Source organism: Parasteatoda tepidariorum, chromosome 5, assembly GCF_982258835.1.
Source record: "Parasteatoda tepidariorum strain Cologne lab strain chromosome 5, Ptep-v5.0, whole genome shotgun sequence".
In the NCBI taxonomy this organism is placed as follows: domain Eukaryota; kingdom Metazoa; phylum Arthropoda; class Arachnida; order Araneae; family Theridiidae; genus Parasteatoda; species Parasteatoda tepidariorum.
Window position 1 is genome coordinate 32,921,360 of NC_141759.1, and position 124,781 is coordinate 33,046,140.

A 124,781-nucleotide genomic window follows, 5' to 3' on the forward strand; every position below is an offset into this window, starting at 1 on the left:
TATAAGCAAGTAAATTAATTTCCAGGAAAAAATCGATACATTCTATCTAACGTTTTGTGCCATAACAGATTTCAACTTGTTTTATCCCAGAAATAAAATCCGCCGGCCGGGATAGCCTGGATGGTAGGGCGCTGAACTCACGTTTGTAAGAACTGAAGTTTGTATCCTACCCTGCCGAAGACTCTCCGTGTAGTAAATGGTGACTAGTGCACGTTAAATCTGTCGGATCACAAGGTCCTCTATGTTCCCATAACAAATCAATACCTCTGAATTGGTACTCTACGGGTACTGAATTGGAGATTGATCGCTCTCTGGTTCTGGTCAAACGATCTGCGTATTTTGAATTACGATCTGCGTATGAATGAATGGGTCCACCTTATATACGGGTGTGACAGAAGTCGAATTCTTGGCCATAGATCGCACCCCCTCTGCCTTAATGGCCGGCGACAACATGTAGTTTAAACGGTTTCAATCGAAAAAATGAATTTCAGATATCTTGAAAAATATGTTATGCAGAATGAATTGGCACTTACAGATTAAACTCCATTTTAATTATTTTGCACAGCCCAAATATATACCGAAGTTCCAATAAATAAAAACCGTATTTTTAATAATCTTGTACAAACCATTCTGTTTCCCCCTTTGATTTCTATACTCTGCTTAAAATATTTGTTTGTTTGTTGCATCGACCTTAAATTAGGCTATTTACCAAGTTTATAATATTAGTGAAAGTAGATTTAAACTTTTTTTTATTAGGCAGTGAAGTGAACACTCGCTTTTGAAATAACATTAAGAAAAAGTCAGACAACAAAAGTATGAAAAAGCATCAACTAAAAAGGGAAATAAAACACCTATATTTTATTTTTGATAACTTTCCTAATATCCAACTTTTTTTCCCGTTCTAATCGCCCAAGATCTGATTCAGGGTCGTGAAATAAGAGGCCAAAAATCAGTTAATTAGCTTAAGCAACCTAAAATTATTTAATTCCAAACAATTTAATATCTTTACCATGAAGAGCCGGCCTCCCAATAAGGTATTTCTCTTCATAAAAAAAAAATACTAAACCTTTATTGGCAGTTTCCATTAAATGATGCTTACACAGACTAGGATTAAACTGCTGCTACTACTTTATTTGGATATCAGAGTGGGTAACAAATCCTGTTTTAGTTAGTTCAGACTTTCATTTAAGGTAAATTAGAGATCTGTCCTTTATAAATTTTATCTTTTAGGTGTCAAAACTCATGTTTCTGCTTTAATTAATTTAAATTTATTTTATTTATAGTGAATACAGTGACCACACCGCATTAAAATTATATTCACAGGGTTGCCACAGAAAAAAATAAACAAAATAGTTGCTTTTAGTAGATCAAAGAATGAAAACAGTTGCCGAAAACTATGAAAATAGTTTCCTAAATAAGAACAAAAATATGACTAAAATTTTATTATATGACCTGACATATACCACGATCAATTTAGTCAAGTTGGTGGCAAATAGGATAATTTGTATATTAACGTTAAGTGTTCTTGCACTAAATTTTGAAATAAAAAAAAAATTAGTATATTTGCAGAAAATTAAATACTTTTGATTACTAGAATTCATTCAAAAAACGTTTTTAAAAAAACTTAGCCGCGAAACTTAGCATCAGCTTCATACAATTATTCTTGAGCCGCGATAGTTCTGGGGATAGAGCGTTCGACTTCCAACGAGGCGAACCGGGTTCGAATCCCAGTCGATACGAATTCCGCATCCGGCTTGTGCTGACCACTGCTGACGTTAAATATCCTCAGTGGTAGACGGATCATGGGTTAGAGTCCCCTTGCCGCCAGGCTAACCGTGGGTGGTTCTCGTGGTCTTCCTCTCCATGTAACGCAAATGCGGGTTAGCTCCATCAAAAAGTCCTTCACAAAGAGAAATTTCTCCCAATACCTGATCCAGTAGTTCTCTTATCTTCTGGATTGGGTTCAAAGTTAGAAGGCTAGGGAGTTGAACATTAGTGGCCGTAAACCCATACAATTGGGTCAGCTGTTCAACGACGGTTATATTATAAAATACAATCATTCTTTAAGTACCTTTACTACTGTCAGTTATACCAGGATCAAATGGGATTGTATTTTACACACTAATTTTTTAGATTTAAAAACTGAACAAATATTTTATAAATCATCCAATACTAAATGAGAAACCATATAAGAAATTTATGATATTACAGAAAGAACCAAAAATAACAATACATGTTTGTTAGATAAGTCTTATTGCTAGGAAACTAGGCAATTGACATCAGGAGGTTTTAATCCTTACCATGGGAAACAACTTTCTGGAGTGTTTTTATATATTTATGTTTCAGGGTTGTAAAAAACCAGTTTTTATTTTCAAGATAGTTTTTAATTTTTTTCTTTATATTCCTAGAGTAAGGCCTGCAGCATTAATAAATACCATGAATTTGATTAATCCATTAATAACCATAACTATTAATACCTTTCATTATCATAATTTACGTTGATAAATTAGCAATAATAATCCAATTATCTTTGTACCTACTCTGGTTTACCTATTCTGTTTTAGAATTGCGAAAAAAGAACTGAATGTTTAAGTGAAGAAATAAATTATTTATTTCAATGCGCATGGAAAACATCTATTTTCATTTTCAAAGTAAATTTTTAACATGCAACATGTTTTTATACTATGGGGCACTGCATTACTTTTCAAACTGTATTATTTTGCCCTATGTTATGTACAGTGAAAGGATAGAGCTCCTAGAACAGCAGTTCTCTTTTTTTTTTTTACTGTGGAATACTAAATGACCAACTCATTTTAGCAGAACCCTGAATCTAAATGAATAAAATTCTTTAGTGATTGTGAACAAATTAATTAACGAAAGAATATTAATTATTTTGTTAATATATAGTGAATGAATGGAGAGTGAAATTAATTCATCATATTATTTAATAAAACCTAGTCTTAAAGTTGGCTTTTATGGACAGTTGAATTCATAGGTCTAAGTGTGGCATCAAGTCTAGTTTTTAATTAAATATTTGACGCATGCATTAATTTAAAATTAATGAGTTGAAATATTGTTCCCGTTAAAATAAAAATGAGAAAGCAAAAAAAATAAACACTAGGATTGGTTAACAGAGAAATAGACTTCTCAGTTGAATTTGGTTATTTTTATTCGTAGCGAAAGACTAACACATTTTTTTAAAAATGCATATCCTTATTCGTTCATTATATTCATTAATTATATTGTTATCAGAAATTTTTTTTTTTTTTTTTAATATTATTTGTTTACAATTATATTAATAATTAATTTTGTAAAAATAACGGAAATATTATACAAATTTAATAACAGGTTTTACAAATCATAACTAGTTAAACTCTCTGAACCCTATGGTTACCATCTGGGAACCGTTGTTTTAGAATAAGGTCTAGTATTTCAACAACAAGGAATACATCAGAACAATAATTTTAGAACAAGTATTTCATGTTAAAAGGTGCTATATTTCAATGTATGTAGTTTATAACTTATCCTATTATAAGCTTAATATCTAGAGCTGATAAAATAATAATAAAATGCAATTATAAAAAAACCAACTAGGTATGTTTTTTTCCCAATTTTTTTTTACGAAACCCACCTCAGTTTTTTTAGGTACAATCATAACAATTCCTGCCTCAGGGCTTTTTAAACTCAGCAAATTAATTTCCTTGGCTAATTACACTGGGAGTTGTTATAATGTATGTATTTTCTATCAATTTGCTTGACTTTTTTTAAAAAATAGTTTATTTCAATGTCCCACTAGTTTAACTAAATTAGATTTTCATTTCGGATCTATTTTTTTTTTTAGAGGCTTTATCCATGGAAACTTAGATGAACAAATAAAACAGAACACTAAGAACAAAATACATAAATTAATTTTCAAATATTGAAAAAACTAGCTGCTTTCAGAAACGTACATTTCCTTTATTATAAGTGTGAGAAAGAACAAAAGTGATTGTTTATATAACCAATAGTAAGATAGAGCAGTCTTGCTTTATAAGGTTAGAACAGTGTATTTTTTAACACTATTGTAACTGGCCTTTGAGGTTTTTAGAACTGTGGCTAGCAGCTTATCGGGAACTCCCCGTGAACTCACCAGGAATATTTTAATTAATAATGCAATGAATCCCAATTTACCTAATGAATCCCATTTGGTGCACAAAGGGAGTCAGTGTGCCATTTGTCTAATAGTCAATATGTTAAAACTCCTAATAACAACTAAATTTTTTTTAAAAAAAGTAAGATATGAACAAAAAATTTATCAATGTATGTCAAAATATATATATTAAAGAATTCTCGCTAACTGTTTGCTGTGTTGTGAGTTTTAGTGTAAAGATAAAATGTTTAATCTAGTATTATTGTTCAATAAATTTGAAGGTTATGTAAAGGGATTACATATAACCCAAAAAGTAGAAACACTACTATAGTAGAAACACTACTATAGTAGAAACACTACTATAGTAGAAACACAGATTTTTTAAAAAATAAAATGTAAAAATAAACCACTCTTGTTTTTGAGAGCCTATTATTTAATGAATGAAATACTATGCTTAGTAACAACATTTTTATTTTGGAATTAATGAAGTAACAAATTAATGACAAGATGAATAATAAAAAGCTGTAAATATCTAGGTTACATGAAATAACAGAATACTTGATCGAGCAATGGTGCACATCTGAGAATAGTCCTGTAAATCAAAAGTTAATAAATGAAGCATGTAAATAGAATAGAATGATTGTAGAATTGCAAGTTCGTCATGAGGGGGAAAAAAAAGAGTGAATTTTGTAAATTTGGCAGGATTTTTAGAATAAAATAAAATCATAATATATACACTGAGAAAAAAAAAAAAACACGGTAAGAAAATTTAAATAGAAGAAAAAAAAAAAAAAAAAAAAACAAAAAACAAATCTAACTGAAAAATTTTGTACACTATTAACAAATGAAATTTTTTTTAAAATTCTTTTGGTTAAAGTATTGTACATTGTCAAATTATTCTAATTTATATTTTGTCTTTCATCACTTAACATATTTTAAATTTTGAAACGACATCTCAGTGTCCCCACTACTTGAAGGCAAGACAAACATCAAATAAAAATTTTGGCACAACGTTTCTTAGATTTCCGAAATTGGATCAATTTCCCTCCAACTATTAATTCAACACTTAAGAATATATTATAATGAAAAAAAGGAGATTGAGTTGTTGGGGAATTTTTTTATATATCTATTATAGAAAACTTGCAAGGCTACTCCCAATGCCTTGCGATGACTCTGAAACAATCACTTGATAAAAAACGTGACCATTTAATTTTTTCTTATGTAAAATTGTACAAACATGATTCAAGGACAGTTTAAACATAATAAAAAATAGAAAAATAAACTTTTGACAACATAATTGAATCACAATTTTTACTGACTATTTTGGAACAGGTCATTGGAAGTAACAGGTAACTTTTATAACAGGTATGATTCAATAGTAAATACAAAATACCCGTTCCAGAAAATACTAGCCATCTTTAATGAATACTTCTCTCAGTTAGTACATTGTCCCAACTCTTAAAAATGTCATTTTGTTATTGGTCTATTTTCCTTAACATTTTATGCTACTAAAAAACTTACAACCCTAATCATTAGTTATGAATCTCAGTTTTTCAAAATTTAAAAAAATTTTTATGAACATAAAGCATTAAATTTTTTCTATAATAAAATTTCTTTAAAAAAATTATCAAATTGTAACAAATAATAAAATGCAGTAGCATTTAGTTCTTAAAGGATTGAAAAGAAAATAATTCAACCACCCAAATAGTAGTACATTCAAATGAAAATAGAAATACTGTATACCTTGGTTTATAAATCAACCTTTTAACCCCCTAAAATGTTACAAAAATCAGCGGGTCCACCTATACACTCTCCATAAACTTGGACCTTTGTTGATTAGGAAATATAAAAAATGAGATAGATATGAATAACAATGTATCAATTAATCCCTTTCACAAACTATTTTTTAATATGTTTTATACAAATAATTTTGCCATTTATTTACACAAAAATGTTTTTTTAGAAATACTTAAGTTATTTTAAGAAAAAAATTAAGAATAAGAAAAGTTAAGTTAATTTATTCAAGATTATTTCAAAAAATGTAACACAATGAAAACTTTTAAAACATACTATAAATTTAAAAGTTCTAAAAGATTATCAGTGCGAGATTCAATAACGTTAGTAGTGTCGTCATATAGATTACACTCTGCAATGGATTCTACTTCCTCATCTGTGGAAATCCACAAAAAATTGTCTTCATTCCCATCCAAAGAATTAGAAACTACACACTTTTTAAAAGATTTCACAAAGAACAGAAATTTTCATGAACGGTTTTTTAAGCGGCCGACTAACTTACCAGACATATCAGAAATTAGCTATCTAAAATTTAAAAATAAGGTTTCGACTCATACTTTGAAATATACCGTACCTAAAATAGCAACTGAAAATATGACCATAGATTGTAAGAAATTTTGAATACAAGCTATCAGAAAAAAATATTAAATGACTTATGCATAAATTTCACTAAAAAATTACCTATTTGCGATCAGGAGACAGTCGATACATGTCATGTTCCCATAAATGTGGAGAGAATCTTCCTCCTAAAAAAAAGATTGAACGATGACACATTAAGGAATTGTTGACTATCATAAATGCTGGAAAAAGATTCATACGAGGGTTGCTATTTATATTTTTGGCCTAATAATGAAAAAACAAATATGTAGGATCGAAATTGGTTTTTCAAAATATTCTCCATGATGATCAATACACTTTTGCATGCGTTTGAACCAATTTTCAAAGCACTTTTTCCAGTCCGATTGAGGTAACTCCAAAACATGCGTTTTGAATGCATCAACCGCTTCTTCGGGGGTCGAAAATCGTTGTTCACGTAATTTATTTTTGATGTGTGGGAATAAGAAGAAGTCATTGGGTGCCAAATGAGGGCTGTACGGCAGATGACCCATCAGTTCGATCTTTCGCTCCGTCAGAAATGCCTTTGTTTGAGTCGATGTGTGAGAGCTCGCATTGTCATGATGAACAATGATTCGCCTGTTCTTCTGCTTTTTTCGAATTTCTCCGATGACTTCTGGCAAACAAATGGTCATGTACCATTCTGAATTGACTGTCCTGTGTTGCTCTAACGCCACTGCTGCAACATGACCGTTAATGCCGAAGAAACAGGCAATCATTTGTTTCGATGTGCTTCTTCCTCGAACAACTTTTGTTGGTTTTGCCTCGTCTTGGAAGACCCATACAGTTGATTGCTGTTTTGTTTCCGGCTCATATGCATAGATCCATGATTCGTCACCTGTGTAGATGTTATACACAGCCTTTGATGTACCTTGAACGTATTTTTCCAACATTTCCTTGCACCAATCGACACGAGCCTTTTTTTGAGCGTTTGTCAGATTATGCGGGATCCAACGAGAACAATTTTTTTTTTTTTTTTACGCTCAGATTTTCATGCAATATTTTATTGATGCTCGTCATACTAATGTCCAAAGATGCCTCTATCTCACGGTATGTCACATGACAATCTTGCTTTATCAGTTCACGCACAGCATCGATCTTTTCTGGCACAACAACGGATTTTGGACGACATGCACGGGATTCGTCCTGGATCAAACATCGACCACAATTAAATTCGTTATACCAATTTTTTACAGTGCTGTAGGATGGCGCTTTATTGCTGAATAAAGAATTAAGTTCATCGAAGCACTCTTGTCTCGACAATCCACGCCGAAAGTTATGAAAAATAATGGCACGAAAATGTTCACGATATAATTCCATTTTTTGAAAGAGAAGAACTTTTCAATTTACTGTCACCAACACAAATGAAGCTATAATGGTAAATCGTCTGCTGAATTTATGTTTAAAAACATCAAACTTTCGATTAAAATCGTCTGCGGTCGCCTAGCAACACTTACTGTTGCCAAGGTCAGAAATATAAATAGCAATCCTCGTACTGACCATCCATGAAAGATGTGAGTTATCAGTAGAAGGCGGAATTAAACTGTCAAATCATAAATATGATTGACTTTGTATGAGTGCTTAAAAATTATTCTTTTACAATGACTACAATCCAGAGACCAACGAGGAAAATTATGCTTAGTAAGGGTTAATAAAAATTATCACAATCTAGAGAAGAAAAAGTGATATAATTTACTAAGATACACAGTGAAATGCAACAGAAGGCAGTTGATCTGAAATCGCTGATAAGAGGTTTCCTTTAATGAAAAAATTCAGTTCCTTAAGGATATGGCCACTCTTTGAAGATTACTATTATTTAGAGGTGGAGGATAAAGCAGTTTTGATGATATATATATTTTGATGATAAGAAAAAAAGTAAACACACAATAAACTTTTTAATTAAATATGCTTGAAAACTAATTTGTCAGAATGAATGAAAAATTGCAGTTATTCTTGAAATATTTGAAAGACTGTCTCATCAATCGTATACTTAGAGATGTTGGAAAACGTCGTATTTTTACAACTATAAGAGCTTCAGCCACATGTTTTTTTGCAACAATATGGTGCACCACCTCATTGGGATATCATCGTTCGTAGTTCTTTGAATGACCATTTTCCAGGAAAATGGATTCTGGACTTTTTTCTTTGGGGATTTATAAAGGTCAATGTTTACAGGAGGATCGTGTCGAACATTGATGACCTAAAAGCCAGAATTACAACCGCCTTTGTGGATGCCGACATGATTTTAATTATTTTTGCTATCTTTATTATTTTATGAGTTATTAAACATCAAAATGGGCCCAGGACTTCATAAACACCCTGTATATTCATTTCAGGTTTTACTGTGGGTTAAATAATAATACCATATAAATTTTGTTTTATCTATGCCTTTATAGGTAAAAAAATATTGAATACTATTACATATTTGCAAAAAAATAAAACTGAAATATGTGTATTAGCTAATGTTACTTACTACGAGGTCCTCCTCTACCCCTTGCATTTGGAGAGCCACGGAAAGAACCTCTTCCTCGAAAACCACCCCTCGGCGATCCTCTGAATCCTCTTCCACGAAAACCTCTTGAACCACGGAAAGGTCTAGAGCTACTACGTCCTCGATAAGGTGGTGGGGACAAATCTTTATTAGGCTAATTAAGAAATAAAGCAAAAAGTTGCAAAACTTAAAACCGCACATTACTCTTACAAAACTGTAAAAAACATTAACTTATTTTGTGAATTCTTATGATTTTTATGTTTAATTTAATATTAAATGTTAAAATTACTTATAGTTTTATAGTGCTAACAATAAAATAAGTTAAAAAACTAAAATTTTATTTAAATAAAAAAAAAAGAGTCATTGAGATGTTCAATTAATGAGGTTTATGTAATACAGTAGTGAACCAATTATCGGGTATGCTCGGGACCATTGCTAGCCCAGATGTTTGAATTTCTCGGTTTTCTGGAACAGTCTAAAAGTGCTGTCAATCTACGTTTCATTGAACACAAATTATAATGAAAAAGAGAAACACATTTTAAAATAAAATAAAAAAAACAAGAAAAGAAGCTCTACTAAATTAAAAAAAAAAATGGTAGAAAAAATAACATTCAAAAGACTAAAAACATTTACAAGTTTAATCCAGAAGAATAAGTTATTAAAAAAAAAACTTAATATTTGGATGTTTAGATTAATAAACAATCTTATATTTCTTTTATTAAAACAGACGTGATTCCAAACCAAGCAAAACTTGCAAATGATGAATCACTTATGAAGAATCAGAATTTATTCAATTGAAAAATATTTTTTTGTTAATCGACGCGGAACAGAAAAATATAACAGACAATAAAAAAACGTTTTGTTCATAATAATTAATTGTCCTAATAATGTATTATTTGAAATTACATCCTAATTTGTCATTATAAATCAAGGATAAATAAAACTGAGTAACTAAAGTGGTATAAAAAAAATCTAACACGTCAATACTCTTGAGGCAGAAGTTTCAAATTCCTTACCTCCAACTGACAGCACTCAGAAAACATTAAGAATAATAGAAGAATCTTTAAGGTGCACTTAATGATGGTTGGTTTAAAAAAGTTTTATTTTTAAAAATCCAAATTTTTAATTCTAAATTTTTAAAAGCGCAAGTTATGATATTAAGAAAAAATAAAGAGTGAAATCTAGCAATTTTATCGCGCCAAATACTCTAACAATGGTGATACCCGCTTTTGGGGTAAAATAGCCTTTTCCCCCGACAATTTATTGTCTAAACTTTATATATAAATAACTAAATTCTTCTCATTATTTTTTAAATGATAAAATTCAACTTAATTACTTTCCTACTTTATTATTGAATACAAAAATAGCCATATTTTAATAGTTTTCATATTACAATTAATATTTCGTATTTCCATTTCACTTTTTCTTCGTAAAGTATAGGGATATATTTTTCTTTCATCTTCTGTTCACAGATATGCATGTGCAATAAATTACTCCTACCCCCATGTAAATCAAAGGAAAAAGAAATCAGCATCCTTTATCTTTGATGGACAGCAGCTTATCAGAAAAATAACTATTCTTTCCTACACACAGGAGAAAATAAAACATTCGTCTTTTCCCTGCCCTATCTCCTCCCTAAGATCTCAAGGTCACAGAAGAAATATTGAAGTTTGCTCTTGAGAAGTGGGGAGAAAATTACCCCAATCAAATTTTTCTCTACTCAACTTCAAGCAGTGAAATTTTCGCTTCCCCCCCCAATCCTTCTAGCTCAAAATGATGGAAAAACCGAGCAAAAATTTCCCCGGTTTCGTGGATGCCTGATAAATGTTTCTGTACTGTATTTTAAAAATCATAACTACTATCAAATTGGAGGGCTCTGGTACATATAAAGATTTTTATGTTACATTTACTATTGAATGTTAAAATTACTCATAATACTTAACCTTACAATAAAACAAAATTTAATATTAAAAAAAAAAAAAAAAAAAAGGCAGTTATACATAGCAACATCTAATCAACGAGGCTTATGAAATATTTTTAGGAACATAAGTACCGCAAAATAGGATGGTCCTGGTGGAGAGGAATCTCGTTTATCTGGCCATGATTTGAAAGGATATTTATCTGGTTTACGGGAATATTCTGGAATTTTATCGTCTCTAGATCTGCTTCTTTGTCTGTACTTGCGTGAATCCATACCTGGTGAGCGGGAACGTCTCATGCTATGTTTATTCACTGTTAAAAATATTTAGGTATATTAAAAAAACAATTGTAATTTTTTTTATACAGAATATGTTTTTAAAAGGATACAATTGCTATTGTTAATTAAAATGTCCATGTTAAACACTTAATTGGTAAGAATACACAACATTTTCTAAAATGTAAAACTCCTTTTTTCAAAAAGTGTAATATCACATTTTGTTTTGAAATTTTTATTCTTTTTTTAAAATTATATTATACGTTAAAAGAAAGATATATCTTGGTTAGTACACATGATAAAAAATAAAATATACGAGTAGAGAAAAAAAAATTATTTTAATTTAATTATAAATCTAAATATACAAATTTAATCCATTTCAATAATTTTGAAGTGTTGAATTCACTCCAGAAAAAGTATGTTATTTTAAAATTTGTTTTTTATTTAAATTAAATTCAATAGCACATTTCATTTTCGCCTCAGAAACTATGAAAGTTGCAATTTATTTAAGAAAATCTAATTATTTAATTAAAAACAGTTTAAAGAGTTGGTTATTTAGAAAATTACAATATAAGAATAAAACAGCAATTTAAGAACTGATTTTTTTTACAAAGCAATAAAAATAACAATACAATTCCCATACTTCTTGATATGCCTTCAGGATATCTTTTATCAGGTACAGGATATAAATGACTTCTTGATTCAGAGCGTGGAGGAGGTGACAAACCTCTGCTTTCCTTCATACCTAACCTTCGAGTTTCATGGTGTGCTTCTTTGCGAATGATCTGTGCTCTGAAAATTATTATAGTCAATGTAATTTTGGATTAAACTCTTGGGGAAAAAAATTAGACAGCATAAAAAAAAAAATTTCTAAAAAGAATACAAATCAGAAATACATTAGCACAAAATAGAGCTTTTGAAGTGACCGACAATTGTAATTACTGTCTTTCGGCATTAAAAAATAAGGTTATTGCTGCTTTGGATTTTTAAATTTACATTAAATTTTTCTTAATTAAAAAAAAAAAAAAAAACTAAAACTTAGAAACTATGAATCTGGATGATAGATTTCAAGAGGTCTATCTTATTAAATTTTGGAAATTTAATTGAAAATAAAACTGTACTTACCTTACTTCAGATGGTGGTGGTCCATGACTGCGATTTTCAATATATTCTGGTCTACCATGTGATACTTCTCCTGAAATGCAAAAAATAATAGACATATTAGCAAAATAATAAATCAATTACGAGTTTGTATAGATAGAGTATCGTATGTACAAGTGTGTATGGTATAGTGTACAGTTATAATAAATTAATATAAAAATTTCCTGTAGAATAAAAACATATTTTTACATACAGTACAATAAAACATCTTAAGCATAAAAAAGATATATATATATATTTTTTCAATAGAACATGAAACATTTTCAGATTTTACACCAACTGCGACTCTTATCTTAACACAAGAATATAGAGGTTTAAGATCATATTCAAAGAGATTTTAGTTTTTATGCAAATTAAACAAGATCCTTTGCAATGGTTTTACAGGGAACTATTAGTTTTAAACAACAATTTTAGCAAAAAAAAAAAAAAAAAATCATCATTCTACAACTTAAAAAATTGTAAACACCCATTAATATTTGGTAAAAACTCCGTATACTCAGAATGCAATCACCCCTGTAATCAATAAAGAAATTAATTTTTTACTTCATTTTGAAAAGAAAAACAGCAACTCTGCTAATGAAGAAAAAGAAAATAAGGATTTGTAAGTTTGAGAAAAATACTCCAAACATCATATTTTAAGTTTATGCATCAGTTCATGAAAATGTTGAAACTTGTGGTATGGTGTCACTTAAAGAAATGGTTGCAGAAGTTAAAGAAGTGCAAAATGATACCAATGAAGACGGTTAAACAGAACCACAACACCAACATTTGCAGTTGACGACAAAACCTTTAAAATAATGAGATACCCTCTGTGTTCACATGAACTGACAGAAAAAGACCAGCAATCTGTCAGACAAATGCCAAAAATTTATCGTTTGCATTGAAAAATAGTATGTTTTAACTAAAATATACAAATATTTTTGCAGTAAGTATAACAACTTTTAATTTTTGTCCTTTTTTTTAAAACTTATTGCAAATTTATTTTTTATTACTTTGTTTCGTGTTGATCTTCATTTGTCGTTCCCTGTTACCTATCATTTATAATGAACGGTAAAGTTAGGGAGTCATTGTCAAATCAAATGTTGCCTTTTTGCGAGTAATATTGTATTGTTATAACTGCTGTCATTTTGCAGCAGTTACTCATGACTGTAAGGAAAGATTAGCCAATCTAAAGTTAGCGCTGTCTATTCTCATTCTGAAAATGGGGCAAAATATTAATATTGTGAAAAGCCAAAGTTTTGTGAGAATGAAAAGCATTTTTGGTCTACTTTTTCAATATTTAAAATCTTACTCTAATGCTGCATTATCTCCGCTCATAAAAATTTGCAAAAACTGAGAATGAGGCAGTTATTCTGTTAATTTTCATCTAGGTGGAAAAATTTCGCCAAATAGGCAATTTTTAAAAAAGTTTAATAACTTTTTAAAGATTCAAGCTAATTGTCCAATTGAAAGCTCAAATAATTTTTTACGTCAAGATGATATATATACTTAAAAATCATTGCTTTGCTTCAAGTGTAAGACATATAAATATTTTCCTTGGCGACAGAGCTTCGAAAAACTATAATAAAAAGTTAGGAAGAAAAACACATTAATTTTTTCAATAAGAATGTACAAACCAGCATTAAACTAATTTTTTTTTCCTAAGTCACTTAGTAAAGAAACATCATACATTTATATTATAGAAACATCTTATTTTGTTTTTTAGTATTCTAAAACTGAGATATTCAGCACAGAAGAATTGAAGATTTTATGTTAAACAATATGAAACTCACGTATCTTTAGTAACAAAAAATAATACTTACTATTTTTACTTTTGATCTTACCAGTATATCTTTCAGATCGAAAATCCCTGTCACGTGACTTTGATCGGTTTCTCACTTCAACATAGCCTTTTTTAGGTTGATTTTTTTCATACATTCTGTCATCCTAAAGAAAATGAGAGTTAATTGAATAAAACTATTTTACAATCAATACATACTTTAATAAATAATGAAATCAACATACTAAGCGATGCTTTTCCGATGCAAAGAACAATAATAAAATACATTAATTAAACTTGAACTATAAATTGAGATGATCTGATACAAAAAATAAGGAAAATAATTCTGCCCCCCTTTTTGACTATCGACAATTTAGCTTTAATTAGTACAGTAATTAGACGCAAATGTAAGGTTAGTCCTCTTGAGTGTGGTAAAAAGTGTAGAAGAAAACTATACAAAACTATTATAATTTTAAATTTCATTTGTATTGGGCCAAAAATTCAGAATCTAGACACATTGCTGTTACATCAAACCCCTCAATTAATACCCGAGTCATAGAGAATCTAACTTATTTACACTCAATTTAATAAGGAATCTCGTCACTGTTAAATAGTTTTAATAGTCGGAACACAAATTTATAATAAAGTTAAGGTTTTAGGTCACAAATATTTAGGTTTACTCATTTATACTGTTTTTTTAATATGATTAAAGATAATTTTCCAATGTGTATTATCATTGGATAAATAAAGATCTTTTATTTTGATTAGTAATTAAAGAAAGTTGAAATTAGCTTTCAAATTTAACTTATTTTGGTTAACATTATGGGATTAATTATGAAATTTAAAAAACTGATTTAAAAAAATGGGTTCTTTAGAATATTGTTCCCTTTTAAAAAAAGTTTTTTCCCACCTGCAATCTTAGTTTAAGATCACTTTTGTTTTTGTGTAATATTAATAACTCATGTCTTGATCTTGGCACAGGTCGAAGTGAGAATCTTGGCTTTGTGGTCAATCGACTTCAACGCACTGCTATTGGAAATGAGCTCTCTGTTACCATAGCAGTAGGCAGCATGAAACTTTTAGTCTGGGCGATTTCTCCTTAAAGCCGAAGTGTTTGATTAAAAAAAAAATATATATATATATAAATAATCAGGAACAGTATTTCATAAATATTACTAAACTATAATGCCAGGATAATGAATAGTATTTTAGGACAGCAAATATGGTTATATTTAAGAAGAAAAAAATAGAATCTTTTAAGATATTAGAATATTAATTACAAATAATTAAAAATTTTGTATGATCTAGTTCTTTATTTTTTATTTTAATAAATCTAAGAAAATTTAACCATGCAAACTATTATGAGAAATAATTGTAATCGATTTTAAGTTTTATTTAGAGTTAAGCTGTTTGGCTATTTATTGTTCCGGTGAATTTCAAAGGTGTGTTGCAATATTTTACCAAAACAGTGATATATTTTTTGACAATTCGAGCTTGCTTTGACACTGTGGGAACCCAACAATAAAATGATCAATTAATAATAATTTTAAAAGTTGAATATTCATACTTGATCCAAAGGGCCACTATCCTTTTTTCCATCAGAACCTTGCCACCTTTCACTGAGTGGACGGTTACTAGAAGATTGAAATGGTGGAGGATGACCATCAAATCTATGTCGAGTAATTTCATAATTCTCAACATCTCTAAAACCCATGGAATGTGATTGTTGGTATGATCTATTATCGCTTGATGTAGTCTTCTTTTCAAAATATGCATCTTCTCTCATATCTCTTGGAGCTTGCTTAATTTCTTCTCTATCAAATATAGGTCTGTGACCTTCATTAGCACGCCTGACTAATTTAACATCACTTGGGTTGACAATCTGACGCAGGGTCGGTGAAGGCTCTCGTATGTTTCGTCGGATATCTATCGTTATTTTTTCTAAATCTTCTCTTGAGTATCTGATGCGAGGCTCACTTTCAACAGTGCTAAATCTTTCATGTAGAGTCAGATTGTATTTTTTATCACTTCCTGATGGAAATCCAGAGCTAGGAATATCAGCTTTGTATCTGTCGGCAACAGCAGTCTCGTAAGCACTCTTCATTGGAGGAGGTTGTCTTTTTGACTGAATGTTTGGCACTGGAGAAGGACTAAAACAAGAGAAGAAAATACACATAAATCATAGATACAGAAAAACAATAGACAAAAATCGTTCAACTTTAAGAAATAAGGAATTCAAATTACTCTGATTAAGTGCTTAACCCCTTAACAATCGGTTAATTTTCAAGAAAACTGACATAAAAGTGCCTATTTTGCCAAATACACGTATCCGATTAGTGCTGACATCTAGTTTAAAATAAACTAACTATCTACAATTACCTTAAAAATATCCTGGTACTGCCATCTGGTGTGTAAAATGATAAATAAAACGTTTTCCGGGCAAAAGAAATAAATTAGTTTTATTCTTACTGCCGCATTACTACCCAGAAATATCACAGGAGAAAGAAATAGAGGGCAAAACCTCACCCAGTCATTTTCATGGGAGTGAGAAGGTTAAGGTATTTTTCTGGTCTAGAAATTTAATAAAACTTTGATACCTTATACTAAGGTGTAAATGTTGGCAAAAACGATTTGCAAAGATTGTAGATTATTTACAGTTGTAATTGTAAATAACCGTTGTAGATTAATTTAAAAAAAGCAAATAATTTACAGAAAGTGGAATCTGTCAAATCTATCAAAGAAATACATGCATTAAGTTAAAATTATGCTAATCTAAGAGATAAAATTATGATAATATTTAAAGTTTCATAATATTACATAAGAGTAATATTTTTTCCATGCAACTAATTTCATTAGATAATAAACATTTTTTAGTTATTCAAGTAACTACAAAACCAATGACAGTAAATACAAACCTATGCTGTGTACGGTAATTGCGCTCAACCCTTTCATTATGCCCAGAGACTGGCAAGTAGCCACGAGAAATCATTGGCATGGCTGAGGGCAGAGGACTTATTTCACTTCGAAGAGCTATTCCGCCATCTGATATGAAAGGTATCTCATTTGAAGACTTGCGCAGTATACCAGGACTTGGGCTGCGAGGAAATCTATCAGGCTCTCTTAAAATATAAACATCTTAATGTTATTTGAGTTAAACACATTTCATCAACAAATTCAAAGCTTAAGTTTGTTTGTAAAACAGAAATGAAGTAAATATTTGGTTAAGTGTAGATAAAAATGTATAAATATGTTAATATAAATAAAAACAAATATAGTGATAAGATATATAATTTTCTGTAATTAAATAAGATTAAGTTGCAAAAAATTAAAGATATAGGTCATTAAAATAAGTATAATAAATTATTTAGCTATCTATAGGCACAAAAATAAGAATAAAATTTTATTTAAAAGTGTAGCAAACCAATTTTAATTTAAAACAATATACATTAAAAAATTAAGAAATAAAATTAATTTAGTTCAACAATAAAACTGTTTAAAATTTTCTGAATTTATTACAATTTAAAACAAAACAATCTATATGCAATGAATATAACTACCCACAATTAAACAAAGTTGTACAAATATCTAACATTTTAACTTACCGTCGTATTTTTTTCTTAGGAGGTATTGGTTCCAATCGATCATGAGGACTAATGTGAGGTACTGATCTAGTATTTAAGTACCTGCTATCCTGATATGGTGACGGATCACGCCGATCATGAGGAATAGGTAATGATGAAGGATGTCTCACTGGTGAAATTGATGGACCTTTTCTTTTTTCATATTTTGATCTCTTATAACTACGACTTCTATAATTGTTAAAGATAACAAGGAATATTACAGAATAAATAAGGACAAAAGATTACTTATACTCTTTATAATTTTAAATAAATAAAATTATTAGAATTAAAATTTAAATAATGTTATAAGAACATTTTTTTTAATAGTTTTGTTCCAAATTTTAAATAAACAAAGACACACTTATAAAACAAATTACATACCTTTAAATAAACTTTCAACTTGATTTTTTTTTCTAGAATATGAACTTTTTGTTTGTTATTGGAGGTAATTTCTTTTATTATGAATACTGACAATTAGCTTCGCAAGTCTAACAATGTTCTTTACCACTAAGAAATATTGAGTTATTTTTTATATGCTTTAATTTTCAGGTTGCATGGTTAGGGCATCTACTTCATCTGCAACAAGTGGTTGTTTGTATCCTAGAAACAGTCAATCATCAGCTCACGCATACACATGGATCATTATGCAGTCTTAAGTTGATGATGAATGACTCTAAATGAATTGAAATTTTAAGGATAATGCAGTCACTTTATTTTCTTATCCAGTTCCTGGGAATTTATTAGTAGTGGCTTCGATCCTGAACTCTACAATTTCTTTGTACGATGTAGCCCGAGGGTTCTTCAGAATTTGTAGCTACCTCCAACTACACCTGATCACAACTGGTCCTGAATGTCTCTCAAACATACTCAGAGAATAAAGGGGTAAAAGCTGAAGGAAAGGAAGAGCTGAGCACGATGTTTGCCACCTTATTTCATTTTCAGGTCCAGTTTTTTAGACACTTATCGGTAGCGACTTTGATCTTAGAGACCATCAGTGGATAAGAGGTTGAAGATGAAGAAAATCTGAGCTGAGATTGACGTTTATCACTTTATTTCTTTTTCCAGTCCAGATTTCAAACACTTATTGGCAGCGGCTTTGATTCCAGATATAAGACATCACCAGTAAATAAGAAATCTCTCGTAATATAAAGATGGTTGTTACAACTACGTATCCATATGGATTTTGGATTTTCATGATTGGCTATGCCCTAACCATGTTTTATAAGATAATGCGATGGAAAATAAATCAAGAATAGAAACTCAAATCTATGCCCACTAGTACTCTTGCCTTTTTGTTATTGAAAATTGCAAACTAGTGTCAGTTTGTAACCAGATTTTAATAGTCAGGGACTGAGATTTTCACCATGTCTATTTGCAAACTATGTAAAAGAAACATTTGATGAACATTATGTCAAGGTTAAAGCTTTGAATTGGTTTCACATGTGGTATACTATTGTGAACACAAGGTAGCTAAATAATGAGATATTGAAAACCTCCTGGACATCTTGTTATGTAAGAATAAAATGGCGGTTGATAATATATTATTCAACTGAAACTGACGATTTTTGAAATGATAAGTAATGAAACTATTCACAATTATGTTATAGTATTCTTACATTGTAAAAACACATGAGCTTGAAACCAAACCTTCTGATGGTGCTAAGCAATATTCAATGGTCTACATATTTTTTCCAAACGATGTAACCTTCTTGAGAGCTTCCTCCCCAGAGGGTTCTTCAGTATGGGTAGCTACATCCAACTACACTACTTGTCCTGAATGTCTCTCCTAACTTCAATTTATTAACTCAATGTCATGTTACTCAATTTTAAAAGTGTTATCTTCAAAAAGAAATGATGCAAACTATTTGCTTTGCACTAAACATCTCAAAAAAAGATATTAGAGGGCTAGACACAGTATTGCCTGTATGGAAAGTTGAAATTGCTTTTGTTTGACCTTGTTATTACCTTCTATTTACTATAGTTGTAATGTATTCAGCCATTGAAAATGAAATTAAAATAAATTACCCTAAGAACTTCTCTTTTGCAAGACTCAACTTGGAATGTAAATATTGTTCTCACAGTATTTTCTGCAGAAGTTATTGCAAATTAATATAATCTTCTATTGTTTCTTTTTTTAAGAGATTTAATTCCACATAAAAATTTTTCTCCAATCCATATCCAAGAAAAATGAAATTTGCATAATTTTTAAGTTCTCCTTTGATAAATTCGACTTAAAGAATAAACCATGGCTTTACTTATCTCATTAACACACCAATATAAAAATGCTAATTTAAGCAAGGGTTTTTTAAAAATCATTATTTTGTTATTTATACTTAAGATTTAGTGTAATTTTTATAAAAATTGCAAAATGCTCCAAACATTTTTTGGGGATAAGTATTATGCTGATAGAAAATTCAGTTTTAACTAATTTCTTACTGTTACAAGTAAATAAAGGGGGGAAATACATATATATATATATATATACATATTGTAGGAATTGATAATTAAAGTAGCAATTTATTCCAATAAAATTTTTAATTTGCAACTGATTAGTAAGACATTAGGAGTTTTGAACAATTATTTGAAGACTGAGATTAATTATGTAAGTTATAAAAGAATATGACATAACACTAATTTTATAAAATTTACAAGACAACAAATCATTTTCTTGTCTTTATTAAATTATTTTGAGTCCCATTCCCTTTTTAATACTAATAAATAAAGTAAACACGTATAAACATTTAGCTTTCTGTGACCAATATTAACAAATGGAATGCATAACTACATATACATTAAAATATTTTAAAATAAACTTACAGAATATGAAGTTTATTGCAGTAATATAATTATTTCTTAAATTTTTACTATAATGAAAATATTTGTGAAAAGTACTTAAAAAGAGTAGGAAAAAATGAGAAGACTAGGTTCTTAAATTCAACCCTTGTAAAAACTCAAAATATTAAGAGTCAAAATCAACGTAACTAATAATTTTGACAAGGTTTCATTCATTTTCCAAATCATATTTTGAATTCAAAAGTTTTTCTTCTTCCGTCCTTCATTATTTAATAACAATTTATTATTTACTGTAATACGCAAAACTCATATCATTTTTCTTCATCAGTATTTCTTCATTAATTTATTACATTGAATAACAATTTATTCAACTTTAAGATGAGATGTTACACTGTAGCTCTTAAAATCTTAATGAGTATTTTTCATTAACTACCTTTTTCAAAATTAATCTCAAAACAAGCTAAATAATAAAAATGAATATTTTAAATATCATCACTTTTATCAGAAAATACATGAGGTATATTAGTCCATATTTCATTCAACATTCTATTTTCATGCTCTACAATTTAATTCAATAACCAGTAGAAAAAATTATTTATGGGTTAAAATAAGATATAGTTTTTTAATAAAGAATGCATAGTTCTATAACTCTAAAACGAAGCATGGATCCCTTTTAATGATTATAAATAGCAACAAATTATATTAGTCTAGCGTTCTTTCTGGTTTGCAAGCTTTGTTTGCTACACTATTTTACAAAATACACAATAGCTTAAATTAGTTTTGATAATCGCTGGGGCATTTACCTAATTCCTTGTCAATAAAATAACATTTTAAAATTTAGACTTAAAGAACACAATAGATAAGTTCATTCTCAACAATCTTGTTATATTGGAATCTTGGATATAAATTCATTTTCAACCATGCCAAAATTATCCCCCCCCAAATCACATCAACTCATCTTAATGCTCTGGAATCTTGTTTTGTTCATATGAATACTGATTCCCTTGCTAAAATTATTAGTTCCATACCATCTTTTCATTGTGCATGGAAATGCATTTTATTCTGACTTTCTTTTCCTTCGGGTACTTAGGTTCTTCTAGTTTTGTTTCTCACCTTTATTTCTCCATTAGTAACTTTTTGCTTTATATTTCAAATCACTTTTGTTTCTTCTCATTCACGCCTCGCAAGTCTTGAAAATGGGCACCTGTTTTTAAGTGCTTGAAGCACGTAGACTGTTATTTTCAATTGGTATATTCTTGAACCGAATGAAGTTTTTAAATGAGCTATTGCTTGTATTACACAAATAATTATCTTCCTATTAAATTCATAAAATGGAGGATTTTAATTTACTCTCTATTTGTTGAATTTAATTCCATTTAACAGCAACTATTTGATAAATCAAATGGATTTGAGGAAAGATGTAGAGATTTTCATTCATTTTCTTTTTTTGTTCCTTGCATTACACTTAAATATTTTTTTTAAAAATGTCATTAACAGCAACCATGTTATCAAACGACCAGTTTTTATGGCAGTAAAATGCAATTGGGAGAAGATGTAGAGATTTTAATAAATTATAGATTATGTTCATTGAATTGCATTTAAAATCAGATAAATCATCAAACAATCTGTTTCCGTGATTGTTGTAATAATGGATTAACATGCCTGTGGCACTTATCAGCATTAGGATCCAAGTCCATCAGAGCTGCAGCACATATTTTCTGTAGTAACTCAGTAATTCTTTATTCATTTAGGACTTATTGCTTGAGCACACAAGAAATATTCCTTTTCAGCAAATACAAAAAAGGCTATTATGATCTTACAATAATAGCTGAAACTATTTATATTATTTTCAAGGTTATTCTGATTTTTCAAGAAGTCTCATCATTCAATGCAAGCATTTGATAATTGCTATAGAAATGCGATGTCACTGCATTGTGTTATATTCTTTAATGTCTTCAATAATTTTTATACACGTAGGAAATAAGAGAAAGCAGTATGTTCAAATCATCAGGTGTCAAGAAATGATAGCAAACTATTCAAAGTTGTAAACATGCTCCTGACTTCAGTAAAATAACACAAAGCAATTTCAGTGATAAGCATTTTGTTATATTCTTTAATGTCTTCAATAATTTTTATACACGTAGGAAATTAGAGAAAGCAGTATGTTCAAATCATCAGGTGTCAAGAAATGATAGCAAACTTTTCAAAGATGTAAACATGCTCCTGACTTCAGCAAAATAACACAAAGCAATTTCAGTGATAAGTATTCAATTTAAATAGCTTCCACTTTCTTAAAAAAATTAATAAACGAAAATCAATGATTTTTAGTTCCTATAAATATCATAATTCTAATATATAGAGTGAATTATGCAATTTGCTGTCTTAATACTGTCTTAGATACTATGATTTACCAAAAGTCCAGCATATAACAATATTTATATTTTAGCCAGAATATTTTCTACTTGTACCTTATAAATTTTATTCCTGTAAAAAGCTCTTTGCAGGGGAAACTAATAATGCATACCACTTTCATCAAACTTACTAACATTTCATTATAAGTTATGTATTTATTCTTCCTGTGACTCATTTCATTTATTCAAACCTTTAAAACATTATCTAAAATTTTTTTTCCAATTGAAACTAATTGCACAAAATACTAAATATAGAAGCTAAAAGAATTCCTCAGAATTTTAGTTTCCTTCGATGTTAATAGCAACAACAAAGTATTGATAAAGAATCATACATTATTAACTGGTTTCCATGGTTAAAGTAAAAACTTAAATAGTAAATCAAGTGAATAATTTTTGATTTAAAATAATTCATGGTTGAATTTTTTTTGTTTTTACTGTTGAATTCAAAATGTCTTGCAGCTTTGATTAAAACAGAATCAACTAAAGAGAAGTAAGCATGGTAAGCACACATATCAACTCATAAAAAAATTAATTTAAATTATTTTTCTATTTCTGAAAAAATTCTTTTATCTAATTTTTTCTCCCCAACAAATCCTTGTTAGTATTATCTTCTTTAAGCAAATAAAGATGAAAATAAACTTCAAAGAGAAACTTCTTTTTTCATGCATCAATTTTGGAAATAAGTATTCTTTACCATTCATCAACATCATACTTCAAGATCGTTAATAAACAATTTATTTCTTAATTCCTTTACAAACTTTTTTTAAAAAAATTTCCTCTGAAATTTATTGACAGTTGAAATGATTGACCACTGTTGAGCATGATGAACTGAGTAATTGAAATATTTGACCGAACTCAATACTGAGAAACATGATAAAATGCTTATATAAGTGATAAATTTATCATTTATATATCTCCAACTATTATTCCAAAATGTCTCTGTTTTTTTTGTTTCACAAGGAAAATGTAAGAATTACAAATACTTATTTATTTATTACATAAAGATGATGAATTTATTTCAAATTCCAGAGAGAGTTATCACAAACTGCTTTCCTTTATGTATTTTCAAACATACAGTAACACTCACATTTTACAATTTATTTTAACATAAAGTCACTTAAATTCTCATAGAAACTGTCCACTGTTAACAGGTTTCTAATTATATTTAAATTAGTCTTTGATTAAAGGGGTATTGTTTCAACAAAAATTTTCACTACAATTATTATGAAAGGATTTTTTTAACAATGACCAGGCCCTTATGTGTTTAATTCACTAGATAATCCATGCACTAGATTTAATAGCGAGTAATATGGGTGCTGTAATTATACATGGATAGAACATTTCATTTAGGTTAACTTCTGTAATCAGCATATCAAATTTCAACGTATCATTGTAATTGCTAATTTTCATAGTTCAATTTTATCAGTCACATTTTACTTTTTCTTTCAAATGTCAGCTTTTCAGAGTTTTATTCTTCATTATTTTAATCTTCTAGGTAAAATTATATGGTTCTTTTTCTTTTAAATAAAAGGAGGAATAAATCAGCTTTTAATGAGTCAAATTCATACTAAAAAAAAATAAAAAATAAACTGGAACTAATATTTTAAAGGATTAATTTATGTAGCTTTTCTTGTCATATGAATAATTATCTTCTCCATTTTAAAACTTTACGAAATGATTTTCAAAATTCATCTTGAAAGAAACGTTTCAAAGTTGGACTGATTCAAATTTGCCCTCAAGAATAAGACAAACCAATTTTAAACTTTTCCACAAACTTGTAGAAGTAAAGCAGTTTAAGGCTGCGAATTTCAATTTGTAGAAATTGGCATTGCCAGTGAATCATATCTAAGCAAGAAAAACAGAACTTGAACTGATAAGACCAAATTTTCCCTTTAAGAATAATACAACCAATTTTAAAACTTTTTCATTGTGTTGAGGAAATAAAAAGAAATTTATAATGATGCGAGTTTCATTTTGTAGACAGAAACATTTTCTTCTCACGGGCCAAACATAACCTAGCAGATTAGACTTGGTATTTCAGGTGTCATTCCTGATGACTCAGATCAAATCAAGAAAGATGATACCTGTCCATGGAATCTGGAGAGCCTGGCATGCTATGACGTGGGACAGATCTACGAGGAGGAGAAGTTATAGACCGCATTCTTGATGGATGTATACTTTTACTAGAAGATGATATAAGATGTCCTCTCTTCATTCCTGGTGACAGGTGCTTTATAGGAGGTCTAGAAATAAGTTAATGATTAAAAAACTTTAAGCAGCAAAATTTATAATAATATTTACTAAGTTAAATTGTGAATGGAAAATAAGGATGTGGTTATCTGGTTATATAAAAAAGGTAGAAATACACTAATTAATACTGACAGCAACCTTTAAAACATCAGATTTAAACAGTGCTCTCCAAAAAAATGCTTCCCTTAAGTACTTTTTAAGCACTCAAAAAATATTTTTAAGCACTATACACATTAACAAAATGTAAAATAATTTTCAAAGACTTTATATGATGAAGATAAAATAACCAGTTTCAGACAAAGAACTCTTATCTTGATTACATTAGCCATTATAAAATGATTGAGATTCTTCATTTCAATATAAGAGGGTGGAAAGTGAAGCCTGAAATTGAGAATATCTTGCAAAATGCAGCAGAGTTGCACATGAGAGTGCAATAATCTCACCGAACCCAGCTCAGTATATGCACATGCGAACTCGCAAATATTTAATCAAACATGTAAAATGATAAGAGTTTTTATACGCTGTAGAACGACGGTTCGCCGAAATAGATTGCGAATAACTTTGAGTAGAACAATGTAAAAACCACGCTTTTGCACAATACGTGGCGAAAATCGCAATTAACCAAGTTGATTTTCGCGATTAAAGAAGGAAAAAAAAATATCATTTTCGAAAAGGGATAACTAAGCACTTTTTAAAAAACCCCAATGAAAAAAAAGCACCTTTAAGGGCTTTCAAAAAACGAAAATCTAAAATAAGCACCGTCAAGCACTTTTTAAAAACGCTATGCACCATGTTCTCAGACAGTTACCATAAAGCAATAACCAGATTTAGATAAATTGGAAAACTTTCTGTGAACACGATCTCCATTAAAAAACCTTATGTAAGCAATTTTTGGACCTTTATCGTTGCCTAATATTGACAAAAGTTGCTGCTTTTTTTAATAAAGTGTTATAAATCGTCATATTGATTATTAGATATACCAGCATTTATTTCTTTAAATTTACAGGGATGAGAGTAGTCAGAAAGCAAAAAAGAGGAAATCCAAGAATATATATATATACAGAAATTTAACAAAAAAAGTGTGATTTTTAAACTTGTAAGCCATGTGATTATAAATCCTGATGATTAATTTTAAAATTGTATGAATACATGAATATGAATCACATGCATGATTTTAAATTGAGAGAATATGAATCCTGATATGAGTCTTTTAAATTACGCGAATATGAAACTCGATATCGAATTTTAAAAAACGCGAAAATAAAAATCATGATGCGTAATTTTTAGATCACGTTAATACGAATCGCAATGCATAATTTTTAAATTGCACGAATAAAAATCACATTGTCTAACTTTTAAAGCACGTATAATCAATGTTTGATATTACAACCGTAAAAACAAACCACGACATTGGATTTTAAGCTCCCGTGAATACGAATCGTTACATAGGGTTTTGAAAGCGTGTAAATACAAATCGCAATATTGGGTATTTAAATCTCGTAAATAAGAATTCCAATGTACGATATTTAAATCATCTGAATAAGAATCGCCAACGCTCAACTTTTAAATCAGGTAAGTACGAAAATCGATGTTTGATAATAAAAATCGCGATTTTAAAAATTCATAAATACAAAACGCGATATTGGATTTTTAAATCTCGTAAATAAGAATCATAATGTACGATGTTTAAATAGCGTAAATAAGAATCGCAATGCGCAACTTTTAAATCAGGTAAATACCAAAATCGATGATTGATATTAAAATTGCGTGAATAAGAATCGAGATATTTGCAGAATCGGAACTTGGAATTTCTAAAAGGCTTGTTTGAATTGTTTTTGATTAGACATAACAAATAAAAATTTACAAGATTAATTGAATAAGCAAATAAATATTTTCACTGTAAATCTACCTCTATTTTTTTATTTTTTTTCGTTTGCTTTCACACCAGACAACAGGGTCACGACGTCTGAATTGCGAAAATACGAGCTATCCGGCGGACGAATAAAAACACGGAAAATCTTATTTTCTGTGCGTAAAAGCGGAGAAAATAAGTAAAAATACGGAAAGGTTGGCATCTAGGACGTAGTTTGAATTTTCTGCTTATCTTTGAAAATCGTAAATAAATATAATTATTTTATTTCAACGACTGAATTTTCAAAAAAATCGGAGTTTTTTATATAAAGGCTGAAATTCGAGAGGCAAAAGCGAAAAAAAATCTCTGTATTAAAGGTCAACCAGTCTTATCCCAAGGATATGATTTTTAGAGAAACTTCAGGGGGAGGTATGAGGACTTCAATACTTCCTCTCCGCGGCAATTTAAATTCCTCATAAAATACTTTAACTTGTCCAAGAAAAAAATTTCCGCGGAAATTAGCGGGGAAAATGGAAAAATCTGAAAGAAAGCGGAAATCCGCGAATCCGCGGAAGAATCACATCCCTGAATTTAGCACTTTTTTGTATTATAAAACTAGTTATTGACACATCTTGTTTTACCTGATACTTGCCTTTCATTGTATATACGTAAATTCTAAGTAGCTGAGAAAGAACAATGCTAACATTCGATGAAGATTTTTATTTGAATGACTTTTCAATTCTTCTACTCAAAAAGTCTTGTTTCTTGCTTTATTCATTCCACAATAGATAATAGCTAAATAGTAGCATGAAATTTCTGAATGGGGAAAAGATCTTTTTTCCTTGCTCTTGTTTCCTCAATTGTTTAGGAGCTTCCTGGAGGCAGCTGTTGGTTGAGCAGGAGAAGATTTTCGATGTTCTCAAGCGACGGGGTCTTTTGGACCCCGCCGCCTGAGGACAGGCTTTCTTAGACCCAGGGGATGAGTAACAACAACATAGATAACAGCACGAATATGGGAAATTTTGGCTATCGACATAATGAGTGTACTAAAAAAATATTACCGTGATGATGACAAATTTTCACGAACATACTTTGTGCACTTGTGTATATTATGCATATATGGCAATGACCAAGAATATAATAGAAAATATAGGAAATAAGGGAAGAAAAACAAAGAAATAGAAAAAAAGAAATAAAACTTTTTAATTTTCTCAAATCTTAATATTTTTGGTAAATAAATATAAAAATTATTTAATAATCTATTACATCATGGAGTGAGTTTGTAAGGTTCCAATTAATTGACAGTCTCAAAAACATCAATTAACTGATGCTACTTGTCAAAGTAACGGTTTTGTATACATTAGAGTGTGTTCACACTTTTCCAATAATTGTAGGGTAACCTTAGATTTCAGAAAGAGGATTAACATAAATTTTTATTTTAAAGCAAGTATTAAAATTCAACAGAATCGTAAGAAAATTCTTTAAACACTTTTCAAGCTAAAGCTTTCTGCGGGATATTTAACTTTTTCTTATGTTATTTCAAACGAACAATTACATAAAAAAAAAGCTCTACAAGGAAATCAAACATATAAGAAGGACCTGGATTGCACATATTTCAAGAATGCCAGCCACAAAGTTCCCCCACATAGACCAGAGAAGATTAAAAAAAAAAAAGGTGAAAAACCTAAAATTATGAAGCCAAAAATAATTAAGGGAGATATACATTTTGGAACTTGGCAAAGGAGACAGTTTTTGATTGTGGAGGATGGGGAGTCAAGTCACACAAACAGAAATTTTTTGACAACCAGAAAGATGATTAAACTATTTCATCTCATTACCATATTTTTAATTAAAAAAAGTAAAGAGTCTAACAGAAGTTTAATATTTGTTATATTGAACAATAAACATATAACCGTTTTTAATTTATAAACCAAAATAAAAATCGTTTTTAATTTTTAAAGCTAAATATCTTAATTTAACTTTTTCAAATTGCCATACTTACAGAAAAAAGTGACCATAAAAGAATAATGCATATTAGAAACGCTCTTGAAAAAATGCTGTTATAATAAAAAAAGTTCTAACTTTATTAAACAGAACAGAAAAAAAGTTCTCACATTATAAAACGTAAAGCGTTGAAAAAACAATGAAATTGACTGGCATGAATGTAAGGAAAAAAAAACAGCATTACAAAACACATGGTTCAGTATAGAGTAATCTAGTATCAAATTTTGCTTTTCAATCTGTCTTCCAGGACACAAACAAATTTTAGAACATAACAAATATGTGTAAAAAATAAGTAAAAAATGAGATTTTAAATTATCCTTTATTAAATCTTTTAAAATCCCCCCCCCATAAAAAAAAACTTAGTTAAAAAAATAATTTTCAAAATAATACTTTGCCGAATATTTGGTCAAATATTCGGCCAATAGAATATTCGAAAATATATAAATATTTTAAAAAATATCTACTTTTAAATTTCTTTCAATAGCGACTTTTATTTTAATGAACTTGGATTCCATTGTTTATTAAAAGTTACATAAAATAAATAAAGAAATAATAAATTTACCTAGAGTTCCCAGAACTTCTTATTGGGGAACCTGAGCGACCCGGTCTCTTCATCATGTGTTCCTTTCGTATTGGAGAACCTCTCATATTCTTAATCAATTTGCGAGGTGCCTTAGATGACATCATCTGGAAAATTAAACAATACTTAATAAAATATTGCAAGAAGATTCATTTAATAATACACTAATTTTTTAATTTTGACTTTTTTAAAAAGCAGTTAAATAAAAGATTAATACTATTATTTTAAAGAACCTTCAAGAATTTAAAGATTTCTTGATAAATTTTTGCAACTTGCTTCAAAAATGTTTCTACATTATATACTTAAAAAAAAAAAAAAGCTCAGTAAGAATGAATTGTAGCCGAAATACCACAAATTTTATGATTTGCGTTTAAATGAATATTGAATTGGGGAGATTTCCTAATTGGTACATCTACCATAAAGGTTGTCAAGCTATGCCAATAACTAGGCAATGACAAATATAAAATAAAATTGAATAAGAGAAACAACTTGGGTTAAGAAATGTGGTCAGGACTGCGCACCAAACAAATGACAATTTCTTAGGTCTTACATGCCACTAAATACGGAACCCTAGTTTATGACAGCTCAGTGTTAAACCACAGGGCTATTATAGTTGTAAAACAACTATGAGAAAATATTGCCCAGAAAAAGAAAAATGCTGACCTTATTGCCTGAAATCCCTACAAAGAGAAATGTAAAAATATAGGAAATAAAAAAAGCAGGCAAAAAAGAATTTTATTGTACTTATATAAACACACTTAGCTTAGATAATTTTCCTAATATGTTTGGCTTAAATTGTATATCTATCTTAACATGAATTGTTGATGAATTATAAATTTAGCATTAAAATATTCATTGTTTTTATGCATTGCCTGTAATTATTACCTACAACAGCATATGCTATGAAGATTATAAGTTTTAGATTATTTACATTCATTATACGAAACTTATTGTACCATAATTATTGGCTTTCTCATTCACTCATAAACAATATTCAATGCAAACTTAATAAAGGGGCCTTATTGAAAAAGTAGTTATGATTACTCTTCAAGTAGTTTTTGTGTAGTAAAAGACAATGCATATTTTCAGAGGCAGACAAAGGAAAATTAAAATGGTTATTATTAATTAACAAAAGAATACTACGTTATAATATGGCAACCATATGAATTTATATTTTATACATTCTACAATAGAGATAAGAATGAACTGAACCTAAGTTACATTTAAATCTTAGAACTTCACTTAAGTTATTTAACGTAATAATTACCATGTAATTGAATTCTTTTTCTCTATTTAAAATAAAAATTACATTCTATCTCTTATCGAACAATCATAGACATATAATCGAACAATTATAGAAATAAAATAATAATAGATTGTTCCAACTGTTGCCAATCTTAAGCACCATTCACGGAATTATGATTCAAGGCCTCAAAAAACTGCAAGTTTTGAACTATAAATTTTTTAACATGTATTGAGATGATTTCAATAACAAAAGATTGCTAAAAATATTTAAAAGAGTTATTATATAAAATGACAGAAAATATGAAAAACTCCTCATTGACAACTAATCTTTTTCCAACTACAAATATAAACAAAACAAAAATGTTTCCCGCCGCGCTTTCGTTTTCTTGATCATTTTGTTGGATAATTATTTCCACATTTCTTTAACTGCTATAATTCCATATGATTGAAAACTAAAGACACAGATATGGCTGTCAATAATAATTTACTTCTATTAGTTACTGTTTTTGTTTTGTTATTTTGTATCGCTACACTTTTTCAATTTGGATTGTTCTTATCTTCGCATTCAGCTCTAAAAGATCACCATCTTTCATTGTACGAAAAAAATGGTAATTATAGTATAATCTAGTTATTTGCTATTGTTTTATAGTGTTGTTACTTCATGAAAGCCGCCAAATTTTGATGACAACCGGTTAGTGATTTGCGAGTGACATATAACATCACGAGGTGACCAAATCGAAGGCTATAAATAACTCGTAGCTGGGAATATTTTCGTATCGGTACTTGCTCCAAAAAACTCAATTTTCGGCTAGAACCAGGCAGTTACCCTCAAGAAATTATGAAATAAAAGAAATGGACGAGCTTAAGGTGAAAGATATAACTCATAGCTAACCTTTACATAATATTTATGAAATTTTTGCAAAAACCTTTTGGCGATCAACTTCCATTAACGGCCATTTTACTGTAGAACAGAGAGTGATCGCTCCCAAGAGTTTTCACTGTATAATGAGTGTAATATTGAAAAGCCATTTAATTTCTCTTAAATATCAAGATTAAGCTATCTATAAAACATAACATTTAAATGTTTCATTCATAAAACTTTTGTTAAATAGATGTATACCAAATACCAATGGCAAAATTGAGGTACAGTGCCTGGCTAAATTATTAGAGGCACTATAAGATTCTAAGTAAAATCTTAATTATCAGATGATACTATACAGCTTTATCGTTTTTACGTGACTGAATCTGGTTTGCACTTGTTTACGTTCGTCTATCAATCAGTTAAATTAGACGATATTTAAAATAAATTTGATGATTGGATAAATTAAACGATATATTACGTAAATATAAAATATTTATTTATATCAGGTATTATGTTAGTAAATTATAATAATTCGACCAAATTATTAGACGCACTGTAGTTTTTTAATAACTACATGTTTTGCATGTGTTTATATGCAATACTTTTATATTTAAACATACATGTTATGGGCTTTTATTCAAGAGATTTTTATATACCTCCTATTTGTATTTATTTCTAACGAATTGCATTATTATGTTAACCAGTTATGTAAAAACGTAAACAAGTATGAATCGGTTTCAGCCATGTAAAAACAATATAGCATCACCTAATAATTAAGATTTTACATAGAATCTAATAGTGCATCTAATACAGTGTTTTTATTACAGAAAAAAAATGGGTGAGAATTTCTCATCCTTTCTCAAAAACAGGGTGAGTTTTCAAAAAGTTAAGTGAGATTTCAAAAATTAAAAAAAAAAACAAAAACACAAAGAGACTTGAAAAAATATCATTTCTTTAATTATAAGGCATTTTAAATGTCTTCTAATTTTTAAAGCATAGAATATTTTTGCTGCATCATCATATGGAAAATGTTCTACATCTACTTTTTCATCAGCTATTCTCATTAGGTTGCTCACATGCGTTTTTGTTTCGTTTTGCTCCTTTATACCAACATTTGTTTCATTTTCATTTGTTCGTTTCGGAATAGAAGATATTGGCTTTACAAGGTATTTGTCTATCTTACATTAACAAGCAAAAGATTCTTGCATGAAGAAACCTTACCTACGGTAAACACGTGGTTGCAGAGAAATGCGTTCTGAAAGAGGTTCCGTGGTTTGGAAGGATAGTGTTCTGTTGTTCTTGAAGGTTCTGAAGAATACTGGTAAATAGGGAAGCTAGATAATGGGGCAGATGTTGAAAATAATAAAAGATCCAGGAAGAAAAGCGAAGCTGATTTTATTCTAAATGGCGCAAATGAGAAATTTTTTTCAAAATGCGAGAAATTCGCGAATTTTTAAATTTGTTTATAGAAAGCGCAAATATCTCGCGGTAATCATTTTTTAATGCGAGGATATAAAAAAACATGCGAGGTTCTCGCGATGTAGTGAAAACACTGTAATAATTTGTCCATGGACTGTATTCTGAATATGCTAGGTACCTATTTAGTTTCAGCTTAATATTTTTTACATTTCATTGAAGGAATATCATAATGCCATTATTTACTCTAAAACCTTGGGCACAACTTATCTAAGTTAAGCTATATTTTAAGATTTGGTTTGTAGATGTTGCTGTTTTGACCCTTGGAATTTTTTTTATTACTTTTAGTTTATTCCTTATTATTTCTTTTCATCATTATTATTTGTTATTTCTTTTCAAATATTCAATATAATTTACTCTAATATCTAATTTTCTTTTCACAGATAGTGTTTTGTTGCACCTTTTTAAAGATGGTTCTTTACTTCTTATGTTTGTATTGCAACATTCTCTCCAAAAGCAGAAGATAGTTAAAGATAGCATGTCTAAATTTGGTTTGGCATCTGTGGAAAGGTTATTTTATAATTTTGGATCATGCTTGGCCCTTCAAGTAATTACTAAGTTATTATTATTATTTTGTATTTTGATGACTTTAAATTAAAAAAATTTCATCAGCAACATTATAAATTTTTAAAATGTTATAAATACACTCTATTTTAAATGTTTTTTTTTTAAAGAGTGAAATTTTTTTAAGCCTATTATAGTATTCAATTTTTTTACTTGGAATTTGTCTTATATTTTGTTATAATGCTCTTAACTCTTAAACAATTACCTTTAAGGACTGTGATTAAAGAAAAAACATGGTTTAAGTGGCAAATAGTAAAAAGTTATACATATTTCATTGCCATATGGTGTACCATTAATGGTGGAATTAAATGGCTGTTTTTATAAAGCTAGAAATGATACAAATTGACATGTTAAGCCTTCTTGCAATATATATATATATAAATAAAAAATATTTAAAAGGTAAATAGATTAAATTTTTTTATTGATTGTCCAAATGGGTCTACAGTTGGCGTAGAGCAGAACTCTCTTCCGATGGCAACACTTCGCATGCTTTCACCATTAGTGTGTGGAGAGTCATAGAAGAAGGAAGTATACATTAATTTCGATCGTAATTTGCAAATAGATTAAAATCTTTTAAGTTAGGAAACTATTTGGAACTGTAAACTTCATTAAACATAGTTTGAAAAGAAATATTTATGGAAATTTTAAAAATATTATTAACAATTAAATACAAAAAAAATATTAAGAAAGGAAAAAATATTGTAGTACATTACTATACAGCTGAAAATAGGAGGAGAGAAAAGGGCGTAAGGCATGGGACCGGTCTTCTCCCTAAATGGCGTATTTGAGCATTGCGATCACCAGTAAAAAAAGTTAAATAGTAAGTTTTATCTAAATTTTTTTTAATTCATATGAATATTCAATTTGTTTTTATGACTTTTGATATTAAAGTATGAAATTATGAATTAACTGTTGTTGAATCTGTGATGCCTGACTTTTTACTTCTAAAATTTTAAATTAAAAATGCATATTGTTTTTTAGATACTTATGACCTTTTGGCAATCTGTGCACAGCTGGACAATTTGGGAAATATCTACAGCTGATAAAGATTATGTTTGGTGGTTTTTTACCATCATACATTCAATAGCATGGTTGATTATTTATAGCGGTTGCTTTATAATGGATATTACTGAACTTCTTGGGATTAAACAGGTTGGCTTGTGTGAACTTTGCATTATTGAAGTCTTATTTAATCTGTTTTCTGAGAAACTTAATAAGATTTTTTAACTTCTCTTTTTGCTATCATATAGTTTTTTTTATTCTTTCATTTTATTTATCTATTTTTTGTATTCCTCAATTTTAAGACTGTTTAAGTGTAAAAGAAATCTTATTTTTAATAAGAAATGTTCTAATTTTTGAAGTTTTTTTTAAATGTAAAAGTGAGTTAATCTCTTTATATGTTTTAACTTATTGTTGTAAAATAAAATAAATTGATGACTTGAATCTGGTGGTATATCATCTGAATAATTTGCAGATAATTTTGTAAAGTCGGTTCAGTCATTAAAATTAATTTTTTTCTAAATTACAATTAATATTTTAAAATGGTGTACCTTAGATCAGGGTGTGTAATTTGCAATCCCCATTGGTGATAAAATATTTATAACTTGGGAGTAAGTTTCATTCTTTAAAAGTTGAGTTTTTAAAGTTCAATGCAAAAAGAAGTGCTTAAATATCAAGGAACTGTAGTTTTCTTCTATTTAGGAAACATTTTATTTCTGAAACCATTGCTTTTAGAAACATTGAAACTTCATGATAATTTTAATTTTTATTTAATTTTATTTATTATTGTAATAAATAGGTTAGGTTTTTTAAGTTTCCATATACTTATATTGTTTAAGTTGCCAAAAATTTCTTCATACTACATCTGTTAATATTTTAAATTTTTTTAAATATTTTTCGTAAATATAAAATTGTGTCTTTGATTATGGTCTCTTGCTTTTCTTTTTGCCCTTTTCTTTGTGAAGTCTTTTAAGAAACAAATTTTTGTTATTATAACTTATGTATGGTTTAATTTTGAAATGTTGTGTAAAAAAAAGTTAATGTTAATTAGAGTTTCAAAATAAGCTATTTTTAAATGTTATTTTAAAAATCTGGCTGTTGCAAATTTTTATTTTAAATCTTTGAATAACTTCTTGACTCTGTAAAATTTTACATAAATTAAAAAAAATTATATTTATAAAATTTTATTTGAAAATTAGAATGTTGAATTTCTTTTAAATAAAAAAATGTTAAAACTTATCTTACCAAGTGTCTTAATTGGATAACAATGTTCCAAAAAAATGTAACTTTCAATATAATCTACAATCTTTATGGTCATGGGTGCCACTCTTCAGTCCTGGGGACTGAAATCAGTCTTGAGAAAAATCAATGGACTAATAAATTCTATCAATTAAATTAAATTTCTTTTCATTAGAAATTTGAAAAATTTTTTGGTCAAATTAAAAAATAATATTATATATTAATGAAAACATATGATAAGGTAATGATGTCAGGACTTTTATTTATCTTCTTTTTGTCAGCTTCACTAAATCTTATTCTTAAAGTCTTGTCAAATGGGATTGATTGAACTTCATCTACTTGTGTAATTAAATTTGTACTATTGCTGAATCTAAATCTGCTCGAGTTTGCTTCCCCCACCCTAACCTATTGTCATGCTGGCCAAAGTTAAATCAATATTATTTTTTTGAAAAGGAAAGAAATTATAGTGCTAGAACAAAAAATAAATAACGCTGAAATGAAAAATAGAGATATGAATGGTTTCAGGTTGTTCAGTAATAGTTGTTAAAAATATACAAGGTTAGCTGTTATTTTCGTTTTGTTTGCTAAAAAAACATAAAATAAATAAAAAAAATTTAGAAAAAATAATCAAATTATTGATTTAATATGTAGGCTATTATGGTAAATTTTGGTGTCAGTGAGCTATAAATTTCTAAAAGTTTGGTAAACAACGCTAGACAGTATTATTTCGTCAAAAAATATGTTCAGTCTTGAAATTTTTTTAGAGTGGCACCCCTGTTTATGGTGATTTGCAGATTAATTTTATTATTTGTAATTCTTTTGGAGAATGGATTATCAAAGTAATAAATAAATAATAAATGCATGAAAAATGGGTTTTATAGTGGATTTCATAAAGTTCTATCATCAGTCAATTACAGTTCAGTCATTAAAAGTTATTTATTATTCTAAATTATAATTAATATCATTGCATTTTTAATAAAAATATTATTGTCATTTTTAAAATAAATTTCATTAAAAAATATTTTAACCCAAGCTTTTATTTAGGTTTGTTAATGAATAATCTATTTGTTACTTTATGTTCTAAGATTAATTTAATTACTTTACAATTTAGAGTTTTATGTTAATTTATTTATTTAATTTGCCAAAAGCTATAGTTTTTTTCTTTTCAAACTCTTGATTCTTTTAAAAAACTTAACCTCATCACTTATTTATTATTACAATAGGTTTTTCTTAGAGAAATCTGTAGTTTTTTTAAATTTTTTTTAATATTTTTTTATACTGGTGATACTTATACTGATGGTTTTTTATACTTTTGTTTTACAACTGGGTTAGTGATTTTTTTTTTACTACTAGGCTTTTTTTTTGCTCCCTTTATATTAACATAATATTCTCATTTGCTTAGCAAAGAAAATCTTTTGTTTCATAATTTTATTACTATAAAATTGTATGTTTATGTTTCTAGGTTCACCACAGTCTTCAGAATTGGCCTGAACCTCTGGGTCTGAAATCCGAAGGTTTGCAGCGTTTCTATTCTCACATGAGGCATCCTTGTTTTTCCACTTTAACTGTGATTCTTCTTGTTCATCCTGTCATGCAAATAGACAGACTTTTCTTAACGTGTGGATTGTTGATATATATGCTTTTATTTCTAAAAGTAGATGATATAGACTATGAATATCAGAGAAGAATGTTGAAGCGTAAGGAACGTGATTTGAAACTGGAAAATTAACAGTTTATATATATATATATATATATATATATATATATATATATATATATATATAACGAAGAAAAAAATTAGAGGCAGTTGTGATTCACTGATATTTATAATTTATTCACTGCCATAATATTTATTAGTTTTTGTTATGCTTTTTAGCATAAGGGTGTTGCATCTTTGAAATCATTAAGAATTATGAAATGTGACCTTAAGTGTGTTAATTTGTTTGTTGAATAAATTTTTTATTGCTGGAATTTTTTTCAACAATTTGAATCATGCTAACTTTTTAAACTGTTTTGGGGTGAATTTTAATAATATTACAAAATAATATGCTACTACATGGCAGCAAATAGGAAAATTGATGTAAGTGACAAAAAATTCAAAATTGACATTTTACACATATGGTGGATCTTTTTATTTTAGACAATAAAATTTTTTATATATTGGAAATTTTTTTTTTAAATAAATTTTTTGATCAGTCTTCTAAATTTCTATTTATTTTGGCGTTAGTATGGGGCAAAATTTTTGACCACCACCATTCACAGGACAACTAAATATACCAAGTGACGATTATTAAATTGTCTGACAGTTGCCACCTGAAAGCCACTTTTTTTAAAAATCAAAAATGTACTCCTTGTGCATTTTATTTTATTTTTAAAAATAAATATGGGATTATTTAAAACTATTTTATTATATTTAAATATTAGCTTATTTTACGCTTGTTTCTGAAAATTTTAAAAATGAACATTATAATTATTTACCATATTTTGTGGAATGCTTCAAAAGGAATTCTTTACATTGTTACTATAAATAGTTCAATAAATTATTTAAATTTTTCAACTTTTGCAAAGTGGTTATATCTTTTAAAAAATAGCCACTGTTAAAAATGCTACTATTGTCCATTAGCAAAATTTCCCAATTTTGCTAAATGGTTGATCTCATTAGCAAGGGAAAGGAAATAGTTGCCAAGCCACTTTCCTTGGAGTAGATTGTAAAGCACTTACATTTAGTTTTTCATTGTCGTCAAATCTGATTGTTGGCTGACATTAGCATGTCTAAAGAAATTGTTTTTTAAATTAATAACTTATTAGCATATAATAACCTATGGTGTGAAGAATTTTCCTTCCAACCACATTTTCTTTGTTATATAACATGGGAAAAAAAATAATTTTCTGTGCAAGAGAGTCAATTGGTTGAGGGTCATGAATCAAAGTTAAAATAGTAATCATTAAAAGTACTTATGAATTTTTATTTAACAGAATTTGCATGAAAAACTATTTTTTTTAAAAACATCAATCTAGTTAGTGCGACCATAATTTTATTTATTTTTTGTGTAATAATTTGTTGCCTTGCTTTAATTACATAATGTGATTCTTTTTAAATTTTAACAACATGTAATTAGTTAAGTTAATTAGGGTGTTCAATTTTCAAAATGTGTTTCTTATTATTTGATCTTGTCATCATTAGTAGGGTGATAATTTTATTTCTTGAATTTGCTAAAATATGCATTCTAATTTCTAAAAACTGTATTTTTACTTATTAAGTTAATATTTTGCAATCCTTCATTTTCTTTCTTTTTCCTTTACAGTATTAATGTGTTGAAAAGAGAGTGATTTTTGAAATCTTAATCTCTCCCTTCCTTTTTTCCCCCCTTCTTTTTTTTAAAGATGGTTTGTTTCCTTTGAAGTATTATGTAGAATTTGAAAGTTTATTTTTATTTATTTATTGTTACACATACATGAGCAGGCTTGAGTGCTCATTACTAAGTAGGACTTATAAGCCCTTGTTAAGTTGAAGAACAGATGACACAAGTTATAGAAATCTATCACTTTCATTGAAAAGGACAAAATTACGTGATTAGAGACAAATTCCTATAATTTTGTAAAAGTAATCTCTTGTGGAATCTGATTGAACTCTAAGTTCGAAAATAAATTAATGAATTTCCATCATTTGCTATTGTTCCTAATTTTTCCCACTGTAATTCTGTATTTCTTTTAGTAATTTTCAGATTCATTTGATATTTTCATATTTATAACCCTGCCGTTTTTACACTCACTTATTATAACATTAAAATAATTTTTTTTTATTTGATATTTTTTACATGGATACAACTTACTACTAAACATTGTGTTAAAAAGAAATAATAGTTAATTTTTAGACAAGTATTACAATTAAAAGTCTTGCACCCACGTTTTTATGCTCTAATACACAGGACTATCCATGTTCATAAAGATTAATAATTGTTTTATGTCTGGAAGAATTTTTAAATTAAGTTTGTTCTCCTTATCAACAATGCAAAAGGTAATTGCACTAATAAATTCTCTTTTCAACTGTTATTTTTATTTATTTATTTATTATTTTTTTTTGTGTGTTTAAATTCAGAAGACAAAATTCCTGAACCAACCATTGTGATACAATGCAAATAAATATGTAATAAATATTGTGAATAAATATTTTTTAAGATAATTGACAAATATTTTGAAGCTTTGAAATTCTTTTTTCTTGGAATTAACACTCATCATCAATTGCTTATCAACTTGAAGATAACACATTTGATCCCTCTTTTTTTTGTTTTTGTTTAAAGAAAGATAATTTTAGTTATGTTTTAAATTTTGATTTCAATTAAGAATTAGGAGATTTATTGTATTTTACTGTCAATAATGTATTAAATCTTCTATAATTAATGTTAAAAAATATTTTATATTCTTGAAAATTTTCAATTTCTTTGTATGTTCTTGAACAGTTTTAGTGGGTAATATGAAATTATTACTTTTCTGAATTTTTTATAGTTCCAAGAGACTGAGCGTTCTATTATATGTCAACAATCTGTGAACCTCAAAATAGTATGTATGCAGCACCTTGTCTTCCAGCTAAAAAATAATTTCAATATTGTCTGAGAAAATATTATATTTTTATTTATTTTTTATCAAATGTATTTTAAGGATTTATTTTAAAAACTAAGGATGATAGTGATCATGATAGTGAAAAATATTTAAAAGAAAAAAGGAATTCATTGAGAAGTGATAAATTTTAATGTAAAAACAGTTACATGCAAGCTCTCCAGATATTTTTATACTATAATGTTTTATAAATATAGATCAAATTTTTAATTTCAGCAAAGTACAGGTGGGCACAGAAAAATAGAAAATTTTGAAATAATATATAATTTGTATAAATTATGCACATAAATTTTTTTTTTCTCATTGATGAAAGTGCATGTATATATCGTATGCTATTTATATTTTCGAAACAAAATGTCAGAAACTGTCTACTTCTTAAAAATGAAATACGTTTTATGTAGGTGTTCACATTCTTATTGTTTTTAATGGAAACATTTAAATGCTTGGTATTGCAATTTTTTACATGTCCTCTTTAAGAATTAAAATAAACCGTATTTTACATATTGTTATGCAAAAATTAATTTCTTACTCTATACATGTACTTTTGTCTACAAAATAATTTTTCTTGCATTCATTTTATACAAATTACATTCCTTCAAAATTTCCTGTTTCCTTGTGCTACTTGTCGTTTTCAGAAAATATAATATGTTTTGTTAATTTTTAAGGTGTACTAAATTGTTTTTAGTTGATTTAAGCTTCTTGCAATGTTGCAACACTTAAAAGTTGCATTATTTAGTTCCATGGTCATCAATTCAAATACTTTACTTTCTAAAACATTTAAAATCTGCACTCATAATTTTAATCTATAATTTGATTGGAGCATTAAATATATGTTATTTTTTAAATCACTTCTCCTGATTAAAATAATTATGGTATTTTGTTGAATTAAATTGCTGATAATAATTTGAATTTTTTCATTTAAAGAGCAAATTAATCAAAATTTTATGAAGTTCATAATGGTTATTTTTAAACGTTGGCCACAAAATATATCTTAAATTGTAAATATTTATCTCTGGTGATTGTTGTATATTAGTTTACATCATATTATCTATTTATTTTCATGTTTCATAATATGTAAATATGTAATAAAAGTGGTTCCTGTTTTTAATCACGCATGCCATATCAATTTTGTACTTTTCAAATATGTCTTATATTTTATTGTTTATGTGAAATGTTATAGTTTTTGTGATATCTCCTCAGATTCATGAATTTCCTTTGCTTACAGCTTACAATATCATAATATTACTAACTAATGTATTTTTATTAATTTAGATAGTTTTATACTATATTTTGTTAATAAAGTGCAGCAAAATTATGAGTTTTATTTTGTCCTTTTTAATTCTTCAAAACATTTTAATTAGAAATGTAATGTTATGATGTCAGAAAATACAAGATGCAGAAATTATTTTCCAAGACTGATCTAATAACTTGAAAATGTGAGTTAATGTTTTTTAATAGCTCTTAAAGGTGCTTATTTTTCATTGAGCGCTTGTAATATTTGCCCAATTTTTTTTCTTTCTAAAAGGAGCCTTTTTTCCCTTTGCCAGGATGATTTTCGCCATGAATTATTTAAAAAACGTAATTTTAACAATGCTTATTCAATCTCAATCCACTCAAAATGCCTATCATTTTACATGCTGGATGAACTTTTCCTGAGCTGAGCTCAATTTGATAGAGTCACACCTGAGACTGGATTGAATCTTCTCAAGAACTTTATGTTCCATGACAGTGCACTTTTTAACTATTATTAAGAGGTTATGTTCATAAAATTAAATTTTTTGTTTGACATACTTTAAATGCAGAATTTAAAAATCGTATATACAAGGATGTGATTCTTCCGCGGATTTCCGCTTTTTGTCAGATTTTTCCCGCTAATTTCCGCGGAATTTTATTTTTTGAACAAGTTAAAAAATTTTATGAGGAATTTAATTTTCCGCGGAGCGAAAGTTTTTAAGTCCTCATTCCTCCCTCTGAAGTGAGTTCTCTAAAAATCATTTCCTTGGGATAAAACTGATTGACCTTCATACAGGGATGAGATTTTTCGTTTTTGCCTCTCGAGTTTTAACCTTTTTATCAAAAAATCCGATTCTCTAAAAGTTTCGTTTTTTTTTAAAATAAATATCCCGCTTTTTTTTTTTTTGAAAATTCAGTCTTAGAAATAAAATAATTATATTTATTTACGATTTTCAAAGATAAACAGAAGATTCAAACTATGTCCTAGCTGCTAACCCTTCCGCATTTTTACTTATTTTAGCTATTTTCTCCGCTTTTACACACAGAAAATAAGATTTTCCGTATTTTTATTCGTCCGCTGGATAGCTCGTATTTTCGCAATTCAGACGTCGTGACCCTGTTGTCTGGCGTAAAAGCAAACGAAAAATAAAATATATATAGACGTGGATTTGCGGTGAAAATATTTATTTGCTCATTCAATTAATCTTGAAAATTTCTATTTATTAGGTCGAAACAAAAACATTACAAACAAGCCTTTTAGAAATCCCAAGTCCTGACTCTGCAAATATCTCGATTGTTATTCACGCGATTTTAATATCTATCATCGATTTTCGTATTTACCTGATTTAAAAGTTGCGCATTGCTATTTTTATTTACGCTATTTAAACATCGTCCATTATGATTCTTATTTACGAGATTTAAAAATCCAATATCGCGTTTTGTATTTATGCATTTTTAAAATCGCGATTTTATTATCAAACCTCGGTTTTCGTATTTACCTGATATGAAAGTTGAACATTGCGATTCAGCCGATTTAAATATCGTAGATTGCGATTCTTATTTACGAGATTTAAAAAACCAATATAGCGATTTGTATTTACACGCTTTTAAAACCCTATGTAGCGATTCGTATTCACGCGATCTTAAAATCCAATGTCGTGATTCGCTATTGCGGTTGCAATATCAAACGTCGATTTTCGTAATTATACGTGCTTTAAAAATTAGACATAGTGATTTGTATTCATGCGATTTAAAAATTATGCATCGTGATTCGTATTTACGTGATCTAAAAATTACGCATCATGATTTGTATTTTCGCATTTTTTAAAATTCGATATAGAGTTTCACATTCACGTGATTTAAAAGCCTCATATCGGGATTTATATTCATAGAATTTTAAAATTAATCATCGGGATTTACAATCACATGGCTTACAAGTTTAAAAATCGCACTTTTTCGTAAAATATGTGTGTATATATATATATATTCTTTCATTCTTGGATTTCCTCTTTTTTACTTTCTGACTACTCTCATCTCTGTAGATAATCATTAATAGTTATGACCTATTCGTCAATATCATGTTTAATTACTCGGTATTAAGTTTACCTTGCTGTTTTGTGTTTAAATTTAGGTCAAAATTTTTAGTTTTGAAGTTAGCCGCTCTTTGAAATGTTTTTTTAAATGGAGTTTTTGTTACAATATTTTTCATCGTATTTTAATTTTTAAATTAAATTCATTTCAAAATTTATAATTTGAGAACTGAATATTGCATGAGAAAATAATTCACTTATCAGTAATTCGTGAACCGACATTTTGAGTTCCTGGTTTAGATTGCCATCTTTATTAGATTCCAAATTTAGAGGTTAAGATATTTTTTACTTTTATTAGGACGAATAATTCGTTGGTCACTAGTAATAAACTCTATGCAACTATGAGAGGATGTTATACTTAATTTTTTTTCATGTAGTCTACAAATTTTAGAATGTATATTGAAATTATAAATCCCTTAAAATTTAGTTATTTTAAAAAAAAATTTTTTTTTCTTCAAAATTTTCCAATTAAAAACAGATATGTTACAAATTTACTGCATCTTTCTTAACTACGATAGATTATGAGACTTAGTAAATTTTTTAAGACACTGAAGTAAATTGTATGTTTGAAAAAAAATGGGCTCTGCAAACTGTTAATTCCACATGTTAGGGACAGTCAGAAATAGTAAATATACATAAAACTATGAGCTCACATTTGGTACTAAGATATTCCAGGCGAGCCGCGATGGCTCAGGGGATAGAGCGTTTGCCTTCCATTGAGGTGAAACAGCTATGTCTCAGCGATAGGGCTGGACGATATAGAAATTTCTTAAATCGATATAATCAACACTTTTATATCGCGATATTAGGTTATATCGATTTAACCATCTAAACGACAAAACTAAGAAATAAATCCACAGTACCCCTTCCTCTATTCAAATGTATTGTTTTTTTGTTTTTTTTTTTAACTCACTTACAGTCAACTCCTAGTCCACAGAAATTTTGACAAAGTTGTTCTGATTATAAATAATTTTTTGCAGATATTCAAAAGCTTATTTAAATACTACAATTTACTAATTTTACTCTGTAACTTTTCACTAAAGGTATTGGAGAATATTGTTTACCTTTTTCTTTTGCATTTATTTTATTAGTAAAAAAAATTAAAAACTTTCACTTTCTCTGTACATATATAAATAACTATACATTAATATTTTTATTGAAAATATGCTTCGTAAAAAGTCACTTTTGAAAGTTTGCTGTTAAAATATATATATATATATATATATATATATATATATCATATTTTTTTCTGAGCAATGAATCAAACTATCTAACTTGATTTTATAAAGTGTATTATAATTTATAATTTGTAGTAAGTGGACAATTTTTAAAAGTATCAGGAATATAGTGCTGGAGAACTTTAAATGGAATTCAGACTTTTTATTATTTCCAAAGTAATTTTAGTCATAATAATAAAGATTTTATTTAGTATTCAGCAACTCCAACGACAAAAAAAAGGAAAAAAATATTTTTGAACAATCAGTATAATCAAAAACTGTAAATGTTTTTAACTTTTACAACATGTTATAGCTTTGATAAAAAAGTTTGGATGAATTTCAACAGAAATAGCATGTATTTTCACGAAAATATAAACATTTTTTTTTTTTACTTATGTTCATTGCTATCTGTTTGTTTCAACTAAATGATTTTTTCTGAAAAAGGAAGGTGCAATTTTCTCTAGTTACCAAAACAGCAATTATATGTTTGGGACACAGAATTTAAAATTTAATGAAGTGAATAGATTTAGTGATAGATTCACCCCCCCCTTCCCGGCAATGACAAAAAAGAAGTATATCAGTAATAACATGCAATTTCCTTTTATTCCAAATTTAATTTTTTTAGTTGTTATTGTTGCTGTTAATTTACGTCGCACTAGAGCTGCATAATGGGCTATTGGCGACGGTCTGGGAAACATCACGGAGGATGATCCGAAGACATGCCATCACAATTTTGACCCTCTGCGGAGGGGATGGCACCCCTGCTTTGGTAGCCCGACGACCCGCGCGCTAAGTCGAGCACTTAAAGGTAGCACAGTTTAACGAGGACCAATACCGCACACCCTCGGTCCCTATGCAGACTGATCCAAGTGGTCACCCACCCGCACACTGACCGTAGACAGTGATGCTTGACTTTGGTGATCTGCTAGGAACCTTGTCTTAACCATCAGTCTTCTGCGGGACTTAATTTTTTTGTAAAATACGTTTATGGTAAGATTTTCCATATCAGCACCAAAGTAATCGCTAAGCATCGGTGACTTCCGGCAGCAGCACGCAAGAAACTAAATAAAAACAGCACCACAAAAAAGGCTAATTTGAAAGTTAAAAATCGTTAACTTCCCCTTTCAATATTTTTTTACAATTGATTCCAAGTAAAACAAAACTGCAACTTCAGTTGACGCAAGAAAACAGGTACCGAACAATACGAAAATAGACCCGTAATGCACATGCCTTAAAAAGATAAATCTCTAAACTTAACATTATGCACGCGAGAAACTACAAAAAAAATAATAATAAATTAAAAAAAAAAACATCATGATACACGTCTTATTCGAAAGGTGTAATCTTTTAACTGCGCATGCATTACGGGGCTATTTCCGAACGATACGGAAATAGCCCCGTAATGCGCCATAAAAAGATAAATCTACCAACATTTATAATTAACACGCGAGAAATTAACGAAAAAGAATAATAAATAAAAAGATCACAAAAAAAGGCAGTTACGAAAGATAAAATTAGTAAATTTCCTAAACATTTTTTTACAATTTATTCCAATTAAAACAAAACACCAATTTTATTTAGCGACTTCAGTTAGCGCGAGCAAACAGAAACCGAACGGTACGGAAATAATTAATGTAACATACACGCTGAAAGAAAACCCGGTAAGATATTTAAAGATATTACGGAAAGAAACTCAGCAATGCATGTGCCTTAAAAAAGACAAATCTCTAAATTTTATACGAGTATAACACACGCGAGACACTGCAAAATGATAATAAATAAAAACATCACAAGAAGAGTTTAATTCGAAAGGTGAAACTCGTTAACTCCTTCCGGGCAAGTCACTAAATATTTTTTAACAATTTATTTTAAGTAAATCGAAACACCAATTTTATTTTGCGTTTTCAATTAGTGCGAGCCATAAAAGATAATGATTTCATGTGCCATAAAAGATAATTATCTCAATTAGATAATAAATATTTTAATAAGGATTTTATATATAATATTTGAGAAATATTAATTTTTTAACGCTATATTTGTAAGAAATTTCTTTAAATAGTTTGAAATGATTAGTTTAAAAACCAAATTCTCAATGCAAAAGAGGAGAAAAAATATAACACCTATTTCAGAAATCAGGATATGTAAAATTGAAGATGGGAATTTTCCCTCCTGCACGAGCAAGATATCCTAAAATCGGAATTCTAAAAGAGAAGACAATCACATACACTTGGTGGTAAAAAATCCTCCGCAAATATCGATATAAACTTGAAATCTGAATGAGGAGATTCAACTGCACCGATCCCTGCTATATCGATCTGAATGAGGAGATTCAATTGCACCGATTCCTGCTATATCGGAGTTTCACCGCCAAATATCGATATAACCTAGTGAATTAGTTTTGAATGAAGAGATTCAATGGCCCATTCCGATTTAACTATACCAACCCCTGCACCAGATGTGATTTTGGCAAATAGCCAAAGAAGTTGAGCGCACGTGTTACCGAGAGAATGAGTTGATAGTTGACCTTGAATCTTTCCCTTACGCTGCGGCAGATCGGACTCTGTTCTGTACATTCTCGCAATGATTAAACCGGTGTTTCACTACATCGGAGAGAGCAACATCGATTTAGCGTTTGCTGTCATGAATAAATCGATTTAGTAGAGTCGAAATGCTCACTCCGGAATTTTGTTGAAGATGACATGGATAAATCGGTATTACGATGTTGGAGTTAAATCGATATATTGTCTTACATCGGTATAAAGCCCAGTCCTACTCAGCGATGTCTGGTCGTTACGAATTTCGCATCTGGCTTGCACCGACCACACTGCTGACGTGAAATATCCTCAGTGGTAGACAGATCATGGGTTAGTCCTCTTGCCATCAGGCTAATCGTGGGAGGCTCTCGTGGTCTTCCTCTCCATGTAACGCAACTGCGGGTGTAATATGAATAATATTATCTATCAAATTTAATTTCTACTGTTTTCAGTCTTTTGGTTTGTAATTCTCAAAGGTAGTGAAAATTTTTTTTTGTCTAGTCAAATATTGTCAATTAAATAAAAAAGTTTTTTAAAAGGAGAAAACAATAGTGCTATTTTATAATGAATTGTAGTTGAATTTTGGGAAAGAAAACTAGTTAATTCTTAAAAGAAGGGAGGAAATTTTTGACGCGATATTATTATTATTTTTTTCTAATATGGTATTACTCATGAAATCAATGAAAATTGAATAATTTCATTTACTTTAGAATATATTTTTTTGCATTGCTTGTAAAATATCACTTCAATAAAATATCAGTTTTTATTTAAGTTTAATTTGGAACCTTCAAAAATTGGTGAGTAATAGAATGAAGTAAGTAGTACTTTGGAAAACCAATTGTTAGTAAGTAAATGGCTTTGATGCAGGTATTTTAAACTGGTATCAGCAACACTGTTACAATACTAAATACTTTGATGCTACTATTATTGACTTTTACTAAACACTAACATTAATACTAATAATCTAAATGCCGAAAAGTATTTTGGAGTGTTAATAGTAATATCAGGGGTCTACAACTATCTTAAATATCTGGCATCTGGTCGCTCCGTCTAAACTATATCGGGCCCAGAATGTAACACAAATCTTTTACTCTATTTTATATTCTAGAGTATGCTGGGATCTTTAAAACTGATACCGATGCCTAAAATTTTAGTATTTTTGTAGATCTTAGAATATGCCACTAGTCATTCTAATTTATTACCTTGCAAATGAATATATACTATGAAATGTTCGTTTTGTGTACGCAATATAAAAGGACGTATGCAGTCTCTGTAAGTAGTGCAAATACTATGTGTTACTGTAAGTACTTTTTTTTAGATGCAAATCAAGCAATGCAAAGGAAATATTTATTCTAATGATGTTGTTTGTTAAAATAACAAAAGGCTTTTATATAAAAATTGATAGAATCTAGTGTAATATGGCTTCAGATTCGAATATAGTTTTGGCAAATTTCAGATTCTGAGTAAAATTTTTATCTTGAGTAATTTTTTATAAACGGAATAAAACATAGGATGAAATATCCCGGGAATTTGATCCTGTGTTTAATTCCAGAAAATGAATTTTTCTCCTAAAAATTTATTTTTGCTCTAAAATATGGAGTTTTGTGAATAAAATTTGTACAGCAACAAACACTAGATTTTAAATTTTTGAAACAAAGTCAATATTTAATTTTTCTGTCACCAATTTATGAATTTTGAATTTGTGTAAATTCAAATGTTACGAATTTCCTCCCATGCAGATAAAATAGTTATAAAATTGTGAAAAGTCTTGCGCAATACATATTTTCTTGAATTTTGAATTTATGCATTATATTATAATTTCATAAAGTTTAGTTAAGCTTTACGTTTAAATCTATTATCTATTCAGAAAAAGCTTTTCCCATATACAGTATCCTTTTTTTTATATAAGTTAATTTTAAGGATTTCGTCCCGTACTGATTTGATTTTAGTATTTGGTTATTTGATATGAATATTTATTACGGTTTTAAATAGTTCTGATCTGGTGTATAACAAACAACTTCCAAACTATGTAGATTTAAGCACAACTTTATTTAACTCGCTATATAACTTGAAATATAACTATATAACTTGAAATTATAAATTCAATGTAGAACTTAAACTAGTTGAATCAAATTTTAAATTAGGGGATTCGGGGAACTTTTACATATATAATTTTTTGAGGAAGAGGAGACTGGATATGAGTTCTGCAACTTTGCATTCATCAAAAATATTAAATTTATAACTTAACTAGCTGTACCCTGCGTGCGTTGCAACGCTTTCAATTTGAATTTTGTATTTAAGTGTGTAAATGACATTTGCGATTATGATTTGAAATGCAAATTTTATTTAATGGTGAAAAAAAACCAGTGATAGTCTCAGCAGTTAATTCTCTAGGATATCATTAGTGCATTTTCAAACAGACATGTATGGTGATGCACACGGAGCATGAAACATATTTTGGACAATGATCTGAAATAAGACTGGATCTATGGTGACATCAAGAATTTCTGCTGATATCTGATCAGTTTGGCAAGGTGGTTTTGTTTTTCAATAAGCCAAATCAGAATGTGTGCCTGAGGCAATCCTCGTTTTTGCCATTCAATAGAGTACACCCAACACCGTGTCTCTCTAAAAACATGACGCTTCACAATGAAATCAAGTAAAGATTATCATTTTTGTTTGAACACACGTGCTGTAATATCATGACGATCCGATGATGATTGTCCTGGTAACAAAATATCTCTAATTTCAACCCAAGCAGAATTGCACGTAAATGTAATAAATAAATCTAGGAGCCCATATGCGAGAACATATGTCATTGGATCCTGTGAGTATTCATACATGTGCCTTGGAGTCCAAGGCACATGTATGAATACTACATTTGCAGGGAGTTCAAGTTTTTCTCCCTGCAAATGTAGTCGGCAATATAATCATTTTCCCCACATCATTAGGATTAACGTTACCATCATTAATTATTGCATCCCGTAAATGAATGCATTCTTCTGAACGTAATTTGGTTTGATTTAATTTAATATACAGTAGGCGTTCAGTTTCAATTTTCGCATACATATCGATAATGTATTAATGAATTAATTGTCGACATTTTAAAGTATGATTATCAGCGTTTTGGCAATCATTAATCTATATGCATAAAAACTTATTGCACTTGCTTTCTTATTGGTTTTCTCGCCTGTTTGCGGACTTCTCATTTTTATGTTAAAATAATATCCCTCCTCTCCTCACCAAAATAAAATAGGATATTGCAATGCATCATATGATCGATAAGTTTCTGAGAACTCTTTGAACGTCACGATTTCTGCTATGAAGAACTGTATCGCGGGAGGTAAATTCTTCGCCAACTATAACAATAGCCACTTCATCCAATGTTGGCGCATTGTATTTTTCTTTGTGGTGGCCTACAGGTGTTTTTTCGGCTCTAATAACAACTTTGTAAATATCGGATGACATTTAGTCAAGGGCAATTGTGAACAGCCTAATTAACTGATTATGTTGATCGAAAAATTTTTGTAATACGGTAACAATTTTTCGTTTAGTGCCATTGTTTACCTGACAACGTTGATTGACTTGATCATTTGTGTTATCCATGAAATAAATTTGTAGAAATTTATGATCTGCGTTAGGCATTGAAAGAAGTGATCCTGCACGATGATAAATTTGGCCTTGCACTTTGAATGTTGGGATGTAATTCTCGTTCACGATACGCGTAGCACCGAATAAAGTAATTTAGAAACACGAATTGTACCGGCGTATATGCGCCAAAAAATGTTTCGATTGGTTTGTTTGACCTGATACGAAGGTTGATAATGTCTCGGCAGGCGACGTAAAATCTTGTAGTTTCAGTATGCCTCTAGAACAGCAAATTCAGCTGTTTCATTTTTAAATTTGAGAGCATTACAAAACATACATAATTGATATATTTCTCCGATGATGACACTTGGGGGAAGACTATAGTTTGTTGTCGGATCATAGTGAAATGCACTGAAATTCAAATCAGAGTATTGGCAGCGTCTGAATAGCGAAATGCGTTCTCGGTCGGTTTTCATTCTTGCTTCCCGTTGCTCTGATGTTTCCGACGAACGGGCTTGTGTAGTTCGTAGTTGATTTGTTGACAGTCTTCTTTCCTGTTGCTCAGACGTTTCTAAGGAACGGGCAAAAGCATTCTGTTCTCGATTAGTTTCAAGTCTTTTTCCCGTTGCTCCGATGTTTCTGAAACACGGGTAGTTCTCTTTTTGCGCGCTTGAGATGTCGACCGACTAAGAGCGATTTGCTTAGGCGGCATATTTTTGTAAATATTCTTTCTGACAAAGAAAAAGAAATGTAAAAGTTGACAGTGGTCGCAAATTTGCTAAATCGAAATATCACATACATATTTTAAATAATAAAAAGAGCAATAAAAATGAGATGAATAAGAAATATGAAAATTATAAGATTTAAAACAAAAATCAATTTTATAAATGAAAGAAATAAAATGGATGAATTCGAAAACTTTGCATAAATAAACAAACAAACAAACTAATAGTTTTCAAATGACAACTGTCACAGCACTGAAATCTTCGAAAACTATATTTAATTGTGCTAACCTAAAATTACGTACTAAATATAAATATTTCTGAAAACGTGCAATTTGAATGACATTTGCTTTTGTCTTTATATTTATTAAACAGTTTTCACAGTACTGAATCCGTGATACGACCAACAATTAAGAAATCTATTCTCGTTGATTTTACTTGCTTGTGCTCACCTGACATAAAGAAACGCGCGAATTAAAAATTAAAATATATGCAATTTACATTAATTTACTTTTCTAAATGAATAGAGTTATAAGATAGAAAATATCACTGTTGTTATCTTCAAGATATTTGAAAATTGAATCGTTTATAGCAAAATTTAAAACAATGGCTAGCTTTTAACCAATCAGAAAATTCCATTTCGACTTTCACTGATATCGCTGGAACGGTTTATCGCAGAATGTTCTAATGTCGACAGAAACCTTCCTCGTGCTTTGAACTATCTGTATGCCAAGTTTCATAGTTTTCTGTCGGATGGTTTAGGAGTCTATAGAGGACAGACAGACAGACACACATTCACTTTTATATATATAGATTAAACTTAAATCTTTGTGTAAAATTTTTTTATGAAGCTAATTATTTTCCTCTAAAGTAATTAAAAGACTATCAAAGTTGCTCTACTTTAGGATAATTATTATAGAATATTGAGTCATAACTGTTCATATTTTAGTGACACTAATATCGATTAAAGTAATTTACAAATATCTCCTTTATTATTTGAAATAAGCTCTATAATTTATCCAGATATAAATTCGTTAACAAAGCAGTTTCCGAAATATTTTGAATTCCAACAGTTTTATAATGAACTCTCATTACGTTACTTCAGTTATCACATATCAAGTATTTTTTTAATCTATAAATATATGAATTAAATATTACTTAAACACACTGCACAATGAAGCCTAAACTGCTATTTTACCGTTTAAAATTTTCACTTCGTATCACATATTTTAGCTTAAGGGAAATAAAATCTTCGAGTTACGAATTGCAATATCAACTCTTCATGATAATTACTAACTTTTGTCCTGTTTAATTTTTATGCTCGTATCTTTTCAGTCAAAATAAATTTGTTACATTTTTAATAAATTTTCTGTAATGTAGTGTTTTTTGTAAAATCACATGTTTATTTAACAAGGACAACTTCAGAAGCAAGGTCTCTAACTTTTCACGAAATAACAGATAGCCGCCAAAATTGGAACACTTTAAGGCAAAATTGGAGAAACATAATGTTAAAATTTTTAAACATGCAGTGACTAATATTTTGATTGTTGTTCATTTACGTCGCACTAGAGCTGCACAATGGGCTATTGGCTACGGTCTGGGAAGCATCCCTGAGGATGATCCGAAGCCATGTCATCACAATTTTGATCCTCTGCAGAGGGGATGGCACCCCCGCTTCGGTAGCCCAATGACCTGCACGCGAAGTCGAGCACTTCACGGTAGAACAGTTTAACGAGGACCAATACCGCACACCCTCGGTCCCTACTCAGGCTGATCCAATTGGTCACCGCGTGGCATTCGACGTGCTAATGTTTTTGCTCGGGGAAGCAGTCCTATATATGTATTGAACCTGTAAAATTTTTTTGGTAGCAATGAATATTTTATTCTCCCCGAAAAAAAGTTAAAAATTAAATTTCTTAGTGACCAGTTTTTACTCTTTCGTTTTGATATATCCGGACTTACAGCCCTGCATGAAAATTTTGAAATGTGGTGTCTAAAATATTGCGAACGTCGATATTTTAATACCTTTGTAATCACCTCTTAATAATTTCATAAATCCTACGAAAAATTTATGGTGCACTTTATCGTTTTGAGATTTATCATCTTTTTTTCATATTTTGGTGATATTTTTGAGCTATAGTGAAGTAGTTAAAGATATATAAATATTTTTTTTTAGTAAATAGCAGAGTTTTATTAAAAATCAAGAAACAATGTTTTGTTGAAAGGTAACAAAGAATTTTATTGTTTTATTTTTATTCTGATTTAAAAACAATGAACCATCCAGTTTTAGAACTAAATAAAATAACTTAAATTATTAACATACATATATTCAGCTTGAGAAAATGCCTTGTTGTACTCCATAATTGTTAGAATAAATTTTTATTTTTAATATAGGATGCTGCTGTCATTGAACTAGTCATTAAACTTAAATGAACTAAATTTGATGACTTACACTTTAAAAATACAAACTATCAAATATGGTGAATCTATTATTTATTAGACTGTCTATGTGCCTCTATTATATATTTAATTCCGATTTCCAAGCTTTGTCTTCTAACTATCCGAAAACAAAAGAGTTATAACCCATAAAAGACTTACTTATAGTAGATATTGTGTAACAGAGAGCCAATGAAATATCAGATTTTATTTGTGCGATGACTCGTAAAGATATCCGGACATCACCATTAAAAGGCCTAAAAGTAAGTCTCGTTGGATAATATATGTCGACATAAAGAAGCAAGATACGACATAGTGATGTGGATTAAATAACCAGTATTATATTGAACCTTAGAAATTTCAGATGTGCTTTTGGGATTTTGGAATGGCAACTAAATTCCCAATGTTAAACATTCTACATGTCATTAAATATTTTTAGCTTAATGTTTTAGATTATTCGAAAGAGGATGATTTGTTGTCTCAAAATCAATGGTTTTTTTTCGGGTTAATTTATGTCAATTTTCAGATTATTATAATAAATAGAATGTCAAGTTTAGAAGAAAGAGCAATTTTGTCACTTACTTATTATTATTGTTTTTAAAAAAAAGTTTTAAGAGTACAAAAGCTGCTTGTGATATTTGTGTTATGTATGGAGAGGGTGCCAAAACAGGACGAACCGCTGGTGATTGTTATACCAAGTTTGAAAATGGAAATTTCGACCTCAAAGACGCATTTCGTTCTGAACGTCCAGTTGAGTTCGATAAAGATCGTAAGAGCGATTAAATTAATTTTTGCAGAAGATCGGCGTCAAATCGGCGTAACTGACAGAGCAAATGGAATGCTCTTTAAGTTTTTAAGAAATGTATGAAAACAAAGCAGGTGGGAGCTTACTTGCCAATCCAATGTTATTTGTCTTTATTTACATTGATAAATTTCTATGTAGCTAATAATAGAGTGTGTTAAGTAGTTAACATGATGAGCATGAAAAGGCTGTTTTTAATTACGCCTTTATTCCCTCGCTTTCTTTTTTGTGAGGGTAGAGACTCGCCATCAAAATTTCGAGTTATTTCTGACTAGTGAGAGTTTTTTAAATCTCTTTTGAGCCTCCGTCTCTCGCGACAATTTAAGCTACAATCGTTTCTTCGCCGCTACAAACAGATTTTATCGTAGTTTCATCTGTAAATACAATTTATCGTTAATGAAAATTTCTACCACTTTTAGAATAACTAGAGTGCTTAAAGCTCAACTAGAAGTATGAGCAGATGTTAATGCAAATTACAATTGTTCATATAATTCAGCTTTATTATATTGCTCACATATAATTATATAGAATCCTATAACAATGAAATTTATCTCGTACATGTCTTGTATCAAGGGATCAAGATTTTAAATCAAAAGCTATAAAGGCTAATACTTGCCACTTTTTATATTTTTATTAAATTTTAAGATAGAATTTTTCCTTTACTGTACGATAATATCATCTTAGTATTACTTCGCCATTTATTCTTACTTATGTCATTGTACATAGTGTTTGATTAATGATTAAATGATTAATGCTAGTCCTCCATTGCTCTCCAATTTAATTCCATTATAAGATGATTTATCAACATACGACCCAAGGAAGCGCTTCCAGTCAAATTAACTAATTAACTATATATATATATATATATATATATATATATATATATAGAGAGAGAGAGAGAGAGAGAGAGAGAGAGAGAATTCCTCACAAAGAGCCATAAAAAGTCAAGATGAACCAGATAAGGCCAGATAAAAGATTATTTTCTGAAGTTAATGGGCAATAATTCGTAGATGAAGTACGCATTAAGATAGTCCCAAAAACTTCCCAGCACCGGAATGGTGCCATCCTTTCAGCGAATCAAAATCTCTAAATTTTATCAATTGAATGACGTTTCGATAAGATTATCCTTGCAACCACCTCCCCTTCAGAACCTCTCTTTAAATATCAAGCGCACCAACAATGCGTGGTTTTTTTCATATTTGCATGGCTAGATTAATCTGGGCCAAATCCAAACATCCCTGCAATGGGGAAACCATCAATGTAAATAGCCAACGGACACTGTTGTAAATAACTTAAGATCCATTAATAAAATGCCTTTTTAAATGAATTAGCCTAAGTCTCTTCAACTATCTAGCCTTTAAAGGCATACTATTATAAGCTGGCAGGATTCGAACCTGCGGGGGGAAACCCCAATGGATTTAAAACCACCTCCCCTTCAGAACCTCTTTTTAAATATCAAGTGCACCAAAAATGCGTGGCGCGGGGAAACCCCATTGGATTTGAAATCCATTGGCGTTTCTCCGAGCAGGTTCGAATCCTGCCGGCTTATAATAATATGCTTTTAAAGGCTAGATAGTGTTATTAAACAGAATTTTTCGAAAAAAATAAATACTGAATAATATTAGAGACTAATTCTTTTTGTTTATGTTTTTGTTATGTGAGCATAAACTTTGATACATTACGTATAGAAGATATTTGGATGTAAACATTACATACTGTTATACAATAGGTATGCATGTTTTCTTGTACATAGCTTTTACTTTACAATTGTTACTTTTGTTTTGCTTGAATTTTTTTATTTTAAAATTTAATGTGTGTTTTGTTATAATTTCATTGAAAATTCTGATGGAAGGGGTTGCAAGTAATTAATCATAAATTTTCCCCTAAGTTCTACATTTAATATGAAATGAAATTTTTTTGGAGAGGGGGATGTAATATAGAATTCTTCACAAAGAGTCTTTCTATATTAACTGATAAGCTTAAACAGATGCTTCTTATCAAGTTTAAGATACCGAAATCGGTCTCTCACATAGAGCCATAAAAAGACAAGATGAACCAGATAAGGCCAGATAAAAGATTATTTTCTGAAGTTAATGGGCAATAATTCGTAGATAAAGTTCGCATTAAGATAGTCCCCAAAACTTTCCAGCACCAGAATGGCGGCCCTTCATCAGTGCAACAGAAAGAAACTATTTCTTTCTGTTGCACTGATGAAGGTTGCCCTTTGAGCATCCGAAACAGCTGTCTGCATTTAATAATATTTTTGTGCTCTTTAACGTTGTTTACCTTAGTTTGTATTTTAGCACAAAGGTCGCCCACTTGTGTATTTACTGTTGCAAATAACTTAAAATCTATTAATAAAATGCCTTTTTAAATGAATTAGCCTAAGTCTCTTCAACTATCTAGCCTTTAAAGGCATATTTTATATATATATATATATATATATATATATATATATATATATATAAGTTCAAAATGTTAAATAAGTTTTTAACTAGATTGTGACCTAAAAATTAGACCGACCCCTGACCCTCTCCTGTGACGCCTCACTGTCTGTCGACCTTCACGCCTGTGACCTTCGGCAGCCTTTGATGTGAACACATGGAAGATGGTCCGTTATGGTCACAGTTAGTGCATAATTATGATTTTATTTTTACTGGTTCATCAGTTCACTTCGGTTCTCCTTTTATACACGATTCTGCTGCATTTTAGGTAGTTTAGCTTCAATCTTCAAGCTGTTATATAAATACCGCCCATTTTTGGGAGCAGGCAGCATTCAAATATTGTACGTCAAGTAAATCTACGATCCCTTAACAGGGATTCTTCTTTCTTCCACCCCCCGTGGGTGCTTTTGCTGTCCGGCTCGGCTGTGATAGTATTTTCCTTCGCCATGGCTTTTGTTGGTGTTTCTTGATCAATGGCCGCACGCGCCTACATATGGTTGCTAATGGGACTGCGACGGACCAGCGATACATTGATGAAGTTCTACTTCCTCATGTTCGTCTTTTCCGTGGTGTTGTCGGTGATAAATTTGTTTATATGGACGACAACGTAACATGTCATCGAACACTCGCTGTTCAGGATTGTCTAGACAGCGAGGGTATTCAACACCCCGTATGGCCATCACGTTCTCCAGATCTAAACCCCATTGAAAATGTTTGGGATGCTTTGGGGAGGCAACTTGCTGGTCGAAACTATCCTCCGACAACCAAGAACACCGTCATCCGTGCACTGACTCAGGAATGGGATAAATTGCCTCAACAGCTGCTGGATAGTGTTGTGCAAAGTATGATACGACGTGTAGAATGTTGCATCACACTCCACGGTGGACATATCCCGTACTGATACCTTTCCTCAAGTTGCCTGCTGACATTTAGACGCATTGTTCCATTTTTCCGTACGCAGTATCAAATGAACATTTTTTTTCTTTCAGATGTTTCATAGCTTTTGTACTTTCCAGAAAAATGAATATTCCTTATTCTAATGTCTGAACAGTGCGGCAACTATATTTTATCCCACTAGGCCTCATATCGCGCTTAATGTTATGCTACATTGCAATTTGTGATCCGTCCCAATTGTCCAGCAGTGTATAAATCAACAAAGCAGATATTTTCAACTTTTATAATACCCAAATCCAAAAAATTTAAATTAATATTATCATCATGATTACGAAGTAAGATTAATTCCTCAGGGTATATATCACTCAATAAAACAGTAAAATCTTGGAAATTAAAGATAATTAAACCATCAATATATCTAAAAACAAATTTAATACTAAGAGTATAATTTTTTTCATAATAATGCAGAAATAAGTTAGCTAAGAGAGATGAATAATTAGATCCTTGTGGTATTCCATTAATTTGAAGAAAAATATCCTTTCCATTGTAAAGATAATTACTAAAAAGACAAAAATTAATCGGAATTTCCCAATAATCAAAATCGCAACAAAGGATATTTTTAAAATCATAGTAATAATTCAAAAGGACATCTTTTAGCTTAGAAGGGGGAATGCTATTGAAAAGATCCTGGAAATCAAAAGTCGCAATAGAATTAATTTTATTATGTTTAATAAAATCTAAAATCGGTTGATTATTAGTGATAATCCAAGAGAAACCTTCTTCAGTAATATTGTTAATAATCTTATTTAAGTAGTTAGAGAAAATGGTGCCAGGTTTAGTTAAATAAGTATTAGACCCACATGTGATAGTTCTAAATTTTACTGGAATTTTATGAAATTTAGGACTGATAACTAAGTAAGGAAATTGTATATTGCTAATTTTAATTTTTAATCTCTTGTAAAAAGCTAAAATTTTTTTAATGACAATATTATTATTGAAATTACTAAGTTCAAAATTTTTACTATTTTTAACTTATTGTTTTTCTTAACTTTCCTATATGCCTTATAATGAGTATATCTGAGAAATTTTTAAAATTTTTTTAAAGAGTTAAAGAATAAAGAATTTTTTTGAAGAGTTTTACAAGTGTCATCAATAGTGAAAAAGAAGAGTTCAATAACTTTATTTCCACAAAAATTTATTTGATAATACAAGATTTAGTTTAGTAATACAAGCAAATATAACATTCATGTCATCGTCAATTTACAGACAAAATGTAAGTTTTTATGTTCTTATATTTAAAAGTTTAGTTTCAAGTAAATGGTTAAATACAAAAAAAAAAAAAAAAAAAAAAAAAAGGATACGAAAAATTACTTTTTTAAAGCACAATTCTTGTGAATGTAAATTTAATTTAACTTAAAGCAATTCCTTTTGTGAGCTGATATTAAATTTTTTAAATAAAATAATTGAATTTAAAACGACATATACTATTGTTTTCATTAATACAACGTATGCATGAACTTAAATGAATCTTGAATATATTTTCCTTTATACGAAATTTTTTTTAAATTGTTTATGATATAATTTTTTTTCCCTAAATGATTGGATATTATTCTTATAATTTTTGCTATTAAAAATTTGAAAATGTTTAATAAATAGAGTAATTTGAAAAATTACTAATAAATAAATTCATTTTCAAGGATAATTTTACAAAACAGTTTGAGTTCAAATTAAATTTCGGAATAATAATGATGAGGATGATAATAATAATAATAATAATAGCCTTACAGGAACATAGTAAAGTATAGAATTTTGCACAGAGTAACTAGTTAAGTTTTATGTAATTATTTGTAATAAACCCAGGGTCTTTTTTTTTTATCTTAAAAACCACACTGATTCCTCCATTAAAGCTCGAAAGGCCAAAACCTGACCAGCAATGGCGTTATTTAAGGGGGAACAGTTCCCCTCCCCCCATCTTTAGAAAAGACTGTTAATTTCCCCCCGGGCTCTTCTATATAAAGATTCCCTTATTCTAAGTGGTTAGAGCGTTCGGCTACGGAACAAAAGGTTCCTGGTTCGATTCCAACCGGCCGCTATCAAATGTCTCTCCGGCTCTTCTCAATATTGGCGACAGCGAACAATCAACTATCTGACTACTTGACAGATGGCAGCGAAACATCATTTCACCTTCTTCCACTTTAGCAAACAAACCTGGATCTTAAACAGCGTCAAGGATCAACCTGCTTTTAAAAAATGATTTTTCTTGCAACAATGTGACCTCTCAATCACGTGAAGCTTTTACATGGCTGATTACGAGTCATAATTTCTCGTTCACTGGAAGGGGGGGGGGGTGTGCTGCTGCTATAGAAATCTGGAAAGGTGTACACCCTCTTTCAGGATGGTTCCGACCCAGCTTCGCACCCAGAAGTTCCTGGTTCGATTCCCAACCGGTGACAAGCAACTGTCACCCCCGGCACTTCTCAACATTAGCGACAACGAACAATCGACTATCTAACTACTTGACAGATAGCAGCAAAACATCACTTGACTTCCTTCCACTTTGGTAAGCAAACCTGGATCTTAAACAACGTCAAGGACAAAACTACTCTTGAATGACGACGAAGTGACCTCTCAATCACGTGAACCTTTTACATGAATGAATACGAGTCATAATTTCTCGTTCACTGGATGGGGAGTGTGTGGTTGCTGCTATAGAAAGGTGTACAGCCCTTTTTCGTGGTGGTTCCGATTCAGCTACGTACCCAGAAGTTCCTGGTTCGATCCCAGCCGGCGATCAAAAGTACATTTCTCCCGTACTCTTTCCACAAAGCATTTTCTAGGGCATTTAAATACTCTTTTCTCTCTCCTGGCAAAACATTTTGTGTAATTTTACTTAATTGATTGCTAATTAGCTTACCGTACCAATATATTGTAGTAAGAGGGTTTATGAGACAAATTTCAAACAATTAAAATTACTATATTCCACTTCACTAAGTATTGGATTATTTCAGACTAATATTTGTAAGAATTACTATCTTTATTGGATATAAAAATACAATAAAAATAAAGAGAAGTGGACCAGATATTGATTTATCGTCACGAGAAAAACTATCGAATGGAGGCTTACCAGCAAATGAGAAAAAAAGAAACTGACTTTTTTTACTTCTAGTATAATTTTGTGGGAGTGAAATATCCGTGTGACTTATTAATCAGTGCATGTTATAACTAATAAGTTATGCTATTTACGGGTATGCTTGTAGCGAAAGTTGTTCTCGTGATCGCAAGTCAATAACTTGCATGTCAGATCTGTTGCTGAAATTCATGAGCCGTAGTTTGAAAATCCCTATGTATTGATGACATAAATTTTTTAAAAATTAGTTACAATTAGTTTACAAAATAATAGCATTATTTAAAGACTTTCCATCATATACGTATCAAAGTATAATTTCATATCTTCATGTCTGTACGAAGTATTACCCTTCATATGCTTAAAGTATTACTAATACCAGCGTGTTCAGGATTTTGATAACAAAATGTTTATATGATTTTAAAAGTATGTATAAGTATTATTAATACCAGTACGTTTAGATTTAAGATTACCAAATACTGTTACTATTTAAAGAGCTTATATGATATTTACAAAGTATTATTTCTGATATCTTACGAAGTATTATTACATTTATTTATGAAGTGTTATTTCATATCCTTATACATATACAGAGTATATTTAAAGCCAATGTGTTCAGGATATAGAATACAAAATGTTGATATGGTTTAAAGAGTTTCCATACGAATATGTATTAATACCAGTCTGTTAGTACTGCAGCTGCATTCGTTTTGCTTTGTTTGAATCCTGCATTGTCAATGTATGCATTTAATTGATATTCTTTTTTTTCCTTTAAAACTTTGTGCACTGACTGTTAAAGGAAAAATAGAAGCTCAGTTTGCACACTAGAAAAAAAACTCGACTACATAAAGCTTTAGAGTATTATGTATATAATATTGTTCTTAAATAGATTAAAAACGCTTTATACTATTTAGGCGATAATTCGATATGTTTCCATAATTCGATTTTTTTTTTACAGTTGCATGATTTTAGATTATAAGCAAGTTCGAACAAGGACATTAACATTTTCACTTATGTCTTCTCATTTCAATATAAAATTTCCCGAAACCTCTTCATTTCACTTCAATTTATCTCCATCATAATAGTGATGTGCACATTTTCTGATCGTCGCGACACTTTCTCAAGTGTCAAACAGGGATGGCCAAATTCTGCATGGCGTTCATTTTGATCCTTCCACAGAAGTATAAATACATCATCGCAGATAGGCAAAGAAAGCAAATGAAGAAAAGTATCCAACCAATGTATGCGAACAGCACGAATATATCTGCTGTGCAATTTTCAGCTGTGCTGCTGCTTTCACTACGATTGGAAGTTATGTGAATCGGATATTCGGTGAACAGTGGAATAAAATGATTCCAAAATGACATTCTTTCTGTCTCATATGAGCGAGCAATGAACGGTTGTAGGCCCAAAGTAGCAAAACAATCCTCGTCTTCTGTATACGGTGTCCAAGTGAAATTTTTAACCACATTGTTGAGATCTGTCTTCTTTGGAGTTGGATTACTGCAATGCAATAGACATATTTAAAATAAACACACTTGACAAATTTTTTAAAAAATCACAGATTCATTAAACATTATGGATTGTCTGTCATATTTAAAATGTTAATACAACTTATAAATTTCATTTTAATTATAAAATTTTTAAATTTATTTCAAATTATTTTGATTACCACTACACACAAATATATAAAACATATATATATATATATATATATTAATGCAAGGTTTCAAAATAATAGTTTATCATCAGAAATGATGCCATCAATAAGGATTTAAAAATTGACAAACTTGATCAGTATTTTATTAACCGGTTAACGCCCAGCGTCATATATTTAGGACAGTTCCTTTTCTCAAAAACATTCATTGTGGTGGGAAACTTTTTTCAGCATTTTCATTTATCTGGGTGAATTAAAAGATTCTCAGATACCACAATTATTTAGTTATTTCTGATTAGATCTAGAATTATAAGGAGCAAGTACTTTTTGATCTATCAAAGACTTTTTGAATGCCCTAACAGTAGACAAAACAATTAATTTCGAAAATAAATTATACCACTTTTTCCATAAAACCTCTTTTTGTATCATTTCAATATATAAATTCGGAACGAAACGGGTTAAACTGAACAGAAATTTCTTTTACAAAGCATTAATTTGTGACACCGCCGATTTCAACAAAATTTTTGACTGCATCAACCTAGTTGAAGATGCTAATATCAGACCTTTGGCTCACTTTTTTACTTCTGATGTTATTCTCACAGTTAAAAACATGCACTAAGTTAAAACACACAGATTGTCGAAACCCCGTGAAAGAGCAACCCCTTGTGGGTCTGATCAGGGCTACATAAATTCGACAGGAGTGTAATAACCAGGATCTCTACTTAAACAGAGGTACACTTTTATGTTAATGAATTTTTTTATGATCTTGTCGTTTCTCATCTTGAATTTTACTAACTCTTCTCATATTTCGTAAATAGTTATTCTTCTTGTAAATATTGTTCCCCTACTCATAAATTTGTATTGTATTTTTCTATACATTCAATTATTTGTTTCTTATTACCATGGCAAAGTGCCATTCTTTTTTCTCTACCTTAACATACACCATTTAATCGTTACATTTCATGTAATCTGACTATTGTTTTTGCTTAAGTTCTCATTACAGGATGAATGGGAAAAGGGCCATTATTGGCCTCAGGAGCCCAGCTAGACTAAACAGAACAGAACAGAAAACAATAGTATGTTTAAGTCTTGGCAAATCAATAGAATTATTTTTACCTTCATTTATTTTTCAATCATCTTTGACAAGTCTTGAAAATATGCGCCTGTTTTTGAGCGCTTGAAACATGATGACTGTTGTATCTTATCTATATATTTTTAAAGTGAGTGAAGGTTTTTAATTAAGTAATATTATACAAATTCAGTTTCATGGAATTATTTATTTAACAATATAAAGATATTTATTTTAATAATATATTTTTTAGCCACAGCGGAATTTACGTTCTTTTTAAAACTTATTTTTATTAGTGGTAGCATAGGCAATTTGTAATGATTTTTATTAAATTAGAATTGTGAAAGTACTGCGTATAAAATTAGTTAAGCAGATATATCAATGGTTAGATAAGCTCGGTTTCATTCTTAAAATGTGATGTATAAATTCTATAAAAATTTTGTTTGTTTTAAAAATTTCGGCTCTAGTTCACAACCACTGAAAAAATATTTTGCTAAAACTTCAAAAGTTGGAGGTTACGTAATAATCTTTTATGCTGGACCCAAATGTCTTAATTTTGTAAAAAAAATGTAGGGAATTAAAAACAAGGATCCCGGGTAATTTTCCAAAATTTATGTTAGGCTTAAACACAAAATGAGAATATTGGAGCTAATTGGATTAAGGGTTTAAACATAACAAAGGTTAACGCTCTTTCACTTTTGTTAAAAACAAATTGACGTGTCATTATTCACAATTCCTATTTGAATTAAAGATCTTAGTATCAGCCCCGCTAGGAGCTCTAATTCATCTGACTGAAGATTTCTTTTTAATTTCTGTGTGTATTTTTTTAAAAGTGATATTTTTATACGGAATGATTTAAGTAAAATTGCGTACACTGGAATAATTTTGATCTACCTCTACGCAAAATATTAAAATTTTTCTACGAAAGACAACATTAATTAGCTTAACACGGGTTGCAATTCGTATTTTAGAAGCTTAAACACACCAGACTGCTGTTAAAAAAACGCGTTGTAGTGATGATCTTTAGGAAGAAAAAAAGGGTTAGCAAAAGATTTATGCTAGGACTAGTATGATATTTTCAAATATTGGTTACTAGGTGAGCACCAACGCCTCCCCAAATTTTTTTATAGGTAGTCCGATCAGACCACTATGAAGGTAAACCAGTTAATAGAAGAGCCATTTATTAGAAAATCTATTCAAAATTAGAAAGTGGTCGAAAATATATGTCACAAAATTTGTTTAATTTATGAATGTGATTGATTTGTCTTATTTACTTATCAACTCCTACAGATTCAATTCTCAAATATATCTGATACATTTCTTTCAATTACTTTTAAAATATTATTTGGGATCAAGCGCACAACTGGTTCGCTTTTTAAATAATCTGCGCAGATTATTTATAAAAACCCATGTGGAGGCTTTCTGATGTAGGAGGTGATGACTATGTCCGGTCATAGAATCCTGTGCAAAAGATTCATGATCGAACATTCTCGCGACCCGAAAGCTTGATCGAAGAAAAATGGAAAACGTTCAGTTCATTTTCTTAAAGTAGTTTACAACGGTGAATCGGTAAATGGATTTAGATAGATCAACGTTTGTAAAAAGTTTTAACTCTTCTTTATAAAAAGTTTTAGTTAGTTTGTAAAGGTTTTTAACTCTTCTTAATTCTTGATTGAAGCATATTAGTGGAATCTTGGCCATCAATGTAATTTCTCTAAGGCCAAAACTCTTTTTTTCCCTTTCAGACACATCAATTTATCTAGATACTTTTGAATATTTTTCCATTCAAACCAACGTTGAATCTATAATGAAGGATATCAGTTTTTTCTTACTCCTGAATTAAGCTTGAAAATTCATTCTGCCCTGATTTGCTCTCTTCGATCCCTGTCAATTATTTACCGTAATTTCTATTTTTTCCCTCATTAGTTTTTCCATTCTTCTTAGACATGGGAAACGTTGATTTTTCTTGTTTTTAACCTGTTTTACAATAAAATTTTTTTATCATTCATCCTGAAAAGGAGCGTCGTGTTATGGACGTTCAAAACATGCCGACTTTTCGGCCATTTCGACAACAGAAAAGTAAACGAAGTTTTTGATTTTTAATTGCAGTGAAACCTGTGTAGGTCAATCTTTCATGATGTATTGCCTTAATGGTTACTTGAAAGCCACGTTGGTTCAGGGGATTCGGCTCAGGTTCATTTGGCTCCTAATTAGGTGATCCAGGTTCGAATCCCAACGGTGGATGATAGATACGAATTCTGCTCTAAGCTGGCAAAGACCTCAGTGCTGACGTAAAATATCTTCAGTGGTAGACGGATCATGGGTTAGAATCCCTTTGCCGTCGAACTATGCGCAAATGCGGGCTAGTTCAATCAAAAAGGTCCTCCACGAAGGCAAATTTTCTCCCAATACTTGATACAGGAGTTCCCTTGTCTTCTGGATTTAGTTCAAAATTACAAGGCTACTGAGTTGAACATTAGTAGTTCTAAACCCCAAAAATTGGGTTTGCTGTTCAACGATGGTTATAAAATAAAATAAAATTCTTAAGGAAGAAGGGTCAGGGGATTGAGCACTCACATCTTAATAAGGTGAACCGGGTTCGAATGGTTGATTCGAACTTCGCACCCGATTTGTACCGACAGCACAATGCTGTCGCGGGTGGTTTTCTTCTCCAAGTGTGACACAAATGCATGTTAATTTCATGAAAAAGTTCTTAATGACTTCTAGTTTCTCCCATTGTTTGATCCAGGAGTGTTTTTGTATTCTGGGTTGGGTTCAAAACTACAAGGCTACGGGGTTGAACATTGATAGTCGTTAATTCAGAATTGGGTCAGCTGTTCAACGTCGTTTGTAAAAATGGTTAACTTAGACAGGTGGTATGAACTTATAGAGGGAGATGAGTCGTAGTTTTTTTACATCATTGTATAAGAATTAGAACGTATCCATTAAAGGTTATTATGTACGTTTAATACCAACTCATAACGAGGTTTATGTTAGTTCTATATATCATTTTACCATATCAGTGAAATTCTACGTCATTACATAAAGGCAGAGAAAGCTTATTAAAAAGTTTTTTTCCGGTCAACTGCTAAAGGATTCAGAATAGCATTTAATTATCCTCCTAGACAAATTAGACTTATTTCAGTGATCAGCATACGAGATGGAGGTATACCGTTGATCAAGTTACAAAAGTATTGCTCTCCTTCATTGCGTAGGATACATTTGGTTTTGGGTAAACTCAGACAGGCAGTCAACTTACAAAGATGCCCAAATTCACAGATCTCATTGCATAAATTTTATTAATTTAATCTATAGATTGTATACCTTGTTTTTGCGAAGTCTGTCCACAGTTGGATCATTATATCGGATACTTCTCTGTCTTGTGGTAGTCTTAAAGCATTACTCAGATTCATGTGTGGAAAGCCAAAAATGTAATAAAGTTCACTTTCATGGTAAGAACCTATGAAACATACATCGTTTGAATTAAATAATGTAGAATGCAAGAGAAAAACAAGTATATTACGAAAGACAGATATCTAATACCTTTCAGGAAATATTTTTCTTTTCATGCTGTCAACTTAGAGAGGTAAGAATTTAAATTAAAAATTTATTAGAATCTATAAAACATACATCGTTTGAATTAAATAATGTTTGCACTTGTTTAAATAATATGTACAGCTTCAATAATGTAAATATGTAAAGAAGCTCTCTTTTAAAGTAGAGTTTGAAGATTCTTTCTCAGGCGCACTTGAAAGGCTTCTTTTAATCTAATTTTTCATAGATCTTACACAGTAGGTATGTTCCATTAATGATATAAATGGCAATTTTAAAACTTTTTTCTACTCAGAAAGTTGCTTAAGTTACATTGGCATTATTTAAAAGTAATTTTTTCTTATATTCTGGTTTATTAGAGTAGTTATCAGTAGAGTCTCTTAAATTTTTGCTTTGTTTCGTTAAGTAGATTCAGAATGATGAAGATAAGATAAATTTGAAATTCATGAATGAAAAATCTTGTGTTTACACACAAAAGCAATACATTTTGTGAGGAAAAAATACTACAACTGAATCTTATCATAAGTATGTAGCACGTTATCGTTTACTTACTCATACGTTACATAATTGGCTTTTTTAAAGTAATATTTTTGTCCATTTAACAAAAAGCCATTTAAGAAATTGAAAGCTTAGCATAAATTTCAGCTTACAATAAATTTCAGGTTAGACAAAATACGAAAATTGAATGATGCAAACGTAATAAATTTGAAATCTAGAAGTGAGAAAATTTTGTTTTAACCGACTCATTCAATATGCAATGCATTTTATAAGGGAAAAAATAATTTTACTGTAATAAAATTTTGTTAAAAGTTAAGCAAGTTGTTGTTTACTTATACATAAGTTGCCTGTTATTGTCCAAAGCTTGGCTAGATAAGTTTGACCTTAATGAATTTAAACGATGCATGAAAATGTAATATAATTTTGAAATTTATAAATGAAAAATCTTCTTTTAATGAACAAACGCAGATTGCGGTACATTTTATAAGTTAAAGAAACAAACAAACAATTTAACTGTAATAGAATCTAGTCAAAAGTTATAAGCACATCGTTGTCTACTTACACATATGTTGCCAACCATTGATTTTTTTTAAAGCTATTAAAAATATTTCACTTATGTCCTCCAAAGTTTAGCTATGATAAATCTAACCTACTGAAGTTAGACGAGATATGAAATTTTGAATGATAAAGATAAGACAAACTTAAAATTTGGAAATGAATTAATCTTGTTTTAACAAATAACCGCAAAATGCAATATATTTTATAATGGAATTCGTTTGTTACTGCAAAATGATCTTGTCAAAAGTGAGCTATTTATTGCTTTCTTATATGCATGCGTTGTATGCCATTGACTTTTATTTAAGCAATTAAAAAAAGAAGAGTTGTAATTTAGGACTTCCAAAGTCTAGCTAGGATAAGTCTCACCTACTAGAGTTAGACATATGAAATTTGAATGATAAAGATGGGAGATAAATTTGAAAATGAAGAAGTATAGTCTTAACAAACAACGGAATATTTTCTAAAGTTCAGCATCATTGTTCACTTAAAACATGCGTTACCTGCCATCAATAGCGTGAAGCAATTAAAAATATTTATTTAAAACCAAAGTTTAACTACGATAACTTTGTCCTTCCCGAGTTAGACAAGATCTTAAGTTTTATTTATAAATATATGATAAATTTAAAATTTAGGAAAGAAAAATCTTGTTTTAACAGACAAACTGAATATGCAAATCATTTTATAAAGAAAAAAAAACAATTTTACAACAATGGGACCTTGCCAAAAGTTGTAAGCACATTGCTGTTTACTTACACATGCGTTGTATGCCATTGACTTTTATTTAATCAATTTTTTTAGTAATTTAAATAACAAAAAAGGTGAATTTAAGACCTCCAAAGTCTAGCTAGGATAAGTCTCACCTACTGGAGTTAGACTTCGCTCATACGATTTCGGGAACATACGTTTGCACGTTTCGAAAGCATCTTCATAAGGTACCTTCAATACTTTTTTCATTGCGCCAGCACATGTGTCAACTACAGTTATTAAGGAAGAAAATTTTAGAAAACTATTGTTAGTGTTTTTTTTAAATAAAAGTTATTATTTTTCTTAAACTTACGCTTTGAATTAAATTAAATATTATCTATCTTTTAAATTTATTAAAATATTACCTACCTATGTTTTTAAACTATATAATAATCCTAGACTATTAGATAAATTTAATGGAAAAGTAAATTTAAAGTTACGTTACTTCGATTAAAGCTGCACAAATTACATAAAAACTGTATGATCATAATTTTTAAAGGGAAAATACATTATTTTCTTCAAAAAATTTATTGTTTAACCGAACTGGAATTAAACTGGAGTGATCCCACAATTCTAATAAGGTCTTCAATTTAAAATAGTTGCTTTGATCATAAAATATAGATTTTTTCCCTTGAATGTTGTGCTACTTCGTTTTTAGAAAAATTGAGTTAGCCTGTCTTTCATACTTCTGAAAAGTCATTTCTATCTTATTTCAAAACTACTACGCCTCCAGCTCATTTCTATTCAATGCAAACAAGGCTTTAATTATTCACTAGATCCTAAGCCTCTTTATCGCAAAATGAATTAAAGTAGACTAATCCAACGCCTCCTATAAGTTATAGGAGGCGTTGGATTAGTCTACTTTAACCCTCCAACTGCTACGGAATTTCCGTAGTTTCAGAAATCTTCTTTTCTGACGGTAGCAAAATTAATGTCTTAATATTTAAAAAAAATTAATTTTTGCGTAACTTGTCCACTATTACTTATAAAAGTGCAGGCCATATGGCTAGATTCTTAAGTTCTGATAAAAGTTTTATGAGAGATACATTTGCTTTAAAAATTTCTACTTTGGTTCGCTACCACTAGACAGAATTATTTTCAAAATCCTCATAAGTTGGAGGATATGCCTAAAACTGAAAGCCTCCACACGGTTTTTTAAAGGTAGTCCGATCAGACCACTGTAAAGGATATCCACTTTCCGAACGAGTCACTTAATACAAATCTAGTTAAAATAAGAAAGTGGTAGCAAATATGTAACTAAAAATTTGTTTTATTTATGAATATTATTAGTTTGCCTCATTCACTTGTCAACCACTACAGATTCAATTCTCACATATGTATGATAAATTACTCTCAATTACTTTTATAAAAGGTTTTGGGTTCATGCGCACAACTGGTTCACTTTTCAAATAGTCTGCGCGGACTACTTATAAAAGACCGTGTGGAGGCTTTTTGATGTAGGAGGTGATGACTAATCTCACAATTCAAATAAGGTCTTCAATTTAAAACAGTTGCTTTGATCGTAAAATATGTTTTTTTTTCCTTGAATAGTGAGAGATTTCATTTATAGAAAAAATTGAGTTAGCCTGTCTTTCATGTTTCTGAAAAGTCATTTCGATCTTATTTAAAAAATTCTACGCCTCCAGCTCATTTCTATTCAATACAAACAAGGCTTTAATTATTCACTTAGATCTTAAGCCTCTGTATCGCAAAATGAATTAAACTGGAGTAATCCCACAATTCAAATAAGGTCTTCAATTTAAAACAGTTGCTTTGATCATAAAATATATATTTTCCCCTTGTATAGTGCGAGATTTCGTTTATAGAAAAATTAAGTTAGCCTGTCTTTCATGTTTCTGAAAAGTCATTTCTATCTTATTTCAAAACTACTACGCCTCCAGCTCATTGCTATTCAATGTGAACAAGACTTTAATAATTATTAGATCATAAGTCTCTGTGAATTAAACTGGTTAAACTGGAATGAATAAAATGGATTAAATAAAATGAATTAAATTGGAGTGATCCCATATTTCAAATAAGGTGTTCAATTTAAAACTGTTGCTTTGATCATAAAATATCGATATTTTTTACTACAGAGAGCCGAACTATAACTTATTATTAAGCTACTTGTCTCTGAGTACAACAGTAGTTTTTGGATAAATAAAATATATTGACTTAGTCATTGATTCGTCATCTCACCCTGATGACTCTACATATCTTCAAAAAATGCTGTAAGTATTTATTCGTTAGTTTTGTTTACTGTAAAATATGTTAAAAATAACATTTAGTTCCATAGTATGTGCTTGTCTCAAGCATAAGGTGACCATCCTCAGAAAACTGAAAACCAGGTTGCAAAATTTATCAAAGAACAATCGAAATCTCACCTCTTTATCTTTCCAATTATTAAAAAAGAATTATTTCTGTTAGAGAATCTCTAAGAGGAATTTCTGTTCTCAGAATATTAGATTGAAAAGGCAGAGAAGTAAGTTTTCAAACAACCGTGAAAAAAATTTTACTACACGTCTTTTAGTTTTTGAAGACGCTGGTCTTTTGACTCAAGCTTTGGTACGATATATTAAACGATCAAAATCAGGTTGCAAAATTTATCAAAGAACAATCGAAATCTCACCTCTTTATCTTTCCAATTATTTAAAAAGAATTATTTCTGTTAGAGAATCTCTAAGAGGAATTTCTGTTCTCAGAATATTAGATTGAAAAGGCAGAGAAGTAAGTTTTCAAACAACCGTGAAAAAATTTTTACTACACGTCTTTTAGTTTTTGAAGACGCTGGTCTTTTGACTCCATCTTTGGTACGATATATTGACAATATGATATATTAAACGATCAAAATCAGGTTGCAAAATTTATCAAAGAACAATCGAAATCTCACCGCTTTATCTTTCCAATTATTTAAAAAGAATTATTTCTGTTAGAGAATCTCTAAGAGGGATTTCTGTTCTCAGAATATTAGATTGAAAAGGCAGAGAAGTAAGTTTTCAAACAACCGTGAAAAAAATTTTACTACACGTCTTTTAGTTTTTGAAGACGCTGGTCTTTTGACTCCATCTTTGGTACGATATATTGACAATATGATATATTAAACGATCAAAATCAGGTTGCAAAATTTATCAAAGAACAATCGAAATCTCACCTCTTTATCTTTCCAATTATTTAAAAAGAATTATTTCTGTTAGAGAATCTCTAAGAGGAATTTCTGTTCTCAGAATATTAGATTGAAAAGGCAGAGAAGTAAGTTTTCAAACAACCGTGAAAAAAATTTTACTACACGTCTTTTAGTTTTTGAAGACGCTGGTCTTTTGACTCCATCTTTGGTACGAACAAAACAAAGCGTACATACGAAGTAATGCTATTTGAGCTTTGCAACGCAGGCACGGAAATTTCCAACAAATCACAGAATCGCTAGAGGTTAGAAAATAAGGTTAATCTTACAGTGAATGTAAGGAAAACGTAAAGCAAAATCTCATTATTTTTATGAAAAATTCGCATAATTCGCTTTCTGTGATTAAAGAACAATTCTCACTGTATGCAAAAGCAATTGCGTATGCGAATTCGGAAATGTAAATGAAAAACTGATTGGTAAGTTTTTCGCGAGTAACTATCAAGCATTTTTTTCTTGAATTTTCCTAAATTGTTTATGATTTTTTTTCCCATTTTGTTTTGTTTGTTACAATCAAATACGCAGCTTTTTCATTGCCAATCAGTTGTTTAAAAATTATTGGTTCAGGATATGTGTTTGGTAGTTCTCTGTTTCGTTTTATTGCATCTTTTAAAGAATATCGAGATTATAAAACTTTCTGAATGAGGGACTACAGGGATATAAAAAATATGTAATTAATGCAAAAATTAATAAACTCAAATCGAATTTTCGATAGTTTAAATAAATTTTAGACTGGAGTTGTAAAAAAAAAAATCTTACCTGCTAAACATGATTAGATTTTATGAAAATTTTTGTCTCCTGTAAACTCAGTAGTGCTATATATCTATGAGCTAATTATAAACTAAATAAATAATAGAAACATGGGTTAGATGCAGTAGCAAATACCATCATCTGCAACTCACCTACCCACTCATTTTTCGCACCTACATACTTAGAGACGATGACGTCATCAGAGCTAGCATAATCGAACTCATACATGTAGACTGATGTGTTAGGATGAAGTGCCAGTAAGTTCACTAACTTTACAGATGGTGCTTTAAGGTCAATATCACTGATAATCTAGGAAAAAAAAAGGAATATTTGTTAGAATTCATAAGAAGTGCATCAAGTCATGAAATTTGTTGGGTCCGAAAATATTCGGTGAAAATTGAATCTTTTTCCGAACTGGTTTTGGGTACCAGGTAAAATTTGGATTTATTATGCGGCCGTTTCCAGGTACCTGTCTGGGTGTTATAAAATTGAAGAGAAAAGGTATATAATACATAATTCCTCTAAGTTGCGACAGCGCCAAGCTGCTAATGTCACAACAGGAAGAATATTTGAAGAAAAATTTTTTTAAGCTGAAATAAAACGAAATAAGTTATAACCTCATAAAAGAGCTGAAAGGATTACCAGAGGAGAAATTTGAAAAACATTAATCGGAAATAACATAAAAATGTTATCTTGGAAATGCCACAACAATGCTCAAAAAGTTTGCAACAGGAAATAACATCCTAAAAATCAAAAAGAAAAAAAACACTAAAACGAAATTAGTCCCCTCAGTTACGAAATTTCAATGATCTTTTTTAAGGGTTTGATTTTTTTAAGTTAAAGTGTGTTTTGGGAAATACGTACTGTGCTATAACGGTGTCTTAAAATCCTCCCCCCTCCTCCTTACTGAAATGTCCTTCGATTATTAAAACAACAGGGGTAAGCTAATCACTGTAATTTAAGTGTAGAGAGCAACCCGGCACGAGTGGTGATTACCAGGACGGCCGTGTCTCTACTTTAACAAAGCCACACTTACTTACACACATCCTCACATTCCTTTAACTCGTCCCCCCCTTTGTATACATTCCCAAACTGTAAATATTCATTAGTGTTTATTTTCTCATTGTACTTTAATTGTACCTTTTTTCATGTACTTTTTTATTACTTGTAATTTTGTTATTACCTAATAATGACAAAGTGCCCTTTTTTTCTCTCTCACGAACTCCATTTTGCGCCCTAAACTTTACTTTTGACATGTATGTTTCTTAGTCTAATTTCAGGATGAATGGGAAAAGGTCCGTAATGGCCCTCAGACGCCCAGTTTCACTACAACGAACGAACGAAATTCTAGATGGGCCTCCCTGGCCAAGCGGTATCGCCAGCCAAACTCTGTGCAAATCGTGGAGATAGCGGGTTCAAATCCCGCTGTTACCCAGGATGTATCTTCGAGTTGTCTTTCTCTGTATCTATATACCCTTCTATTTGACAAAGGTTAATAAGCCTAAATTGAGCACACAAGCGAGCAAATGTACATAATTCCAATAAATTCTAGACAATATACCTAACTTATTTTTTGAAGGCATGTCAGATCTCATGAATCAGTAAGAACCCACCAGGGCTAGTACCATCACCTCTTACATCAGAATGCTTCCACACGGTTTTCCCTCTGCAGAGGATCAATATTGTGATGGCATGTCTTCGGATCATCCTCAGGGATGTTTCCCAGACCGTTGCCAATAGCCCATTGTGCAGCTCTAGTGCGACGTAAATGAACTACAACAACAACCTCCACACGGTTTTTTAGAAGTATTCTGCGCAGGCTATTTAAAAAAGTGAACCAGTTGTGCGCATGAACCCAATTTCTATTTTAAAAGTATTTAAGAGAAATTTATCTTACATATTTGAGAATTGAATTTGTAGTGATTGACAAGTACATAAGACAAACTAATCATATTCATAAATTCATTTTAGATATATATTTACTACCACTTTTTTATTTTTACTGGATTTTGCATTAAATGGCTGCCTTCACTTGTTTGCCTTCATAGTGGTCTGATCGGACAACCTATGAAAACCGTGTGGAAGCTTTCAGTTATAGGAGGCGTTGTTAGTACTGAGTAACCAGAACAATTCTAAGTCAATATTTTATAAATTTTTAAAATTATGTATGTTAAATGGTTTAGTGCTTACATTTGTTTAAACAGCATTTTAAAGTACTCGGAGTGTAAAGGGTTAAAATCAATTTATACTAGGCATAAATGAGTTGGTATGAAATAAAACGTTTCAAACGTAAAAAAAGAGGCATATTTTGAAAGATCTCGATTGCTGCAAAATTATGTCTAAAGAAAACTATAGTTCACTTAGATTCTGCTATTATTGAAGAGTGTAACTGAATTAAGATGAAGTTTGTGGTAAGTTAAAATCAGAACTGAAACTTTTACGTTATTGTGGTAAGTTAAAATCAGAACTGAAACTTTTACGTTATTGTGGTAAGTTAAAATCAGAACTGAAACTTTTACGTTATTGTGGTAAGTTAAAATCAGAACTGAAACTTTTACGTCATTGTGGTAAGTTAAAATCAGAACTGAAACTTTTACGTCATTGCGGTAAGTTAAAATCAGAACTGAAACTTTTACGTTATTGTGGTAAGTTAAAAATCAGAACTGAAACTTTTATACCTCCATTGGAGAACCTCCACCAAATACTTCGATATTAGTTTCCTTTCAAGTTCGAGATCTGGATGTAAGTTTTTCTGTTTGTTAATCATATAACATTGTTAATTTTGTTTTGCCAATAAAATATATTATTAATTAGTGTTGGCATCATCCTGGACCTCTTAAACAGTGACAAAGTTCTTATAAAATTTGCTACTCACCTTTCCTAGAGTTCTAATATCTGGTAATACTGAAGACTGATTATCATGATAAAGAAGTGTGCCATTGCTCATTTTTTGCTGTTCTTTTCTTTTCTTTTTGTGATTTGAAGTTGTCCCATGCTCATAAACATATTCAGTGTACACGGCATGCAGCAAAACATCTTCGGCAACATCGGATAAACGATCATTGCGTACTAAATGGAGAAGATACTTCCTCAGCAAATCTTTTGTAAACGGTATAGATGATGGATCTTTGTCTTGATAGGCTAAAATAAGAAAAACCTAGGGCAATGAAAATATCCTCATATTAACATAAATCTTTTTTTTCACCTCATGACTACATCTTTTAAAAATGTTCATATTATGTTTTGAAACGAACGTGGAAAAATTTGTTCTATAGAAATTTCTAATCTGAAAAGATGTCGAATAATGATTCTCCATATTATTGAAGTTATACTTCTTATGCGACTTCCAACAAGGTTGCGTTAAACGTTTAACGCTACATTTATATTGGCCGGGAAATCACTTGGTACGATCCAGTTTTCCCTCATTCATTTCCATATTGTTTTGGTTCTCACTAGCATAAAAATAATAAAAGTCATAAAAGTATTGTTTTTCTATAAATATTTTTTTAATTTGATTTGATACACATATAATTTAATAGGATAGTATTTTTTATTTTCAAATTTAGTGGATAACAATTGTAAAAAATGAGTGAAAACAATCCCACGGACAATGCGACGGATTTAAGGTTATGTCAAGGCACGTCTCTTGTGAATATCAATTGATTGTTAGGTTTTCTCTTTTGAAATTACATTATGACGCATTCACATACATTATTAAAACAAATACATTTTCCATGGCGAGACGATGAGGCAACCTCAAGCACTTCCACTGGTTCAAGAGGTCCACGAGGGAAAAATGCACAATATTACCGTTATTACGGAGCACGGAAGCGAGCGTAGCAGGAAAAAGAGTCGTTGAATAGAACTAGTGATCCTTCTACGAATGCTGATGCTTCTACAATTAACGTCGCTGGTTACGAAGTTTAACTTCTTCCGCACGGAGGGACTCCACGCACTATTTTTTACCTAATATACCAGCCAACTTTTGTGGAAGATTTTATTTTTATATTTAAAATGGTGGCAATGGCAAGTCACATATTATTCTCTTTTTTTTTGTAATAAATGCTGTTTAAAAGGAGTTTAACAATCATTACATTTAAATAAATTAAACATACAAATGGTCAGCTTGCTAGTTCTCTAAAAGTGCTTTAATGTGTTGGCTAAATTTGAACGAAACACCGGCATTTAATCTCAAAATAACACGTTGAATGCCACGCTAATTTTACATGGCTTGTCCGTCTGGTCGACCGGTAAATAACTACAAACTAAATTGACAAATTTGTCAGATTTTGCTAATTTTTTTAAAGGCTTAGCATGACTTATCTGAAAAAGTGGTGAAGTAAATAAGCTTGCGAATTGTTTAGAAATAGTGGTGGATAAAAATCTACTAAATTGAATTTATTGAACCAAGAATCACAATTAATGAACTACCACTTGAAAATATTTATTCGCTGTCCGGAGCAAGTTGGCATTTCTGTGTAAATAAATAAAACTATTTTTGTGTGTTTTATATTGCATTCATTTTCTCAAACCCAGAGATGCCAACTTGCTCCGGAGAGCAAATAAATATTATAGAATGGTAGTTTATTAATGTATGAATCTTGGTTTAATAAATTCAATTAATTTGGTTTTTATTCACCACTATTTCTAAATAATTCAAAGGCTTATATAATTCGCCACTTTTTACATATAGCCACGCGACACCGTTTAAAAAGTAAACAAAATTAGTCGAATATTTGCAAATATTCGTATGTAGTTGTTTACCGTTATTTAAATGATTATGGCACGTCCGGAGCAGTTGGCATCTATGCAAAATATTCAACGTGTTAAAAGTTTTGCCCTACCACTGGGGAAAACACTTTTTTAGAAAAGCTTAATTGTTGGCAAGTATGTATCTGTCATCAGCCATCAATTCGCAAACCACTATCAAATTTATCATAATAACGTTTACAATTTTTTGACATTAGTTTGCATTTTAGAGAAGTAGCGTAAGTTAATCATGCCTTTGAATATATTTACTTCGAATAAATAAAATATTCTGATAGTTACAAACTACGAGTTTTTAAATTTCACCAGGAGTGTGAGAAGCTATTGTTTTATGGAACGACCAATAGATTCGGTGTAAGGTTTTTTGGATGTTGTTGTTGTCTTGTCCATTTGTATATATTTTTTTTTTTTTTTTTTGTATTGAAGGATACAAGTTCTTTGGGCCGCGGTTATTTCGTTTAAGAGCAGGATGATATCTTGGGTGAGTTGGGAGTCTCCTCTTAAAATGGCCTGGAGGGCAGAGCGAGAGTCCGAGAATAACAAAAATCCATTGGAATTTTGGATTGCCTTGGAGTTGTAGAGGCTCAAAGCCTCCTTTATAGCTACCAGCTCGCAGGTGTAGTTTGAAGCAATTTTACCAACAGAAATTTTGTGTGATTCAGATTTGTTATTAGAATAGGTCAAAAAGATGCCAGCACTACCTCGGTCAAGACTAGAGTCTGAAGAGCCATCGGTAAAAGCGATGGCCATATTTTGAGTCGAATTTGAGAGCTCACGGATGGTTATAAGTTTTTTTTTTGGATGTTGTTGTTGCGAAAGTAACTTATTATTTCCAAATGTCTGTTATGCAACGAAATTTAAAAATTTGTGTTTTTATTGTGTTTGAACTCAAAATTAGAATAATTAACGCTTTTCGCTTACGGTTCTTTCTACAAATTAAAAAAAAAAAAAAAAGACGCAACCACAAAGAATTTACAAAACAACCCCCCCCTTCATATACGCAACTACCATATAACATGTGCAGGCCGCCTAATAGTTACTAAACAGTTTAGTAGTTACTTAAAAGTCTTATTATCGGAATTATATTCGTACTAAAATATAAAATCCAAAAAAAAAAAAAAAAGAGTAAATTCAATTTTTTATTCAACATAATCATTCATCTTCAAAAATTTATCAATAACTCATTTTGTAAATTAAAGAAATTTCAATGATGAATAACTGTATAATTGCAAATAAGCGAATAGTTGCGAAAAAGTGAAAATTTGAAGAAAAAAAAAATTGCTTGGAAGTGAGTGGAAGATTTTACCTTTAACTCAGAAAAAGACACTGTTTCCGGCTGCATTTCATAATCATAAATTATTAAAAAGTCAAATACTATATTTTTCACTTATTTTGACCTATATTAATACAAAAAAATGAGAAATATGCGTTTAATAAAAATCTTTATGACCCAGTTCCGCGAGACATATCCTCCATTGCAAATTTTCTGCTCTCTGCATTATTAATTTAAAATTCAAAGTATAGAAAAAAATGAGAACGAGGAAAAATAAACTATGTAATTTCAAAAGTTGAATTTTTTTCTCTTCAAAATCTCAAGGTATGTCAGGATTACTTCCCTCCGCCATAACCTTTCATAAGCAGCTATTACTGTCGTAATTTGTTAGCAATTTCATATTTTGAAGAAAAAAAAGAAAAGAATGTGCAAACTTTTCTCTATAGCTACAACTTTAATTTTAAAAAAAATGCGATGAAAAACAATTACGATTGTAGGACTGATTATATATATATCTATATATATATTTCCCTTACACGGCACCAATAAAAAGCCTTATTACAACTCCCCGAATGGCAACGCTAGAAAATCCACCAATTATTGCTGCTAAAAATGTCACATGGCAAATCTAGAAGAGGTGGCTCAACATATAGCGCTTTTAAAAACGGAAACAATAACCAGAGTGAGCATTATCAGGTTGTTCAATTCAGATTCATGCCCTAAAAACATGATAATATTTAATTTAAACTCAATTAGGAATTAATTAATTAATTGAAGTGAGAATGCTTTAAAAGGCCGCTGTTGAATTGATATTTTTCTACTGGGAGCTACCTAAACGTCTAAAAAAAGGTCTAAGTGTTTGTATTGAATGCACTGAATTTTTTTATATTTCGCATTTATTTATGCATTGAATTTTCACGCTTTAAAATGCAGAATATTAGTGAAGCTGCTAGGGCTTTTAAACGTAATGAAAGAAAACGTGTTCGAAGAGCCCAAGAAAGTGTTGAGGAATGTTATGGAAAACGTAGATTACAGAGATCAAGTGCAATAATAACTGTTCAAGATGTAACAGTAGATGTCGAAGAGTATAATATCTGCCAAAATCAAAACTCCCCGATTAGAAATGCAGCATGGCGACCTCCACATGGTATTTCTCGGGTAATGCTAACAGCCATGCATTTTAATTTATTGTATGTAAAACGTCCTTATTTTGTTCTAAAATGTTATGCACTTTATCACAAATGTTAATTAATATAGAAATTGATTTCAATAATGCTGATCACCAAAAAATATTTCATTTGGCGATAAAACAAATTTTTGTGTTCTTGAAAGTGAAAGACTTTTTGAGGGTTATTATCTCACAAGGAAAAGTTAGGGTTCAAATTTTATATTTTTAAATAATAAAATTTTTTTCTAAAACTTTCAGAATTTCTAGCATTAACTAATTTATTATACACATTTAGTTGAATTTAGGTGAGTGACTGCAATATTTGATAATTTATTTTGCTAATATGTTTCTCATTTAGCTAATGTTTTGATTTTTTCACCATGTACTATCTAAATAGCTAATATACTTTTTTAAAAGCCAATAAGAACATTGATAGAATTCTTCTACATAAGTACAATACTATGTCTTTGATGATAAAATACTATCTCTTTGATGATAATATACTATGTCTTTGTGCTAGAACATTGTGTTTATTGGCGAGCGAGCGCAGCGAGCCATGGTTCACGGCGTGAACCACATAGGATTGCGTAGCAATTCTCGGGGGTTGGCGAGCGTCAAGCGAGCAGGGGGCGGAGCTTCCTAGTATATATATATATATATATATATATATATATATATATATATATATATATATATATATATATATATATATATATATATATATATATATATATATATATATATATATATATATATATATCCAGACTTGGACACGTTTTCATATATACTGAATCATTTAAATTATCCTTATGGAGAGGAATCTAAGTGCACGCCAAATGGGCGCGCTAAGAAACTGATGAAAGAATAATAGATATCGTTTTTTACAGACGATTTTCTTCTACAGCTTTACAAAAGTAAAAAAAGTTCTTTATCTCACATTTGATTTGCTAACAGCATGTCAGCATAAAACGCACCAATTTTTGTAGTGGTCCAATCAAATCCAATGCTCTTACGACGTCAAATAGTTATAGTCATGTTCTCCTTATTTATCAAAGCATGTCGGGAGTCTGGAATTCCAGAAAGAATACGAAACAATAACCCTTTTTTAATAATTATATGACATATATCGTAGAAGATAGCATGAATTAAATTTCCGTCCGGTGAGTTTAACTTTTATATTGTTTTGAAAGCATATTCATTTAATTTGATTTCTAAATAAAACGGAACTATATGCAATCGCGAATGATTACTTAAATTCTACACTGCAATAGGTTTTTTTTCTCAACTTGTAACAGAGTATAGCTTATCTTATAACTACTAAAAAAAAAAACACACAAAAAATATGATGCTGTGATGCTGATTGTGATGCTAATTATATAGTCTAAATTATTATATCTACTAACACTTTGTCATCCATACTTCAAGCTCATCTCTTGTCACTCCCACAATGACAGGTACTGATGACAGTGAACCCTCTTGTTGAAGCCTTATATTTGGCTGGTCCAATAGGAATACTCCGTCAATGACTGGCGCAAACTGAAGCATCAGAGAATCTTCCAAGCTCTTCTAGAAGCAAGGGGATCATCTTGGTTAAAATAGTTTTTATTTTTATTTTCATCCAAAGCACAAGTCTGAGTATTTTAAAATGCTATTTTATCACTAATGTAAATGTTACCGCAAAAATTATAGTTATTCCACAGAATATTTTTACTGAAGAAATCAGTTGTTCTAGATTCATTATTCTGAAGAAATCAGTTATTATACAGATTATTTAATATATATACTCCCTCCGTCCTAAATTAGTTGTTACATTTGGGTCGAAAATTTTGTACCAAATTAGTTGCTACATTTCAAATAGGTGGAGTGATAAAGGACTTCGGATGCAATTTAGCAGATTGACACCCTGATTGGTGATTTTACTATTCATAGGAAGATAAGTAGTTTAATGCGATAACTGGCAGGGTTGAAACGGGCGACAAAAAATGCAAAAAGTGCTGACTAGATTCTAAATTTTAAAGCATTCTAAATTTTATTAAAAGAAATTGAAATTAGTGACATTTTGTAGAATTTTTTTCCCCTTCCAACTCACCACACTGGTGTACAAAATTAAGAGAATTTGCAGACTTGGTCGATTATCTCTAGAACTACTGAACCAATTTTAATGATATGTATATACAATGATACAATACAAAACAAATAACCATTCAACAATTGTAATACAAACGTATTCCGATAGTAAACTGAAAAAAATATGATAAAAAAAGTCGCTAATTTTAATATTTTTTAATAAAAGTTTGAATTTTGTTAGTCACCATTCATGAGTTTCTAGTCGCCCGTGCGAACCCTGCAGATGAATAACTGAAGAAAAGGGTTTTGGGTGATTAAAGTGGTGTTTATTTAAGTTGTGAACATTCGAGAGTTCTTGTAGTATCTTAAAGACAACTTCAATCTTGATCTAATTTCTTCAGTTCCTAATAATAATGAGAAGTCTAACAGAACAGCTGGAGCAGTAGCGTTGCTGTCATTGCTTCTGATATTTTTGCAGCTTTAGCGTGAACTGCTAGGCTTGCATTGCCTTGGTGGGCATTTGGAATAATTAGCAGTAAAGTAATCGCATAGTGCTAAAATTATTTTATATAACTTTGATTTTATGTTTAAAAAAAAAGAGTTTTAAATATCTGTTTTAATTTTATTTACAATTAGCAAATATTTAAAAGATGCTCCATCCGTCTCTGACGTCGAATTTTTTTTCCAAATTAGTAGCTACATTTTATGTTGGAGGAGTCCTAAATAACTTCCGATGCTGTTTAATAGATCGACAGAAGTAAACTTATACTTCTAATGAATTCACGATTCATTAGCTAGAGGATAGTTTGAAAGCGAATACTACATAGTGGAAATATTTTACAAAAAGAGCAATTGTTAGCAGTTCTAAAAGAGCAATTGTTAGCAGTTAGCATACCATTCTTTAAAATACGAAAAGCGTAACAGCTGGCAGCCCTTAATATGTGGCCTTTAGCGGCTCAAGATTACACAAACTCAATATGGTACACTCGTATTACATCTCGTTTAGTAAGTATAAACAGGGAGTATGCTGGCCTTGGGAAGCGCTTCTTGCTTATTCCGCTGATTCTGAAGGGATTAATTTCAATAAGGATAACTACTATCAGTCACACAGGGTTGCCAACTACTACGCTTTCTGCCAAATGTCTTATAAGACAGTAGACAATTAAAAACTAAAGCTTTCAGAATTTTTAGTTGTTTTACCAACATTTCAAAAGTCTCATCACGAGAAAGTTGGAAAAAAGGGACGTTTCATATGGAATTTTAAATAATATACACGCAGTGCTGGGAAAATAACTTCAGATCAACTATGCAAAACACGAAATCCTACATTAAAACATAAACTTAGCTGCCATTAGAAGAAAATTTCCGAAAGAAAGTAGAAAGTAGGCAGCTCTAGCTCATACGTTCTTACAAGAAATCAAATACTTACAGCATCTTCACTCTTATCAAGAATTTCTTCCGGAGAGACTTTTCTCAAGCATTCCAAAATGGCAGCACTGTCGTTCACATCCGGGCATTTAAGTTTGCGAGCCAATCGTTCTACATACATTCTTGGCTTTCTTTGCACTGCCCATTCGCCAATTGGACTTCCACTTTGGGCAATTGCTTTCGAAAACAAGCCACGAGACATAGGAGAAATTAAATGCAAGCCCACGCATGCTCCACCGGCGCTGTTACCGAATATCGTAACGTCTGTTGGTTTACCACCAAAATTTTCAATATGCTCTTGTATCCATTTCAAAGCCAAGATTTGATCAAGAAGACCATAATTTCCTTTGGCGTTTTCATCTTGTGTGCTAAGAAATCCTGAAATATGAATTTAAAAAATATAAGCATTCAGAATTGTGTAAGAAATTTTAATAAAAATTTTCCAATTTGTGGAGTTTAACCAACTGAAAATCTCCTCACGGTTTCTTATAAGTAGTCCGATCCACTATGAAGGTAAACCAGTTTACGAAAGAGCCCTTTAATACCAAATCTAGTAAGAATAAAAAAGTGGTAGCAAATATATGTCTGAAAATTTGTTTAATTTATGAATATTATTGGTTTGTATTATTTACTTATCAACCACTACAGATTCAATTTTCAAACATATATGGAAAATTTATCTCAATTACCTTTAAGTAGATTAAATTTCTCGTGCGAGGCCTTACAGCAGACATCCGCAGGGGTGAAAGTAAAACCATTTCAGTTATAGCTAGTTTTGGGGAGGAGTTTACTTATTCTTTTTTTAAATTTTTCAACAATATCTACTTTATACTTTACTTTATTTATAAAAAATTGGGCACCTGGGCCGCGCAGCGGCCCCTATCCCATACATCTAGAAATAATATCTACTTTATCTTGGAAAAGAAGCAGTTTTATATATATGCCAGAATTATAAAAGAAATCTTGATAATTACAGATATTTCATTTTTTTTTTCGAAAAAAATGCTGGAATGAAATGTTTTACGTACCAGGTTTTTCTCTTTTCCGCCTTGCTATATAAGGGCTTTCACCCATGGACATCCGAGAGGAAAAGATATAGAGGACAGTAGTCGACGACCCATCAAGATAGAGCAACTAAGAAAGACGTATGACAACGGATACAAGCTCCTCCCCCTTTTTCTAGTGACACTCCATGGCTTCCCAGAACATCGGGACTTTATTTTCCACAAAGAATCTGCTGTCCTTTCCAGTCCAAATCGAGAAATTTAACGGAGGGCGTTACGCCATCCAATACTACAAGTTCCAGAAATTTGTACATACACAGAAAGCATGCTCAAGTGATCTAGCCTGCATGAAATGTGCCGGAGCACATTTTATCTACCAGTGCGTGAAGCCTCTCTCCCTTCTGGCCAAATGCATCAATTGTCAAGGCGATCACCCGGCCTGTTTTACGGGCTATAGTGCTCGGCCGAGGCGAAATCATCGCACCTTCACGCGTAGACCACAAGATGCCCCCAGCAGTGCAGTGAAGTTCCTATGAATCATCAAAGAACTTCAGAAACTTTTGAAAGACGAGAAAATCATCTCATTACTCATCTTCCTGCTCCCAGCCTTAAAGACGTAGACGAGGAGCCTCACCATCAAGCCTGCTACATTTTTCATGATGCCTTTCATTATTTTATCGCATTTCAGGCTCTTTTCCGAACCACCAATACAACTTTCCTATGTATGTCCCTTTGGGATATTTCATGATGAATGTGATAAGGGCCATTTAGGCCTCAGATGCCCAGTTCTAAAACAACGAACGAACGAATACTTTTAAATAGAATTTGGGTTCATTCTCACAACTGGTTAATTTTTTAAATAATCTACGCAGACTACTTATAAAATGCCGTGAGGAGGCCTTCTGATGTAGAAGGTGTTGAACAAAGTCGTAAAATCAAGCTATAAATGTTTTAGGTTTTATAAAACAATGTTATGGTCGAATATTCTGAAACACTATCACGTCAAAGCAGTAAACAACACAACGAGTGCTAAAATTTTATAACGAAAAATAGTAAATAATTCTTAAAAATATTAATTTTACATTAAATTGTGTTTAGATGAAATGGTTTTATATTTGTTGGAATTCATTGATTACCATATTTGAGATCAACACTCTGAACCATAAAAATTGGCACTATACATTTAATTCCGTTTAGTGAAAAAGTCATTTAGGGCTATAATTTTCATTTCTAGGCTCATCACACTTTCTCATCCTTGTAATATTTGTTATCGTACAATAATAGGTTTATGAGTTTTAAGATAAGAAAGAAATGATTACTTAAATTGTAAACATTTCTTTCAAAATATTTAAGCTTAAGCAAAATGGAAATAACTATTGAATGAAAGCATTTTGGACTAATAATTCAAAAATAAATAAAGCTAAAGAAGATTAAAAAAAAAACAGAAAGAAGTTGTGTTTCTTTAATCAAGCTAAAGAAGAGTTGGAAAGAGTTCTTTAACACTAGAAAGACTGAAACTTAGTATATACCTATATTGCCCAAAAGCAGTCAAAATGACTGGATTGTAAAAGAATAAATAATGTGTAAAGAAATTTGTTTAAAATTAATTTTTAATGTTTTTTATGTTATTTACAGTTATATAACAAGTTATTAGTAAATAATAACGATAAATTATATGTTGTACAAAATTCTAAGTAATTGAGTCATTATATACATCATTGTTTTTCTAATTGAAATTAACAGCAGTCAAAATGGCAATCTAGTATTAAAGAGTTGGATATCAGTTTTATTCAGATTCCCAAAACGGCTTTAATAATGCAACTCAAAAGACAATAACAGAACGAGAAAATATGCGAATCAAAGCGTTGTTATAATTTATAGTAGTTTGGGTAACCTCCATTATAAACCATTTATATCCTAAAACATAAAAAAATATTATGATAAAAAATATTTAAAGTATATAAAAAGCATACAATAAAACTTTATAACATGTAATTCATCAAATAATTTTTTTTAATCATATCTATACCTTAAAGCTGTGTTTTTACAATATATCAGGGAATGGTTTTTCGTTATATGTTAAGATTGTGTTCAATGAAATATATATATTTTAGCTTAAAAATGCATACATCAATCAATTTTCATTCACGCTTTCATTCAGCTTAAAATTTGAAAAACAATTTCTTCGAAAAACGTCAAAATTGACAGGTATGATCTCTATAGGACATCTATCCCAAAATTTATATCTATTCGGATTCGACGAAAAAATACGAAGCGTCTCCTTTAATATCCCTTAAGAATTTTCAGCATTCTTTCGCAAAATATGCTTAATAATGGGCAAAGCGAGCTACCTGCAAGAAAGCTGGTGGAGCTCCATTCACACTAGATCCTAATGAAAATTCCCGAGACTAAGAAATTCTTGAAATTTCATCCTTGGATCATAATGGATCTATTGTGTGTGCCACGATAGGCAAGATTTTATGCTTGGCTCGGTTCAGAACTATTTTGCAATGAATTGACTTAGATTGAAGATGTTGTCTTTGTCAAAGTAAGGGGTATTATTGCAAGTGTATAAAATTACTAATTTATAATAGTTTAAGAATACATTAGAGTTGACTGGGTATTTACTGTTAGAATTTTTTAATAAATGGGACTACACAAATATTTATAAAGAGTTTTAATACATTATTATTTACATTTACCGGGCATTTTTTGTGTTTACACATTACTTTAAAAAAAGAAAAATTCTACTAAATGCTACTAATAATTCGAAATACTGTGAATAATTTTTACTTTATCTGAATTCCTCCAACCCATTAAAACACCAGAAAGTTCAAGTTAAAGATGAATGTTAAGACGTCCGCAAGCGGCCTCGAATGCCCACATATTTAATACAGTTCAGTTCCGTTCAAAATGTAAGGTTCACATAAGTTTAATTTTATCACATCGGAGAAAAGTTTAACTTTCATATAATATATGGTGGCAACAGATTTGATACATAAATAGAACGCTTCGCTTTAAAATATTTGTCTCTGTTTATTATTTTTTATTAAAATACTTTTTTAAAATATCTTCTTGATTCTTTATTATATTTTATTTCAACTAAAATCCTTGTCTTTCAACCTTGCCTTATAATACTGTGAAAAGAATGGTAAACTAAGATTGCTATTTGTCGATTACAGCGAGGCGTATCCGAGATTCTATAACTTCGCAGTTCTCTCGTGACCTGTATACTGCCACAAGAAGCTGGATTTCAAATAAGACTGTTTTCAGGTGGCTTCATGAGAGATTGATGTTTGCAAGAAGAACCTGCTGGAATCAATGGTCGATTGTTTTCTTCACTGATGAGTCCCTCTTCAGCCTGACCACTGATTCTCTACGTAATTTCGTATGGAAAAATCCAGGAACCCGTTACTGCCCTCTGAAGAACAAAAAAAAAATTGACCATTATGGTTGCTTGAGGTTTGGTGGTCTGGGTATTAATAATGCTGAATTTTCGCACACCCCTCCATGGCTTTTAAAAAGGTACTGTGACTGGTGTGAGGCATGGGGATGAAGTCTCGGAGACTTATGTTTGCCGTTTCTGGGGTGCGGTGGGTACTGATTTCATTTTAAGGGATGAAAATGTAACAACACACAGAGCACTTCTGGTCAACCATTTTCTGGAAAAGGCAGATAGTCACCGGATGGAATAGCCAGTCAGATATCCAGACCTCAACATTAGAGAGCATATCTGGGACGCTTTTTGGAAGACAATGCAACACGTAACCCCCTCCAAGAACTATCCAGAGTCTGAAAACTGAACGAATGAGACAAATTACCTCAGGAACTCATAAACTGCATTATTTCCTGTAGGAAATCACGGTGAGGCCTCCTGCATGGTCTGTTCGAGGGGCCACTTCCCCAACGAAACCAGTTTTTTTACTCAATTCTGTAACCACTCTTAGAAACTATATGATTCTGATGAGTGTTACGCACGATCGCACGTGAGTATTATAACTGCTGAATGGTTATTACTTTTTATTATATCAACCTATGTTCAAACAAAATTTTATTAAAATCTGTCCAGTAGTTCCGGAGATAATCGACCAAATATAAAGATTCTCTTAGTGTATAATTGAAGTTCGTTACTCTACATGTTTGTGCTCTCTGGAAACCAACATTGAGAGTTTGCAATTTACTATTTCAGTATAGTTATAAGTTAAATCTGTTGAGTTGGTTCCAGACATATTAAGGACCGTGATGAGTCTTAGGATTTTATTTAATACGCCATGTACTTTGTTTAGTGAAATAGTTGTGTTTGATGTATTTTTAAAGCGCATCTAAATGGTATCGCAATTGATCCCAGCTTCTTTTTCTGGAGCAGAAGGGATTTGTAGGTAACTTGGTGAAGTTTCGAGGTGAGGTTCGACTTTGGTATCATTAGATAGGTAATTTAAATGATCAAATAATGCTATTTTGGTTTTTCGATCCGACTTTTATTTCTCGCGATTCCCCGTTTTAAATTATTTACACCATACCCCATTTTCGTTTTGTGATAACAAAGCTATTTTTGAACCAAAAGGCAAAATTCTTGTATATCCATTTGAAGTATTTTTTGCAAGAACATCCAAATCTACAACGAGAATTGGGCTCTCAATTTAAGATTTTAAAATTACCCCAACTCATCTTTTAAGGTAAATGTTGGGAGCTTAGTTTAATGACAGTGAATGCATCGTTTGACAATGTTTAATTTATGTGTTTTCTGATTTTCAATATGATGCATGTTTGTTCCATACTTTTCGGACTTCCTGTATACTTTTAAACATATGCGATATTTCCGTCTGTTACTAACTACTTTAGCATGAAAAAAGTACTGTGAGTTGACGTTTTAACTCTGCCAAAATTCAATTTTTATCACTGTCAAAAAGTGAGTATTTTTATAATAAAAATAATGTAGCATTTTATTTTATTTTATAACCGTCGTTGAACAACAGACCCAATTTTTGGGTTTACGACTTCTAATGTTCAACTCCGTAGCCCTGTAATTTTGAACCTAATCCAGATGACACGGGAACTCCAGGATCAAGTATTGGAGGAAATTTCTCTTCGAGGAGGACTTTTTGATGAAACTAGCCTGCATTCGCGTTACATGGAGAGGATGACCACAAGAGCCCCCACTGTTGGGCCTGACGGCAAGAGGACTCTAACCCATGATCCGTCTACCACCGAGGATATTTCACGTCATCACTGTGGTCGGTGCAAGCCGGAGGTGGAATTCGTATCAACTGGGATTCAAACCCGGTACATCTCTTTGGAAGTTGAATAATCTATCCCCTGAGTCATCGCGGCTCAAAAAAATGTAGTAGACAGAAATTTTTTATTTTCTTAAAATAAATGCTAATAATGAAGCACTTGTTCTACCGCTTTTTACTTTTATAGGAAAAGAATTCACCCTCTTTATGGTCGCTAAACACACGTTAATTAATGTGATGACAAGACTCTTTGTATCATCGCTAAACTCGCCGACTGCTTTAACCTAATGCAGGGAAATAAATATTGATTACAGACTGAATTCAGCTGTTTTCGTACTCTCCTGAAATAGAGTTTCGTATATGGAAAAAACGAATAATCTAGAAAAAAGTTTAACAAAAAATGCGTTAGAGAAATTTTAAAGGGAAAAAAACTTTAAGGAATCTTTAATCCTGTGTGTGCACTCTGGCAATAGTAAGTTCATATAAAACTCTAAGTCAGATCAGATCTGACTTAGACTATCTTTTGTCACGAGGCCTTTAAAATGTTGGCAAAATTACCCAAAACTTCTGAGAGCTATTGTTTTTAATTGTCCACCACTCTATAAAATAATTCGCAAAAAACACAGCAGTTGGCAGCTCTGTAATTGCAAAAATATTATAAACTATTAGAAATTTAAAACTATTTGCTTTTAAATGGAGACTTATTAAAATTAAAGGATATCGTAAGTCTTTAAAAAAATGAAAGAAGAGAGTCATAAATGCAAAATTTTCTTATTTTCCAACTTCGCAGTATGCAAATTTTGAGTTTGACGTCGAAGACGACGCTTTAGCGGCAGCATATATTTGATTTGTCTTCCGACTTAATGCAACACAAAGTGGAAAAGAATGATCGGCATTCAGTACGTGCGCTGCTTCGATGAGTTCGTTTGCCTCACCATCTTATCACTCACTAAAAATAGAAGCTTGCAGAGTTGTTGGCCGGTTGGAGGGAGGCCAAACACAAGCCACAAGGACAAGGGCGTAGACGTGCAAGAACGCTCTATGAAGACCATTATTTAACGCTAACGGCTCGGAGACACCGATATATGAATGTCACTCGTCTTCAAAAACACCATCGCTCGGCTACTGGATCCAGAGTTTCGACACAAACTGTCCGAAACCACCTGCAAGCTGTAGATGTGTGTGTCACGTTAATGGTGTGTGTCACGCCAACAGGAAAGCACTGTTGCGCCAGCAGGGAGTGGACAACAGAGCATGTGAACTGGGGGAGAAAGGAATGGAGCAATATTTTTTTCTCTGGCGAGTCCCATTTTTCTGTTCATCCTGATAACCAGAGTATTTTTATCTGAAGAATGTGGCACTGGAAATGCAAGAAAGTGTAAGATTTGGAGGTGGGGGTAGTGATGGTTTATGCTGGCATCTCTATTGATGGGCGCACCGATCTCTATATCATTCGAAATGGAGCTCTGGCCGGTCGCCTATATAAGGTTGAGATCCTGAGACCTACTGTAGTCCCTTACATTGGACATACAGGAATCGGGGAGAACTTCATGTTAATGTATGAAAATTGCAGTCCACATCGTGCTAACTTGATAACTGATTTCCTTCTGGAGGAAGGAGTCATGCGAATGGATTGGCTAGCTTGTTCTCCGGACATGAACCCAATCAAGTATGTTTGGGAAATTCTAGGCAGACGAACTGCTGGACGCCTGCCACCCACACAAATTCTCCAAGAACTGGAAAGAACTCTTCTGTAGGAGTGGAACAAAGTACTCCAGCTCCTCATTAATAAACTCATCGACTCGATGCCGCAAAAGTGTTTAATGTTGCTGGCCATCGGGGACACCATACCCGCGACTTAAAAAAAAGATTTTCTTCATGGAACCACCTTTTTTATTTGTGTTTCTCATATGCACAAATTCTGTTTTTTTTTTTCCTTTTGTACCCAAATGCTCAATGAAAGGCTTTTTTTCCCCTGCCAAACAAGAGCCATTCTGTCTGTCGATAATCTATCAATTATTCAAACAATTTTCTAGGTGTAAGATCAACCCACAACCTCAATATACGTACTTTAATTGTTTTGAGCATTGTATTATACTAAACTAAATTGGTAATTAAATGAATAAAATATTTTTATAAATAGACTTTAATTGCAAATGTCATACCATTTTTTTTCTAAAGCCGTTCGTATTATTATTAAATTTAAGAACTTGCTAATTTACATTGGTTAGATCAGAAGTACTATTAATTTAAACTTGAACTTGCTGTTCCCGTAAGTTTTGGTTTAATGATTTTGCTACATTATGTACCATTTTAAGTGAAGAGATATGCTTCAGCTCTTTGTTGCTTAAAGAAAAGTAGTTGTTAAACGATTAGAAGCAATTAGTTTTATATGTCTATTGGATTGTAACATTTGTTGAATTGGAGTTTCAAGACAGGTTACACTGCACAGGAAAGGGTGATGAACCATTTTCTTTCAACCTTTCTTCTCGTATTTTAGTTTTTAAAGTGTCCTTCACTCATAAACCATTTTCTTTCAACCTTTCTTCTCGTATTTTAGTTTTTAAAGTGTCCTTCACTCATAAACCATTTTCTTTCAGCCGTTCTTCATATTTATTAATGTAAATATTTAAAAAAAAACTTGTTTCTATTAAAACAATGTTTACTCACCTAGAACTCCTAATCTGTAATTCACTGTAACCACAATTACTTCTCCAGCAGATGCAAGCCATTCTCCAGGATAAAAACGTCCCCCATTTGTTTTGTAAGAACCTCCATGAATGAAAAACATGATGGGTAAATTACTTAGTATTGGATTTTTATCAGGAAGAGCCTGTGAATTAAAAAAAAAATTAAATAAAATCACTGAAAATAACTTCGCAGGGCTTCGTGAGCCTGTAAAATTTTAAAGATTAGTTAACGAAAAGCTAAAAGTTAACGAAAAGTTGTCAAGTCTCGATAATATAATACATTTTTTAATTACTAGATGTTTTTCAAAGAAAATATAATAGTATAAAAATTTCATTTGGCTCCGAGAGCTTAGTGGTTAAGACACTGGATTGCCATTGCGTTAAACCGGGGTTCGATTCTTGATGGCGCCTTGAAGCCTAACCAGTTTCAGATTAATAGTTAACAGCTTGATTCGGAGGTAAAGACAGTCCTTATGCAATGCTATTGACATTGTCATCATCATGCCGTTTGCACAAAATTATGGAGCTTTAACTTCCATCTGATACCCTTGGCCAATAAGTGGTGCTGCTGGACAGTTTTATTTTTAATAAATGAAAATTTTCTGTTATCAGATCCTTAAAAGTTAAATCGGTATCTTGAGGAAGGAAATTTAGAACCACTGTTGAATTTTTATTAGGACATGGAAATCCTTTTTGTAATGGTATATATATTTTAGTATATACCAGTATATTAACCCTAAAATTAAAATCTAAGTTTTAGTTTTTAAACGGAAAGTTATATTAATTCAAAATAGAAGCACCCAATCTTAAAAAAGACAGTGGTAATGTACAGGGGTTGGACAAAAATCTGTAAACGCTTCTATACTAACTCTAGGTAAATATTTTTTTTTCTAGCAGCGAATGTTTTGGAAGATTTTACACGACAAAACTGCTGGCGCTATTTGAAAGATTATGCTTGAAACTGTTAGAAATTGTGTCATTTTTACAAACTGTTAGAAAATGTGTCATTTTTGCAAATTGTCAGAAATTGTGTCATTTTCACAAACTGTCAGAAATTGTGTCATTTTTAATTGTGACATTTAGAAATTGTGTCGAACCTTGCATAGACCAAAATGAGAGTAGGAGGTTAAAAGTGTCTTTCTATTTTTCAAACGCGCTAGAATTAAAAACTCAATCTAAAAGAAACGTTGTAATCCTATAGAATGATTTTAAAATAGTTGGCATTAGAATTGAAAAGAAGTTATTAACTTCCTCTCCTCATTTTGGTCAATCGGAATTTTTTCATGCGTAAATATGGCACCATTTATAAGAAACTCAAAGCATCTTCTTTCAAATTGTGCCAAGAGTTTTGCCGTGTAAAATCTTCCAAAAAATATGCTGCTTAAAAAATAGTTTACATGGAGTACGTATGGAAGTGATTCCATATTATTGTCCAAACCAAAAGCTGTATATATAATGGAATATTGCAATCAGTCGCATTGATTGATTTCGAAATTGCTGGCATTTAAACTGAAACGAAGTTATTAACTCCAGCTCCTCATTTTCGTAGTTCTGAATTTTTCATGGGTAAATAAAATATCATTTCTAAGAAGCTTAAAGCATCTTCTTACAAATTGTGCCATGAGTTTTGCCGTGTAAAATCTTCCAAAAAATTTGCTGCTTAAAAAATAGTTTACATGGAGTTCGTATGGAAGTGATTCCATATTATTGTCCAAACCAAAAGCTGTATATCTAATAGAATATTGCAATCAGTCCCATTGATTGATTTCAAAATTGCTGGCATTTAAACTGAAACGAAGTTATTAACTCCCGCTCCTCATTTTCGTAGTTCTGAATTTTTCATGGGTAAATAAAATATCATTTCTAAGAAGCTTAAAGCATCTTCTTACAAATTGTGTCAAGAGTTTTGCCGTGTAAAATCTTCCAAAAAATTTGCTGCTTAAAAAATAGTTTACATGGAGTTCGTATGAAAGTGATTCCATATTATTGTCCAAACCAAAAGCTGTATATCTAATAGAGTATTGCAATCAGTCCCATTGATTGATTTCAGAATTGCTGGCATTTAAACTGAAACGAAGTTATTAACTCCCGCTCCTCATTTTCGTAGTTCTGAATTTTTCATCGGTAAATAAAATATCATTTCTAAGAAGCTTAAAGCATCTTCTTACAAATTGTACCATGAGTTTTGCCGAGTAAAATCTTCTAAAACATACGCTGCTAAAAAAAAGATTGTTAAAAAGTAAAAGAGTTGATATGGAAGTGTTTCCACATTATTGTCCAACACAAAAGCTGTTTATTCTATAGAATATAGCTGTAAATCTTATAGAAAGATTTCAAAATTGCTGGCATTTGAACTCAAAATCAGTCATTAACTCTCTCTCCTCATTTTGGTCGTTCTGAATTTTCCATGGGTAAATATGACATCATCTCTAAGAAGCTTAAAGCACTTTCTTTCAAATTGTGCCATGAGTTTTGCCGTATAAAATCTCCCAAAACATTTTCTGCTTAAAGAAAGATTGTTCACATAAAGGTAGCATGGAAGTGTTTCCATATTATTGTCCAACCTCTATATAACGTAGAGGTGATTACGAATGAATAATTAAATAGAGGAAATGAATAAAACTGGATTAAGTTTAAACTACTTTTACGTTCAGGCGCACCTTTTATCCCTGGTAAATGCTAATGTGCATTCAAAAAATTTATTTATAAAATAATTTTTTTACTACATAATTGTGTTATTCTTTTATTTGTATAAATAATAAATTTAAAAGAAGAATACAATATACATACCTTGAAAGGCACGTAAATATTTAAATTGAGACAGTCTTCTCCTTGTTGATAATCCCACAATCCTAGTCTCCTTAGAACCTTTAGTCCGTTAGGTTCCATGACGATGTCCCAATGCGATCTATGCTTACTTTGAGAACACAACGGACCAAAGGAAGTTGCATTGAAAACTTCATCCCAGGGAGCTTTAGGAACAGGTGGCTGTGAAAAAAATTATAATCTTATTATTACTTTACTGAATTAAAAAAAAATAGAATATGTTTTGCACAGTTTGAATTGGCGACTTAAAGTTATATAAAATTTCGTTTTATTTCTTTCGCGCTTTTCGTCTTAGTAATTAAACATGTGGGAAGGAAGGGCAGCCAATTTCTTATATTTACCACGGTGAATATTTAAGGCTGGTGCCACTACTATTAGAAAATTTGATGAATTCCTCTATCTACCAAAGTTACAGTTTACTAAAGTACTTCTAAAGAGAAATATCAGCAATTTTTTCTCTATTCTAGCTGAATAAATAAATAATATATTAATTCTTCGAATTAAATATTCTTTCTAATCGATTTTGTCATAGCTGTTAAAGTCGTGCAGTTGTTGTTATTGATAATGACGTTAATCATAATTTAGCATACTTGTCACCGAAAAGTTTTGAAAAATAAAACAGCATGCCTCGAAATTTAAATGATTTAGTATTAAAAGTACCGCTGATAATTGCGTTAACAACTATTTTGTTCATTACAAGAGTCACTACACGCAACTTAAAGACAAAACAGAAATCCAACGAACCATAAAAAGAAGGAAAGATATTTAGCCCATTGATCTCCTTTTGGGCGAGAAGAGTTATAACTCTTCCCGCCCTGTACCATCAAATCAAGCATCAATCAGGGTGATATTTTTCCTTTTCTAGCTGTTTTATTCGTTGGGTCAAGATCGAAAAAATTAAATTATGTCAGACTCAAGTCAAGTATTATTTGACAGTGCCATTAAAAATGTTGATGAAAGAGTACTTTTGAAAATTATTAGCTACTTTTTCGTTTAATTCCAGTTTTATTTTTCTTCTTGGTTTGAAAAAGTAAGAGTTTTATTGTATTCCTTCTTTTTTACATCAATCAAATCGAAATAAACACATAAAAGCCAGCTTCTATTTCCAAGAGAAGTTTTTCTTAATTTAAGAAATGATAGTAACTGTTACTCTTAAGTATTTCCCCTTTTAAACAATCAATTAAATTTTTCGAAGGCATACCCACCACGCTATACAAACAATTTAAATAAAAGTATAGGACCAGGTAAATCCGGAGATGCGAACTGCACCGGATTTGTCAAAATATTTTAAGTAACGGTAGAAAACAACGAGCTAAAATGTGAAAATTTTTGGTTAATTTTGTTAACTTTTTAAAAAGCTCATCGCTACTTGACTATAACAAAGTGGTGAACCACAATCGTTTCAATTATATAGAAATAGTGGAAAGTAAGAACCCTACATTAAAAGACTATCACTCGAAAATATTTATTCGTGGTCCCGTCTGGGCAAACGGTTGAGTAAACATACTAAATTTGCAAATATTTGACAAATTTTGATAGTTTTTGAAAAGGCTTAGATTGACATGTTTGAAGAATGGTAGAATGGTAGAAATCATATAAATCTCGGTGCGCTGCCGCGAAGCGGCATTAATCGATTCATCTGTAGTAATAAATCGATGATGAGGAGTAGTGAAGTGGAATGGAGATGGGGGGGGAGGAGGGGGTGCTTAGCACCAAAAATCGAGAGTGTATTTCGTGTGCTAGGGCAACATCATATCCCCAAGGAAAAAGGCAGTGATTGGGCTGAATTTAGTGTTGTCGTCAATTAATTCAATATATAGGAGTGAGTTAAAATTGCTGGTGGTACAGGTTTTTGCTTCATCGTAGAAATTTTTGTTTAAATTTTTTATATAGACGTTGATGTCATAATTTTTAAGATCCCTTTTTATACTATTATTGCTAATGCATTTAGGGGCGCCGACGAGTCTTCTTATAATCTTCCCTTCTGCCATAGAGAGTTTATTTTTTAAATGATCACTTAGAGTGTTAATGGCTGGGCAGGCATAAGTTAAAATTGGCCTAACTGCCATTAGATAGACAGTGCGCTTGCATTTTAAGTCTAAAGATGACTTCGAGTTTAATATAGAGTTGAGGGCCCAATAGGCACCATTCGCTTTTTTAATAATTTTATTTATGTGTTGTTTCCAACTTAAATTAGAGGTGATGGTGACTCCTAGATATTTTGCACCCCCTGTGGGTTTAATGATCTGCTTGTATAGGACTATATCAGGAATAGTTCTACCTTTCTTTTTACTATTGAAAATAATCATTTGGCACTTATCCGGGTGTAGATTTATCTTCCATTGTGAGCACCATTTTTCGATATTGTAGATCTTCTTTTGCATGTATTTGAAGGCTTGTAAATGACTCATAGATTTCGTGATAATTGCTGTATCGTCGGCATATAGGGCCGTGAATTCGTTTGGATTATCGTTATTTATAGGGAAGTCAGCTGTGTATAAGATGTATAGTAGTGGCCCGAGGATACTACCTTGGGTCACACCGGCTTGAAAGTTTTTATAAGCTGAGAACGAGCTGTCGATTTTAATTCTGAACTTTCTAGCAGTAAGGAAAGAGTTAATCAAAGTAATAAGGTCTAATGAAATATTCATTTTATGTAGTTTTACGATAAGTCCCTTATGCCATACTCGGTCGAAGGCCTTGGCAACGTCGAGCATAAGCATAAGGGCGGTTTCGTGTTTAAATTTAGCATTACTGATGTATTCGAGGATGTTTACAAGCTGCTTGGTAGTTGATAGGTGCTTCCTAAAGCCATATTGTTGGTTTGGGAGTAGGTGAATATAATCGTTGAGTCTTCGTTGGATAATTTTTTCAAAGATTTTTGATAACATAGGGCAGGGGTGGCGAACCTTTATACACCAACGTGCCATTTTCTCTAAAAAATTGCCTAATGAGGTCATAGACGTGCCGTCAAATAATTTTGGCTTCGTGATTATAGGGAAAATAATAATACTAAATACTATCAACTCAAAACTCTTTATTTACATTGAAAAAAAATACATTTTGTATGCACGTCTCAGTTATACATGTAATTTAACTTAAAGTAACATCAGTGTGACTTCTGTTGTTGCAGATTAGATGACCAATAACTTATATTATGTTGTAGGATGTTAGTTTAAGCAGGACTGTTTATTTTTTTTTTGCTAGTTATTTATTGTTAGCTTGTTTTTTACGGTTACTGTTCTTTTAGTATTAATTTTTAATTTTTTTACTATTAACTGTTCATTATTTTGTTTGTTTTTTGTGAATTTCAATTTAATTGTTACATATGCTTCATAGCGTAATAACATTTGTGTAATAACAATTCATAGTGTAACAACAATTGTGATCGGTGGAGTGCCCAAAATATTGTGTCGCGTGCCATAAATGGCACGCGTGCCGTTGGTTCGCCATCCCTGACATAGGGAGTAGACTAATAGGCCTGTAGTTTTCAGGATTAGAGGCTGTTTTACCGGGCTTGGTGAATAGAATGATGTCTGATTTCTTCCATTCCTCGGGAAAATATAGGTTTTTAATGGAGGCTTTATAAATATTAACAATTTGGAATATTTTATTTCGAGGGAGATTTTATATCATGATGTTCGTAATATTATCTTGCCCAGGAGCTTTCTTATTTGCGAGGGTTTTAATGATGCAGGTGACCTCGTCTTCTGATGTCTGTTCGATGTTGTTCTCAATATGGTTGTCTTGATTTATAATATTATTGTAGTAGTCATTTATAATTTTATCGTTTATGGGGCAGGTATTTTCAGTATTGTTGCTGAATTGGGTCTCCATAGTGTTGAGTGTTGGCGAAAATGCTAACCTTATCATCAGAGGTATATACTGAGTCGTTTGACCCTTGTTCAGAGGTGATCTCTTAAGAGACTTGGTCATTTTCCAAATTGAATTATCACTATTATTCAGACTTTCGAGTTTCTCATTCCATAGGCTGTTTCTATGTTGATTACATTTTTCTTTTTTAATTTTGTTTAATTTATTAAGTTGACGTTTAAGTTCCGGATTGAAGTTTCTCTGGAATCTTTTTCTCAGTTTATTTTTATCTTTAATAAGTTTTTTGATGTTATGAGGTAATTTATAGTTGTTGAGGTTGATGGGTTTGAGTTCCGTAGCTTCATTATAAGCATAGGTAATGGCGTTAGAGATATTATTAATGGAGGAGTTTATATCATCATTGGAAATGGGGGCTGAATCTTCGTTAGAATCGGTAAGATGAAGGATGTTGCGGTATAGAGTCCAGTCAGTTTTTCGTCTAAATTGGTTGTTATCCTGCATTTCGAGGGTAGTAGTGATCCAGACAGGGAAATGATCGCTGCTAAGTTCATCTAGGGTTTCAATAGCAAAAGGTGAGCTTGTATTTGTAATCATGAAATCTAAAATGTCTGGATTGTGCATTCCACTATGATGGAGATAGGTGGGTTTTTCAGGAGCGTAGACTGTGAGTCCGAATTCTTTAATGAGCTGGTGCAGTTGTCTTTCAAGTTTGTTAAATTTTCTACAGCCCCATATGTCGTTTTTAGCATTAAAATCACCAAGAGCGATCGTTGGAAGATTGGGAGGGAATAGTTTTTTCATAAAATCTGTTGAGAATTCATTACACGGTGGGTTGTAGGTGCAAGAAATTTTAATATTATTGTTGTTTATTTGTAGTAAAATGGAGGTTTCTTCTCTATTATTTTTGCTGCTCAGGTTGCATATTGATGCTTCGTACTTCTTATGGATAAATATCGCGCACCCGCCGCCTGTGCGAATAATACGGTCACATTTAAAGTTGTAGTTCGGTACTTTCAGTCTATGGCTGGGCTTTGTGTGCGTCTCCATGTTTCGTCCTTGATTTGGCTGAGGCCTTTTACCTCTTCATCTTCAACTTGTTGGTCTTTAGATGTTTCTGTCTTGATGTGGAATCTAGAAAGGAAAAGATTAAGCAAAAGAACTATTAAGATCATATTGGGGTGGGGCTAAGATCTGATTGGTCCAGTAGTTGGGATCTGGGCGGGGCTAGAATTTCCTGGGTACAAGTAATTTTGTAGCGCCAGTTTCGATAGTGGTGCATTAGTGAACTAGGAAAATTTGAAGATAAATTTAGGCCCTAAAAAAAGGCCTTTTTTAATTCAATTAAATTAAGGAGAAAATTAGATTTCAGGGTTTAAATTGTGCAATTTTAAAATTATTTGAAAGAATTGCGTCACTCGTGAGGAAGTGCGCTATCGGTCTAATTTTATTATCCTCAATATACATTTCAGTTTGAAAAATTTTATTGTAGTTTGCAACATCACAATTTATTGCTTTATTGAAGAAGTTAATATTAATATCTGTGATAGTTTCGGTTAAGGTTTTTAATTTAAAGTCTCTATGAATAGCATTGTTTCTGATGTAATATGGGACTCCGCAGAGTCTACGCAACATTTTATTTTGGAATACATTGAGCTTTTTTGCCTGTGCTTTATTTAAATTGCACCAGGCTGGTGATGCATATGTTAATATGGGTCTAATATATGCAATATAAATGAATTTTTTATTCTTAAGAGATAATTTAGAATGTGGGTTTAAGAGACATTTGAGTTTATTATAAATGCTATATGCTTTTGCTATGATATGGTTAATGTGGTCATTCCAGTTGAGTTTTTTGTTGATTGTTAGTCCTAAATAAGTCGCTTTTTCGACTATTGGTATATCATTATCGAAGAATGTAAGATTTTGTTGTATTACTGTGTTTCTGGGTTTTTTAATTAAGAGGAGATTAGATTTCTGGGCGTTAATATCGATTTTCCATTTAGAACACCAGTTTTCATAATTATAGATTTTTTCTTGTAATTTATTAATGGCGTTGGGTAATGATTTAGACTTAACGATAATGCCTGTATCATCGGCAAAGAAGGCCGTCAGACTGTTATAATCGTTTTTGTCTACTGGGAAGTCAATAGTATAAAATAAGTAGAGAATTGGTCCCAGGATGCTTCCCTGGGGAACTCCCGCTTTAATGATTCTTTTAGTTGATAGAGTATTAGTCTAAAGATGACTTTGAAGTGTCTATGGTGGAGGTATGATTTAAGTAAAAATATAAGATCTGGGTTAAGTCTCCATTTTTAAGGAAAAAAATGGTTAATTATATAAGCTTACGAATTGTTTAGAAATAGTGGTGGATAAAAATCTACTGAATTGAATTTATTAAATAAAGAATCACCATTAATAAACTACCTCTTGAAAATATTTCTTCGCTGTCGGGAACAAGTTGGCATCTCTGTGTATATAAATAAAACTATTTTTGTGTGTTCTATATTGCATTAATTTTTTCAAACCGTTTTAGTAACGATAATAACATAAAAATATTAAAAATTTACTCGAATTATGTGTTTCTAATAATCTTAGCTTCGCCGGTCACCGGTGAGCCCCGTGGCGCTACGAACAAACTCAGTGCTTCTTAGTTTTGTTAATCTGATTTAAAGTTATTTTTTACACCACTACAAGTAAATGATAGCCACTATAGTGAAAAGTTAAAATGAAATTCCATTTTGCTACAGCTTTCTCTCGATGACTTTAAAAATATTGACTAAATTACCAAAATATCTGAAAGCTTTAGTGTTTAATTGTTTACCATTCTATAAAATATTGCAATAAGCGTAGTAATGGGCAGATAGACATTTGTGCCTCTCTCTAAATGTTTTTTCATAAAATAATTTTTTGAGAACTGTACCCTGCCAGGTCTCTAAACCTCTAAAAAAAGAATAAATGTAAAATTACGAGTAAGATCAACGCCTCCTAAAACTGAAAGCCTCCACACGGTTTTTTATGGGTAGGGTATAGTTCGTTCACCAGGAGTTGGCACTTGGCTCCATCTACTCGGACGCAGAGTTAATTTCAGTGCGGGGGAGTAAGAGGAAAAGGTAGGTTTATAGGTAGTCCAATCAGACCACTATGAAGGCAAACTAGTTTACGAACGAACCCTTTAATGGAAAATCTAGTAAAAATAAAAAAGTGGTAGCAAATATATGTCTAAAATTTGTTTAATTTTTGAATACGATTAGTTTGTCTTATTGACTTGTCTACCACTACAGATTCAATTCTCAAATATATATGACAAATTCCTCTCAGTCACTTTTAAAATAGAATTTGGTTTCCTGCTCTCAAATTGTTCACTTTTTAAATATTCTGCGCAGACTACTTATAAGAATCCGTGTGGAGGCTTTCTGATGTAGAAAGTGATGGCCAAACACAAACAGTGAATTCTTTTTCAGTCACTTCGCTTTATCATCAGCTATTATACCTTTCCTTATTTCAGCTAATTTGTATTTAAAAACTTTTTCCCAGCAAAATATCTCAAAAAGAACAAACTATTCAATAAAAAGAGAAAAATATCAACAAGTTTATGAAATAAAATGCACATGTTCAAAATATGCGCATGAAGATTGAGAGATAAATACTTTTGTCGATAGCCGATCGCCAAATAGCAGCCTTGTTCGCATCCTTCTCCCCAAAATAGCGAAATAGTATCATCCGATACCACGTGATGAAGGCGGAGCCAAGTGTCAACTCCTGGTGAACGAACTATAGTCCGATCAGACCATTGTGATGGATATCCACTTGCCGAACGACTCATTATACAGAATATAGTTTAAGTAAGAAAGTGGTAGCAAATATATAACTAAAAATTTATTTTATTTATGAATATTATTGGTTTGCCTTATTCACTTGTCAACCACTACAGATTCAATTCTCAAATATATATAATAAATTTCTCTCAATTACTTTTATAAAAGGTTTTGGGTTCATGCGCACAACTGGTTCACTTTTTAAACAGTCTGCGCTGGCTACTTATAAAATGTCGTGTGGAGGCTTCTTGATGTAGGAGGTTATGGTAAGATTCGTGGGTGCCCTGTTAATATTGAAATGCTTGCTATTGACAATTCTAAACTGAATAATTCTTGTCCCCTGGAATTATTCAGTCGATTAAACTCTTTATTAACCTGTTGAGTACCAACGTTTCCATGAATTCCTTCCAAAAAGTTTAATGACTTGTAACTCAATTATTTCATTTTTGAAACTTATATCGGAGGGGGAAAAAGACTATTTTATCACCATATTTTATTAAATACATAAATACTAACTTGTGCGCTCGAGTTAATTCGAGCTCGCTAAACGGGCCAAACTGTGCACACTCGAGATAATTCGAGCGGCGTTGTATTTTATGCTGCTATAATTTTTCACACTCGAATATAATCGAAAATTGAAAATAACGTGAAAGCTAAGAAAAAAAAAAGGTATCGTTTTATTGATATTCATTATTTACATAGGATTGTAAGCTATAATACTTATTTATTCAAGAATGAAATACACAGAGGCGCCAACTTGCTCCGGACAGCGAATAAATATTTTAAAGTGGTAGTTTATCAATTAAGATTCTTGATATAATAAATTTAATTTAGTAAATATTTATCCACCACTATTTCTAAATAATTCGTAGGCTTATATAATTCAACACTTAACAATAACATTACTTATGCTGCATACCTGCCAACTTTTAATCCCTTCCATTATTATTTTTCCCAGTGGTATTAAAATGGAATTAAAACTTCAATTTTAAGCAAACAAATACGTTGTATATGAGCAAACTTAAGTTGACAACCATGATAGTAACGCAAATTAATATATGTGCTTAACTTTTGTAAGAATAGTGGTGATCAAAATAATTTAAAAATTAAGTTTTTAAAAGAAAAAATAGTATATATTTACTACCACTTTAAATATGAAAACAAAATCTTCCGGAAAATCCGGAAGAGTTGGCAGGTATGCTGATGTCAGAAGGACCATTTAGGCCTCAGTACCCAGTTCAGTTCTACGACAACGAATGATTACTTATGTCATGCTATACCTTTTAAAAAGCAAGTAAAAATAGTTAAATATTTGCAAAATTTACTTCATAGTTATTAACCGTTTTTTTTTTTTTAATTACTTTTGCACGTCCGGAACAATTGGCATCTCTGAACATAGCCTTATTCCACGGAACAAAAGCGCATTATATCAAAATTGCGCATCAAAAGAAAAGAGAATGTTCTAAAGTGTGGTTTTTTTACTTAAAAAAGTGATTTTTTTTTTTGCCCGTTTTTTTTCTCAAGAAATCTGTGCGTTAAGGGGTTAATGTTTTAATCTGAAATCAAATTATAGTGCAATTTTTAGAACTTAATCGGTAGCTCATATAAAATATCAGATTATAGTCAAAGGATAAATGTTCTACCACTTTTTCACACAATGCCTATCAAGTCAAAACAAAATATTGCATCTTTGCAATAGTAGACTTAAATGGGTTAAATAATTTAAAATGGCAAATAAAAGGTGACTATTTAAATAAGTAATATCCATTCTTAACACAGTAAGACTTAATTATTAAATAAATGATGAATAAAAACATTCTTAATTAGCAATCAAAACGCAAATTAAGAATTTGCTTTTCTCCCAGAAATGCTTCGTTTTTTAATCTGCTAATTACCAAAAAATATTTTATCATATATCTATATATCAAAATGTAACATAGCTTTAACTAAATTCAAAATTTAGGGAAAAACTTAATAAATAACAAAAATATTCCATTTGCACTCTAGCCCCATGTCCACTCCGATCTATCACTAGCCTTTTAAAAACAACTAAATTATTCTGAAACCTCTTGAATTTATCTTGTGATTTTAGAAATTGGCCATTAAAAATGAATTCGAATAATATATGCGTGCTTGTGATTGATTAATTTGACGAAAGGTATCTATTATCTTAATGGAAACTAAACTAGAAAAAAAAAAGACGAAACGCATCAAATCACTGTACTTTAATTATTTTTTTTATCGTGTTTTTATTTTAATAATGAGGGCAGGTAGCCTTCAAAAATTTTTATTTTATCCAAGGTTAGAAGTGTGTCTTACAGATCCTATAAAATCTGGTTTTATATAACTGATTATGAGAGATATTAACCTTGAAAGAAAATGACCTTGCTTGAAATTCGTTACTTTTCCAGTAAATATTTTGATGATTACAGAATTTTTGATATCATAAGACAAATGTTAGTTTTTAATTTATATCATTATACAAGATCTTGTCATTTATACAAAATCTTGTCTTCAGGAATAACTTAAATTTATTTGCATTCTGTTGGAAACGTTATAGAATAATGTAAGATAGATCACATAATTCCATTAAGATAAGCAAAACTGCTGTTTTTTATGCTTTCACGCTAAGATTCTTTATTGTAGTAGAACTATAGCAGTTTGAATTTACTGTTTCTTTTTCATCAGAAATTATTTTAACTATGAATACACTTAATATTTTTAAAAAGAAATATTGTTAGGACTAGACTTTTAATTTTATGAAATCTAATTCATTACAATACAACTTTCATAAACAAGGCAATACTATAGATTTTGTCACCCCTTTAACTATAAAAAGAAAATTTTCTGGGAAATTGGGAGATTCCAAATTAATTTTTTTGATCTAAAATTTAAATTATTTGATTGGACTGTTCCAATTTTTTTGACCTAAAATTTAAATTATTTGATTGGACTATTCCAATTTTTTGACCTAAAATTTTAATTATTTGATTGGACTATTCCAATTTGTTTGACCTAAAATTTAAATTATTTGATAAGTAGCATTTTTTTCTTTGTCTTTTTAAGAATAATATAAAGATCATATTTATGTAACAAAATGTGTTGTACCTTTTGAGTACCAACTTTTAATTTGAAAACTGCATTATTAAGAATACACTATTTCCTGTTACCTGTTTTGCAGACGTGGTTAATATAACAGGTCAATCGGAAAGTTCTGTCAGCGATAATACTCTTCTCTTTTTTCCAGAAATGCAAACGTTTCTTTATTAAAAGAAAGTCGAAAGGTATTTATTCTTTAATTCAATGGTAATATTCTAGCTTAAAGAGACACAGCATATATGGAACAAAAACTTGTTTGTAAGATAGTTTTCTTGTAATTCAATTATTTAATTGTTAGCATTGATCTAGGATAAGCAAGCAAGACACCCTTATTTAACTCATTGGTTATAGATAAAGCGTGTATATAAAAAATATACAGTACCGCTCAAAAGTATCAGTACACCTAGAAACTTATAAGAAAATGGCAAAATTCAAAGTGTCATAACTTCTTTAAAAATGATCAAAAATGCTTCTGCTTTAGCTCATTTTGAAGCTTAAAATCTCTACTTTTATGTACTTTAATTGTTTTTAATTAATATATTTTGCAACTATGCACAATTACACTCTAAACAATCATAGAAAATTGTATTAATTTTTTGTGAAGTTTGACGCGATGTACGGGCACAAAGGGGTTAGATATTGTTAATTTTTATTATACCATTGAAAAATTTGGACTTTTAGCTTTCATTTAAAAAAAAAATTCCAAAAAACATGTTTTTTGACGAAATTATTGTCAAATAAAAAAAAGAGGTTTTTTTTCAGAATTAAATGATTTTTCAGCAATTATAATGAATTTTAGTGTAATTATAATATGATATGAAATTTTTTTAATTAAAATAAATTAAAATTTAATATTTCTCGATAATATTATTTCATAATTTATTATAACAATTTTAACTTTTTTTTTGGAAAATATAATAATGAAATAAGAATCAACGTTTACAATTTAATATTTTGAAATTTATTTTTTCGCATTTTTCTCAGAAAATATCCTCCCCGCGCTTTTATAACTGCAGCACACACTCGAGGCATCCGATCAATCAGCTTTTTTAATGTTATCTTGTCTATTTTTCGCCACTGCTCTTGAAGGACTTTCCACATATGATGTATGCTGGTTAATGGATCGAAGACTGAAGGTAGGAGGACGAACCTAAATAGTTCCTGTGCGAAATTCATTATAATTGCTGAAAAATCATTAAATTCTGAAAAAAAAACCCTCTTTTTTTTATTTGACAATAACTTCGTCAAAAAGCATGTTTTTTTGGAATTTTTTTTTTTAAATGAAAGCTAAAGGTCCAAATTTTTCAATGGTATAATAAAAATTAACAATATCTAACCCCTTTATGCCCGTACATCACGTCAAACTTCACAAAAAATTAATATAATTTTCTATGATTGTTTAGAGTGTAATTGTACATAGTTGCAAAATATATTAATTAAAAATAATTAGAGTACATAAAAGTAGAGATTTTAAGCTTCAAAATGAGCTAAAGAAGCATTTTTGATCATTTTTAAAGAAGTTATGACACTTTGCATTTTCTTATTTTTTTATAAGTTTCTAGGTGTACTGATACTTTTGAGCGGTACTGTATAAGCCATTTAAATGACAGTGTTTTTCTTTATTCGTCTATTTTTTAAAACTATAAATACTTGTTTGTAAATCAATTATTTCATTGTTAGCATTGATCTTGAAAGAGCAAGCAAAACTCCCGTATTTAGCAATATTTGTTATCTATACATCACTTATATAAACTAAACAATTTATAAGTAATATATGAGCCATTTAAACGTCAGCGTTTTCTTTAACTAGTCTACTTTTTAAAACGATAACTACTTGTTTGTAATTCAATTAATTCGTTGTTAACACTGACCTTAGACAAGCAAGCAAGAAACCCATATTTAACAATGTTAGTTATATATAAACTGTTTATACAACAATGTTTTTTCAAAATTTGTTTATTTTTTTGAAACTATACACTTGTTTGCAATTCAATTATTTCATTGTAAGTATTGATCTTGGACAAGCAACCAAGACACCCGTATTTAACAATATTTTAAAAAAAATATATTAAATACTGTACTTGGTTTTGAACTCATGCAGAACTTGCACTTCTAACATTTTATTGGGATTAACCCTTTCGCGCCGACTGTCACAAATACGTGACAGCAAAAAACCGTATCAATCAGGGTAAGAAGATAAAACTGGTAATCAAAGTATTTCTTTAGCAGTTTATTTGTGGGCGGAGTTATAATTTTTTGATTTATTTAATTCACCATTACTTTGTTCAAAATAAAACTATTTAGTTATACTTTGAATTATCATTGATTATATATATGATTAAACTAACAATAATTAAAATAAAAGCAAAGTAAGTCTGTAAAGTTAGCAACGACTACATTTAAGTTACCATTTTTTATTTAATTGCAACTTGTTTCTGATTTTGTACGAATGCTTTTCTGAATCACCCGTCCCCAAGGGGTTAAGATTAATTTTAACTCATTTAGCTTACTACCAAAAATTAATTTGATTTTTAACTCGATTTTTTTGAGCGAAAGGGGGTGGGATATTTAAAATTTTACGTACTGAAATTAGCCATTAAACTTGTAATTCTTAAATTCTACGTTTATAATTACAAATATATTCGATAAGAAATTATCCAATGAACGAACTCCTAATGCTCAAGAGGAATAGCTATAAGTGTTGCATTCACTTCTTGATCCTACGCAAACCTTTTTTTCTAGCTACGTTTATCTAAACCAGCGATTTCCAAGTGGAATTCTGTGAAACCCTAGGCAAAGAAAGGGTCAAAGAATTAGAGCATTTTTAATCAGTTACTCTTTTCGAATCTGTCATTAAATTTATATCTATTTAATCCATTATTTATTTAATATTTCCATTATTTTTATGATATTATTTAATTAAAATGTTTGCGAAGAAAGATAAATAAAATTTAAAAAAATGAAAATTTTCTAATAACAATATATTAAATGAACAATGAAGAAGAATTTTCATTTTTTAAAAATTACATCAGTATTTCGTGATGTAATTTTTAAAATGTATGTTTCTCTGATGATCATCCTCGAAATTTTTCCCCCTCAATTTTTAGATTTTTATTTCAGCGAAAAAAATTACAGAACATTCATTAATGATGCATACTATTTATTACGATTCAGTTTATGCATACACAATGGTTATGCAATTATGATCTAGAACAGGGGTTTCCAACTTACATAAGGCCGGGGGCCACAATTAAAAACACAAATCAAATGCCGGGCCGCAACTTTATCAAAATTTTATATAGGTCTCTTTAATGTTTAAAGGAACATTAAATATTACAGTCAGGTTTTTATCAAGTTGTACAAAATAAAAGTATTGAACTACTAATTAAAATAAGTAGATTTTTAAAAATATTTAATTGCATGTTAAAAAATTCGGGCTACAATAACTTTAATGTGCACCCATGTGTTAAACAATTAATGTGCAACAGATATCTAGTTGTTAAGATATAAAACTTTAAAAAGGTTGGTATTAAAACTAACATAGTAGCACACAAAATGTTCAATGACAAAATTGAGGTTTGTCTGCTGCAACCACCATAGAACTGATATTTACATTTAAAATTTACAAGTGTGCAAATGTTTTCGTCCAAAATGAGTGTTTTCAAAAAGTTAAATCGGAGAAGTTCTTTGAGAAAATTTCTGATACGCACATGCTAAATTATATTCACAAAATACAAAAAAAAAAATTAAATAAAAAAAGAGCAACATACACGACCATTTTTGTATTTGAATAAATATATTTTCTTGGATGCAAAACCTGAGAAATAAATTTTTTTGCACCGTTGGTACGTTAAATTTCACAGAAATGATAAAATTAGGCTTTTATTAACGAGAAAAGTATTTCAAACCCATATAGATTTTTTACGAAAACTGTCAGCAAAAAAATGATAGTTCGCGGACCACAAAAAAAGACTTCGCGGGGCGGATGCGGCCCTCGAGCCGCCAGTTGGAAACCACTGATCTAGAATATATGCCGTGCCATACCTGCGAATTCAACTTCTTGAGACATATAACCCAATTTTAAGACTATTGATAAAAACCATACGATACAAAAAAAAATCGAACTTCGTTAAATATTTTCGAAATAATTAATAAAATTTCCATGGAGTCCGGAAGGAGAATGGTTAAATGTAATTAAAATTGTGTATTTGCTGCAAAAAAAAGCCCAGCTTTAATCCGCTGATTTTAAAAAACATAATAAATTAAAAAGAGTATACTGCAATTTTAAGGAACAACATGGCTGCCAATTGCTTCACCAAAACCTTTTATATATTTTTTCTGGCTCTCTAAGTACAAGTAAATATATATCTAAGTATTTTTTAATTATTAAAAAACAGTCTAATAGTTACTAAAAGAAATCTGTTAGTTTAACGGAATTATATTTGTACTGAAATACAAACTCCAAAAAAAGTAGCTTGAAAATTTAAAAAAAAAAAAAACCGTTATCAATTATTGATTTTTTAAATAAAAAATTTCGATGATGAGTAACTGTTTCTCTTAGATATAAATAACTACAAATAAGTGCAAATTCAAAAAATTATCGTTCGGCAGTATACCGTGTTTGGAAGATTTTACATTTATCGCAGAAAAAGAGAGTGGTGTTTCATGCTGTATTTAATTACCACAAACTATCAAAAATGCTAAATATAATATTTTCCACTTTTTTTAAACCTAAATTAATACAAAATAATGAAAAAGGTAATAAAAATGCGTTTAATAAAAATTAAAGTATTAAGCGATACAGAGTTACGTCACAATCGGGACTCTATGGCCGGTCAGCGGATCTAGAGCGGAAACAAAACGAACTTAAATTTCCCTAACCTTAAACTGAAATAAAAGAATTATAAACGAACTATATGGAGTAGTAGAACCCCGATTATCTGACAACCTATGAACTGAAGGTATGCCGGTAAATCGAAATGGTCGGATAATCGGAGGATTTTTCCAAGTCGATTTTTTAATCGTATAAACGTTAAACAGCGATTGAAATTTTTCAAAATAATTAGCGATTACAATAAGATCTAAAAAACACTTACTTGTGCCTTATTTTTCAAAATAATGATACAATATCATTAATCATCATGAAATAAAATGAAAAACTGTCTATACGTTTTTCTTTAAGAATGGGTTCGTTCCCCGACACGGAGCTTTTGGAGCCCGCTTCATTTATCTCCAACTTTTGAGAAATTTATCATTTGACGGTTAACGGTTGTTAATCGCTTAAATCCACAAAATCACAATTACAGACAGGGATATTTTTATATCCCTGTCATGAATCATCATTACAATATCATGAATCATCATGAAATAAAATGAAAAACCGTCTATACGTTTTTCTTTAAGAATGGGTTCGTTCCCCGACACGGAGCTTTTGGAGCCCGCTTCATTTATCTCCAACTTTTGAGAAATTTATCATTTGACGGTTAACGGTTGTTAATCGCTTAAATCCACAAAATCACAATTACAGACAGGGATATTTTTATATCCCTGTCATGAATCATCATTACAATATCATGAATCATCATGAAATAAAATGAAAAACCGTCTATACGTTTTTCTTTAAGAATGGGTTCGTTCCCCGACACGGAGCTTTTGGAGCCCGCTTCATTTATCTCCAACTTTTGAGAAATTTATCATTTGACGGTTAACGGTTGTTAATCGCTTAAATCCACAAAATCACAATTACAGACAGGGATATTTTTATATCCCTGTCATGAATCATCATTACAATATCATGAATCATCATGAAATAAAATGAAAAACCGTCTATACGTTTTTCTTTAAGAATGGGTTCGTTCCCCGACACGGAGCTTTTGGAGCCCGCTTCATTTATCTCCAACTTTTGAGAAATTTATCATTTGACGGTTAACGGTTGTTAATCGCTTAAATCCACAAAATCACAATTACAGACAGGGATATTTTTATATCCCTGTCATGAATCATCATTACAATATCATGAATCATCATGAAATAAAATGAAAAACCGTCTATACGTTTTTCTTTAAGAATGGGTTCGTTCCCCGACACGGAGCTTTTGGAGCCCGCTTCATTTATCTCCAACTTTTGAGAAATTTATCATTTGACGGTTAACGGTTGTTAATCGCTTAAATCCACAAAATCACAATTACAGACAGGGATATTTTTATATCCCTGTCATGAATCATCATTACAATATCATGAATCATCATGAAATAAAATGAAAAACCGTCTATACGTTTTTCTTTAAGAATGGGTTCGTTCCCCGACACGGAGCTTTTGGAGCCCGCTTCATTTATCTCCAACTTTTGAGAAATTTATCATTTGACGGTTAACGGTTGTTAATCGCTTAAATCCACAAAATCACAATTACAGACAGGGATATTTTTATATCCCTGTCATGAATCATCATTACAATATCATGAATCATCATGAAATAAAATGAAAAACCGTCTATACGTTTTTCTTTAAGAATGGGTTCGTTCCCCGACACGGAGCTTTTGGAGCCCGCTTCATTTATCTCCAACTTTTGAGAAATTTATCATTTGACGGTTAACGGTTGTTAATCGCTTAAATCCACAAAATCACAATTACAGACAGGGATATTTTTATATCCCTGTCATGAATCATCATTACAATATCATGAATCATCATGAAATAAAATGAAAAACCGTCTATACGTTTTTCTTTAAGAATGGGTTCGTTCCCCGACACGGAGCTTTTGGAGCCCGCTTCATTTATCTCCAACTTTTGAGAAATTTATCATTTGACGGTTAACGGTTGTTAATCGCTTAAATCCACAAAATCACAATTACAGACAGGGATATTTTTATATCCCTGTCATGAATCATCATTACAATATCATGAATCATCATGAAATAAAATGAAAAACCGTCTATACGTTTTTCTTTAAGAATGGGTTCGTTCCCCGACACGGAGCTTTTGGAGCCCGCTTCATTTATCTCCAACTTTTGAGAAATTTATCATTTGACCGTTAACGGTTGTTAATCGTTTAAATCCACAAAATCACAATTACAGACAGGGATATTTTTATACTATGTTAGAGCTTAAGTGCATGGAATATTAATAGGATTTAATATACACACTTAAATAATACTTTAGGCTGCAGTGGTAAAAATTATTTTAAATTAAATTAATTAAGTCAATAATTGAATAGAAACATAAATTTTAGACCACTTTAGATGTATAAAAATTAGGAGTTGGCTGATATGAAATCGTTGCAGGCTATTAAGTTTACTTACTTCCTTATCATGAGCACATTTTTAATACAATGTATTTAATTCTTTATAACAAACATTGTTCATTTTAATTATCACCATACTTTTTTCTTATTATTTTGTTCTACTTTTACTGTTATTATACTATCACTTAACACGTTCACGCCGGGAAAAGTGAAAATACTGGTAGAAGAAGTATTTCAATATTAGATGATATTCGGGAGGAGTTAATCTATTCTCAACAATAACAATTCACTGTAAGGAAATTTATCACGGCGAAGAAGCAATTCAATATAAAAATTGCATCCGTTAAAAACAATTGGTAGTTATGGATTTTTATTATTCCCGGAAAAAAACTAAAAACTAAAATTTATTGTTCAAATAAATACTTTACGTGTAAATACTTTACGGTTGCGTTAAGTTTTTATACTTTACGATCGTATTAAGTTTATATATAATTGCCACACTGGTCACTTCTGTTGAACGAACATTCTCTGATAGAGTATGAAGGGAAAACAAATATCTGAACGAAAAAAACAATTACAATTTATTAAATGTGTTGAATTTTATGCAACTCAAACACCTACCGACATGAGTGATTAGACTAAACTAAACTGAACTCAGTGGCGCGACAGCCCTAGAGGGCCAAGGCCTACTGTGCCCATCTCAGTTTTCTTGACATTGGGCTCTGGCAGGACCAGATGGTCAGCCGAACGCGGAACCCCCAGTGTTTAGTTCCCAAGCATGCTTGGTACTCATATATCGACCCACTAAAGGGATGATATGCTGACTTGAGTGATTAGAATTGTTTAAAAATATTTAAGGCCGGTATGGTTGATTGGTGTAGTTGATGAGAGAACAAACGTCTGGAACAATAAAAATAGGTTTTGATGGCTGAAAGATGGCTGCTAATTATGTAAATATGTCATTTGGTTATACACCAAGACTTTTTTGCATGTTTGTATTCACCTTGTAATTGTTATAAAAAAAATAATGAAAAAAGAGAGAGAGAGAGAGAGACCCTTACCGTAAAATTTCTTGTTTAGCAATTAAAAAGTTTTTTTGTCTAAATAAATGATGCACGCTCAGTTAAAAAAGTAAATCATTCCTGTAACAGCCCATTGTAGGACAGGGGAGTAATGATGATTAGAGCCATCACCTCCTACATCAAGAAGCCTCCACACGGTCTTTTATAAGTAGTCCGCGCAGACTGTTTAAAAAGTGAACCATTTGCATACCCTCCAACTTATGAAGATTTTGAAAATAATTTTTTCTAGTGGTAGCGAACCAGAGTAGAAATTTTTAAAGCAAATGGATCTCTCATAAAACTTTTATCAGAACTTAAGAATCTAGCCATATGGCCTGCACTTTTATAAGTAATAGTGGACAAGTTACGCTAAAATTATTTTTTTTCAAATATTAAGACATTAATTTTGCTACCGTCTGAAAAGAAGATTTCTGAAACTACGGAAATTCCGTAGCAGTTGGAGGGTATGCATTTGTGCGCATGAACCCAAAACCTTTTGTAAAAGTAATTGAGAGAAATTTATCTTATATATTTGAGAACTAAATCTGTAGTAGTTGACAAGTGAATAAGGCAAACCAATAATATTCATAAATAAAATAAATTTTTAGTCACATATTTGCTACCACTTTCTTATTTTAACTATATTCTGTATTAAATGACTCGTTCGGTAAATGGATATCCTTCACAATGGTCTGATCGGACTACCTATAAAACACCGTGTGGAGGCTTTCAGTTATAGGAGGCGTTGTTGGAGCTCCACAAATGATCCTGGTAATTGCGCACTAGCCACATTTACTTCCCGGAGAAGCTGGAACCCATCGCTATGAAGCTGAGTAGATTCCAAGCATGTTAAACTAACTTAATGATTATTTTTTAAATTTAAAAATAAAAGTCAGCTTGTGCATTCTCATTGCACAGAAAAATCATATTGCATGATCAAGTTTTCTCACAAAAAAGATCAAATTTTCTTTGGTGGTGATCAGAATTTTTTTTAAAAAAATATATAAAATAATCTTTTACCTGTGAAATATTCCTTTATTCCTAACTTTTTCTCTCTATGACCATCCGATAGATACTCGTCATTCAGGTATCAGTAGAGCAGATTTGTTGGCTACTCTTTCAGGGGAACCATATTATGTGGGCCAACGTTACTACTACAGTAAGGAAAATAATACAGAGAATGAATGAACATTCATGCCCCGTCCGGGAATCGAACTTAGGTCCAATCTAATGTGAGCTCAGCTACCTGACCACTGCATGACCCGGTCGGCTTTATCTTTAACTTAAAGGTATTTATTTATCTGTAATATTTATTTCTGATCCTAAGGGTTAAAACTAAAAGAGCGGAGTTTCTTAATTATAAAATAATTCCGTAATATTACTCTTTTTACACTATAGCAAAATAATGTTTTAGGTGAAAAGTATTTAACAAGTTTTTTGCTAACCAAAAATTAAATGGGAATTTGAAAATTATAAGTAATTGTAGGTGAGGGTGCAATGGTAACCGAGCAAATTGATTCATCGCTTTTTCTTCTTCTTTCAAATACAATAGAATCGAGAAACATGCACACATTGTGGGAATTTTAAATTACTACTTTTCTTATTTCGATGCAACAACCCGTTTATAGTTAAAAAACAGAAGGAAAAAAATTGATTGAATCAATGATGGGGATCCCAAAGCCAGCGCATAAAATAATATTAAAAAATTGTAACTTGAGTACTAAAGGGTTAAAATAAAAACTTATAATTAACTTCATTTCAATTTAATGTTAATTTCTTACCTCTTAATTGACCGATGCTTTGTACTGTGCGTTTGTGTAAAGTTGAACAGTAATGCGAAAAAAAGAGAAAAAGAAAAGGGGGAAAAATCATTCTGAATAACTTTTGATCGTGGATCTTCTCGTACTAGGATTTAATCTTGATGGTTCGAGGGAGTGACCTCTCAATTATGCTAATTATTAAATGCAGACGATAGTTTAAGTTAAAAATTGGACACAATAATGTTCTTTCTCTGAATAAAAATACCATTTTCCCCCGGCAGATTTGGATTTCTGACCCTGAAACTATATTTAATTTTATAACCGTCGTTGAACAGCCAACCTAATTGTGGGTTTATGGCTACCAATGTTCTACTCTGTAACCTTGTAATTTTGAACCCCATTCAGAAGACAAGGGAACTCCTGGATCAAGTATTGGGAGAAATTTGCTTTCGCGGAAGATTTTTGATGGAACTATGCCCGCATTTTCGTTACACGGGGAGGGAAACTACAAAAACCTCCCACGGTTAACCTGATGGCAAGGGCAGTCTAACCCATTATTCGTCTTCCACTGAGGATATATCACATACTGTGGTCGGTGAGTGCAGTGTGCGGAATTCGAATCAATCAGCCACTGCCGAGATTCGAACCCTGTTCACCTCATTGGGAGGCGAGTGCTCTATCCCTTGAGTCATTACGGCTCACCTTCAAACTATAGTAGATATATGATCCTAAAGGTTAGGTCAAGAGAGCGGACCAAAGTTTGGACCCTTAATGTTAATTTTACTTTTAACGTATTTCGATATATTTCGAGGATCTTTTTAAAAGGATAGAAAATTTTGTGAACCCAGTTATGAAAATAGCTAGCCCAATATTAACTCCAGTTTTAAAAATTATAAACTTTTAATTAAAATGATTTTTAAAAATTATTTATTGCTATTTTATTTCAAAACAGTCGAACACACTTTGAATAGGAAAGAATACCCATTTTTATATCATCTTTAAAGAAAGTAATTTCGTGTGTCAACATACAAAATTTGACGAAATCGGCTGAATAGTTCATAAAAAATTAAATTTTTATTAAGTCGTATATTAAAAATTAAATTTCTAACAACTATTCGATTAATTTTGTTCTAATTTTATGCTGTGAAACATAAAATAGCATTCTTTTGAAATGACGTAAAAACTTGTATACCTCAGGTTATTATTAAATAAAATAATAAAAAATATTGAACAATTATTAAAAATTCTTTTTTGCTTATAACAATCCCAAGATATAGCAAAATATGGAATTAGAAAATTTAACATTAAGGGGTCTAAGCTTTGGACTACTCTCCTAGCGAAACTAATTTGACGGCATTTCCCAGATTGCGGTAATAGCCTATATTTTGAGGGGCAAAAATTTAAATTTGTCATCTGACTGTGAAAAGCAAGTTTACTTCAGAGAAAGTAAGTTTTTGTGCCTGATTTCGTAACTTAAAAAATCACATTCACTAATTAAGTAGCATATTTGAGATAATCCCTTCGAACCCCTAAGATTTAGGTCTAGTACGTGAAAATCTGATCATTAGATCAAAAGTTATAAAAAGTGATTTTCCCCCCCTTCTTTTTTGCTCATTGTTAGATTAAGGTTTCAATTAAACAGATATTTAAAGATCTTATTCACATTTACATGGATTAATACACATTTTAAGATCTTATTCATAAATATGGATTTATAGAAACAGAGAATAACATAAATATCGAATATTTATCAGTTCGTGAAAACAATTCGCAATTGTATGATTGCAGATTTAAATACACATTATATTGCATATATATCTGGGTAGATAAGCACATTTTGTTTTCGGAAGAAAGAAAAAAAAAGGAACTATTGTATTATTGTATCAACTAATTGTGTTACTATTTTTTTAAAATAGAGAATTTCTTTAAAATATCAGGTAAAAAACAATGATCAGTGAGTCATATTAAAAATAAAATAGTGTTAAAACTGTGATATCGTTGTTTATTTTTAGTAAAAAAATCTACAAAGGTGTGTTAAGTATCTAAATGATTTTATTTACTTCAAAAACCAATAGCTGCCATGTTTAATAAACAAATGTTTTAATTTTAAACAGAACTTTTATCAAATGTTCAAATTACATCCAAAGTGTTAAATAAGACAAGTTAGTATTACTAATTTTGCTACATTTCATTAAAACACTAATTCATATTTATTAGAATGAAAAGTTAACTCTAATGACCAATAGCTGCTGTGTTTAATGAACAAATATTTTAATATTATCGTAGCATTTTTATCCAATTTTTTAGTCATATCCAAAATGTTAAAAAAATATCATTATTAATTTTGTTACCATTCAACGCATCACAACAATAATTTATATTTCTTAGACTAAAAAGTAAACTCTGATAACCAATAGCTGCTATGTTTAATAAGCAAATGTTTTAATTTTATCGCAGCACTTTTATCAAATGTTTGAATTATATATAAAGTGTTAGAAAAGTTATCATTATTAATTTTGTTACCATTCAACGTATTATCAAAAGACTAATTCATATTTATTGGACTAAAAAGTAAACTCTAATAGCCAATAGCTGCTATGTTTAAAAAATAAATGTTTTAATTTTTCCACAGCACTTTTATCAAATATTTAAATTAAATCAAAAGTGTTAAACCAATTAGCGCTAGTAGTTTTGTCACCATTCAACACATCTCCACAAGACTAATTCATATTTATTAGACTAAAAAGTAAACTCTGATAATCAATAGCTGCTATGTTTAATAAACAAATGTTATAATTTTACCGCATCACTTTTATCAAATATTTAAAATATCAAAAGTGTGAAAGAAGTTAGCGTTATTAATTTTGAACCATTCAACACATCACCTCAAGACTAATTCATATTTTTTACACTAAAAAGTAAATATTAAAGTACACAATTTTACAAACAATGAATTTTTTTTAAACATTAAAGTTGGCTGCTTTGTAATTTTTAAAACAAAATGAAAGTCAAAACTGAAGTATTTTATTAACTTTAAACGTGAATTTGAATATCATCTTTTAATTTTTTAATAAAACATTTTGACCACGTTTATAAATCATTTTTTTTTTAAAAAATTTATGCAAGTTTATTGACCTCCTACCTTGAATCTCAGAGGACCAACAGGCGGTTCGGCAAAAGGAATACCCAGGAACGCAGCAACTTCTAAGCCGTTCGTTAATTTCAAAATTTTTCCCCTGATCTGACCATTGGCTGTCCTGACAACCGGATAATTGTCATCGTCCTGTCCCATCACTAAATAAGGTAAACATAGAAGAGTCATATGACTGCACAGTATCAAAAACAACATCATCTTTGAAGGATTCTCGCCGTGTCTGCCTCTGATGAAGGATCAGATGTTGTTTAAAAAGATCTGAAAACTGGAGAGAGAAGAATTTAGCTGGAGCAGGTGGTTGCTAAGATACCGTCGCCTGGGGTCCTTGTTTAATCGATTAGAAGCTGTTTGGGGGGTGGTACTGGGGAGAGAAAGGGGTGAAAGTGAAGAATCTCGGACCATTGTAGTCCCCGACCTGTCAAATAAAAACGTGATCTTTGTCGAGTGGAATCAAACAAAAAATCTGATTAGGTTTTAATTTGGGACATTAATTTAACCCTTTAGTGGGCCATTTATTTCTAGTAAAGGTAAATTAAAGAATTTTTGGAATTGAAATTTATGTAAGAATAGTAATTGATATAAGAAAAGAAAAACTCATTCAGCTTATAAAAAATGTACTTAAATTTTAATGCCATTTTTTTTTGGTGTCAAGTATATTTACCACGATCTATTACGAACTTAATGACTTTTATTTTTCTTTATTTATGAAATTAATTTTATGAATGCTACTAACTTCAGAAGGAATTATGCATTTTATAATTTGTATACGTTTTCTTGTACTAAAAAATGGTTGCCAATTTTATTCAAATACACTTCAAGAAAGTTGAAGTTATTACCAAATGAAAACCTAAATTAAAAGTGTTAGAAAAATTAACATGGACTTTAAAAATTGGTCGTAAGTATTTTTACCACTGCCTTAGAAAGGGATAAGCCATCCTGTAGGCGCTACCTGGTACGGCAGAAGAGAAAAAAATTTTCTCAGTATAAATATTTATATTTTAACGTTTATTTCTTAATTTTAAAAATATTATTTTAAGTTTAATCTATCATGAATCAATAATTCTAATATATATCTATATATGCAGGATATTTCAGTTTGGCTATATAGCTTATTTGATGCGAAAGTAACTAAATTATTAAAAAATTCTTAATACTTTAATGTAAGCTTATTGCACAAATGCCAACTGCTCTTGACGCGCCAAAATAATTTAAAAAAACGGTGAATAACTACAAACTAAATTTTGCAAATATTTGACTATTTTTGCTTGGGTGTAGCATTAGCATGACGTATCATTTTACATTTTAAACAACCTCGTGAAATATTAGTCACCATTTTTTAAATTTTTCCAGACTGTGATCACCCTGTTAATCGACCGTTTTTTTTCAAATCTTTTTTTAATGACCGTACAAATGTCAGCCATATTTAACTCATCGCGCATTTAAAAAAAACTTCTTTTTTTCAAAAAATAAAGGAACCCAAATTCATGATGAATAAGATAAGGCTCAGGTGCCCACCTAAATCGCACTACTAGGATTAGGACTGTTAATATTAGTTTAACCTCTTAACGATTGGTTAATTTCCAAGAAAACGGTCATAAAATACCTATTTTTTTTATCTCTGTATTAGTGCTGACATCTAGTTTAAAATAAACTAACTATCTACAATTACCTTAAAAATATCCTGGTACTGTCATCTAGTGTGTAAAATGAGAAATAAAAAGTTTTCCAGGCAAAAGAAATGAATTAGTTTTATTCTTATTGGCGCGTTACTATTGAACACTCCAGCCCGGAAGTATCACGGGAGCGAGAAACAGAGGGCGAAACCTCACACCGTCATTTTCACGGGAGCGAGAAGCAGCTTTTTTAAGTACTCGGAGTGCAAAGGGTTAAGAAGAATTTAATATTGGTTTGCAATGCGTCATTTTTACGAAGATATACTTTCCTCATAAAATAATCAGAGTTCATACTAACCTGGAAAAAATTAAAATGTGGTAGAAATATTAATACAAATTCTTTTATATTCTTATGTTTGTAGCTTCTAGAATATTTTATTTTCTCTAAGTAAATATATATTTATCCGACGGTGACGGATATGAAATTTAAATTAATATTTGAATTTGAATATTTAGTAGGGGCTGTGAATTTTAGGATTTCATATTTAATAATTACTTCAGAACGATTTTGTGCACCACTGCGTACACACAACTTGAAGATTATATAAAACTTATTAATAGAGGTGAAGAATTCTGAAATGCGGGCAAACGTAAACAATTAAAGCCTACTTTTGATTTGTTTTTGGCTACCGGTTTCAATACTATTGGAAACTAGACCAGGTTCATACGCATTTTGAAAAAATTAAAAAGTGGTCGTAATATGAATTTCCTTATATTAATTAATAATATAAAGGGGGTGCCAACTGCTCCACTTTCGGCCAAAATTTTAATAAATTAATAAGTAAATGAAGTAAATAATAATTTGAGTAATAATAAATGAAGTAAATAATAATTTAAAGGAAAAAAAATTATTTACCAGATTATTTTATTTTCTATAAGTAAATATATATATATACAGAGGTCTGAAGGTGTTAAATGTGAACTTATATTTCGATAGTGAAAGCTAATACAGTCGAAACTCGATCCATCGTTCAGGCATTTTTCGCTTCCCCGGATGTATCGTATTATTTTAACGGTCGAACCACAAAAGCTATTCTTATGGATGCGTTTTTTTTTGGCCACCAAGGATAGGAGTCTAGGATTAGTCTTTGTAGGCCAAGGTGTTTTCAATATAAATTCAAACAACGATATCGAGCTTTTGACCGGAAGTGGAACTTCCGGATAGGAAGTATACAACTGCTTACTACAGCTTATTCTGCGAGATGATATTTTCAAAGAGATAATTTTGTTTTAATGAAAATAATAAATTATCTGATTTCTGAGCTCAAATCTGATGTATTTCATGATATTAATTAATTCTGGTGAGTTTGAAGTGAAAATTTGTTTCAATTATTTAGGTTAAAAAATGTGACATGGTTGCTAAATTTAGAAAGAACTCGCTTTTTTGATAGTTCTGATTTGGCTTGGCCTCTTTTTACTCGTTTATTACTGTTTGTTCTTGGTGCAAGCCGTGCACCATCATACGTTAGTGTTAGCATGTTGTTAGAGCAGCGAGATTAAGTTCATTTTATAAATTATCATTTAGGTTTAAAGTTCGAAGATAGTATATTGTTTACAAGGTAAGAAATGCTCTTGAAATGGCTGGTCTTCAAATGACTATTCTTATAAAGATTCATCTTTTAAACACAAATTTACAAATCAGATTTTTAAAAAAACTTACTCAAGAGAGTCTCAAAAAACAGTGATCAAGTTGTGAGCCAAATGGCTTTAAAACACACCGAAAACAGTAACCCGGAAGTCTAGACAGTCAAGAGCTTACAGCGCTCCCTCGTGTAAAAACACCATCACTAATGTTAATAAAACCCGTTTATTAAACCGTATTTGAAAGTTGATTCCCAAGTTTATCGTTGAGAAATCAAAGAATATAACATCAATAATTTAATAATTTTTCAAAAATATTAAATTTAATTCATTTTGAGAGGAAAAAACAATAGCTCCTGATGCATCACATGCGTAGGAACCTAAGGGTGTGTGGTAACGGTCCTCGTTAAACTGTTCTACCGTAAAGTGCTCGACTTCGCACGCAGGTCTTCGGGCTACCGAAGCAGGGGAGCCAATCCCTCTGCAGAGGATCATCCTCAGCGATGTTTTCCTGCCATCGCCAATAGCCCATTATGCAGGCAGCTCTAGTGCAACATAAATAAAGTACCTACCTACATAATAATAAAAAATAAAATAAGGATTTGTCAGGGTTTGAGGAAAACTTCGTGGCATCAGTTAATGAAAATATTGAAACCTGTAATGCTGTCGGTTCAAGAAATGGTTGCAAAGGCTGAGAAGGTAGACCATTGATGAAGACAGTGAACTAAACTACCAGTATAAACATTTGCTGGAACTTTTGATACAATGAGGATAAATATCCGAATGAATTCACACAAACTTACAAAAAATTAACAGCAATCTGTTAAGCAGGTATTTATTATTTGCGCTAAATGCGTTCATCAATCCTTCTTTTGTACCGTAAATATTTAGTATAAAGTATAAAATATTCCAGTTAAAATTTTTTGCACTTATTGGCTATCGAAATGAGCTACAGGTGGAATAGAGCAGAACCAATGCCTCCCAGTGTTGCCAGAACTTAAGATTAAAAAGTAGCGAATGGGAGCTCCAAAAGTAGCGGATTCGAACATTTTGTAGCCCAAAAATAAATCATATATATATATATATATATATATATATATATATATATATATATATATATATATATATATATATATATATATATATATATATATATATATATATATATATATATATATATATATATATATATATATATATATATATATATATATATATATATATATATATATATATATATATATATATATATATATATATATATATATATATATATATATATATATATATATATATATATATATATATATATATATATACACTGGTTATCATAAATTAAGGAAAAATCACAAAAATAGCGAT

At 30.6% G+C, this 124,781-nt stretch overlaps 3 protein-coding genes across 13 annotated transcripts; 1 reads left to right on the forward strand and 2 right to left on the reverse strand.

Annotated features, from left to right (window-relative positions):
- Window positions 1-4,583: 4,583 nt before the first annotated feature.
- On the reverse strand, window positions 4,584-31,253 carry LOC107440938 (uncharacterized). Of its 4 annotated transcripts, none has more exons than XM_071185247.2 (13): window positions 30,921-31,253; window positions 29,636-29,760; window positions 25,052-25,210; window positions 17,746-17,952; window positions 17,059-17,262; window positions 15,711-16,293; window positions 14,208-14,310; window positions 12,349-12,418; window positions 11,867-12,015; window positions 11,083-11,261; window positions 9,012-9,183; window positions 6,605-6,669; window positions 4,584-4,721 (listed from the first exon to the last, which is right to left on the reverse strand). In XM_071185247.2, the coding sequence occupies exons 1-12, from the start codon at window positions 30,921-30,923 to the stop codon at window positions 6,605-6,607; spliced, it is 2,019 nt and encodes a 672-aa protein (XP_071041348.1). In that variant the 5' UTR covers window positions 30,924-31,253; the 3' UTR covers window positions 4,584-4,721. The 4 variants fall into 4 exon arrangements, with proteins under 4 accessions (XP_071041348.1, XP_015909514.2, XP_042908743.1 ...); XM_016054028.4 differs by having other exon boundaries at window positions 14,187-14,310; XM_043052809.3 differs by lacking the exon at window positions 30,921-31,253 and adding an exon at window positions 30,610-30,838.
- Window positions 31,251-40,728, forward strand: LOC107440940 (nurim homolog). Of its 3 annotated transcripts, XM_043052811.3 has the most exons (5): window positions 31,251-31,506; window positions 33,620-33,783; window positions 34,782-34,952; window positions 37,501-37,552; window positions 40,545-40,728. In XM_043052811.3, exons 1-5 carry the CDS (start codon window positions 31,365-31,367, stop codon window positions 40,556-40,558), a joined length of 543 nt encoding a protein of 180 aa, XP_042908745.1. In that variant the 5' UTR covers window positions 31,251-31,364; the 3' UTR covers window positions 40,559-40,728. The 3 variants fall into 3 exon arrangements, with proteins under 3 accessions (XP_042908745.1, XP_087019743.1, XP_087019744.1); XM_087163617.1 differs by lacking the exon at window positions 40,545-40,728 and having other exon boundaries at window positions 37,501-37,778; XM_087163618.1 differs by lacking the exons at window positions 31,251-31,506; window positions 40,545-40,728 and adding an exon at window positions 31,628-31,765 and having other exon boundaries at window positions 37,501-37,778.
- Window positions 40,729-62,270: 21,542 nt separating this feature from the next.
- LOC107451072 (pyrethroid hydrolase Ces2e) lies at window positions 62,271-120,496 on the reverse strand. Of its 6 annotated transcripts, none has more exons than XM_087163612.1 (10): window positions 120,154-120,496; window positions 96,167-96,364; window positions 93,357-93,519; window positions 84,450-84,826; window positions 82,357-82,519; window positions 76,621-76,886; window positions 73,919-74,054; window positions 69,934-70,047; window positions 67,790-67,925; window positions 62,271-63,242 (listed from the first exon to the last, which is right to left on the reverse strand). In XM_087163612.1, exons 1-10 carry the CDS (start codon window positions 120,361-120,363, stop codon window positions 62,867-62,869), a joined length of 2,139 nt encoding a protein of 712 aa, XP_087019738.1. In that variant the 5' UTR covers window positions 120,364-120,496; the 3' UTR covers window positions 62,271-62,866. The 6 variants fall into 6 exon arrangements, with proteins under 6 accessions (XP_087019738.1, XP_087019739.1, XP_071041194.1 ...); XM_087163613.1 differs by having other exon boundaries at window positions 82,357-82,516; window positions 120,154-120,490; XM_071185093.2 differs by lacking the exon at window positions 69,934-70,047.
- Window positions 120,497-124,781: the final 4,285 nt, after the last annotated feature.

Bases quoted from the DNA above. Each gene is read 5' to 3' on its own strand.
- LOC107440938 (XM_043052808.3), bottom strand. From the start codon at position 30,630: ATGAGAAAGCCAATAATTATG. The intron at 29,761-30,609 runs GTACAATAAGTT...TTAATTTTCCAG, and splicing joins TGAGAAAGCCAATAATTATG to ATGATGTCATCTAAGGCACC. The intron at 16,294-17,058 runs GTTTGTATTTAC...CTCTTGTTTTAG, and splicing joins AATTACCGTACACAGCATAG to TCCTTCTCCAGTGCCAAACA.
- LOC107440940 (XM_087163617.1), top strand. From the start codon at position 31,365: ATGGCTGTCAATAATAATTTACTTCTATTAGTTACTGTTTTTGTTTTG. The intron at 31,507-33,619 runs GTAATTATAGTA...TTCTTTTCACAG, and splicing joins TTCATTGTACGAAAAAAATG to ATAGTGTTTTGTTGCACCTT. The intron at 33,784-34,781 runs GTAATTACTAAG...ATTGTTTTTTAG, and splicing joins GATCATGCTTGGCCCTTCAA to ATACTTATGACCTTTTGGCA.
- LOC107451072 (XM_087163612.1), bottom strand. From the start codon at position 120,363: ATGATGTTGTTTTTGATACTGTGCAGTCATATGACTCTTCTATGTTTA. The intron at 93,520-96,166 runs GTATGTATATTG...TTTAATTCACAG, and splicing joins ATATTTACGTGCCTTTCAAG to GCTCTTCCTGATAAAAATCC. The intron at 67,926-69,933 runs GTGAGACTTATC...TATGTTTCATAG, and splicing joins GCGAAGTCTAACTCCAGTAG to GTTCTTACCATGAAAGTGAA.